Genomic DNA, 144,179 nt, shown 5'->3' with positions numbered 1-144,179 from the left:
CCCTCCCCCAACCGAACTAGTTTTCAAGTATTCGGGTAAAACCCCATATCTACTCGAGGTCCTTGCGGTCCTTCAACTTGTCCGTCTCTGTAAGCCGTCGGAGAAGTGAATCCTAATATCAGCCGAGAGCTATTTGTGACAACCTATTTGTGCTCCTTTTATGATCCCTCCTGCAGGAATCAAAGACGAGGTTTAGTGCAGCTCAGAGCTGGAACATAAAGCTGTTGTTGTTTGAGGTCTGATTTCTCGTCAAAATGTCGCAGCAGTGGCTCGTTTCATATGCCTTTTGTTTCACGGGAAAATTCCCCGGTGACACATCAAACAGCATACCGCCCGAATTTTCCCTAACCTGTCGCAGTAGTAGCACCCAATGTTTCCTTCCCGAATTTAAAAAATCATAAAACCCGAAAACGAATAACCCTGTTTATTTTGCTAAATCCGTCGAGCTTAAGCCCGCAACTTTTGTTGACCACTATTTTTCAAGATCATTATTTTGTTTGATTTTCAACCAGCTCCAGGTCAGTAGCCATAGTTACACCCTCGAATCAGGCTCTGTAACAATTACGCCCACATAACACCCCCATGCAAGCTTTTGTTTTGTCCAGAAGGATGTAACAGTGGTGTCCAAAACTATTTACAGTGAACCCTCGTTAATATGACCCCCGATAATCTGACATACGCGCTTTACGACCATACTCCTGGGGAACAATGCAGTGAAACCTCTGCAAATCCCCCCCGTTTATATGACAATTCCGCATTACGACCAAAATTTTCGGGAACGACCACGGTCATAATAACGGGGGTTCACTGTACACCCAAATTACACCCTTGTGCACCGAGAAGGGTGTTCAGAATCTTAAAGTGTACTCCATTGCGTATATCACAAACCGCAGGTCATAGTCATTTTTAAAACATGTTCTAGTCGTACATCCTTTGCTGATTCTTTTGTGCTTTCGTCCCATGCAGTGAACCTGGTCAGGATGCAGCACCCGCTTCTACATCATTGGATGAAGGCGGCTCCGCGAAACCAGGACAGGGGATGCCTGTCGATCCTCAAACCGGCCCTGACGACAGAAGTGGCCCCATGAGCTCAGAGCAATCTGAGATGCAGGGGAGAGGTGCAGGCGGCCGGGTCCTTTCACCCTCCCTATCTGGCACTACTAACGTACGGCAACACAGTCAGCAGCAGGACGAGGCATCGACGTCCGGAAAAGTCGACACCCCGGAAGGTGTTCGCGCATCCACATCAACACATAAGGCGAACACCAGCCACATTGAGATTGAAAGAACGAAGGGAACCAAGAGAGCAGCCTTGGTTGTTGACCTGCCACTGAGGCTGAAAGAATACGGAGATGTAGCCTTGACCCACCAGCAAAACTGTCTATTTTGTGGTGAGATACAGTTGTACAAAGAAGTCAGAGTTGGACTTATCGCCACTCTGGAGTATCGTTGTTCGAAGTCACCTCTGTGCAGTTTCACTCACTTCGTGCGGACGGAAAAAATGACCGTCACAAACGACAGCATAAATCTTGATTTTGTTAGAGGGTACCTTTCCATCGGGATCGGGTACACGCAGGCGCAAGAGCTAACAGCGTCAGTCGGCCTCCCATTCCTTTCGCATAAGCTCTACCAGAAATGTGAGAACAAAGTTGGGGAAAACCTTCAATCAGCGACATTAGACTCTATGAAGAGAGCCGCGGCCGAAGAGGTTGAGCTTGCCAAACAACGGAAAGAGTGTCGCGATCCCGACGGCTTTTGGAACATCCCAGTCATTGTAGATGGAGGATGGAGCAAGCGATCCTTCGGCCATGGGTACAATGCGAGTAGCGGGGTGGCTGTCATTGTCGGTCGTTACACGCGCAAGATTCTCTACATCGGAGTACGCAACAAGTTCTGCACAACTTGTCGACGTGCTGAGTCGGAGCATAAGGAGCCTCTACCCCACTCGTGTTCTTGCAACTGGAAATCGTCTTCAACGTCCATGGAGCGAGACATTATTGTCCAGGGATTCAAAGAAAGTGAAGAAATGCATGGCCTTAGGTACACTACATTGATTGGAGACGGAGATAGCAGTGTTTTCGTTGCAGTCCAGGAACAGGTTCCTTACGGCCGTTCAGGGAGAAAGGTAGAATGCGTCAATCACATGGTAAAAAACTATACCAAACGGTTGTATAACCTAGGAAAGGATACTAAAACATTCGCCACAGCTGAAGGCAAAGACGCCAGGAAGCTATTGTCTACTGCTAACATCAAAGCCCTAAAAGGTCTTGCCAGATCCACAATAAGACGTCATGCACAAGAGAACACTGCAGTATCGCCTGCTGCGGTCAGTAGCCTGCGCCATCAACTGAAGAACGGCCCATACCACGTATTTGGTATCCACAGCGGCTGTCCAAGCGAGCACTGCTCCGTCAAGAGAGGCGATGCTGTGGAACTTGAAAGCAGAACGGAAAAGGGGCAATCTTCTTCTGAGATCCAACATAATGACTGAAATCCAGAAAGCAGTAGACGTATTCGCAGACAGATCCGATATGCTGCTCCTCGACGCAATGCCGTAATGCCGCTGAGACCTACATGAGCATGTTGGCGCGTACAGTCGGTGGCAAACGCGTTGACTATGCAAAGGGTAAAAGTTACGGTAACAGATGTCGCGTCGCAGCTCTTGCATACAACATGAGAGGTGCGAGATGGCACGACTTCTATCTGCGCAAGTTCGTCGCGAAAAGTCCATCATCCGCTCTGAAGAAACTAATAACATCAAGACAAAAGCGCAACGAACGAAAATGCAAAAGAGCGTTGCGGTTCGACAGGGCTCCAATATCGAGAACACCCAAATTCGCAAGCACCGTTGGGGACAAGGACTATGGAGGACAATCTCAAAAGCCAGATCTGGACAGGACAATTTTTATTGAGAAAGCCAAAGGCTTTGTGCGTGGCATACAGATGACCAGCCAGGAAGCTGACAGTCTGCAGAAGTCTACACTAGAACAGAACAAGTCTGATCTATGGCACTCACAAAGAAAGATGAGGATACCATCAACATCAATACATAGTATATGTCGCCCACATAGAAAAACATTCAAGCACTCTTCTTTAGTGAAGGCCATAATGTATCCCAAGTCGTTCCGCAGCAAAGATTGTCAGTACGGCATCGACCACGAGGAAGACGCAGCATCAGCATTCCAAGCCAGATACCCGAACGTTGAAGTGAAAAAATGTGGCCTTTTCGTCGACCCTGATATACCTTACGTATGCACCACTCCTGACCGCCTTATCGACAACGACGGAATCCTCGAAATAAAATGCCCTGCAACAGCACAGAATTACATGACCATCGCAGAAACTGCTCGCAACCATTCCATCGGCGTAAAAATATCGAAAGACGGCAGCTTATATCTTCCAGAATCACACAAGTACTTCTATCAAATACAAGCTCAGCTAAACATTGCGAAGAGGAGCTACTGCAAACTCGCAGTGTGGTCGCCGACGGACCTGCAAGTTGTAACCATCGAGAGGAACCTTGCGTTCTGGCAAAAAATATTGCCTAACATTAAGAACTTTTATGTAGGATATATGATTCCTGAGCTAGTTGATCCACGAGTCACGAGACACATGGAACTACGGGATAAAGCAGTGGACATAAGCGAACTGGACGAACTTTTTTAATTCTGTGGCAACTTCATCATCCTGGCAAGCTGCATAATAATGTTATTCGCGTGCAGCGAGTGTAGATATCGTGTGTGTATACAGTCAGTCTAGACCGATACGTATTTGGTGTACTGTACTTAAAATACTGTCTTTTAAATACAATTAGCGGTATTTTGGCACTCTACTTGATACGTTTTGTTTTGTGTATTTGTATGCTATTTAAAATGGATTTCATGGTATTTTGTACTCAATAACCTAATTACATATTTTGGATCTCCCTCTCAAACTTTCTGTGTCTCGTCTTTCATTATCTTGCTTGTTCAGTGGAAATTTCCTGAGTCCCTAGGGCTTGACCCGGACATTGGCCCTTCCTGGAAGCCTCCATTTAGAGATCTTGCCCTGTGTGTACTAATCCTTGGCGGGTGAGGGTTCAATTATGTGTGCCCTGACGCCGAATTCTGACCTCGCCGGGCAGGGACCTGCTAGAAGTTTGCTTTGTTTTGGTCACATATACTTAGTGGAGTTATGTGGTACCTCTTTGTCATCTTTTTGGGACTTGTCTTTAAACGAGTTCTATCACATAGCGGCGGCTAGCGTATTGCGCGGGGTTTAGGTGATTCATGTCACATAGCAGCGACTTGCCGCATTGACCAGTGACTTTTTGCGTTCAAGGATAAATAGTATCTTAATTGTATTTCAAATACCATTTGAAGTATTTTACTCTATCTTAATTACTTCGATTTTCGTGTACTTATACTCTATCTTAATTACAATCTAACGTTAGTATTTATTGTATTTACTTAAATACATTTTCGAGTACCTTGTACACGTCTGACTGAGTCTGCATGCAATGCAATCTAATGCATGCACAACTTCATACGCTCCTGTTGGTGAGCGCATTGCGGGAGCAATCGGACTGTGCGTGGCTGGCGCTTCCCTTTCATTCTTTTTGCAATAAATATATCCGCCCTCACCAATCCCCCAATCGAAATGTTGTGCAAATCACACCATGGAGATAGGGTGACGGCAGGAATATCCCCATGACTTGCCTGCGTCTGTTATTTCACGTATCATAATCGCACAATTCAACATAAGTTCACGGCCGAAAATATGATGGGCTGCACCATCGGTGCAAGCACGCGAATAACTGTGGATGAAGCCGTGTGGTTGGTCTCACACAAATCCTGTAGCTAGACCCGGAAAAACTCAACGGACATCCATAACGAGCAAGGCGCAAGCAAGATCAACCGTCGTCTTATATGCCCAGTGTCAACAACTTTAGCTGGATTTTTTTGTACCTCTTGTACTTACGGTCACCCGCATGCATGTTATTTGCGCTCACCTGTGTGTACGTGGTGCAACTAAGCAGAAATGAATAACACTTGTCTATGCAGATGAACAGTCCATTTGATTGGCTTTAATTTTGTCCTCTGACAACTAGTACAGATCGCACCGACACTTAGGAATGACCCAGAGTACATAGAAATGGACTTAGGAACGAAGAGAAGTACATGCACGATAAAATTCCACAAACAGGTGGTCTGATTTATGACGAACAGAACCTGCTGTTGTATATAACACAGCCGCACACGGCGTTCGAAAAGTCCTCATGAGTGGAATGCTACACAATAATAATGGTACACAATTCACGCGTCTTTCGGACACACTTGTTCAAAATCAAGGCACGTCTTCTCGTTCTCAAGCCACATTTCACGGCGATCCTTCCCGTAGCGGCCGCTTAGTTACATCCTCGACACCTCATCACCCACACATCGACTTGTGTTGGTTGCATGACATGTCAGCACATCTTGACCATGCCAGATTCAGGTATGAATACTGAAAAATATATCGCTCCATATTTGGGCTGAAGCATACACTGGGTCGTGAACCACTGTAATAAAACAAGCGCACTCCCGAAAACATCACGCAACTGACACACAGAAAGTACAAGTCGTACCTTCTCTTCAACACCTATTTGTATCGTGCATTACGCCACGATTACGCCAATTTATGTCCTACTGATTGCAGCCGAGGTCGCAGTAACAGGCCATGCGTGAGGAATATCGATGCACGACGCTGACGCCGGATAGAGCAGGCAAAGTCATTCACCATGATAAGACACGCGCCGTTCTGGCCCGTCGCCAAGGCAGGTTGAAACAACAACCTCACGCAGTGCACGTAGCCGTTTGCTTTCCCTCTCGCTCTCGCACCTCCCATCTCGATGTATCCCCTCTCCCGGAGCGGAAGCCCACTGGGGGCAGCACAATGCAACCTATGCTAGCAGACGACAAATGTCCACACATTTGTCCCGTTCATCTTGAATAATACGAATGTTAACGTTGCAACTTAGCTTGTACTGTCATCAGGGGACACAGATGCACGTCCTGACATATTTTTCAGGCGTTTATTTCGTCGCTGAAAGGTCTGAGGAAGTAATTTCTGCTGCTCCCATAGGACTCCATGTATTCGCATTCACAGAAACAAAAAATCGTCTAAATTCGCCTATTTGCTGTATTCAGATAAAAAATATGTCAGGACGTGCAGAATTTGCCCATGTATTACCAGCTCGGCGTACTGCTCCATTACTGCAGTAGTTTTCGAGATGAACTTCCCAAAGCAATGCCCATAGAGAATACATTGGGTTGATTCCGCCTTAAACGTGTAAATCCATCGCCCGTGCTTTATATTTGATTGGCATGCGTCAAAGGTAGGGGAACACGCCTTCAGGCAGAATTGCGAGCTCGTAGAAGAGAGATCGCCAACTTGAGGCGCGGGAAAATCCAGTTCCAGCATGCCCTGACACGACATAGCATGTATGACCTGGGATTCTGCAAGGGACATGTTGTGCAAAAAGGGGGTACTTCTAGAAATGAACCGAGGTAGGCAACAAGACCTCTGGACATGTGGGAAGGTGTTCTGGAACGGTGCAAAAGGGTGACCAATGATGGGCACAGAAGCCGAACCACCTGATCTGCAGTACTGCTGTGGGAATGTGATGACCAATTAGAGAGTGCCTTTTTTTTAGGAATGGCTTGACCAACTAGTGGCAAAGCCAAATGACGACCATAAAAGCTGAGGCCCCATTCTGCGGTAGCATATTGGCGCCTTGTGCAAGAAACGAAGAAAAAGAAACATCACAACTAACTGGAAAAGACCAATAAGTACCCAGGTGGACGGTCTATGACAAATCAGGAAGCAGCTTATGACCATTACTACAAGTCTGGAACTGGTGGAGATTATCCTGCAATTGTTATCGCCCTGGATGAACGAGAAAACACTCTGGAATTGTGAACCAACAAGCATACAGGACCCCCTGTGACAGCACGAAAGGGGTGAAAGACTCAACAGGACAAAGATAACTTTACTCAAGGACAGAACAATGCTTAAATCTACAGGAAACTGCATCCCACTCCTGCTGCTTGAACGTCCCGCAGATCGTGCCGGCAGGGGGAGTGGGGCGTTCAGCAAGATTCGACAAGGGCTGCCCAACCATCATGGATGTAAAACAGGCATCATCGCATATACAACAAAACTACAAACAGAAGCCACGAAAACGTTATACATTCGTTTTACTACAACTAAAGCTAAGACAATATACATGGTGTCTCAGATAAATCCCTGGGCTGAATAATTCGGGAACGGCGCCATCTATCGGGAAACTTTCTTTTTTGTTACCATCTCTGAGATATCGTCCGCCAGCCATGCGGTGTGAAATTGATGTGCGCACTTTCATTAATTAGGTAAAAATAAAAATCAATTACCCGGAAATGACAGCTTTCAAAGTACGCGTCCGACGGTACCGCGACATCTACAACACCATTGGGGATCTTGAGTACATACCCATCAGAGGAAAAAAAAAATCATCGGGCCTAGTCATTTTCGCGAGTAATTAATTAGTTTCGGTTTACATATTTTCCTCGCGTAGGACCGCAAACACAGGTTCTTTCACATTGCTATCCGCCTCGGAATTACGTGTTCTTCCGCATGTTTGGCTGCAGAGAGTGCTGATAGAAAAGGTAACAGCCGCAGAACCGGCTTCGCCAACCTTCCTTCCTGTTTATCTGATTGATGTACAGTCCGCTCTATGGGGCCGTCGTGTAGTCGAGATAACGTGCTTTTATCGCCAAAACAAAGAATGTACGCACGAAACAAACAAGCAAAACAAAGCAGTGAAGCGGGGGTTCTGTTGTTGTACTGAGCTTTCGTACCATGAAATAACAAGCCTTCTGACCAATTGACCTTCTATTCACTTTCAATCTCGAAGCAGGATAAATTATGCGTATCATGCCATTTCCCCACTTGGTTTCGTTTCTGTAATGCCATATTCTCTGAATTTCTATAGGCAACCGTTGGACGATGTATCGACGGTGGTGTGACAGTGCAGAGAGCGATGTGCTCCTTATGCACCACCACGATGTGTTCTTGTGCTTGCAACCGCAATGAAGATTCGTTCTTTACTTATAATGAACGCAACCTCCTAAGTTCAAACTACAAAATCAGGAAAACACAAATTTGATTTATTGCGGCACAGAAATCACAGGACGTGTTCAAAATGCCTTCCTTCCGCGGCAAGGCACATACGGAGCCGCTTTTCAATTGATTCCACGGTTCCTCGTAGCTGCTCAACGGTTATCTGTGCGCAGCATTCCTCGATCCTTCGCCTCAAGTTTTCCGGCGACGCCGGATCGGTGTCGTACACTCTGTCCTTTATGTATCCCCACAAAAAAAAAAAGTCCAAAGGAGTCAGGTCAGGGGATCGCGCTGGCCAGGGAACAGGACCTCTTGCGCCTATCCACTTGTCTCCGAAAACGGAGTCTAACCATAGGCAGGACGTCCGCGATGCATGAGCTGGGGCGCCGTCGTGCTGATACCAGACGCCGCGTCGGTCGGACAAAGGCATTTCGTCGAGGTAGTCTTGGACAACGTTCCCAAGCACTTCACCAACGTACCTATGTGAAGTTAGGTGCCCGTCAAAAAAGTATGGGCCAATGACGCGGTCACCATGAATGCCACACAAGACATTAAATGACCACTGCCACTGGTGCTTACCATGCCGCAGCCAGTACGGGTTAGTAGAAGCCCAGTAGCAGGTACCCAATAAATTCCGTACGTTGTGGCGCCCCTGGTGAAGTCAAGTTTGTCTTGACAATGATGTGCTGATATCACTAAGGTGTGCACACAGTGAGACTGGCCTTGATCAACGCGATCTGCCAGCACCTGACTTCGTACATGGCATTGATAGGGTAGGATAAATCGCACTTTATCGCACATGTGACACTGATATGTCTTCTTGCTTTCATTGGGCGCAACTTCGGTTTGGAGGCAATAAAAACCCCGGAATATGGCGCCATGTCAAATGTCAAGATATGGGTTCGTACTACAACGAAGAACGAGTGGACATGATCGTGGCCTTCGGGGAATCTCAGAGGAACGCATCTTTGGCTGCAACAATTTACGCCCAGAGGTTTCCCCAGAGGCGCCACCCGGATCATAACACAATATTATCCGTCTACAGAAATCTTTCAACCTACGGCACCTTCGTCAAGCCCCATACAAGAGAGGCATCTGCGCGGAACGAGCAGGTCCCGTCCGGTGTTCTCGAACATATCCGCGATCATCCACATGCAAGTGTCCGTTCCACAGCTGCTGGCCTTGAAGTGAGCCGAGCGACAACATGGCGCATGTTGAAAAAGGCCGGTAGACATCCTTACCATCCCCACATACATCAAGGACTCATTCATGCTTACTACGGCAGAAGAGCGGAATTCGCGAACTGGGCACTTGTCATGCTAGAGGACGACGAGGACTTTCTATCAAAAGTCATATGGACCGATGAAGCGCGATTTGGGCGCGACGCAAATGTCAACACCCAGAATCGGCACTACTGGGCTTCTACTAACCCCTACTGGCTGGTGCATGGTAAGCACCAGTGGCAGTGGTCATTTAATGTCTGGTGTGGCATTCATGGTGACCGCGTCATTGGCCCATACTTTTTTGACGGGCACCTAACGTCGGTGAAGTGCTCGGGAACGTTGTCCAAGACTACCTCGACGAAATGCCTTTGTCCGACGGACGCGGCGTCTGGTATCAGCACGACGGCGCCCCAGCTCATGCATCGCGGACGTCCTGCCTATGGTTTGACTCCGTTTTCGGAGACAAGTGGATAGGCGCAAGAGGTCCTGCTCCCTGGCCAGCCCGATCCCCTGACCTGACTCCTTTGGACTTTTTTTGTGGGGATACATAAAGGACAGAGTGTACGACACCGATCCAGCGGCGCCGGAAAACTTGAGGCGAAGGATCGAGGAATGCTGCGCACAGATAACCGTTGAGCAGCTGCGAGGAACCGTGGAATCAATTGAAAAGCGGCTCCGTATGCGCCTTGCCGCGGAAGGAAGGCATTTTGAACACGTCCTGTGATTTCTGTGCCGCAATAAATCAAATTTGTGTTTTCCTAATTTTGTAGTTTGAACTTAGGAGGTTGCGTTCATTATAAGTAAAGAACGAATCTTCATTGCGGTTGCAAGCACAAGAACACATCGTGGTGGTGCATAAGGAGCACATCGCTCTCTGCACTGTCACACCACCGTCGATACATCGTCCAACGGTCGCCTATGGAAATTCAGAGAATATGGCATTACAGAAGCGAAACCAAGTGGGGAAATGGCATGATACGCATAATTTATCCTGCTTCGAGATTGAAAGTGAATAGAAGGTCAATTGGTCAGAAGGCTTGTTATTTCATGGTACGAAAGCTCAGTACAACAACAGAACCCCCGCTTCACTGCTTTGTTTTGCTTGTTTGTTTCGTGCGTACATTCTTTGTTTTGGCGATAAAAGCACGTTATCTCGACTACACGACGGCCCCATAGAGCGGAGTGTACACCAATCAGATAAACAGGAAGGAAGGTTGGCGAAGCCGGTTCTGCGGCTGTTACCTTTTCTATCAGCACTCCCTGCTGCCAAACATGCTGAAGAATACGTAATTCCGAGGCGGATAGCAATGTGAAAGAACCTGTGTTTGCGGTCCTACGCGAGGAAAATATGTAAACCGAAACTAATTAATTACTCGCGAAAATGACTAGGCCCGATGATTTTTTTTTTCCTCTGAGGGGTATGTACTCAAGATCCCCAATGGTGTAGTAGATGTCGCAGTATCGTCGGACGCGCACGTTGAAAGCTGTCATTTCCAGGTAATTGATTTTTATTTTTAGCTAATTAATGAAAGTGCGCACATCAATTTCACACTGCATGGCTGGTGGACGATATCTCAGAGATGGTAACAAAAAAGAAAGTTTCCCGATAGATGGCGCCGTTCCCGAATTATTCAGCCCGGGGATTTATCTGAGACACCCTGTATATATACAGGGTGTTTCAAAAACCGTGGCATTCGGACTTTATAAGAAAACGGGGCGACAGAAAAATACGGGGTAAACGGCATTTGTGTGGCAACTGAATTTGCCATCTTTCAAAAATATTTTCATTTGATTTTAATTAAAAGAAAATGAATTCCTTTAATTGAACTCCAAAATTTCCCAAGTCAACCTAACGTTTTTTTTTTTACAGAATTAGAGAGCCCGTAGCGAACTTAGTCAGATCCACCAAGAAATTCGCTTGATATTGCAAATAGAACTGCCCAAAAAAAGTCCCGAAATTGAGGCTTCAGAGTTTCGGGTATTCAACGGCGCACAAAATCAGTCGCAAAGACGCGCGGAGAGCCTGACATGCTCCTGCCCCCACGAAGCTAGTACAATTTATCGGCGGTTATTAACAAGGCGGTTGACGTTGCACCATACGTTGACAAGCGGCAAACAAAAATGATTCCGCCTCTTTTTTCCCGCCCTCTTTTTTTTTCGACCTTCTATCTTTCATGGGGCCAGGACGTAATTCACTGGTGTAATTCATTGGTGTAAGGATGTAATTCATTGGTGGATAAGGGAGTGAAAGAGCGTCCTTTTGCGCTTCACCCCAACCAGCCGCGACAAAAATATGTAAACCGAAACCAACTAACTAATTACTGCAACAAACGACCGCTTCGATGGCAGATTTTTCTCTAAACGGTGTGCAGTGAAGGTCCCAAAAGGGGTAGTACCCATTAATGCCCATTTTAATGCCGACAGTGCCTGCTTTAGAAGTTTTTTTTTACGAAACTCATTTGAATTTTATTTAAATAATGAGCACCTCCCACTCATTCACACGGTGCGCAGCTTGTAGGCGGTATCGGATAGATACTTGTAAAAAAGAAAGTTCTTCGATTGGTGCACCCGTTCGCGAATTTAGCCCGGGGATTTAACTGAAACACCCGGTATATATACAGGGTGTTTCAAAAAACGTGTCATTCGGACTTTATAAAAACACGGGGCGACGGAAAAATACGGGGTAAACGGCACTTGTGTTGCAACTGAATTTGCCATCTTGCAAAAATATTTTCATTTGATTTTAATTAAAATAAATTGAATTTCTTTAACTGAACTCCAAAATTTCCCAAGTCAACCTAACGTTTTTTTTTTTTTTTACAGAATTAGAGAGCCTGTAGCGAACTTAGTCAGATCCACCAAGAAATCCGCTCGATATTGCAAATGGAACTGCCCAAAAAAAGACCCGAAATTGAGCCTTCAAAGTTCCGGGTATTCAACGGCGCACGAAATCAGACGATTCGTGGAGAGGATACTTACCCTGTATATACAGGGTGTCCCAGAAAACGTGTCATTGAATTATCATTAAAAAACTACATCACCTAGAGTCATGCGGTCAACGGCATTTGTTCTTACTGGGTTTTTGCCACCTCCTGATGTGAATGTCGTGTAACGCAAGTTTAATTATGTAAATTTTTGCGAGCTTAAGTCGGAAATTTGCCTAGTAAAGGTCACCTTTTACCCCACTAATGTGAAGAGCGTGTCTAATTCAGTCAAATTAATGATAATTGACAGGGATATTCAGGAGCTATCCCATCGGAAAAAATAGCCGAACATCATGCTCTACGGAGGTCGCACAGAATAGCGCACGATGAATTCTTCAGCGCAATCTTTGTCAGTCCGACGAAAGGAGGTTGGAAATCGAGCCTTCCCCGACATCGCAGAAAGCGATAAAACAGCCACGGCTTCTCACGTCCGACCTTCGCTGGGATAATGCTTTCCCTTTCCCAATTTTGGGAACTGTTACTTTTTCTACTATCACTCTGTGGGCTGGCTTCGGGACCTCCTTTCGTCGCACTGAGAGTGATTGCGCTCAAAAAGTCATCGAGCGTTATGGTCCAGTGCCCCCGAAAAGCATGATATTCGGCTATTTTTCCGATGGGATGGCTCGTGAATATCACTGTCAATTATCATGAATCTGAGTGCATTCGGCTCTTCATATTGGTGGGGTAAAAAAGTGACCTTTACTTGGCAAATTTCCGAGTTCAGTTCTCAAATATTTACATAATTAAACTTGGAGTACATGACATTCACGTTAGGAGGGGGCAAAAACCTAATAAGAACAAATGCTGTTGACCGCATGATTCTAGGTGGCGTAGTTTTTTTATTATAATTCAATTACACGTTTTCTGGGACACCCTGTATATATACTCATGGAACGGTGCGACAGCACCAGAGGACACGTGTTTCGCCCTGTTTGCGGATCCTCAGCTCTGGGTAGCTGCGCATCGTTCGGAATTGGCAAACCAGGGGTCGCTCACCGAGCGATATACACCTGGGAGGGTCACTGAGCACTCCTCAATGCCACAGTGCAAGCCAGTGAATTATAATGAGGGAAAAAGCCATTAAAAGGAACAAGTAAATGACACTAGACGTGTTTGAAATTCAAAATTACACATTAAGATGGCTTCTACAGCTGCACGCAGAGAAACAGGTACTCATGGAACGATGCGACAGCACCAGAGGACACGTGTTTCGCCGTGTTTGCGCCTCGTCAGCTCTGGGTAGCTGCGCATCGCTTGGAATTGGCAAACCAGGGGTCGCTAAGCGAGCGAAATACACCTGGGAGGGTGACTGAGCACTCCTCAATGCCACAGTGCAAGCCAGTAAATTATAATGAGGAAAAAAAACCATTAAAGAAACCAGTAAATGACACTAGACGTGCTTGAAATTCCAAATTACACATTAAGACGGCTTCTATGGCTGCACGCAGAGAAACAGATACTCATGGAACGATGCGACAGCACCAGAGGACACATGTTTCGCCGTGTTTGCGGCTCGTCAGCTCTGGGCTGCTGCGCATCGTTCGGAATTGGCAAACCAGGGGTCGCTAAGCGAGCGAAATACACCTGGGAGGGTGACTGAACACTCCTCAATGCCACAGTGCGCGCCAGTGAATTATAACGAGGAAAAAAAAACATTAAAGAAACAAGTAAATAACACTAGACGTGCTTGAAATTCCAAATTACACATTAAGACGGCTTCTATGGCTACACGCAGAGAAACAGATACTCATGGAACGATGCGACAGCACCAGAGGACACATGTTTCGCCGTGTTTGCGGCTCGTCAGCTCTGGGCTGCTGCGCATCGTTCGGAATTGGCAAACCAGGCGTCGCTAAGCGAGCGAAATACACCTGGGAGGGTGACTGAGCACTCCTCAATGCCACAGTGCAAGCCAGTGAATTATAATGAGAAAAAAAGCCATTAAAGAAACAAGTAAATGACACTAGGCGTGCTTCAAATTCCAAATTACACATTAAGATGGCTTCTATGGCTGCACGCAGAGAAACAGATACTCATGGAACGATGCGACAGCACCAGAGGACACGTGTTTCGCCGTGTTTACGGCTCGTCAGCTCTGGGTAGCTGCGCGTCCTTCGGAATTGGCAAATCAGGGGTCGCTCAGCGAGCGATATACACCTGGGAGGGTGACTGAGCACTCCTCAATGCCACAGTGCAAGCCAGTGAATTATAATGAAGAAAAAATTAAAAATTATAATTCATTATAATTGCTCATTATAATTACTCATTATGATCGAGGGGGAATGCCGACGTTCCCCCTCGATGATAGACTTTCCCGTCAGTGGAATAACATCGTTCAAAATGCCTCTGCTGCACTCATAGATGTGCTGATCTCTCATTGCGATGACTCTATTAACCAACTTTCTCGGGAAGCGAAAATCATCCACGATACGACCACATTATCCGTCGCCCATCAAGAAGAACTGTCGAAACTCTGGAGGTCCCGGGAACAGCTCGTATCGGGAACTAAACACAAAAAGCTTGCCAGGGACGGAGTATGCTCACCTATTTTAGCTGATAATGAAACGTCCCCAGAAAGTGTCTCGGTAAATAAACAACCGGTCACCTCTACTCCATTAGTACTGCCCCAACTTCTACGTGACCGTGATGGTGAATTGGGTGGCGCGGCCTCTTCCGTCCAACAACGTGTAACTGTATCACAAAACGTTGTGAACTTGTCATCCCGCACCCTCACCGACTCAGAATTCTCACTTCTGAACCGGGGTCTGTCATTCTGCCCCAATAACGCTAAACTAAATGAATATCAACTCCATCTTGACTTGGACAATTTCGCAACGCGTATGCGCCTAAAAGAATATTTTTTCGACAAACCTAACTCCAATCCGAATCCCGTTAAAACAACTTCCGATTTCACACCCGATGCCAACCGCGACAAAGCCCGCGACAAAACCTGCGAGCAGGTTTGAGTCTCCACGGATTTCCTCTGTGGTGCCACTCCCCTACGCACCACTTCGGAGAAACTGCCTTTCTTTTGAAATTCGTACTGGGTTCTAGCAGCTCTGTAGGAAATATTCTGCTCTGTTTTGATTCTGATTACTTCTTTTTCGTCTTTCCAGCGCGGGCATGATCGTGAGTATACTGGATGGTTACCTTGGCTGTTAGCACAACGGTATTCATTGCTGCAAGATTCTCCTGAGTGGTCTTTGCCAGCGCACTTTGGGCATGTCAGATGTCCGCGACATGCAAGTGAGCTGTGCCCAAAACGCTGGCATTTGAAACAACGTCTCGGATTTGGCACATAGGGCCTAACATTACAGCTCAGGTAACCTGCCTTTATATTGGTGGGTATGGTGTGTAGTTCGAAGGACAGAATAATGTGTTTGGTGGCAATTTCCTTGCCGTCCCTCCTTATCATGATTCTTTTTGCGCATACTACACCCTGGTCACTCAAACCCTCTTCAATCTCAGGCTCCGTGCATCCGAGAAGCTCGTCCTCTGAAATCACGCCCTTCACGATGTTCAATGTACGATGTGTCGTCACACTCACAGGAGTATTCCCAATGATTTTCAGTGTTTGTAATGCAGTGCTTTGTTGGTTACTTTGTACTTCAACCTGGATGTCTCCGTTGTTCAGTTTTTTTGCGTTGTATGCTTTACCAATGACTTTTTCCAGGTCCTTCGCCACAGCGAAAGGAGAGGTTTTTGCCAGTGATTTTCCATCTTCAGTTGACTGGATTACTAGAAACTTAGGAAACCAAGGATCTGGAGTTAGATCAAAAAGATTTAGCTCAGTTCTTTCGGTGCGGCTCCTTTTCAGGCGCCGATCGGTTTTTTTGGAGTGTTGATTATCCATAAACAGAAGTATTATTATTCAGTACAGCAGGTGTGTCGCCCACCATCGAGCCCAACTGAGGGAGTGTGCCATACACACTAACACCTTCCTCTGTACTATACCCTAGCGCAGGTTTCAAGAGAGTGAAAAGACTGCACAAGGTTGGCCCTCGCCGCCAAAGAAGGTGAAAGGAGAAGGATTAGAAGGAAGGATACAAAGGAGAAGGTAATGAGCGTGGGAGATGGCGACTAAGCTGAATAATCCTGGCCGGGCCTTCCAGGACCACCCGTCTACGGGAAGCAGGGGCCAAAGCAGTGTGTTGCTTTCCCGGAGGGGCCCCGAAGGGTCCAAACCAACCTCTGAGTCCACTCAACCGCCAGGATCCCCCTTTCCCCAGACACGGGAAAGCCACGCACAGCTATACGTGGGGGTCTCCCTCCTGCGGCGACCCAACTGTTGGTGCAGGAGGGGGCTACTGCGGCTGCTGCCGGGCGATGGGGGCGCCAAGTTCCCGACACCGGGTCTCGTGCAACTAATCTTGTGTTTTGGGAGATGGTAGGTTGGGACGCAGACCCCATCGAGGTCTGATTTCCAACTGACGCCGAGGGCAGTGCCATCCCCCTGAGCACTGCCTCCGAGTAAGTACCTGTTCTCCCGAAGTCGAACTGAGCCTTTGCGGCTTTGTATGATATGTTCTGGACTGTTTTCAGCTTAATGATCTGCTTCTCTTCTTGCCACCGAGGGCACGATCGCGAGTATACAGGGTGGTCCCCTGAACAGTTCATGCACTTTACTGCGTTATTGCAAGTTTCATAAGAGTGGTCCTTTCCCGCGCATTTCGGGCATGTAGCCTCACCTCGGCAAGTTTGCGAGCCATGTCCGAACCGTTGACAGTTAAAACACCGACGAGGGTTTGGAATATATGGCCTAACGCGACATTCTATGTATCCTGCTTTTATGGTCGTTGGTAGAGTATGAAGACAAAAAGACAATATGATATGTTTGGTCAAGATTTCATTGCCATCCCTGCGAATTTTTATTCGCTGCGCAGCAACCACTCCTTATATTGACAGACCTTCCACGATTTCGCTTTCAGAACTGGTCAGGAGGTCATCTTCTGAGATTACGCCCTTTACCTGACGGTGGGGCGTAACACATACTGGCGTTCCGGCAATGTCTTTCATAGCTAGTAGCACATCACTCTGTCTTTTTGTTTCGATTTTTACTTGCAAATCACCCGAGGTCAGCTTTTTTGCTGAGTACGATTTTCCTGATGCAGCGTCAATGGACTGTGCAATCAGGAATGGCGATATTTTGCTCAAGGGTTTTTCGTCGTTTGTTGAATGAACAATTAGATACCTCGGGAAGGACAGCTCTGTCAGGGTGCGTTCTATGTGTTTTAAGTCAATTTTCAATATCTCCTCGGTGCGGCTCCTTTTCGGGGGCCGATCATGTTTTTTGTTTTGATTTTGAGTACCCATAAGAGTGTAAAGAAATATTCAGAACCCGCGTTGTACCACACACCATCGAGTCCAACCAAGGGGACGTGTTCGACACGTCAGTACTTAGGCGGGAACTATACCCAAGTGCAGTGAAGTCTCAAGGATGGAAGACAATGCCCGAGGTTGATCCTTGCCGCCACCGGGAGAATAAAGAAAAAGAGTAGAGGAAGTAGATGAGAGAAAAAAAGGGGGAGAATAGGCTGGAAAAAACGGGGTGGCAACTGAACTGGATGACCCTGGACGGACCCTCCAGGGCCGCCCGTCTAGGAGAGGCTGGGGCCAAAGGGGTGTGTTGTCTTCCCTGAGGGACCCCAAGCGGTCCACACAACCTCAGCGTTGACTCAACCATTAGGTCTCCCCTTTCCTCAGACACGGGAATGCCGCGCACAGTTCTACGCGGGGGTCTTAACTCTCACGGTGACCCAGCCAAGGGTGAGAGCGGGCTATTGCGACAGGTTTCACCCGTCGGGCGATGGGGGCGCCACTTTCCCGACGCCGGGCTTATACGGTGTTTTATGAAGGCCTGCGGTTGAATTATTCGTAAACAAGTGGCGATATCTACATATCTAAAAGATTCGTTTTTACTGAGCATAGCAATAAGCCTCCGCTCATTAATTAAATAAAAAGCCCGTTTTCACTGGACGCTTCCGGAACCTCTATTTTATTCAAAACCTCTATTAAGGGCAACCTCCATGGAGCGAATGTACAGCGAAGACGCAGCGAACTTCGATCAGCGTCGGACGCCTTGCGCGAGGCGTCAAAAATGTGAGCGTCCGCCGCCGATTTGCCCATATAGATATTTTCGCCCAGCGTCCGCGATTCCGGAAGCGTCAATTGCAGATGAACCAATCAAAGTGCTCTTCCGTTACGAATCTACGCCAGACCATCTGCACGTGGTCTTCTGCTCTCGTGAATCATCGTCATCGTCCTCTTCTTGTAACGAAGGAGTCATATTGGCGAATGCTCAGCCGCTCTACTTCTACAGGGACAGGCATGAACTAATCCATACTTTCAGGCCTGGACGACACTGTGTGCAACACTCAGTATACTGGGCTATCTTAATTGTCGAAACTATTAAATTACGTCGCGCCTACGGTAGTGATCTGCAGGCAGGTAAAGCCAATTTGATGAGCAAGTGTACCTGAATTCTAAGATGGTGTGTATTTTTCAAACGAAGGCGTGTCCTCTCAGCTCAGCAAAAACATGCATTGTTGTGCTTTCGGGTTCTTCATATTTAGTACTCTCACACTTTTTGATTCTAGCCGTGTCCACAATGTATTTAAATTGAACCGTAACATAATTGAAGAAGTTGAACCCGCATTAGGCTCAACAGAATATTTCTTTTATTCACCTATACAGTGCCCCATCCGATAATGGAGTGCCTTGTCATCGAACGTTGCTCATATACTCTTTCTTACTGTGATTTTGTTAAGCTGTGCGACCTTGTACAAATCCCCTGATGTAGCGCTTATAATATACTTCAGGTATAATAAATGAAATTAAAAATACAGTCGACCCCCGTTTATCCGGACTTCATTTATCCGGATCCCGCGGTATCCGGACAAAAAGGACGGGAACGGATTTTCCTGCATGTATTTTGTTCTCGTTTATCCGGACTTCAGCTTCCGGACTCGGACAAGAATTCCAGGGAACGAAAGTCGAAAATTCTTGTAATCCAGATTCAGTTATCCGGACTACCGTGAGTAAGAGGAGACGCTGACCCCGCTTCGTCACCCTTTTCGCTGTTTTGGGGTTATTCCCGTCTCACATCAGGGACCTACATTCCTCCGTAAGGGAGACAACCATGCACGATGACCCCCTTTTCTATTTGTGTGCGTTGGGTAACGTTGACCAGTCGAGTCATTTGGAAATATCTCGAGCAACTGTCCGGTTCTAGAAGGGAAAACTCCGACCCAAGGGCCTGCTGCTTACGGCCCGTTGGCCGATGAAGACATTCCCCTAGATCAGCTGCGATCCCTGGTGCAGAGGCTCACTGCGACTGCCGTAGATGATGCTGCGGTTTCTGACTACATTGACGTTGGATGATGACACGTGTGCAGCTATGACTGATGACGGTGTGATTGCTGCTGTTGCCTCCGATGATGTGCAGCAAGACGGTGCCGATCACGCAGTGAGAAACAAGGCTCGGACATTGACACTTTGCGTCCGCACTGACATTCTTCGAGCAGCGCAACAGCGTGGCTCAACTCTATGGAATTAGCAAAAGTTTGCAGGAATCGAGTGCCTACGCTACTATGTAACAGCTGTCATTGACGAGATTTCTATGTTTCAATTAAACCTTGCTCTGTAGGACGTTCCTATACGGTCGTTTCATTTATCCGGATGCCCCGGTATCCGGACGATTTCGCCGGGAACGGCACCGTCCGGATAAACGGGGGTCGACTGTATATGAAATGTGCATAAAAACAAAAGTACCACACCGAGGATTAAACCCAAGAACACAAATCCGCAACGCGCTCACTATACCACGAGACCAGCAACGCGACAACCCAGCGCGAAGAATTTGGTTAGAAATATTCTGAAGGCCATCGTAGGCCTATCGTGTACTTTTTTCGTCGTGGGAAAAAATTTGGACCACCTGCAACTGCGCATAAAGTTGCAGAGCGCGCAAGACAGGCCAATCTTTCATGTCCTATGTGGACACCTTTTGGGGAAGCCCTGGTTTTGACGTAATTAAAGGATTAAGACACGCCAATGTATTCTGCCATGAAGCCAACACAGCGAAAATAAGTCTCCCAGGAAAAAAAAAAAACCGTGACGGTCTCGAACTACCAATTTACTTGTGGACAATCGAGGAACCTTCCGCTTGTTCGTTGCTAAGACGCACAGCAACTGCCGTCACGCCTAGGGGCTCCTCACAACACTATATTCTTGTCTGTCAATCCCGCCTTAAATTAACAAAGACGTAGAGGCAGCTATAGGCGAAGAGAACTCAAAATGAAAATAGGTATGCTAAATTACAGTAAACCGCTAGCAGATTTTAATTAAATAGTGAAAAAGACCAACGGCCAAATCCCGATGACAAAGCGATGACTCATCTACAGGTCACCGGAAAGCCCGCGAAATGGTCACAGCACTGACTGACACCGTCAACCAAGTGGCTTTGATATTATGTAACGCAAACAAGAAACAAATTCGATATCCGGAATGGAGCTGCAATTGACAAACAGGCAGATATTCTTGAACACAACTACTATGAGGGCGCGTTGAATTCGAGATCTTGGTAGGCGCAGGCGACAAAGTACAAAGACGAACACACTCAGACTACATTACTAAAACACCCACTCGGAGGTTCTCGTTTCTGTTCTGTGTTGTCCATGTGTGCCACTCACCAAAATTTGAAGCGTCAACAGATACTGACAGACAGATATAATCTCATTTAGTCCCAGCCATAAGCAGAGAAAGTAACTGACGTGTTTTGGTTGCAGTATTCATTTTCGGTATTGCAACATTTTCGTTTCGGTTACTCGTTTCTATTATCACCCTCTCAATTTTGTTTCCGGTAGAATCGCACTGTAATGGTCTGTAACAGCCGTTACATTAGCGAAGCTGGCTCCAGAAATTCATCTCAACAGAGCATTCGTAATATAAAACTCAAAAACCCAGTTTAATTCAGTTTCAGAACTTTACAAACGAATAATGCAAGCATCGAGCATTTCCATCTAAGAACGTGCAATAAAAGCATTAATAAAGTGAGAGATGAAAAACATACAGTTGTTTACCTGCAGTGATGCACAGCCGACGCCACCCGCACTGCACGTAATCCAACGACAAAGAAAGGTTTTCGCGCCAACGTCATCACAATTTATAGCCACGTGCCTTCCCCCTCTAGCGGTCAAGAGTTGCAAACGACATATAAATATTCAAATAAGTAACTGTTGATAACAGCAGTTTTGTCGATACCTAGATCATCAAGGGTACAATAAAAATTACCTTTAGCTTAAGGATTAGTCTTATTTTTCAAAGCTCTTCGTTTGTGAGGACCACTAAAGGAGAGGAGGGAAAGAAATCTACAAAAAATATAATTGTTCTGATGTAAATCGATGATGCAAAAGGGGTCTCAATATTGCTGAACACCTTTTTTATGGATATCCGAAAATATCGCGATCACCCGTGTGTAGACGTAGCAATAGCGCTTTTGTCCTGCATGTTTGTGTCGCGTGTGCCCGTCACAAGTGAGCTGCACGACGTTGTGAACCCACAGCATATGTTACATACTACTTATCAAAGTCAAAAGGATTCTCAGAACTGCTGTCGAACGGTCCTGTCACGTGCCATTTCGCATCGCTACGCCTTTGGAACTCACTTTATAGCAGCAAGATTTCGGTTTGATTTTAAGGCTTACAGGGTTATGGGCATCTGACTACGACTCACATCTAGATTGCGACACAGAAAACAGCTTAACAATTCGACTACCACCGGGCATAGTCACGCCACCCACGCCTCCAAGACGTGTCACTTGGGCTCCGACTACTCCCGCTCCAACTTTCCTCCGGAACGCTGGAAGGGGGGCATATGTAGTGCGACGACAACGACACTACAATCCGCCCACGCCACGCGCTCTTGCCTCACGCAGGAATTAAACATTCTTGTTTCGCTCACCGACAACGGCTGTTGTAGTCTGTCCTCATTCTTCTGCGAGAACCCCACACACTAACCACTAGATCTGTCCGGGGAAGAAATATTGCTTCATGTAATTATTCATCGTACGTAGATAACCTTTTTCGGACATGTCGGTATATGACCAAATTAATTATAGTCTATAATTAATGTGGTCATATACCGATTACAGCAAACTGGTCTATAATTTATAGACCAGTTTGCTGTAATCTTATTACCTAACACAAAATGCAATGTGGATTGCCCCCAATGTAATGTTTGCACCGACCTCCTTCTCTCAGGAACATATCCAGTCCGCAAAAACACGTTAAGAACGACGGACTGCTAGCCACACTACGCATGCTTGCAGTGGCTTGCAGGTGAATGACTTCGTGCGCAGCCTGCTCATACAGATATGTCCACACATTCCGCAGAAGCCACACATCTTATCAATCACCAATATTGCTGCTGATAGCAAACATCAACTGCAGTTTATGTCGAGACAACATGCAACATGTCATTAACAGCAGAAGGACAGCTATCTCATCGTTCTTGGATAAAGGTCGTACGGCGTCAACAGTACGAGACCTCATGTTAGTGTATCGCAAGTGCACAGACATCGGTCATGACGTCATTCTTCAGTGGATACCTGGCCATCTTGGCATAAGTGGTAACAAGAAGGCGGACGAAATGGCGAACATCGCACACCTGTCATCGACAGAACATCTAGTCACGTTTTCTAAGCAGGACATCAAATCTCTCCTAAAATCTATGACTGATCACATCCGCAGGACAAAATGGCACCAAGCCGACAGTGGCCCGTCACTGCTGCACACGCTAGACCCGGAGCTGAATTTTACCATACCTTCAAGAACGCCCAGACACATAGAAACTCTCCTGCATCGTCTAGGCCTGAATGCGCCCTATGGTCGCCAGATTCTTCATAAAGTGGACAAGGTGGACTCGCCCAACTGTTTACTGTGCGGGGCAGTGGAAAACACTGAACATATCATCGTGCATTGTCCAAAACATGCTGCACAAAGAGACATCTTGAAGCAGACCCTTGGCCATCTCGACGGCAGGGACTTCAGCATACAGAAAGTCGTAGGCGTATGGGCGCTAAGCAGATGGACGCAGCCTTCAATGCTCTTGTCAATTTCATTGTGAAATCTGGACTAGAAACCCTATACTAGACGGTGCGTGGACATTAATATGGTCCTTTGATGTGAACGGCGCGCTCGGTCCTGCGTGGTCGCGGTCGCGACGCTCGCCCCGGTGAACTTTTGCGGTGCGCTTTTGCGGTGCGCCTTCTTTTTTTCTCTGTGTTTCTGTTTCTTTTTTTGTTTTTTGGGGGGTAGCAGAATTCGCTTGCGCGAATTCAACCTCCCCTTGTTATTTAACCAACCACAACAGCAACAACAGCACTTCTTCTAAACTACTTAAGGAGTGCTGTCTGGGTTTTTTCCTGGGTTTTCCTCAGACGCTTTCAGACATATGTCGGCAGTTCCCTTACAAGTGGGCCCAAGACGCACATTCACCCAGTGCGTCAGTCGTGACGTTGCCCACCTCTGTGAGGCTGACAACTGCGAGCCCTTTCAGCATCACCACCACCACTTAAGGAGGAAAGTCCGTCAGCTGTCAAAATATTACTGCGCGGCAGATAGGATGGCTGGACACAAAGGCGCCATCGTCCCTTGGTGCGCCAGATAATGTATTCCACGCAGTGTTGTACGCGTTACCGAAATATGGTGTCGTAATACCGATGAAAAAATGGCTAGAAAGCAAGTGAGCTGGTGAAGATGATGAGACACATCTTGACACATCTGAGACACATCTGATGAGACAGACTCAAACACTTCGTGTTTGTGTCTGTCCCTTCGTGTTCCCTAGTCCCGGGGTTTTACATCATGCATCGTAATACCGATACTCGTTATTTGAGTAAAAAGGTATCGAAATACCGGCATCGACACTTCCTTCTTAAAGTAATAGAGTACCGCTACCGTCACTAAAAAAAGTAACACGATACTTTGCCCGATGCTTTTGTTGGAAATACAAGGTTGATGTAACGTAGAAATCTCGCTTACGTGAACACCCCATTTGTATAATGGCAAATTGAGAGAAGACGGTTTTGCAGAAGAAAGACTTTATATAACTCGGGCACTTTGCTTGACTTTTATCAATAGCTGGTTCACAAAGTCTTCTTCTGCCATACTAGCAGGTCATGGTCTCTCCGGTAGCTGACAGAGGTCAATATGACAATTACGTTAGTGTCAGGCCCGCACATGCAGTGGTGTGATCGAGGAAACCTACCGAAATAACAATACCACAGTATACAGGGTGTTGCATTTAAGAGTGAACCACAATTATAAAAAAAATACTTGAGATAAAAATTTGAAACCTTCTGCGCCATACTCGTGAAGGTTTTTGCCGCCCAAACAGGTGGTTTCCATCAGTGTACCTCATTAATTTGTCCAATTACCTTCATTGAACTTTAAAAAATCCAAAGGAAAGGTAACTTTTTTTCCCGTTAATTAGAAAGCCCATGGCCACAACACCCCATTTCAGACACAATTACAGGATCTTTCACGATCTTTCCACAAAAATTCGACACCTTGCCATCTCTACAAGCGCGCTTTCCGGCATTCACTTCCATCACCATTATCACCATCACCATCGCCATCGCCATCACCGTGCACGTGTGGCTTCGATGCACTGATCTCTATGTATAAAGGCATTTTACAATCGAGATCGGTGCTTCGATGTGCCGCCCTTTGAAGAAGAAAAGGAATAGAAAATGGTCTCGTGTTTCTTTTTTCCTCCTCTGTTTACACGTGCTGTCGTCGTTTTGCTAAAGGCATGTCGCATACTGTCCCTACACGAATTGCAGTTCATGCATGCTATCTGCTGCAGCAGTTGTGGTTGGTAAGACGTGAGGCTTGTCTGATGATATTAGCTGTATGAGCAAGCTGCGCACGAAGCGATTCGACCACAAGACACAAGATGAGTAGTGTGGTTCGTATCGCGTGGCAAGTAGCTCGTCGTTCTTAAGGTGTGTCTGTGGATTGGATATGTGCCTTAGACGACAGGGAGGTGCCAACATGACCTAGTATAGAGTAGGTCGTGGGTGCCAATATTGCAAATCCAGCATTCTTTGTTGGATGATAGGGTTACAACACAATGATTGCGTATCAAACCGAAATATTCCTGGTATAAGCGAGCTCCAAAGGTATAGCGATGCTAAATTGCACAGTACTGCAGCCCTACTAGGAATCCTCCCGACTTTGATGGGTACTGCTATATGCGGTGGGTTGATGTAGAACAAAAGCGTTGTTTACCCATCTGTGATCTCAATATTTTTGGATATCCACAAAATAAAGCGTGTGGACATATTTGGCCTTTTCTGGCATCATCGTTTGACATCATGACAATTCTTCTTCTTCTTTAGCCTCCACCACAACATGTCCACCACTAATAGTTGTCACTTACCCTCCTCTTCTCCTCTGGTGGGCTCCGGGAGTCATATCCTCACATTGTACGGAGAGCTTTGAAAAATAAGACAATAATTCTTAAGCTGAAAGTAATTTTTGTTATACTTTAAAATGATTTAGTTGTCGACCAAAGTGTTGTTGACACCAGTTATTTATTTGAATATATCTTTGTGGATTGCAGCAGTTGACCGCTACAGGGCGTGGGCGTGGCTATAAATTTTTGTGATGTTGGTGTGAAAACCTTTGCTCTTTTTTGCCATTGGATTACGTGCAGTGCCGATTGTCATCGTCAGTGCATCACCGCTACCAGCACCACCGTCTGTGCATCATTGCAGGTAAACAACTGTTGTCATATTTTTTTTTTTAGTTTATTAGCGCCTTTATTGCACGTTTTTCGTTGGAAATGCTTGGCGTGGCTTGCATTATCCTTCTATAATATTCTGAAATCGAATTAAGCTTTGTTTTTGTGTTTTATATTACGAATGCTTTGTTGAGAGCGATTGAATTTCTGGAGACAGCTCCGGTAATGTAACGGCTGTTACAGACCAGCCATTCCCGTACCAGAAACGTTAACGGAAACGAAATTCACAGGCTATTACAAACGAGTAACGGAATGGAAAATGTTGCAATAACGAAAATTGATACTGCAACGAAAGCACGTCCGTTACTTTCCCTGCTTATGGCTGGGACTGAATGAGATTATATCTGCCTGTCAATATCTGTTGACGTTTCAAATTTTGGTGAGTGGCGCAGATGGACAACACAGAACAGAAACGAGAACCTCCAAGGAGTGAATTTTAATAGTGTAGTCTCAGTGTGTTCGTCTCTGTACTTTGTCGTCTGCGCCTCCCAAGATATCGAATTCAAAGCGCGGCTCATGCTTGTTGTGTTCAAGAAAATCTGCCTTTTTGTAAACTGCAGCTCCATTGCGGATATCGAACTTGTTTCGTTGCTTACATAATTTCAAAGCTACTTGGTCCACGGCGTCAGTCAGTGCTGTGTGCATTTCGCGCTCTTTCTAGTGACCGATAGACGAGTCATCGTTTTGTCATCGGGATTTGGCGGTTGTGGTTTCCTTTGTCTTTTTCACTGTTTAATTGCAATGTGCTAGCGGTTTACTGTAATTTAGCATTCCCATTTTTGATTTCCCTCCAACTATAGCTGTTTCTATTTCGTTGTCAATTTCAAGCGAGACCCATAGCCAACATGATACTGTTCTGAGGTGTCGCTGGCAGCTACTGATGAACGACAAATTTCATTCCTTGACATTGTCAGCGCCCTTTCCCTTCAACCGGCATGCGCAAGTTTTATGTCCTCCTTTCTGTGTAACTCAGCACATACATGGAAGTCTGTGTTTCAGGGTTGTGTTAATTGTTAACAGAAGAACCTCAGTGCTACATAGTGCATGTTCGCTTTCTTCATTTTAGGCTAATTTTCACGTTCATTCGGGTTTACAAAGATGTAACATGTTTCCTTTGCGTCTCTTTCAGGGCTCTTGCTAGATGAGCCTCGACAATACAACTTGCAGAAGACGTCAAGGCTTTTATATAGCTTTAATATGCGTATGCTGCAAGTGCACTTAAATGGGAAGAAGTCTGGTGTTGTCTGTCCGTGATGCTGCGGGCCTCTAGGACATCGAGCTACGCATGAAAGTTGGGTAAGTGGTTTAGAAATTATTTCTGTGACGAACTTGGTTCGCAGTAATGGGTCAGCCTCAGACAATAGCGGGATGCGCTTTGTGCTTACCACTAGCATATGCACAAAAGTGGCCCTTGCCGGCTGCTGGGGCGGCCTTTCTCCTTTTGTGCTTACTGTGCTGCGAGGAGCTGTCGCTACCTTGCTAGCGCAAGAGTATCTGGTCGCTTTACGCGGACGATATTACTGTGCATTGCGCTTCCCTATGCGATCCAGACATCTAGTTTACACCTGGTCTCTTTTCGTCTCGTTTGCTTATTTGAAGTTTTGTTTTATATGCGATCCTGATGCCTGCTTTACACCAACACATATACAACAAGCATACAAGACTCACTCTGACAGCACGAAAGGGTTTAAGCACTGTAGGTTTAAGCGTTGCTTTGCCCTTTGAGTAAAGTTATTTTTGTCCTGTTCAGGCATTCATGCCCTTGCGTGCTGTCAGAGTGAGTCTTGTATGCTTGTTGGACCACCAATCCACGGTGTTTTCCCGTTCAGGGCGATACCAATTATTGCACTGGCGCATTATGACCATATGCGCATATCTGATGTTATTGGTCAAGCCATTCTAGAACACAAGGCACTCCCTAATTATCACATTTCCACAGCAGTACTGCAAGGTCAGGTGGTTCGGCTTCTATGCCCAGCATTGGTCATCATTTTTTCACCATACCACACACACACATACACTTTCACACACACACATACTTTCTCACATTTCCGGTGCTCTGATTGCCTACCTCAGTCCATTTCTACAAGTACCCCCTTTGTGCACACCATGTCCCTTGCACAATTCCAGGTCATACATGCGATATCGTGTCAGGACATTCCGGAACTTTGTTTTTCCGCCTGCACAAGTGTGCGCTGTTTCTATGAGCCCGGCAATTATGTCAGAAGGCGAGCTTCCCCTCCTTTGACGACTTCCAATGAAATATAAAGCACGGGAGATGGGTTTACACGTTTCAGCACATGTTTCGGGAACCCTATAGATGTTTCGCAGAGGCCACTTCTATTCATACTATGCCGCGAAGCTAAGCTTTAAGCGTGGTTTTTCCCACTCACGCACATATTTGTGTGTGTATATACATAGCGCACTCCGCGATCATCGCGATAAGGTGCCTCTTCAGGGTAATTCCATTTTAAATCGATCAAGGTCCGCCGATGACTTTTTGATTTCAGTAAAAAAAATATATGTCGGAAACGACCTTAAGTCAAGACGAAAGCAGGTTCCCAGAGCTTCCTGCGATCAACCAGTCCACAGATGGGGAGCAGTAAGGTGGCGCCGTCTTCGCGACGTGATTTTTTCTCGCGACTCCGCAGCTTTACGGATGCCATTCCATTCGCGTCACAGCCCTTATAGCTAGCACACGTAAAGTATGGGCACTCCACGATACCTGTACGGAGTGAAGTGAAGTGAGAAAAAATGCCAAAGTCAGCAGATATCGCAAAATTGTGCATTTTAGCAAACTGTAACTGCACGTAGCTCGTCGACGGCAGGTCAGATATCCGTAAATGAAGTACGCTTTTAATGCGCAATCTTTCCTCTATCGTTCAATACATAGAAAGCCATTATAACCTGTTTCGTTGCCGAAAGAGATGTCTGTAAAATTAGGTGAGAGCAGGAAATTGCCCATGTTTGGATGGCATACCTCAGCCGCTGCAATACTCATTCCAATAATTTTGCGGTTACTAAAAGGCCAACGTATCCCCTAAATCCAGCTGCAGAAATATGTTTCACTATTTTAGTAGGGTGAACGCAGCGAATTTTTCTCTGTGCCCAGGTTTCGCCTTTGCGGCCTTGCACTCTGACTCCACTTTTGAGTGGGACGGCGTCGCGCGTTTCAAATTGCACTTGCCTTCGGTCTTCCAGATGTTGCATTGATTCCCGCTGCTGGCACGTGTTTGTGGACAGGTCCACGTCGGCATTCGTAATTACGAGCAACCCTTTTATATGCCGTTGCGAGATCATGATCAAAGGCGTCTGTCTATTATGCTGCAGCGACTGAGAGTGGAGTACTGACTGGAGTAGCTGAGTATAGCAGCAACTTTTGTCAATACAGCACAAGGTGTTAATTTTCTAAATTAAATTCTGTACTGGGAAGCGCTACCAGTGGCTGATTGCGGGAGGTGTCGTCTTTATTACAGCCGCAAAAAGAAGTAACAAAAACTGTCAGCCTACATTGCATAGATACCATGCCTTTCTGCGATGGAAATTATCGTGACATCTATTTGTGACATATATTAATAACAATAATCAGGGGCGCATTTAACCAACAAGGGTTCGTTTGGTCTGGTGTGGTGCAACCTTTCTCTTATTGACCAAATCCTGTGTAATTGACCAAATAATGTCGGGGCTCAGTGGATGCATATGCTACCTATGTAATGTAAGTTAATTCTTAATAAGTTAATGTAATGTAAGTTAAGCTAATGACAGTTTTTTGTTACTTCTTGCGGCTGTAATAAAGACGGCACCTCCAGCAACGAGCCACTTGGTAGCACTTCCCAGTACAGGTTTTTTTTAGCGCACACTCTGTGCAGTATCGGCAATACTGTTTCAAAAGTTGTTGCTATACTCAGCTACATATTGTCAGTCAGTAGTCCACTCACAGTCGCTACGGCATAATAGACAGACATCTGTTCGTCTCTCAACGGCATATAAAAGGTTTGCACGTAAATAAGAATGCCTAAGTGGACATGTCCACAAATAAGTGCCAGCGGCGGGAATCAGTCCAACATCAGGGAGACCGAAGGCCCTGTGAAATGGTAAACGCGCGATGGCGTTCCACTCGAAAGTGGAGTCGGAGTGCACGGCCGCAACGGCGAGACATGGGCACAGAAAAAATACGCTGCGTTCACCCTAGTAAAATAGTGCAACATATTTTTGCAGCTGGATTTAGGGGATACGTTGGCCTTTCAGTAACCGCAAAATTATAAGAATAAGTATTGCAGCAGCTGGGGCATGCCATACCAAACATCGGCAATTTTCTGCTCTCACCTTACTTTGCTGACATCTCTTTCGGCAACGATACGGGTTAGAATGGTTTTCTGTATATTGAACTATAGAGGCAAGATTGCACATTAAAAGCGTACTTCATTTGCGGATACCTGACCTGCCGTGGAGGAGCTATGAGCGCTAAAATATGTGCAATTTTTGTCATATCTGCTGACTTTGGCATTTTTTCTCCAGCGTCCCTTTAAAGTTAACCCGTTTTCGCTCCTTACAGGTATACTAGTGTGCCCATGCTTTACGTGTGCTAGCGATGAGGGATGTGACGCGAATGATACGCGAAATATACGCTTTTGTTGCAATACCTACCTAATTAGCGAAGGGTTCCGGTTATAAGCACACAATCGGCGGTAGAGACTAGACGTCTAGAAATGGCCAAGAATTTGTGGAGTTGTTTAACGTGTGTTCCCTTTGTGTCTCTTTCAGAGCGGTGGCAAGAGGAGCCTCGGCACTACAACTTCCAGAAGACATCTTTGCTCCTCTTTAATATGTACGTCGTGCATGTGCACCTAGCATAAGGTAATACATCTGGTGTTGTGTGTGTGGTGCTGTGTTGTGTTGCGTGTGTCTACGCCGTCGAGCTCCGCAAGAAGTTCGGGTAAGTGGTCTATAAATTCTTCCCTCGACGTTTGGTCCGCGGCACTGGGACAGCCTTAAGCAACAGTGGGTTGCGTCTGTGGTCAACACTGGTATACGCAGAAGAGTGGCCCTAACTGACATGGTGGTAAGCAGGAAGACAATACAGGGGGAGAGGAAGGTCCTTGAAGGGCAGGAACAAAGACACGCAAAACGATTGCTAAGTCCCCCGCATTCCCCAACTTCCCATGTTAGTGGCACTTACTGGCCGTTAACCTTTGGCTGATGATGGTTACTGCGAAGCGAGGAGCTGTAGCTTCCTTACAAATGCAGAGTATCTGGATGCTTTTCGCTAACGATAGTGCTGTGCATTGAGTTTCCAAACAACGACGGCTGCTGTTGTATTTAGTGAAAATGCCTTGTAATCCTGAGGGTGCCTCACCATATTCCCGGACTAAATAATTCGGAAACAGTTGACAATGTCGGGAAGCTTTCTTTTCGGTTAGCAACGTTGAGGCGCCAGCCACAAACTGGCTGCTCATTTGGTCGTTTGCATACGCTAATCAACCGAGATCCGAACTTTTAAATTTTACTTAAACCTTCTCAACGTTTATTTTACCGATCGGGGCGTTCTTCGAAATATATCCAACAAAGAAAAACACGTCGACACGTCGTGTTGGTTTTGGTTTACATGTTTCTTGCGCGGAGCAGTGAAGTAATCTGCTCTAGCGCTCAATTGCGTGTTCATACGTCTGGATTGGAGGCGGGGGTACCGCAAGATTAGGAAGAGCCACGAGCAGATATTGTCTCTTGTTTTCTGTCTGATTAGCACACTGGATCGCGGTCGTGACATTTGGTGGGCTTGGTACAGACTTATCGAGATAATGACAAGCCCTTATGGACCTATCGCGATAAAAGAGCACTGTCTGGCCCATCCAGTGTCACGACCGCAATCATGTTTGTATGTTGAATAGGAAACGTGCCGCACTATCGTACCCTCACTCGGCAGCTGTTTCTTATCTTGCGGCACCCCCGCCACCAACCCAGGAACCCAGGCAGATAAACAAGAAATGGGGGCAAAAGAGCGCATTGCTACACTGCTCCGCGCAAGAAATATGTAAACCGAAACCAAGTAATAGCTTGGGAATATCACTAAGTGCCGATGAATTTCTTTTTCTGGAATATGTTTCGCTGAAGATCGGTTTCGATCGGTAAAACGAAGCTTCCTAAAGCGTCCCACGTACAATTTTAAAGTGAGAAGTTCTATATATTGAACGAGCGTATGCACATGAGCAACTCAGTGGTCAGTTTGTGGTCATCGCCTCAAGGCTGCGAACTGAAAGGGACGTTTCCCGATAAACCGATCAGTTTCTGAATTTTTCAGCGGGGGATTTTCGTGAACTGACAAAGGTACTGCACTACGCGTCTACAGAATGATATAGGCTAGGGTGTGATTATTCTTTCCCACTCGTTGGTGACGCCTTTCTACCATCTTCACGAGTCACGTTTTGCCAAGCCGCATCGAGATCAGGTCATGGGTTATGATGGACCTAGAAGCGAGTGTGGGGCTAGTTGATAGTGATTCATGAGTGAGAAAAACGCCAAATCACGACAAAAACAGCCAGAGAAACAAGAGGCGGTGGCCTTAAACCAGACTTGCACGTAACGTGTTATAAGTAATTGCGTAATCACTTACTTTTTGAGTAATTTTACGAATAATCCATTACATACGTCAACCAGCAATTTTTCGAGTAATACTATATACTAATACCAATGTTCTGCTTCTTTTTTACCTATCTGCTTTTACCAAGCTTCTTTTTTAGCTATCTGGCTGCTAATTACGTGTTCTTCCGTCTGGTTCACTCATAGGCGGTGGCGAAAGATAGAAAGCAGACGCAAGAGAGGCTTCGGTATGCCTTATCCTTCACTACCACACGAGTATACAGTGTTCAAGGTGCATTTGTCATCATCACGATAAAGGCACACTATCTCACCCACTGGACGACAGCACTGCGGGCGTTGTGTACCAATGGTGCAGAGGGGGACAGGGAATACCGAAGTGTCTCTTTCGCTGTTGAATGAGCGCATTGGTACGCTGCTCCGCGCGAGAAATATGTTAACCGTAACCAATAATTATATTAATCATCGAAAAACACAAGTTCTTCTTTAATATTTTTCGCTGAAGGAGTCCGATGCGTAAAACAGAAAGCGTTCGAAGTAAAATCCAATATTGAATGAAAGCAGTTGAAGAAAAGACACCAGCAATGGGATCTAGTACATCCACCACAACGCAAAATCTAAAAGTGAGGAGTTTCATTTAGTTAACGAGCGTATGGTGAATGGGTCGCTCAGTGCTCAGTTCTTGACCGATGTCTCAGGGATGTTCACTGAAAGGCTTTTCAACAGCGCCACATGTGTACAAATTATTCAGAAGGCGCCTTCGTGAAATACTCGGTATATCATGTATTAGAGAGGCTGCATCCACTGATATTACCGGCTCGGCTCAGCCTTAAGAGTGATTTTCCCACCCACCGAACCGATGCCCTCGAGAATAACTCGAGAAGTGCCCACTTCTGGCATAACGGGCTTTAGCGTCTCAGATATTCGGAGCATCCACGACTCTCTTGCGAAGCAGTAGCGTGCAGTGCCTCGGGGTTTAGGAACATGCATGAGGCAATGTGTTGTCTTGAAGAATATCCGGATAAACCATTGATACATCTATAAGGCAGTGTAGGAGATACGTGCCGTAGCGAGAGAGGGCATGTGAAATGTTAGTAACATTGTATGAGGTTAAAGCAACGATAAGGAGGAAAACAATAAATTCTGTCATATTTGAAGACCATTCGTCCGCATCTGCAGCGTCTGTTTAGTATTGAGGCCACTGTGTCAAAAAGACAATAAAGAAAAACAAACAAACCGAAACAGTCTATCGCATGAAAATCAGGTACGAGGTGAATGACTATCTTACCTTTCCAATTGTATTTTCATCTGGTAGATGAGAACTTGTTTCCTGCAAAACAGTGTTCCTCAGAAAAGTTGATGTTATGCACACGCCGCATACAAGTACATGACACATAAATGCACCAGCTACAAGCAACCTTCTGGTGATGCACCTTCAGTGACGTACGGGCGCGAGCTCACATGACTGAAGATTACAAATGATGCACCCGAAGACGAATTTTCCGGGCCGCGTTAAGTAGCGGCTCCAAAGCGCAGGGAGCGCGCTTCTTTTTACTAAACGGTGTCACTCCTTTTCCGGAGCGCGGAGCGTTTCATGAACTATTACGCTCCAGCTTGCAGTTGGGAGCGCGTATAAGTGCTCCTCTGACTCGGTGACGAATGGAGGAAGGGGAGGGCAGACCGTCAATGAGCCACCTTGGAACCTTCGCCGGGGCACGTACCACGCTCATAACTCAGAAAGAATCACCACACGCGTTTGGAAGGAGCACCACCTACAGAATTACCATTACTGCAGGAATATGCAACAATGCAATTAAAAATGTTAATACACCTCCAAAAACGCAACTGTCATTGTACGACATCCCATACATATCCTATGGATGTCCATGCCTTGTAGGGGTGTCCGTAGGATATTAATGGTTTGCTGGGCTAATTTCAACGAAATCATCAAGCGGAACACACCTCATCTGGAGCAATGAGCCTTGGAGGGTCATCAGTTTTATCTTACATGCCCAAAACAAGGTGGAGGTCACCTACTTTATGTAAAGTTACTTTGTTACATCATGGAAAGCTACTTGTTCTACATGCCAAAACAAGTTGGTGGTAGCCTACTTTATGCAAATGGTGTGCTTTAGGTTTTTATAAACATGCTGGTTTTGGGCGTTGTAAATCCCGTTCAACGTTTACAGACCGATTTTCATCCATGATATAAATTTTTGTGCGAAGCCTCACAGTTCTCCTGAGGTGAAGTGTGTCGCAGCGTAAGCCATGGTCTCATTGGCTGCTGCTTGGAGATCACGTGTTGAAGTGGGGTACAAAACTGCTGCCGTGCTCCGTGGTCTAGTGGCTACGATGATGGCATTAAACCCCGAGGCTGGGAGGTGGCCCGGGTGCAAATCCGCGTTGGCCGGTTGGGAGATCGCCCGCCAAAATATTAGGTTAACAGTTCAACCACCGTGTTAATTATGTTAACCATTAGTTCTCTCTCTCCCGTCCCCCGTTACGCGCTTCGACAAATGAGTCGCCCCTAAAGTGTGGGTCTGGGAACGCTCCTGTTTGTGATGCCTCTCCCGTGCGAAGAGAGAAGACTACCGAAATGCCGGTGCCGCCATCTACTGGACAAATGACGAAACTACCTTGGTAATCCAGATAGTCCCTATCGAAGGGCACAAGAAAGAACATGCCCTAGCCAGTGCTGACGAGGCTTGTGACGTTGCGTCGTCGCGAGGGGGATAAAATATTTGGGAAAGGTGCGATCAGACTGATCGCAGGTGGCGCCTCTGTGCATGCAGAGGAGGGGGAAGAGGCAATGGTGATAGATGGTGGCACAGGAGAAGGGGTGTGCAGTCCTTCCTGCTCTGGGAATCTGGTAGTCGTGGAGAACTACCCACCACAGAAAATACACGAGCATCCATTAGTTGCCTTCATTGATACGCTCTTTATACCATGGTATCTGCCAGGTTCATTGGCGAAGTTATTCCACCGATACGTCGTGGAAGCAAAGATGCCCACTGCAAAGATGCCCACACCCTCGTCGTGCTGATATACATGATATCGGGATCCTTTAAAGACACTATCACGAGGTTCCTTCTATCCAAACTCTTCAATTACTCTGTAAGCATGCCTCCGTAGGAGACAACATGCCTATAACTGTCATGAGACTTCACTACATACCTAAACATGCCCCAGAACAACTGGTTCGCGGACATCATGAATGAAGTCTACGACTTGCATCAATCCAGTGACATTATCTCCACAACTCGTACAGGAATAGATGGTGTCCTCTAGGGGCATGGACAAGCTAGTGGTTGGAAAGTATATCAGCTACTTCAGTCTCCACAGGCCTCTAATGGCCGTCGTCGGAGAATGCTCACGACGAGCATTTCATTGACCACCTGCACAGCGACTTCTGCCGATTTTTACACAAGATGTCACTTGTAGCGAAAGGGCGAGTTTGCGATTGGAGTCGACGCGTAGTTATTTGTGATATTCCCTAACAGTCATACGTCTACGACGTCCCCACCACCGGAAGTTGTAGGGATGGCACTTTTGCAACAGCCATCCGTTGGAACGGGGTAATTACGCGACTTGTAAATACTCCATGGATTCTTGCATACAGTGACTCAACATGCGGCGTCGCGCTGCAGAAACTTGTTGCGTTCTAAGCACGTTGTGAGAAGGTTTCCCGCGCCACATGCAAAGCGCTCCGTCTGTAGAGAGCTTGTTTTCAGAGCTCACGTTTTCCCGCCTTCCAGGAAATCAAAAAGCAGGGTTCCGCAGTGCATGCAATCCGCCATCACATAAGACTCTACAGTGCCCCCTCGTGAAGGCACTCAATTAAGTGCGACAAGTGGAGCCCCTGGCGTAAACGGGGAAATTACCAAGACGAATCTACCTACGCCACTCGCAAAGAAAACTAATCGTGCTTAAATGCCGTGGCATCTCAAGTAATAAGAACGCACACATTAATAGCAACGTTACAAATATCATTTACGTAGCCAGCTCTTTTGGGAATAGCAAGTCGGCCTTGGCGTGTCTGACCTTTCCCGCTTTTTTTATCTTTAATAAACATACCCCCCCCCCACCACCACCACCACCACCACCACAGACACGACAAACCATTTTCCCAGGACACAAGACTTTTGGTCGAGAATGTGTCTTGAAAATCGGCAATAGGGTGGCATCTTGGGAAGCCGAGCGACACGAAAACCGTCACTGTAGATAGCTTTTAACTACCACACACACTCTCTCTCACATCATCATCTCTCCCATAATCATATCTCACATACCCACCGTAGTTTTGGCGCTCTATGGCCTATGTTGCCTTTGTGCCATTAAACCCATAATCTCTCTCTCTCACTTTCGTCACTCATACTGTCAACCAAACCAAGGAGCGAGTCACCCTCCCCCCCCCCCCCCCCCTCGTGGCAATGACGACGACGAGAAAGGCCCAAAGCGGACGAAGAGGAAAACGAAGCTGCAACACCGGCGGAAGCTGAGAACAAAAATCGCCTCCGAGTACGCCTTGACTCCGTAATCTGTGGTACCCGGAAGGTGGAAAGGGATAACGAAATCGTCCTGGACCTCGTAGTTGATGTCAACAGGGTGATTCACTTTGTCGTCGCGCTAAGCGCAGCTATCGCGTTTGCGTTGCCAAAAGTGCACATCGCCACATGCTAAAATTTGAGGCGACCCGTAGTAAAGTGCAGGACTAGTATGCGAATGGCTGGCTTAAGTTTGGGGCTAATAAAAGGCATCGTGCCTTGAGGGAATTGTTCCAGCTACGATCAATGTGGAGCGCTGATGACTGTATTGTGTGAGGAGGAGAGCCGAACGAGAAGCCCAGCAAAGAACAGACTCCGTCCACATGGTAGTCGACGCGTCCACAAAGGAGTTAACGCATGGCTGCCATGCAACTAGAGGCTCCGGCAAGCATCGCTGTACGTTCCGCACGTAACTACCGTTGGCAAGCTCTGGACATGTATTTCCAGAGGACTATCACACAGAACGAGTTCGAGCATGCTTGTAGCGCATGTGATCGCATATGGTTCCAATTCGGCTCGAAGAGACTGAGCAGCAGGTAGTGCGACGTATTGCGAGTGGCGTTTCCCGACAGCTGTGACGACATGACTGGCATCAGAGTGAGGTGCTACCTGCAGGAAACTACTGGACGCTGGCAAGATACCCGCCATGTCCGTGACAAATGCGTTCAAGTACCCTCCTAATCCGGGTCACCTGCCGCTGTTGGATTCGATTGCGGAACGACTCTCATCTCCGCGGCTACCATTCATGCAAATACAGAGGCTGACACACTAGGGCAACTATGTGATCTGGGGGCAAGTCATCAATGTGCACGTCGATGTGTGCAACATGGTCATGCAGTTGCTCCGCATGCTTGAAGCCGATTACGCCTTCACTGCTAATATCAAGAATAATCTTAAACACAACGATCCACTTATTTGACTGGCTTTGTGAGCAAGGCCGTTATCAAGCAGCAGATGCTTCTTGGATCAACCTCTCAATCGCCAGTACGGTATAGATGTGGACTTCGCGGCATTTGCGATGTTAATGAGACGACTGGTTTGAGTGCAGCGCTTCTGATGAGAAGGTATGCTGCGGATAGCTTGACTCAGGAATAGATGAATGCGAGCGAGTCGCACTTCTGCACTATCCAGTAGTGCCAGGAGAACCTACCGAACCCGGTGCGTCTCCTTCACAGAAACAGCATGGATGCAGGCTATCAGCACCCGGGTGGAAAGTGTGGCCGCGGATGTGGTCACTGGCTACAGGCACGGTGCTCAGTCATTGCCGTGTCGGCGCAAACTGGACAGGATGAGTGTGCTAGAGAGCGGCGGGTTGCCTTATCTTCTGAAGCCAGCCACCGGATATCCACGCGTACATGATCACGGTCTACATCGATGTCGAGGATCGAGTGGTCAACGAAGCGAGTGGCACTCGCAAGCACATCGAAACCGCACCGTTCGGCGGCGATACAAACGAAGATAACTGCTTTTGTGGCTCGCCTTCGCAGATGCCACTATGTGCGTCAAGGCGCGACCGCTTCTGCTCCACTGCTTTAGGTCGAACTTGGGCTCCCATAGCCAGACGGACTTGTCAACATACCGCTATGTTGAAGGTGCAGACGGATACAGTTTCCCCAAGTGCCTACTTGTGCCGCGACGATATACAAGCCACAGTGTGGCACTTTCGCAAGCCACAAGTCCCAGCAGAATGAACTCGTGTACGTTGTCCTGAGCAGAGTACCATCCATATCCTTGAGCAAGGCGACAAAAGAAATGGACACAGACAACGACATCGTTGTCTGTGTCCATTTCTTTTGTCGCCTTGCTCAAGGATATGTACCAACCGGCCCCGTACACTCTGTGTCTACCATCCATATGCGGGTTTTATCTCACCAACGAGAAGGACAACTTTAGATTCCTTCACACGCTCGGTAGTACGACCCCGAACATGAAAGATGTCCGCGCTCAGTACTGCTACTTACTGAATCACAAGCTGCCTACTCTCATCAGTACATTCGAGTCGTTGTGCGACGTCGCTCTGGTCGATGAAACCATGATTCCTATCATAGTCACCAGCATGAATGTGCAGAGCACACAGCAGAGACACCTGCATGAACGCGATACTGCTGAAGTCAGTCTACCTAACGTGCAACGATACTTGGATGTCCCACGACTACCCCATTGAGCTTGCCGGACTCTTGTTGCAGATGTGCGCGGACAGCTGGCGGTGTTGCGACCAACAAAAGTTTTGAGAGGGCTACCGAAAGGGCGCCCATCGCTCACACATTCAACCGCATGGAGCTAAGCGACGTAGGCGACATAAGCTTCGCTGAGGTTTTCATTAGATCGTTTAATTTTCTCATAGTCTGTGTCTACAACCATCCCGGTGTCTCCATGGTTATCCGGAAACCTTTATCTTCCAGTCATTCTGCAGGCACTGCCAGTCCGGACCTACAATACCGAACGCAACTGCCGACACCACGATGCCGATCATGCTCAGTGGACGTATCCAAGAGTACACCGCTGCTGGAGTATATCAAGAGAAAATTGTGTGAGATACGACCACGCCGACTACGCTTGGAAATACTCGAATAGATTTGACTTTTGTGATCTATTTGAATATGGGTAACATTACTTTTCGCAAGTTACTTCAGTTACCATCGTCCAGTTTTGCACAAGCTAGTGTTTAACATCCAAGTGAGTGTAGTGCCCCTTGTTCATAGAAACGATTGTAACTGTGACGTGTTAGCCGTTACGTGTTCTGTTGTCTTGATCGCAATAATGGCCTCTCAGAAATCATAACACATCAGTCAAATAGACACACACATGCAATCTGATACCCGTAGTTTCACCGTTGCATGCGAGACGTATTCACAGAATCATCCGGCCGGTGGTATCCCGACTGTCATATATCGCGAATCTTTATACACGAGAAATTATGTTTTGAAGGGGAACCTGCGATCGGATAGCAGGAATAGTTTTAGCGAGGTTTCGCGTAGCAGTCACAGTAATTCACCCCAAACGAAAAGGAAACACACATATCGCCTTGAACCGAGCCTCTCCAGAAAACTCAGCTGCATTCCATACGCTGTACAGTAAATTTCCAGCGATCGGGACACTCCCTGCCCGCGACGCTTCCCCCTCCCCACTTCCCTCCGAACGCGACGCGCTCCGCCGTGACGCGATGCTCGCAACGTGACCGGATCAGTGACGCGACGCCCGCGACCCGCTCGCGTTCCGGGAGCTGGGAATTTCCCGTACACCGTGAAGAACGCGGAAGCATTCTCGACCGGCTGCGGTTGGGCGCTATGTATTTGTCTCTTTTATGAAGTTGGGGTGAATGGCCTGAACTGTAACCACTATGCGAGTGCTCGCGCATGCTCCTTTAGGAAAAAGTACCATATATGGGGTGCAGTTGGCAACCCGGCGTGCAAAATATTTTACAGGAAGCTTCGGGGTACGGAGTAGCCGTGCGACTACCGCTAGGTTTCTTGGTGAATACGTCTCACATTGACAGTATAACTAGTACATCAGTTTGCAAGTGTGGATTGATATCACATATATGTTATGAATGGTCTCTTAGAAGCTAGTGCTAGACTCAAGGTGGAATAGTTAGGAAGGAAGCGAGCTGGTTATATAGATTCATACTGAAGAACCCTTAGAAGAGAGACTCGAAAAAAACGGGTTTTGTGTGTTTGTCCCTTTTTTTCCGTAGCCCTCGTCCCGGGGTGCTTCAATATGGATTTAGAATTAAGACTCATCGACAACGGCGAACAGATGAGAGTTACAATCACATCTGTGAGCGAGGTCACTAGACTCACTTAACTTAGCTATCATCTGTATAAGATTGGACGATGATAACTGAAGTACCTTAGGTAAGGCATGCTCCTTAGATTCACACAGCTCACAAAAGTAGTCGGCCGGGTCTCCACGTATGTCAAACAGAACTCCCGGTTCATATACCCTAACAGCGATGTACTGTTGGTGTCAGCGACGTTGAAGTCACCGCTGAGCATGATGGACATCGTTGTGTTGGGAGTTGCCTTCGGTATCAGCTTATGTGCGGACTGGCTGTACCCACAGAATGATTGGAAAATAAATGTTTCGATAATAACCATGGAGACACTGAGATGGGTGTGTAGGCAGAGACTATAATAAACCTCACAGATACCTCGGCGAAGCTTATGTCGCCAATGTCGCTTAGCTCCATCCGGTTGTGCGTGTGAGCGCATTCGGTGACCCTCTTGTCGATCTTGTTGATCGCAACATCGCCAGCTCTCCGCGAACATCCGGTGGAAGTACACTGCTTGTTAGTGGATGTACTGTTTCTCGACACGTGCAACTCGAGTATATCAAGCTGAATGGGGTAGTCTTTGGACATCCAAGTCTCGTTACACGTTAGGTAGACTCACTTTTACAGGTGCCCGTGCAGGTGTCCGCTGTGTGCTGCTAGACTCAGCACATTCATGCTGGTGACTATGATAGCCATAATGGTTTCATCGACTGGAGCGACGACGTCGCAGAACGACTCGAGTGTAATTCATTGAATGACAGTGCTCAGCGGACCTCTCTCACCTTGGGAGTCGTACCGCCAAGCACGTGGTGGAATCTGAAGTCGGTCTTCTGGTTGTTGAGATACAACCCGCATATAGATGTCATTCTGCTAAGTCTTGTGGTATTCAAACACGATCTCTGCGAAAGTGGCACCGGGCAGCTTGTGTATCGTCGTGACACAAGTGGGTACCAGAGGAAATTGCATCTGTCTGCATTTGAAGTTACTGCATAGCGGTGTGTTGGCAAGTCAGTCTGACTATGGGAGTCGAAGTTGGATCCAACCCCCCAGCACTGAAGAGCTACCGAGCCTTCACTCTGCCCTTCGCATACTTAGTGGCGTATGGGAAGGCGAGCTACAAATCCACGAAGCCATTATTTTCGCCTGTATTGCCGCCTAATGGGGCCGTTTTGATGTGCTTCAGAGTACCGATAGCTCTGTTGACCACTCCATCCTCGACGTCTATGTTGACGGTGATCATCATGATCATGTATGGAAATCGGGTGGCTAGCTTCACAAGGTAAGGCAGCCTGCCGCTCTTTAGCACATTCATCCTGTGTAGTTTACGGCACGCGTAGCCCCATGAGCACCGCGCCTTTAGCCGGTGGCCAGATCCACAGCCACACTTTCCCCTTGGGCGCTGATAGCCTGCAAGTTGCAGGTGTCCACGCTGTGGTTTCTGTGTAGGAGGCACAAGACGTTGTATACGTTCTGCTGGCACCACTGAGTAGAGCGGACGCGCGACACGATCACATTCGTCTCTTCCGGACGCAAGCGATGCTCGTTGCCTATCTTGTCATCATGTGCGCTGTGCTCCAACTAGCTGTCTCACTAATATTGCCCAATTCCACAAACTCCACATTTACACCATACTGGTGATACAGAGGTTCATCCATCAAATATCTGAGTGACTGCTTGATAACGGCATCCTCACGAAGCCACTCAGATACGTGGACCGTTGTGTATAAGATTCTTCTTCATCATAACGTTGAAGGTGTAACCATCTTCAAGCCTGCAGGGACGTGTGTGACAGTGTTGTTCACATCGACGGGCACACTGATAACTTGCTCCGCAATCATATAGTTGCCCTACTGCCTTAGTCTCCACATTTGCGTGACAGGAATCGTTACACAATCGGATGAAACGGTGGCAGGTGATCCTGCTTAGGTTTGTACTTTAATCCATTTGTCACTGATAGGTATCTTGCCAGCGTTCAGTGGTTCCATAGATTGCACAAACTCTGAAGTCAGTTATGTCGTCGTCGCTGCCGGGAAGCGCCGCACGCAGCAAGTGGCCTTCTGCACCGTGGCTTTCAAGTCTAATAAGAACCATATACGATCACATACGCTTGAAGCGTGCCCGAACACGTCCTAGGTCCTCCCGAAGTACATATCAACAGTTTGCCAACAGTCGTTAGGTGCGGTACGTAGAGCGATGCTTTCCAGAGCCTCTAATTGTATGGCAACTGTGCGTTTATTACTTTATGGAACACATCGGCTACGATGTGGAAGGAGTCACTAGCGGTGTTCTTTCTTTGCTGGGCTTCTTGTTCATTGGCATCATTCTTCTTCCGCATTTAACATAGGTTGAACCATTGTATCTCTTGAGGCACGATGTCTTTTATTGGCCAGAAATTTGGGAATTGCGAGCTAATGCACTGAATACAGCTACATATGAGCCTTGTCTTTACTACAGATCACCTCAAATTGTATCCTGTAGTGCTGCGCGTTTTTAACAATGCAAACGCTTAGCAGCTTTTAACAGCTGCGTTTAGCACGACGATAAACTGAATCACACTTTGACACTTCCAGGTTGAGGCCCATATCGCAAGCTTCCAGATACCACAGATTACGGGGTCAAGGCAATCTCAAGGGTATTTTTTCTTGTGAGCTCCTTCACAAGCAGCACAATGTACTGAGAGTCGAGTGCAATAGGGGTGCACAGCATGTGTCTTATCAATGTTCTTTAGTTTCAAGAGTCTGTTCAAGGTCTTCCACCTACCCGTCCACCCCTACTGCACTCGACCTTCAGTACATTGTGCTGCTCGGGTTCCCCCACGGTCTTGCCACATCGTTTTCCTCTTCATCCGCTTTGGGCGTTTCCCGTTGTTGTCATTGCCACGAGGGGAGGGGCCCCGTCGGGTGACCCGCTCCTTGGTTTGATAGACTGTTTGAGTGACGAAAGTAACAGTTTTTGTGTAGCTAGGCTTTCCAAGGTGCCACTGTATATTACTGAATTTAAAGACGTATTCACGTCAAAAGGTCTTGTGTGCTGGGGATATGGTTTTTCGTGTCTGTTGTTGGTCTTGCTTCGAAAATGATGTCGGTGATGTTGCTGTTTGAGCATGCTTTTTGATTAGTTTGGATGGCACTAGAGTTTAATGAATTATCGGGGGGTTGCGCTAGCACAAGTCCTCGAAATGTGTTTTTCTTGTGAGTAGCATAGATTTGCCTTGGTAATTTCCTTGTTTACACCAGGGGCTAGCACTTACCGTACTTAATGGGGTACCTTCCGAAGGGTACGCTGTAAATTTATTGGGTGGGGGTGGGGCGGATCCACTCCGTAATCCTGCTTTCAGATTTCCTGGGACCTGGAAAAATGTGTCCACTAAAATTTTGCTCTCTACAGACTGTGCGCAAAGCATGTAGTGTTAGAAATATTTGCACAATGTAATTACAAGGCTATAAATTTGTGCACGTTGAGTCAGCATATACAAGAATCGACGGGATTATTTACAAGTCACTGCAGACGTGCTTGCGTTGACAGTAGTCCTCATTCCAACGAGCGGCTGTTGCGAATGAGTCATCCCTTACCTGAAAAGGCGGTGGGAACGTTGACGACGTCTCATTGTTAGGTTATCTCGCACATCCTATTTCATTAATCCTCCAGTTCGATAGCAGATTCCCCTTTCGAAACAAGTAAATTCTTGTGTAAAAATTACAGCAGAAATCGCTGTGCAGATTGTCATCGAAACGTGATAGCATTTATGAGCTCATGGTGGGCATTCTTTGATGATGGACAGTAGGAGACTGTGGAGACTGAAGTAGCTGACGTACTTGGCAAGCACTAGATCAGCTATGCCCCTGAAGAAAACGCCATCTATAACGCTCCCCATAGAGGTTGTGGGAATTTTATTGTCACTGGTTAGATGCATGTTGTTAGGCATGTTGTGTCCTTACAAGTTTTCTACGAAGGTGGCGCTTACAGAGTAATTGAAGAGTTTACCTAGAAGGAACCTATTGACCGTGCCTTTAGAGTATCCCAGTGTCATGTATACCAGCACGATGAGGGTGTGGGCATCTTTGCAATCGACTTCAGTGACACATAAGTGGAGTAACTTTGCCAATCAACCTCGTGGTTACTGCGGTACAGAGAGCACCTTAATGTAGGTTACTAGAGTGTTTTCTGTGGTGGGTAATTATCCACGACTACCCAATTCCCCGAGCAAGAGCTACTGCACGCCACATCCTCTCCTATATCTTTTGACACTCTCTAAAATCCTTGCCTCTTCCCCTTCCCCTGGGTGCACTAAGTCGCTACCCCTGATCAGTCTTGCAGCACCTTCTCCAACCATCTTTCCTCGTCTCTACGACGCATGCGTGAGCAGCTTGTCTGCAGTGGATAGTGCACGTTCTTGTTTGTCCCCTTGGCGAGTCGCTATCTTGATAGCTAGGATACCTTTGTGATTTCTGGATTAGATGATGCGGACCCGGCACTTCGACTGTATTCTCTCTTCCAGTCGGAGATGCATCACAAGCAGGGTATATTCAGACCCTGACTTTGGGAGGGGCCATTTCCTTTCTAGAAGCACAAACTGGGTATGGCAGAGGGGAGAAACGAATGGTTAACCTAATGTCGAGCACCTAACCCGGTTTCGAACCTGGGTCACCTCCCAATCTTGGCGTGGAATGCCATTATCGTTGCCACGGAGAACGAGAACAGTTTCGTAGCCGTGCTGGAACACGTGATCTCCAACCAGCAGGCAATAAGAGCAGGGCCTATGCTGTGATATAGCTGACCTCAGGAAAACTCTGAGTATTTTATTTTCTCATAAATGCTATCAGATTTAAAAAAGATTTACATAATTGGGGAGAGCTGGGATCGTAAACATCAACCGAGATTAAAATGCTGCAGGCCAGACGCTTTATAAAAACTAAAGCACATGTTTCACATAAAGTGGGCTGCCTCCAACTTCTTCGGCCATGTAGAACAAGAAGGTTTTCATGAACTAAAGAAGCAACATTTACATTAAAGTGGGTGACCTCCAGTTTATTTGGGCATGCAGATTTTGCGATAAAACTGATGACCCTCCAAGGCACACTGCTCCTGATGAGGTGTGCTCTATGGTGATGACTTCGTTCAAGTTAGTTGGATTCACATTCTTGTGTTTTCCATTATTCCGCAGTAATGATAGAACTTGCAAGCCCTGTCTTCTGTCATATGAATTGTGTGTGAGTGTGTGAGCCTGAGCGAACCAGAGTGGGGATGTGTGTCACGAAGCCGCTGAAGATCTGTCTGGTGCATACTGCGGGAAAATTACAGTCGAGTTTGTGAGCTCGCTTGTGCACCGGAAATTCGAGTTCGGGGGTGTCGTGTTTGCTTTGTAGGCACGTTTGTGATGAATGAGGCAAACAAGTCAGGAATTGGTGAAAGGGTAGGTGTGAGGGCTGTTTCTTGCTCAGGCGCCAGGCCCGAAAACTGGCATCAGAATGATCAAATAATATCACGTTCGCGCTGTGCGATGCCGGAGGCTCGACCACTTCGTCATCTGCTGAGATGTGGTACATGTTTGTGCATGTTGGCCCCAGAAAGTTGATTGATATAAGTGCCACGGTTCAGTGGACTGCAATATGTGTGTGCGGAGAGCGTAAGCACCAGGAATACACATGCATAGTTCTCGTGTACACCGAAAATTGTGTGTAATTCTGAGGCACGTCCTAAGCTTCGGAATGTGCTGAAACTGGAAGATACCATAAAATTGTTTATGAACTCATCTGGTGCAGTCGACCACAATGCACATGTGGGGGATGTGTGAGCACTGGGATATGCATGTGTTGCTCAGAAAAGTGCAGGAAATTCGTGTTCAGGCGCATCATTTTTAATCTGTGGGCATAACAGCATGCACTCATGCGTCACTGAAAGTGGAGCACAAAAAAGTTGCTTGTTGATGGTGTGTGTGTCATGTATTTGTATCTAGCATGCGGAACTTCAACTTTTCTCAGGAAGAGTGCTTTGAATGAAACAAGCTGTGCTCTTCCAGACTATTAAAAAACTGGAAAGGTAAGATAGTAATGCACCTCGAAGGGAGACATAAAAAATGCAGGCATAAAGGTGTCATGAGGAGGATAAAATATAGGTGAGCGCATGGTCGGTAGAAGTGTACTGAGAGTGCCACAGAGCAGTGGGTGTGCGTTGTGAAATCGTGAATGATCTCGCGCTGTGTGCAATACCTAAAGGCTCACTAACCAGCTTGATGAACATTCTCAAATTAATTTGCTCCGTGAAAGAACGTGTCTCACAATATCCAAGTGCAGTCAAATCTGGATTTGTGAACAGCAAATGTTTCTAAAAAGAATGTTCAGACAACGAGGAATTCATAAATCGATGGCTTGAATGAGTAGAAGGATACAGTTGGCTTCTCCGCAAACTGTTCATAAAGTGAGGGAATTTGCAAATCGAACGTTCAGAAAACGAGGGTTGACTGCATATAATTCATTTACTTATAGAGGGCATCTTTACCACAAAATAATGATATTCAAACAGCATAATCTGCATTACTCTCATTCGTCTTTGGAATGGGGTCACTTCACAATGTTCAAACACATATCAAGACCGCGTTCGAGGTGCTGGAGGTGGTGGTAGATTTCACTCTCCCAGCCAATGACGAGCCCTGCTGAGACAAGCTGCAGCTCGCAGAGAAACCAATTGTGGGAACATCGTGGTGAACCCTCGGAGCAATACTGCACTGAAAACATAGCGGGCACATTAATGCAACATTGCAGGCTTTTGGTACCATTTGGTCTGGCTACCCTGGGACTGAAAGTAGAAAAATATTTATGCTTGACCTCACTTCCCAATGTTACAACAAGATCAATATATAAGCGTACCACATTTGAATGGCTGATGGTGCAAAACATCAACATGACTTGTGGCTATTGTTGGCAGGGCATCGCATGGGTGGGGGGAGGAGCATGAACGTGAAAGAGTGTGGTGATATTCTATCGGTCTGTATCCATTATTTACCTTTTTGCAACAATTTTTGGAAAACTGTCACCCTCGGCAACGTATCACAATGCATTAAGAGTACACCTTTTATTCATTTTTATTGGCTCTTTAAGCAAGGCGTGCGTTTGCGTAAGAAATATGGCATTCACAGCTTACATTAGTACAGGTACTTTGAACTTACGGGTCAATGTCTATGTCCTGGACTGTGGAATGGGTCCAGTTAGAAATGACCAGTGACAGCCAAAAAGCCGGACCCCCAATGCGGTAGTCTATCGGTACCTTGGAAAATTATGAAAAAGACGCGACCAATGAGTGGAAAAGACCAATAAGAACCTGGGGGGGGTCGCCTCTCATGTATCAGGAAGCAGCCTATATTGTTATCGGAATTTAGAAATGGTGGAAAGTAACCAGTCATCGGTACCGTACTGGACCAATAAGAAAGCACCCTGGAATGGTATACCAGTAAGCAGCCAGGGCTGGCTCCAGATCTAGCCTTAAAGGGGGCTAGAAAATGTGGAGAGGGCTGCTAAGCCTAAAAAGTTGTTGTTACTGGACTCAGCTCTATACTACTTACATCACCTCAGTGTTCACACATGCTCAGGCAGGACATCCTCCTCCCATACATAGTTACCTAAAGAATTCATCAATTTTAGGAAGATCATTGATATACACTAAAATGAAAAGTGGACCTAATATTGAGCCCTGGAGAATCCCGACATTAGAAATTACAGGAGGTGAAAAACATTTCTTTCACGATGTGTATTCGGTTACATAAATAACTTTCGATAAATCTTGAGTGCAGCACCGGTTATCCCGTAGTTCTCTGACTTATCTAACACGATCCTATGATTTACGCAGTCAAAGGCCTTGGAGAATTCAAGAAATAAGTAAATAGTTATACCGCCTGTATCTAGTGATCGTTTTATTCATTCAGTGAAGGTTAATAAAGCTGTCTCTGTCGACGATCCGCTGCGAAAACCAAATTGGGTTCTACATAGTATGTGGAATTTGTTTATACAATCGGTTAGTCTATTATATAACAATGGCGTTCATGGCTTTTTCACGGAACATGCTAGAGGGGATCACATGGAACATGAAAGATCTGTCCTTTCTAACAACGTGGTTTGATTGGATGCGATATGTTTCCTGGCCAAAGTATGCAGAAATGATTTAGGAATTCCGAAGGCCACGTCCAGCGGGCCACGGATTTTGATGATGCACTTGTCAGTATTGGTACTCGGTAGGTTTTTTGTTGAAGGGATGCATGATGAAACTTTGGTGAGAAGAGGGCCAAAAAGTTCCGGGACCACGAACTTTTTGCCCAAGGCAAGGCGTATGACGTTTATGTTGGCGTCGATGCTGACTAAATTAGTCACCCAGTCTACATACGTTGGAACCTCGTGGATGGGTGATTAACTTGGAGACAATAGATTTGGGACGGGGCTTGCATTGGTGTATAATGTTGAGCAAAGAGCGAGGAAAGCGAGCTGGTGTAACATTGGTTGTGGTGAACTTGTAGCTAACATTTTGTTGAGTATGAGGAGACACAAAGACAGGAGAGATGAAAGGACGAACTCAAACTAGCAAAATGAAATGTTTATTCCACAGGAAGCACCCTATAGAGTGGTTGCTGTGCAATAAAAGGTTACGTATGGGAAAGGAAACTCAACTAAGAATGCGCTAGGTTGACGGCTGGCTGGCTAGTGCAAAGTTGGTTACGGATTATTTTGCTAGCGCCCAAAATGACGCTGGATGCGTCAACCTTTAGACGGTGCCTTAGACTGTGATGTTAGCCTAAATGGAGACACAGTCCAAGCATGTACGCAGGTATCTGTTCAGTTCAGAAAACCGTATTGTTTTCCTGATATTCCATCATTCATACATCGTCCAGTTTGTCCAATGTAACATAGGCCGCACTTAAGAGCAATGCTATACACTACTGTCCATGTCCAAATGACGACATCGTCGTGTACTTATCTGGGTTCGCGTACAGTGATGTAAGAAACCTGTTTCATGATTTTCTCTAAATTTCGGGCAGCAACTTATATGATAATCTACACATCCCAAGCGGCACAATGTACTGTTGAATCTCATATACGAGTAACAACATAAGTTGTTACCCGCATGACATTCAACAGGGTTCAGGCAATTCTGATGCATATCTAATTATGTGCATCAGCAACAACTGCGTAAGAATCAAGTTGAGGTCAGACTTTGTTCGCGAACATTCTTCATGCATCACATTACAAGTCGTCGAAACGCTAGCGTTGCTGGTCATATTCATATCGTAAATTTTAACGGATGATTCTAAAAGTTCGTGTTGTGTTTCTAGTGCGTTTCGTGTTTCTAGTAACACATGAACCTTAAAGTGGGACTCAATGTTTCATGACGCAATGTTTCACCAGCTCCAGCTGCACATTCAAAAATGTTGTCACACCTGTGTTTGTTTTCAATTAACAGTGGTACAGGCGACATTCACATTCGTGCGACACAGTTGACGCGTTCCCTTAGTTGGTACCGGCTCTTGGATCAACTATGACCGCTAAACAAAAATTCAAGGGAGCCGTTCAGCATCTCGTGTATGAACAATTGTTCAAACTCAATGCTCAAACTCAGCTGCGGTATGCTATTGCACGATTTCGAAGCAATTCTAGTCTGTGTGTCTTACACTGTCCACAGTAAGAGTGGAAAATTTTGTTAAAGACTAAAGAAATTCGTTTCGGTGCAGTGAGATCTAATGCGACACTAGAGGTCGTGGTTACCTATAGGGCATCTACAGTGGTTGATAAACATGACGGCAAAGGGTGGCCCAAATAAAAGTGAGCGCAGGGCGTAGCGAGTAGCAGTGCGTGTATTAAAGTAGAGAGGTTCCGAGGCTGAACGGACGTTACGTTGTGTCTCGCAGTTCGGCCAGTTTTGGTGCTCAGGCTTGGATTTACTGTGGTTGGCAGTGAAGGTACTTTATGGTAATCAGCATTTGTTTAGGGGTTTGCCTCTCCCATGCTATTGGCAAATGGCTTGACCCACACAGAGGGAAGGCTTTCCCATGCATGGTGTCCAACATGGGACGTTCCGTCTTTGCCAATGCTGGGAGATGTGTGGCACTTTAACTAATCTGCTATTTTAAGTGTATGCCTGAGTACCACGGCCCGCTGAGTTCCACTTTTCTGGAATGGAAACTGCACCCTAACATGGCTATGCCACGCGCTGTAGAACGGCAGCGCCTGCTGTTCCTGAGAACCCGGCCGAGACATTGAAACGGCGAAGCAACCCAAGCGGTGCCTGCTCATTCTACCGACGAAACAAACCTGCAGCTTGGAACTTCCACGTCGCTGGAGCTGCTTACAATCACAGCTCATGATGACGCAGTAGTCCGGAGTCAGACCAGCCTTATTTCAGTCGAAGAATCCCGTTCAATTGAACGCTCCGATTCCGAGATGCACTTGTGCAGAACTTGTCTGAAGACTTGCACGATTATCAGGTCAGTATGAAATTACCCGATGCGGGTGTAATCGCTCGGTCGTGCCTATCTCTGTGGTTAGGGACGCAGCCAACTGGTATCATCTCCGGCCCGGTTTCTCGTCAAAGGATGGCTCAACACCCATAGGAGAACACCTAGGGGTCGTGTTCCAGTCGAAGGACGCGTACGACAGTTCCCAGGATCCTTGGACTCATCACAGACTGTAGCATATTGGCGCCATTCTCTCGCGCGATCCGGCACTCTTCTCCTGACAGGGAACATCCATGGCTGTACGGATCCTTGGTAAGAACTTTACAGCACCCCTTGACTCTTAACCTGGTGGGAGACGGCGTACACGAATTATGGCGATCCTGACACGTGAGTACGGAAGTTTGCGAATTCACTTTACGCATCGTGTCCAATCCTACTGTCGCAGTCCACATGTCTGTCAATCTCTGGCTACTCTACGACAGAGAACAACGTAAACAACGTTTCGTCCACCTACCCAGAGTAGTTGTGCCTGGCCTCCTGGGTAGAAACCTCATATTACAAAACAAGCTCGACCTTGACTCGTGCGTATGCCACTACAAGTACCGTCTAGTAATATTCTTCTTTTTCATGGTGTCTGAGGGCCCCATGGCCTACTCCTTAAACTACTCCCAAGGCCGCTACCCCAGGGCCAGTGCGAGCAGGGCTCTCCGCTGTCATGGAGAAGTCCACTGGCTCGGCAATAGACCACTCTCAGCTATGGGAGAACGTCTCGTCAAGAGCATGTTTACGGAAAAGCCCGGTAAGACTGAGTTCATGCAATAGTGGTGGTACGCTGGTACATCACCAATGGGTAAAATCAGTGCGAAAGCTGGATAAACAGAAGAACACAGAAAGCGAAAGCAGAACACAGCTCTCCGTCTGTGCCCGATAAGATGTCCGTGCTCCGGCACAAAACTGACACCGGTAACTCTGCACCCTGGCGCATTAGTTCACGACCGCTAAGCTCTGACAAGCGGCTCTCGACGAGATGATTGCCATCGTAGCAGTACAAAAGTTACGAGCTCCTTGGCTGTCTTTGTTGTCCTGACCCCGAAACCAGACGGTACCGCGAGATTGTGCGTCGACGTTGGTCGGCTAAATGCTACAAAAACGATGTCCCCGTACCCCTTTTCATCTGTCGAGTTCTGCTCTCCTTTTGGGCATGCTACTGTATTTTCCACGCTCGACTGCAGCAGAGGTTTCCTGCAGATATACAGACGGCTTTCATGTGCCACCGGGGTTTGTAGAGGGTTAACCGAATGAGACGCTTTGGCTTGATTAATTCTCCAGCCATCGTTCAGAGATTAACAGGTATCGTACTGATGGACACCGAAATATAATTTCAACATGGCTTTTATGGATGAAGTAGACTTTCTCAATGTTTGCAGGAGAACTCGGAACACCTACACAATGTTGTCTCCAGTATGAGAGAAGCTGGTCTCACGATTCCACGAACAAGATGCAGCTTGCATCGTCCACGATTCGCCTCCTTGGCTATCAGATAACCAACAGCACCATCCCGGTCCCCAAGAGCACCACGCGGCAACACCGCTTCTTGGGTATTGTTGACGTTTGCCGACAGTTTATTCCTTATTGCGTGGACTTGTTACAAGGTCTTAACTAGCTGCTACGCAACAGTACACCAATGTAGCAGTGTAGCTTGGAACCCCAGAGAGAGGTTTTCCCGCAAGGTACGGCGAAGATACCTCTCCCTTAATAATCAGTGGTAGCATCTGTATTGGCTCTGTGGCGGGGCTGTGTGTGTGTCAGCATTAGCAAGAGACGTTCAATTCCGAGGGTAGCACAAGACCAAACAAGTGTTTATTCAGGATATGTACAAGGAACATCCAGGAGTCTAGGGGCAGTTCCCAAGAAGGAAAGAGGAGTAGGAAAGAGAGAAGGGGAGACCGAGGGATGCGAGTCAGGGTTCCGTTATGTAAGGGGTGCATGTGGACTGCACTGTAGCCCTTCCAACAGCACCAAGCATTCAAGAACAAGAATTTGCATCATGCAACATTTGTAACAGTAGTAGTCGGTAGAAAATAAGCAATAGTAGTGGTCGATAAAAAAACAATCGCAGACAACGAAAACAAGCAATGGAAATTTTGTGCACACCATGTCCCTTCCACAATTCCAGGTCATACATGCGATATCGTGTCAGGACATTCCGGAACTTTGTTTTTCCGCCTGCACAAGTGTGCGCTGTTTCTATGAGCCCGACAATTATGTCAGAAGGCGAGCTTCCCCTCCTTTGACGCCTTCCAATGTAATATAAAGCACGGGAGATGGGTTTACACGTTTCAGCACATGTTTCAGGAACCCTATAGATGTTTCACAGAGGCCGCTTCTATTCATACTATGCCGCGAAGCTAAGCTTTAAGCGTGGTTTTTCCCACTCACGCACATATTTGTGTGTGTATATACATAGCGCACTCCGCGATCATCGCGATAAGGTGCCTCTTCAGGGTAATTCCATTTTAAATCGATCAAGGTCCGCCGATGACTTTTTAATTTCAGTAAAAAAAATATATGTCGGAAACGACCTTAAGTCAAGACGAAAGCAGGTTCCCAGAGCTTCCTACGATCAACCAGTCCACAGATGGGGAGCAGTAAGGTGGCGCCGTCTTCGCGACGTGATTTTTTCTCGCGACTCCGCAGCCTTACGGATGGCATTCCATTCGCGTCACAGCCCTTATAGCTAGCACACGTAAAGTATGAGCACTCCACGATACCTGTACGGAGTGAAGTGAAGTGAGAAAAAATGCCAAAGTCAGCAGATATCGCAAAATTGTGCATTTTAGCAAACTGTAACTGCACGTAGCTCGTCGACGGCAGGTCAGATATCCGTAAATGAAGTACGCTTTTAATGCGCAATCTTTCCTCTATCGTTCAATACATAGAAAGCCATTATAACCTGTTTCGTTGCCGAAAGAGACGTCTGTAAAATTAGGTGAGAGCAGGAAATTGCCCATGTTTGGATGGCATACCTCAGCCGCTGCAATACTCATTCCAATAATTTTGCGGTTACTAAAAGGCCAACGTATCCCCTAAATCCAGCTGCAGAAATATGTTTCACTATTTTAGTAGGGTGAACGCAGCGAATTTTTCTCTGTGCCCAGGTTTCGCCTTTGCGGCCTTGCACTCTGACTCCACTTTTGAGTGGGACGCCGTCGCGCGTTTCAAATTGCACTTGCCTTCGGTCTTCCAGATGTTGCATTGATTCCCGCTGCTGGCACTTGTTTGTGGACAGGTCCACGTCGGCATTCGTAATTACGAGCAACCCTTTTATACGCCGTTGCGAGATCATGATCAAAGGCGTCTGTCTATTAAGCCGCAGCGACTGAGAGTGGAGTACTGACTGGAGTAGCTGAGTATAGCAGCAACTTTTGTCAATACAGCACAAGGTGTTAATTTTCTAAATTAAATTCTGTACTGGGAAGCGCTACCAGTGGCTGATTGCGGGAGGTGTCGTCTTTATTACAGCCGCAAAAAGAAGTAACAAAAACTGTCAGCCTACATTGCATAGATACCATGCCTTTCTGCGATGGAAATTATCGTGACATCTATTTGTGACATATATTAATAACAATAATCAGGGGCGCATTTAACCAACAAGGGTTCGTTTGGTCTGGCGTGGTGCAACCTTCCTCTTATTGACCAAATCCTGTGTAATTGACCAAATAATGTCGGGGCTCAGTGGATGCATATGCTACCTATGTAATGTAAGTTAATTCTTAATAAGTTAATGTAATGTAAGTTAAGCTAATGACAGTTTTTTGTTACTTCTTGCGGCTGTAATAAAGACGGCACCTCCAGCAACGAGCCACTTGGTAGCACTTCCCAGTACAGGTTTTTTTTAGCGCACACTCTGTGCAGTATCGGCGATACTGTTTCAAAAGTTGTTGCTATACTCAGCTACATATTGTCAGTCAGTAGTCCACTCACAGTCGCTACGGCATAATAGACAGACATCTGTTCGTCTCGCAACGGCATATAAAAGGTTTGCACGTAAATAAGAATGCCGAAGTGGACATGTCCACAAATAAGTGCCAGCGGCGGGAATCAGTGCAACATCAGGGAGACCGAAGGCCCTGTGAAATGGTAAACGCGCGATGGCGTTCCACTCGAAAGTGGAGTCGGAGTGCACGGCCGCAACGGCGAGACATGGGCACAGAAAAAATACGCTGCGTTCACCCTAGTAAAATAGTGCAACATATTTTTGCAGCTGGATTTAGGGGATACGTTGGCCTTTCAGTAACCGCAAAATTATAAGAATAAGTATTGCAGCAGCTGGGGCATGCCATACCAAACATCGGCAATTTTCTGCTCTCACCTTACTTTGCTGACATCTCTTTCGGCAACGACACGGGTTAGAATGGTTTTCTATATATTGAACAATAGAGGAAAGATTGCACATTAAAAGCGTACTTCATTTGCGGATACCTGACCTGCCGTGGAGGAGCTATGAGCACTAAAATATGTGCAATTTTTGTCATATCTGCTGACTTTGGCATTTTTTCTTCAGCGTCCCTTTAAAGTTAACCCGTTTTCGCTCCTTACAGGTATACTAGTGTGCCCATGCTTTACGTGTGCTAGCGATGAGGGATGTGACGCGAATGATACGCGAAATATACGCTTTTGTTGCAATACCTACCTAATTAGTGAAGGGTTCCGGTTATAAGCACACAATCGGCGGTAGAGACTAGACGTCTAGAAATGGCCAAGAATTTGTGGAGTTGTTTAACGTGTGCTCCCTTTGTGTCTCTTTCAGAGCGGTGGCAAGAGGAGCCTCGGCACTACAACTTCCAGAAGACATCTTTGCTCCTCTTTAATATGTACGTCGTGCAAGTGCACCTAGCATAAGGTAATACATCTGGTGTTGTGTGTGTGGTGCTGTGTTGTGTTGCGTGTGTCTACGCCGTCGAGCTCCGCAAGAAGTTCGGGTAAGTGGTCTATAAATTCTTCCCTCGACGTTTGGTCCGCGGCACTGGGACAGCCTTAAGCAACAGTGGGTCGCGTGTGTGGTCAACACTGGTATACGCAGAAGAGTGGCCCTAAGTGACATGGTGGTAAGCAGGAAGACAATACAGGGGGAGAGGAAGGTCCTTGAAGGGCAGGAACAAAGACACACAAAACGATTGCTAAGTCCCCCGCATTCCCCAACTTCCCATGTTAGTGGCACTTACTGGCCGTTAACCTTTGGCTGATGATGGTTACTGCGAAGCGAGGAGCTGTAGCTTCCTTACAAATGCAGAGTATCTGGATGCTTTTCGCTAACGATAGTGCTGTGCATTGAGTTTCCAAACAACGACGGCTGCTGTTGTATTTAGTGAAAATGCCTTGTAATCCTGAGGGTGCCTCACCATATTCCCGGACTAAATAATTCGGAAACAGTTGACAATGTCGGGAAGCTTTCTTTTCGGTTAGCAACGTTGAGGCGCCAGCCACAAACTGGCCGCTCATTTGTTGATTTGCATACGCTAATCAACCGAGATCCGAACTTTTAAATTTTACTTAAACCTTCTCAACGTTTATTTTACCGATCGGGGCGTTCTTCGAAATATATCCAACAAAGAAAAACACGTCGACACTTCGTGTGGTTTTGGTTTACATGTTTCTTGCGCGGAGCAGTGAAGTAATCTGCTCTAGCGCTCAATTGCGTGTTCATCCGTCTGGATTGGAGGCGGGGGTACCGCAAGATTAGGAAGAGCCACGAGCAGATATTGTCTCTTGTTTTCTGTCTGATTAGCACACTGGATCGCGGTCGTGACATTTGGTGGGCTTGGTACAGACTTATCGAGATAATGACAAGCCCTTATGGACCTATCGCGATAAAAGAGCACTGTCTGGCCCATCCAGTGTCACGACCGCAATCATGTTTGTATGTTGAATAGGAAACGTGACGCACTATCGTACCCTCACTCGGCAGCTGTTTCTTATCTTGCGGCACCCCCGCCACCAACCCAGGAACCCAGGCAGATAAACAAGAAATGGGGGCAAAAGAGCGCATTGCTACACTGATCCGCGCAAGAAATATGTAAACCGAAACCAAGTAATAGCTTGGGAATATCACTAAGTGCCGATGAATTTCTTTTTCTGGAATATGTTTCGCTGAAGATCGGTTTCGATCGGTAAAACGAAGCTTCCTAAAGCGTCCCATGTACAATTTTAAAGTGAGAAGTTCTATATATTGAACGAGCGTATGCACATGAGCAACTTAGTGGTCAGTTTGTGGTCATCGCCTCAAGGCTGCGAACTGAAAGGAACGTTTCCCGATAAACCGATCAGTTTCTGAATTTTTCAGCGGGGATTTTCGTGAACTGACAAAGGTACTGCACTACGCGTCTACAGAATGATATAGGCTAGGGTGTGATTATTCTTTCCCACTCGTTGGTGACGCCTTTCTACCATCTTCACGAGTCACGTTTTGCCAAGCCGCATCGAGATCAGGTCATGGGTTATGATGGACCTAGAAGCGAATGTGGGGCTAGTTGATAGTGATTCATGAGTGAGAAAAACGCCAAATCACGACAAAGACAGCCAGAGAAACAAGAGGCGGTGGCCTTAAACCAGACTTGCACGTAACGTGTTACAAGTAATTGCGTAATCACTTACTTTTTGAGTAATTTTACGAGTAATCCATTACATATGTCAACCAACAATTTTTCGAGTAATACTATATACTAATACCAATGTTCTGCTTCTTTTTTACCTATCTGCTTTTACCAAGCTTCTTTTTTAGCTATCTGGCTGCTAATTACGTGTTCTTCCGTCTGGTTCACTCATAGGCGGTGGCGAAAGATAAAAAGCAGACGCAAGAGAGGCTTCGGTATGCCTTATCCTTCACTACCCCACGAGTATACAGTGTTCAAGGTGCATTTGTCATCATCACGATAAAGGCACACTATCTCACCCACTGGACGACAGCACTGCGGGCGTTGTGTACCAATCGTGCAGAGGGGGACAGGGAATACCGAAGTGTCTCTTTCGCTGTTGAATGAGCGCATTGGTACGCTGCTCCGCGCGAGAAATATGTTAACCGTAACCAATAATTCTATTAATAATCGAAAAACACAAGTTCTTCTTTAATATTTTTCGCTGAAGGAGTCCGATGCGTAAAACAGAAAGCGTTCGAAGTAAAATCAAATATTGAATGAAAGCAGTTGAAGAAAAGACACCAGCAATGGGATCTAGTACATCCACCACAACGCAAAATCTAAAAGTGAGGAGTTTCATTTAGTTAACGAGCGTATGGTGAATGGGTCGCTCAGTGCTCAGTTCTTGACCGATGTCTCAGGGATGTTCACTGAAAGGCTTTTCAACAGCGCCACCTGTGTACAAATTATTCAGAAGGCGCCTTCGTGAAATACTCGGTATCATGTATTAGAGAGGCTGCATCCACTGATATTACCGGCTCGGCTCAGCCTTAAGAGTGATTTTACCACCCACCGAACCGATGCCCTCGAGAATAACTCGAGAAGTGCCCACTTCTGGCATAACGGGCTTTAGCGTCTCAGATATTCGGAGCATCCACGACTCTCTTGCGAAGCAGTAGCGTGCAGTGCCTCGGGGTTTAGGAACATGCATGAGGCAATGTGTTGTCTTGAAGAATATCCGGATAAAGCATTGATACCTCTATAAGGCAGTGTAGGAGATACGTGCCGTAGCGAGAGAGGGCATGTGAAATATTAGTAACATAGTATGAGGTTAAAGCAACGATAAGGAGGAAAACAATAAATTCTGTCATATTTGAAGACCATTCGTTCGCACCTGCAGCGTCTGTTCAGTATTGAGGCCACTGTGTCAAAAAGACAATAAAGAAAAACAAACAAACCGAAACAGTCTATCGCATGAAAATCAGGTACGAGGTGAATGACTATCTTACCTTTCCAATTGTATTTTCATCTGGTAGATGAGAACTTGTTTCCTGCAAAACAGTGTTCCTCAGAAAAGTTGATGTTATGCACACGCCGCATACAAGTACATGACACATAAATGCACCAGCTACAAGCAACCTTTTGGTGATGCACCTTCAGTGACGTACGGGCGCGAGCTCACATGACTGAAGATTACAAATGATGCACCCGAAGACGAATTTTCCGGGCCGCGTTAAGTAGCGGCTCCAGAGCGCAGGGAGCGCGCTTCTTTTTACTAAACGGTGTCACTCCTTTTCCGGAGCGCGGAGCGTTTCATGAACTATTACGCTCCAGCTTGCAGTTGGGAGCGCGTATAAGTGCTCCTCTGACTCGGTGACGAATGGAGGAAGGGGAGGGCAGACCGTCAATGAGCCACCTTGGAACCTTCGCCGGGGCACGTACTGCTTGCGACATACTTGTTTGATATCTCCAGCCCCCGTAAAAGCGGGTTACCGAACCACGTTGCTGTGCTACCGTCACCTTCGCCTCACTTCCGTTCCCCTGGTGGCGGCGGGGCTGCGCAGTGCCACCAGACGGGAGAGATGGCGATCCGATAATCGCGCGTCGTCTGCTAGCTCCAAATGCGTCGCCGGGGCAGCGCTTTCCTCGGAATGCGGACTGCGAATGCATGGACGGATGAATGGTCAGTACACCACAGGAATAACATATGGGGAACAATCGAGAAAGTGTTGATAAGCTTATCAACACTTATCAACAACTTCTCGATTGTTCCTAGGGTGTTGTTCCGTCCTCTACGCTTCCCTGCCCAGGCGAATGAGCGCAGTGATTGAGAGTGGCGGGGCACCAACGCGTTACTGAGGCCCAGTGCTCCACAGCGTTTCTTTTCCTCATTTCGTATAAATTTATTATCTCTTTTTTTTATCCTAGCCAGCAAGCGAGGCTTGCTTGCTTGCGTCACATAACACCAGTAAATAAAATGAGGTAATCCCTCGCTTGTGCCAGTTTCACGGAGCAGCCGTGGTCCCTTGCATTACTGTGACACCTTTCACTAAAAGTCCTGACAAACTGCTCAAATGTGGCCTAATCTTGGTGTACTTATGTTTCAAAAACAATAAACAGGAACAAAAAGAAACAGGTTACAATTTCCATTCCACTCCGCATTCCGAGGAAAGCACTGCCCCGTCGACGCATTTGGAGCTAGCAGACGACGCGCGGTTATCGGATCGCCATCTCTCCCGTCTGGTGGCGCTGCGCAGCCCCGTCGCCACCAGGGGAACGGAAGTGAGGTGAAGGCGACGGTAGCACAGCAACTTGGTTCGGTAACCCGCTTTTACGGGGGCTGGAGATATCAAACAAGTATGTCGCAAGCAGTACCACGCTCATAACTCAGAAAGAATCACCACACGCGTTTGGAAGGAGCACCACCTACAGAATTACCATTACTGCAGGAATATGCAACAATGCAATTAAAAATGTTAATACACCTCCAAAAACGCAACTGTCATTGTACGACATCCCATACATATCCTATGGATGTCCATGCCTTGTAGGGGTGTCCGTAGGATATTAATGGTTTGCTGGGCTAATTTCAACGAAATCATCAAGCGGAACACACCTCATCTGGAGCAATGAGCCTTGGAGGGTCATCAGTTTTATCTTACATGCCCAAAACAAGGTGGAGGTCACCTACTTTATGTAAAGTTACTTTGTTACATCATGGAAAGCTACTTGTTCTACATGCCAAAACAAGTTGGTGGTAGCCTACTTTATGCAAATGGTGTGCTTTAGGTTTTTATAAACATGCTGGTTTTGGGCGTTGTAAATCCCGTTCAACGTTTACAGACCGATTTTCATCCATGATATAAATTTTTGTGCGAAGCCTCACAGTTCTCCTGAGGTGAAGTGTGTCGCAGCGTAAGCCATGGTCTCATTGGCTGCTGCTTGGAGATCACGTGTTGAAGTGGGGTACAAAACTGCTGCCGTGCTCCGTGGTCTAGTGGCTACGATGATGGCATTAAACCCCGAGGCTGGGAGGTGGCCCGGGTGCAAATCCGCGTTGGCCGGTTGGGAGATCGCCCGCCAAAATATTAGGTTAACAGTTCAACCACCGTGTTAATTATGTTAACCATTAGTTCTCTCTCTCCCGTCCCCCGTTACGCGCTTCGACAGATGAGTCGCCCCTAAAGTGTGGGTCTGGGAACGCTCCTGTTTGTGATGCCTCTCCCGTGCGAAGAGAGAAGACTACCGAAATGCCGGTGCCGTCGTGGAAGCAAAGATGCCCACTGCAAAGATGCCCACACCCTCATCGTGCTGATATACATGATATCGGGATCCTTTAAAGACACTATCAAGAGGTTCCTTCTATCCAAACTCTTCAATTACTCTGTAAGCATGCCTCCGTAGGAGACAACATGCCTATAACTGTCATGAGACTTCACTACATACCTAAACATGCCCCAGAACAACTGGTTCGCGGACATCATGAATGAAGTCTACGACTTGCATCAATCCAGTGACATTATCTCCACAACTCTTACAGGAATAGATGGTGTCCTCTAGGGGCATGGACAAGCTAGTGGTTGGAAAGTATGTCAGCTACTTCAGTCTCCACAGGCCTCTATTGGCCCTCGTCGGAGAATGCTCACGACGAGCATTTCATTGACCACCTGCACAGCGACTTCTGCCGATTTTTACACAAGATGTCACTTGTAGCGAAAGGGCGAGTTTGCGATTGGAGTCGACGCGTAGTTATTTGTGATATTCCCTAACAGTCACACGTCTACGACGTCCCCACCACCGGAAGTTGTAGGGATGGCACTTTTGCAACAGCCATCCGTTGGAACGGGGTAATTACGCGACTTGTAAATACTCCATGGATTCTTGCATACAGTGACTCAACATGCGGCGTCGCGCTGCAGAAACTTGTTGCGTTCTAATCACGTTGTGAGAAGGTTTCCCGCGCCACATGCAAAGCGCTCCGTCTGTAGAGAGCTTGTTTTCAGAGCTCACGTTTTCCCGCCTTCCAGGAAATCAAAAAGCAGGGTTCCGCAGTGCATGCAATCCGCCATCACATAAAAACTCTACAGTGCCCCCTCGTGAAGGCACTCAATTAAGTGCGACAAGTGGAGCCCCTGGCGTAAACGGGGAAATTACCAAGACGAATCTACCTACGCCACTCGCAAAGAAAACTAATCGTGCTTAAATGCCGTGGCATCTCAAGTAATAAGAACGCACACATTAATAGCAACGTTACAAATATCTTATCTTAACGTTTAATCTTATCTTATCTTATCTTATCTTAACGTTACATTATCTTAATATTTTGGGAATAGCAAGTCGGCCTTGGCGTGTCTGACCTTTCCCGCTTTTTTATCTTTAATAAACATACCCCCCCCCCCCCCCACCACCACCACCACCACCACAGACACGACAAACCATTTTCCCAGGACACAAGACTTTTGGTCGAGAATGTGTCTTGAAAATCGGCAATAGGGTGGCATCTTGGGAAGCCGAGCGACACGAAAACCGTCACTGTAGATAGCTTTTAACTACCACACACACTCTCTCTCACATCATCATCTCTCCCATAATCATATCTCACATACCCACCGTAGTTTTGGCGCTCTATGGCCTATGTTGCCATTGTGCCATTAAACCCATAATCTCTCTCTCTCACTTTCGTCACTCATACTGTCAACCAAACCAAGGAGCGAGTCACCCTCCCCCCCCCCCCCCCCCTCGTGGCAATGACGAGGTATGCTGCGGATAGCTTGACTCAGGAATAGATGAATGCGAGCGAGTCGCGCTTCTGCACTATCCAGTAGTGCCAGGAGAACCTACCGAACCCGGTGCGTCTCCTTCACAGAAACAGCATGGATGCAGGCTATCAGCACCCGGGTGGAAAGTGTGGCCGCGGATGTGGTCACTGGCTACAGGCACAGTGCTCAGTCATTGCCGTGTCGGCGCAAACTGGACAGGATGAGTGTGCTAGAGAGCGGCGGGTTGCCTTATCTTCTGAAGCCAGCCACCGGATATCCACGCGTACATGATCACGGTCTACATCGATGTCGAGGATCGAGTGGTCAACGAAGCGAGTGGCACTCGCAAGCACATCGAAACCGCACCGTTAGGCGGCGATACAAACGAAGATAACTGCTTTTGTGGCTCGCCTTCGCAGATGCCACTATATGCGTCAAGGCGCGACCGCTTCTGCTCCACTGCTTTAGGTCGAACTTGGGCTCCCATAGCCAGACGGACTTGTCAACATACCGCTATGTTGAAAGTGCAGACGGATACAGTTTCCCCAAGTGCCCACTTGTGCCGCGACGATATACAAGCCACAGTGTGGCACTTTCGCAAGCCACAAGTCCCAGCAGAATGAACTCGTGTACGTTGTCCTGAGCAGAGTACCATCCATATCCTTGAGCAAGGCGACAAAAGAAATGGACACAGACAACGACATCGTTGTCTGTGTCCATTTCTTTTGTCGCCTTGCTCAAGGATATGTACCAACCGGCCCCGTACACTCTTTGTCTACCATCCATATGCGGGTTTTATCTCACCAACGAGAAGGACAACTTTAGATTCCTTCACACGCTCGGTAGTACGACCCCGAACATGAAAGATGTCCGCGCTCAGTACTGCTACTTACTGAATCACAAGCTGCCTACTCTCATCAGTACATTCGAGTCGTTGTGCGACGTCGCTCTGGTCGATGAAACCATGATTCCTATCATAGTCACCAGCATGAATGTGCAGAGCACACAGCAGAGACACCTGCACGAACGCGATACTGCTGAAATCAGTCTACCTAACGTGCAACGATACTTGGATGTCCCACGACTACCCCATTGAGCTTGCCGGACTCTTGTTGCAGATGTGCGCGGACAGCTGGCGGTCTTGCGACCAACAAAAGTTTTGAGAGGGCTACCGAAAGGGCGCCCATCGGTCACACATTCAACCGCATGGAGCTAAGCGACGTAGGCGACATAAGCTTCGCTGAGGTTTCCATTAGATCGTTTAAGTTTCTCATAGTCTGTGTCTACAACCATCCCGGTGTCTCCATGGTTATTCGGAAACCTTTATCTTCCAGTCATTCTGCAGGCACTGCCAGTCCGGACCTACAATACCGAACGCAACTGCCGACACCACGATGCCGATCATGCTCAGTGGACGTATCCAAGAGTACACCGCTGCTGGAGTATATCAAGAGAAAATGGTGTGAGATACGACCACGCCGACTACGCTTGGAAATACTCGAATAGATTTGACTTTTGTGATCTATTTGAATATGGGTAACATTACTTTTCGCAAGTTTACTTCAGTTACCATCGTCCAGTTTTGCACAAGCTAGTGTTTAACATCCAAGTGAGTGTAGTGCCCCTTGTTCATAGAAACGATTGTAACTGTGACGTGTTAGCCGTTACGTGTTCTGTTGTCTTGATCGCAATAATGGCCTCTCAGAAATCATAACACATCAGTCAAATAGACACACACATGCAATCTGATACCCGTAGTTTCACCGTTGCATGCGAGACGTATTCACAGAATCATCCGGCCGGTGGTATCCCGACTGTCATATATCGCGAATCTTTATACACGAGAAATTATGTTTTGAAGGGGAACCTGCGATCGGATAGCAGGAATAGTTTTAGCGAGGTTTCGCGTAGCAGTCACAGTAATTCACCCCAAACGAAAAGGAAACACACATATCGCCCTGAACCGAGCCTCTCCAGAAAACTCAGCTGCATTCCATACGCTGTACAGTAAATTTCCAGCGATCGGGACACTCCCTGCCCGCGACGCTTCCCCCTCCCCACTTCCCTCCGAACGCGACGCGCTCCGCCGTGACGCGATGCTCGCAACGTGACCGGATCAGTGACGCGACGCGACGCCCCCTACGCGACGCCCGCGACCCGCTCGCGTTCCGGGAGCTGGGAATTTCCCGTACACCGTGAAGAACGCGGAAGCATTCTCGACCGGCTGCGGTTGGGCGCTATGTATTTGTCTCTTTTATGAAGTTGGGGTGAATGGCCTGAACTGTAACCACTATGCGAGTGCTCGCGCATGTTCCTTTAGGAAAAAGTACCATATATGGGGTGCAGTTGGCAACCCGGCGTGCAAAATATTTTACAGGAAGCTTCGGGGTACGGAGTAGCCGTGCGACTACCGCTAGGTTTCTTGGTGAATACGTCTCACATTGACAGTATAACTAGTACATCAGTTTGCAAGTGTGGATTGATATCACATATATGTTATGAATGGTCTCTTAGAAGCCAGTGCTAGACTCAAGGTGGAATAGTTAGGAAGGAAGCGAGCTGGTTATATAGATTCATACTGAAGAACCCTTAGAAGAGAGACTCGAAAAAAACGGGTTTTGTGTGTTTGTCCCTTTTTTTCCGTAGCCCTCGTCTCGGGGTGCTTCAATATGGATTTAGAATTAAGACTCATCGACAACGGCGAACAGATGAGAGTTACAATCACATCTGTGAGCGAGGTCACCAGACTCACTTAACTTAGCTATCACCTGTATAAGATTGGACGATGATAACTGAAGTACCTTAGGTAAGGCATGCTCCTCAGATTCACACAGCTCACAAAAGTAGTCGGCCGGGTCTCCACGTATGTCAAACAGAACTCCCGGTTCATATACCCTAACAGCGATGTACTGTTGGTGTCAGCGACGTTGAAGTCACCACTGAGCATGATGGACATCGTTGTGTTGGGAGTTGCCTTCGGTATCAGCTTATGTGCGGACTGGCTGTACCCACAGAATGATTGGAAAATAAATGTTTCGATAATAACCGAAGTATGTCGCCAATGTCGCTTAGCTCCATCCGGTTGTGCGTGTGAGCGCATTCGGTGACCCTCTTGTCGATCTTGTTGATCGCAACATCGCCAGCTCTCCGCGAACATCCGGTGGAAGTACACTGCTTGTTAGTGGATGTACTGTTTCTCGACACGTGCAACTCGAGTATATCAAGCTGAATGGGGTAGTCTTTGGACATCCAAGTCTCGTCACACGTTAGGTCGACTCACTTTTACAGGTGCCCGTGCAGGTGTCCGCTGTGTGCTGCTAGACTCAGCACATTCATGCTGGTGACTATGATAGCCATAATCGACTGGAGCAACGACGTCGCAGAACGACTCGAGTGTAATTCATTGAATGACAGTGCTCAGCGGACCTCTCTCACCTTGGGAGTCGTACCGCCAAGCACGTGGTGGAATCTGAAGTCGGTCTTCTGGTTGTTGAGATACAACCCGCATATAGATGTCATTCTGCTAAGTCTTGTGGTATTGAAACACGATCTCTGCGAAAGTGGCACCGTGCAGCTTGTGTATCGTCGTGACACAAGTGGGTACCAGAGGGAATTGCATCTGTCTGCATTTGACGTTACTGCATAGCGGTGTGTTGGCAAGTCAGTCTGACTATGGGAGTCGAAGTTGGATCCAACCCACCAGCACTGAAGAGCTACCGAGCCTTCACTCTGCCCTTCGCATACTTAGTGGCGTATGGGAAGGCGAGCTACAAATCCACGAAGCCATTATTTTCGTCTGTATTGCCGCCTAATGGGGCCGTTTTGATGTGCTTGAGAGTACCGATAGCTCTGTTGACCACTCCATCCTCGACGTCTATGTTGACGGTGATCATCATGATCATGTATGGAAATCGGGTGGCTAGCTTCACAAGGTAAGGCAGCCTGCCGCTCTTTAGCACATTCATCCTGTGTAGTTTACGGCACGCGTAGCCCCATGAGCACCGCGCCTTTAGCCGGTGGCCAGATCCACAGCCACACTTTCCCGTTGGGCGCTGATAGCCTGCAAGTTGCAGGTGTCCACGCTGTGGTTTCTGTGTAGGAGGCACAAGACGTTGTATACGTTCTGCTGGCACCACTGAGTAGAGCGGACGCGCGACACGATCACATTCGTCTCTTCCGGACGCAAGCGATGCTCGTTGCCTATCTTGTCATCATGTGCGCTGTGCTCCAACTAGCTGTCTCACTAATATTGCCCAATTCCACAAACTCCACATTTACACCATACTGGTGATACAGAGGTTCATCCATCAAATATCTGAGTGACTGCTTGATAACGGCATCCTCACGAAGCCACTCAGATACGTGGACCGTTGTGTATAAGATTCTTCTTCATCATAACGTTGAAGGTGTAACCATCTTCAAGCCTGCAGGGACGTGTGTGACAGTGTTGTTCACATCGACGGGCACACTGATAACTTGCTCCGCCATCATATAGTTGCCCTACTGCCTTAGTCTCCACATTTGCGTGACAGGAATCGTTACACAATCGGATGAAACGGTGGCAGGTGATCCTGCTTAGGTTTGTACTTTAATCCATTTGTCACTGATAGGTATCTTGCCAGCGTTCAGTGGTTCCATAGATTGCACAAACTCTGAAGTCAGTTATGTCGTCGTCGCTGCCGGGAAGCGCCGCACGCAGCAAGTGGCCTTCTGCACCGTGGCTTTCAAGTCTAATAAGAACCATATACGATCACATACGCTTGAAGCGTGCAGAACACGTCCTAGGTCCCCCCAAAGTACATATCAACAGTTTGCCAACAGTCGTTAGGTGCGGTACGTAGAGCGATGCTTTCCAGAGCCTCTAATTGTATGGCAACTGTGCCTTTATTACTTTATGGAACACATCGGCTACGATGTGGAAGGAGTCACTAGCGGTGTTCTTTCTTTGCTGGGCTTCTTGTTCATTGGCATCATTCTTCTTCCGCATTTAACATAGGTTGAACCATTGTATCTCTTGAGGCACGATGTCTTTTATTGGCCAGAAATTTGGGAATTGCGAGCTAATGCACTGAATACAGCTACATATGAGCCTTGTCTTTACTACAGATCACCTCAAATTGTATCCTGTAGTGCTGCGCGTTTTTAACAATGCAAACGCTTAGCAGCTTTTAACAGCTGCGCTTAGCACGACGATAAACTGAATCACACTTTGACACTTCGAGGTTGAGGCCCATATCGCAAGCTTCCAGATACCACAGATTACGGGGTCAAGGCAATCTCAAGGGTATTTTTTCTTGTGAGCTCCTTCACAAGCAGCACAATGTACTGAGAGTCGAGTGCAATAGGGGTGCACGGCATGTGTCTTATCAATGTTCCTTAGTTTCAAGAGTCTGTTCAAGGTCTTCCACCTACCCGTCCACCCCTACTGCACTCGACTTTCAGTACATTGTGCTGCTCGGGTTCACCCACGGTCTTGCCACATCGTTTTCCTCTTCATCCGCTTTGGGCCTTTCCCGTTGTTGTCATTGCCACGAGGGGAGGGGCCCCGTCGGGTGACCCGCTCCTTGGTTTGATAGACTGTTTGAGTGACGAAAGTAACAGTTTTTGTGTAGCTAGGCTTTCCAAGGTGCCACTGTATATTACTGAATTTAAAGACGTATTCACGTCAAAAGGTCTTGTGTGCTGGGGATATGGTTTTTCGTGTCTGTTGTTGGTCTTGCTTCGAAAATGATGTCGGTGATGTTGCTGTTTGAGCATGCTTTTTGATTAGTTTGGATGGCACTAGATTTTAATGAATTATCGGGGGGTTGCGCTAGCACAAGTCCTCGAAATGTGTTTTTCTTGTGAGTAGCATAGATTTGCCTTGGTAATTTCCTTGTTTACACCAGGGGCTAGCACTCACCGTACTTAATGGGGTACCTTCCGAAGGGTACGCTGTAAATTTATTGGGTGGGGGTGGGGCGGATCCACTCCGTAATCCTGCTTTCAGATTTCCTGGGACCTGGAAAAATGTGTCCACTAAAATTTTGCTCTCTACAGACAGTGCGCAAAGCATGTAGTGTTAGAAATATTTGCACAATGTGATTACAAAGCTATAAATTTGTGCACGTTGAGTCAGCATATACAAGAATCGACGGGATTATTTACAAGTCACTGCAGACGTGGTTGCGTTGACGGTAGTCCTCATTCCAACGAGCGGCTGTTGCGAATGAGTCATCCCTTACCTGAAAAGGCGGTGGGAACGTTGACGACGTCTCATTGTTAGGTTATCTCGCACATCCTATTTCATTAATCCTCCAGTTCGATCGCAGATTCCCCTTTCGAAACAAGTAAATTCTTGTGTAAAAATTACAGCAGAAATCGCTGTGCAGATTGTCATCGAAACGTGATAGCATTTATGAGCTCATGGTGGGCATTCTTTGATGATGGACAGTAGGAGACTGTGGAGACTGAAGTAGCTGACGTACTTGGCAAGCACTAGATCAGCTATGCCCCTGAAAAAAACGCCATCTATAACGCTCCCCATAGAGGTTGTGGGAATTTTATTGTCACTGGTTAGATGCATGTTGTTAGGCATGTTGTGTCCTTACAAGTTTTCTACGAAGGTGGCGCTTACAGAGTAATTGAAGAGTTTACCTAGAAGGAACCTATTGACCGTGCCTTTAGAGTATCCCAGTGTCATGTATACCAGCACGATGAGGGTGTGAGCATCTTTGCAATCAACTTCAGTGACACATAAGTGGAGTAACTTTGCCAATCAACCTCGTGGTTACTGCGGTACAGAGAGCACCTTAATGTAGGTTACTAGAGTGTTTTCTGTGGTGGGTAATTATCCACGACTACCCAATTCCCCGAGCAAGAGCTACTGCACGCCACATCCTCGCCTATATCTTTTGACACTCTCTAAAATCCTTGCCTCTTCCCCTTCCCCTGGGTGCACTAAGTCGCTACCCCTGATCAGTCTTGCAGCACCTTCTCCAACCATCTTTCCTCGTCTCTACGACGCATGCGTGAGCAGCTTTGTCTGCAGTGGATAGTGCACGTTCTTGTTTGTCCCCTTGGAGAGTCGCTATCTTGATAGCTAAGATACCTTTGTGATTTCTGGATTAGATGATGCGGACCCGGCACTTCGACTGTATTCTCTCTTCCAGTCGGAGATGCATCACAAGCAGGGTATATTCAGACCCTGACTTTGGGAGGGGCCATTTCCTTTGTAGAAGCACTAACTGGGTATGGCAGAGGGGAGAAACGAATGGTTAACCTAATGTCGAGCACCTAACCCGGTTTCGAACCTGGGTCACCTCCCAATCTTGGCGTGGAATGCTATTATCGTTGCCACGGAGAACGAGAACAGTTTCGTAGCCTTGCTGGAACACGTGATCTCCAACCAGCAGGCAATAAGAGCAGGGCCTATGCTGTGATATAGCTGACCTCAGGAAAACTCTGAGTATTTTATTTTCTCATAAATGCTATCAGATTTAAAAAGATTTACATAATTGGGGAGAGCGGGGATCGTAAACATCAACCGAGATTAAAATGCTGCAGGCCAGACGCTTTATAAAAACTAAAGCACATGTTTCACATAAAGTGGGCTGCCTCCAACTTCTTCGGCCATGTAGAACAAGAAGGTTTTCATGAACTAAAGAAGCAACATTTACATTAAAGTGGGTGACCTCCAGTTTATTTGGGCATGCAGATTTTGCGATAAAACTGATGACCCCCTAAGGCACAGTGCTCCTGATGAGGTGTGCTCTATGGTGATGACTTCGTTAAAGTTAGTTGGATTCACATTCTTGTGTTTTCCATTATTCCGCAGTAATGATAGAACTTGCAAGCCCTGTCTTCTGTCATATGAATTGTGTGTGAGTGTGTGAGCCTGAGCGAACCAGAGTGGGGATGTGTGTCACGAAGCCGCTGAAGATCTGTCTGGTGCATACTGCGGGAAAATTACAGTCGAGTTTGTGAGCTCGCTTGTGCACCGGAAATTCGAGTTCGGGGGTGTCGTGTTTGCTTTGTAGGCACGTTTGTGATGAATGAGGCAAACAAGTCAGGAATTGGTGAAAGGGTAGGTGTGAGTGCTGTTTCTTGCTCAGGCGCCAGTCCCGAAAACTGGCATCAGAATGATCAAATAATATCACGTTCGCGCTGTGCGATGCCGGAGGCTCGACCACTTCGTCATCTGCTGAGATGTGGTACATGTTTGTGCATGTTGGCCCCAGAAAGTTGATTGATATAAGTGCCACGGTTCAGTGGACTGCAATATGTGTGTGCGGAGAGCGTAAGCACCAGAAATACACATGCATAGTTCTCGTGTACACCGAAAATTGTGTGTAATTCTTAGGCACGTCCTAAGCTTCGGAATGTGCTGAAACTGGAAGATACCATAAAATTGTTTATGAACTCATCTGGTGCAGTCGACCACAATGCACATGTAGGGGATGTGTGAGCACTGGGATATGCATGTGTTGCTCAGAAAAGTGCAGGAAATTCGTGTTCAGGTGCATCATTTTTAATCTGTGGGCATAACAGCATGCACTCATGCGTCACTGAAAGTGGAGCACAAAAAAGTTGCTTGTTGATGGTGTGTGTGTCATGTATTTGTATCTAGCATGCGGAACTTCAACTTTTCTCAGGAAAGTGCTTTGAAGGAAACAAGCTGTGCTCTTCCAGACTATTAAAAAACTGGAAAGGTAAGATAGTAATGCACCTCGAAGGGAGACATAAAAAATGCAGGCATAAAGGTGTCATGAGGAGGATAAAATATAGGTGAGCGCATGGTCGGTAGAAGTGTACTGAGAGTGCCACAGAGCAGTGGGTGTGCGTTGTGAAATCGTGAATGATCTCGCGCTGTGTGCAATACTTAAAGGCTCACTAACCAGCTTGATGAACATTCTCAAATTAATTTGCTCCGTGAAAGAACGTGTCTCACAATATCCAAGTGCAGTCAAATCTGGATTTGTGAACAGCAAATGTTTCTAAAAAGAATGTTCAGATAACGAAGAATTCATAAATCGATGGCTTGAATGAGTAGAAGGATACAGTTGGCTTCTCCGCAAACTGTTCATAAAGTGAGGGAATTTACAAATCGAACGTTCAGAAAACGAGGGTTGACTGCATGTAATTCATTTACTTATAGAGGGCATCTTTACCAGAAAATAATGACATTCAAACAGCATAATCTGCATTACTCTCATTCGTCTTTGGAATGGGGTCACTTCACAATGTCCAAACACATATCAATACCGCGTTCGAGGTGCTGGAGGTGGTGGTAGATTTCACTCTCCCAGCCAATGACGAGCCCTACTGAGACAAGCTGCAGCTCGCAGAGAAACCAATTGTGGGAACATCGTGGTGAACCTTCGAAGCAATACTGCACTGAAAACATAGCGGGCACATTAGTGCAACATTGCAGGCTTTTGGTACCATTTGGTCTGGCTACCCTGGGACTGAAAGTAGAAAAATATTTATGCTTGACCTCACTTCCCAATGTTACAACAAGATCAATATATAAGCGTACCACATTTGAATGGCTGATGGTGCAAAACATCAACATGACTTGTGGCTATTGTTGGCAGGGCATCGCATGGGTGGGGGGAGGAGCATGCACGTGAAAGAGTGTGGTGATATTCTATCGGTCTGTATCCATTATTTACCTTTTTGCAACAATTTTTGGAAAACTGTCACCCTCGGCAACGTATCACAATGCATTAAGAGTACACCTTTTATTCATTTTTATTGGCTCTTTAAGCAAGGGGTGCGTTTGCGTAAGAAATATGGCATTCACAGCTTACATTAGCACAGGTACTTTGAACTTACGGGTCAATGTCTATGTCCTGGACTGTGGAAGGGTCCAGTTAGAAAAGACCAGTGACAGCCAAAAAGCCGGACCCCCAATGCGGTAGTCTATCGGTACCTTGGAAAATTATGAAAAAGACGCGACCAATGAGTGGAAAAGACCAATAAGAACCTGGGGGGGGGTCACCTCTGATGTATCAGGAAGCAGCCTATATTGTTATCGGAATTTAGAAATGGTGGAAAGTAACCAATCATCGGTACCGTACTGGACCAATAAGAAAGCACCCTGGAATGGTATACCAGTAAGCAGCCAGGGCTGGCTCTAGATCTAGCCTTAAAGGGGGCTAGAAAATGTGGAGAGGGCTGCTAAGCCTAAAAAGTTGTTGTTACTGGACTCAGCTCTATACTACTTACATCACCTCAGTGTTCACACATGCTCAGGCAGGACATCCTCCTCCCATACATAGTTACCTAAAGAATTCATCAATTTTAGGAAGATCATTGATATACACTAAAATGAAAAGTGGACCTAATATTGAGCCCTGGGGAATCCCGACATTAGAAATTACAGGAGGTGAAAAACATAATTCTTTCACGATGTGTATTCGGTTACATAAATAATTTTCGATAAATCTTGAGTGCAGGACCGGTTATCCCGTAGTTCTCTAACTTATCTAACACGATCCTATGATTTACGCAGTCAAAGGCCTTGGAGAATTCAAGAAATAAGTAAATAGTTATACCGCCTGTATCTAGTGATCGTTTTATTCATTCAGTGAAGGTTAATAAAGCTGTCTCTGGTCGACGATCCGCTGCGAAAACCAAATTGGGTTCTACATAGTATGTGGAATTTGTTTATACAATCGGTTAGTCTATTATATAACAATGGCGTTCATGGCTTTTTCACGGAACATGCTAGAGGGGATCACATGGAACATGAAAGATCTGTTCTTTCTAACAACGTGGTTTGATTGGATGCGATATGTTTCCTGGCCAAAGTATGCAAAAATGATTTAGGAATTTCGAAGGCCACGTCCAGCGGGCCACGGATTTTGATGATGCACTTGTCAGTATTGGTACTCGGTAGGTTTTTTGTTGAAGGGATGCATGATGAAACTTTGGTGAGAAGAGGGCCAAAAAGTTCCGGGACCACGAACTTTTTGCCCAAGGCAAGGCGTATGACGTTTATGTTGGCGTCGATGCTGACTAAATTAGTCACCCAGTCTACATACGTTGGAACCTCGTGGATGGGTGATTAACTTGGAGACAATGGATTTGGGACGGGGCTTGCATTGGTGTATAACGTTGAGCAAAGAGCGAGGAAAGCGAGCTGGTGTAACATTGGTTGTGGTGAACTTGTAGCTAACATTTTGTTGAGTATGAGGAGACACAAAGACAGGAGAGACGAAAGGACGAACTCAAACTAGCAAAATGAAATGTTTATTCCACAGGAAGCACCCTATAGAGTGGTTGCTGTGCAATAAAAGGTTACGTATGGGAAAGGAAACTCAACTAAGAATGCGCTAGGTTGACGGCTGGCTGGCTAGTGCAAAGTTGGTTACGGATTATTTTGCTAGCGCCCAAAATGACGCTGGATGCGTCAACCTTTAGACGGTGCCTTAGACTGTGATGTTAGCCTAAATGGAGACACAGTCCAAGCATGTACGCAGGTATCTGTTCAGTTCAGAAAACCGTATTGTTTTCCTGATATTCCATCATTCATACATCGTCCAGTTTGTCCAATGTAACATAGGCCGCACTTAAGAGCAATGCTATACACTATTGTCCATGTGCAAATGACGACATCGTCGTGTACTTATCTGGGTTCGCGTACAGTGATGTAAGAAACCTGTTTCATGATTTTCTCTAAATTTCGGGCAGCAACTTATATAATAATCTACACATCCCAAGCGGCACAATGTACTGTTGAATCTCATATACGAGTAACAACATAAGTTGTTACTCGTATGACATTCAACAGGGTTTCAGCAATTCTGATGCATATCTAATTATGTGCGTCAGCAACAACTGCGTAAGAATCAAGTTGAGGTCAGACTTTGTTCGCGAACATTCTTCATGCATCACATTACAAGTCGTCGAAACGCTAGCGTTGCTGGTCATATTCATATCGTAAATTTTAACGGATGATTCTAAAAGTTCGTGTTGTGTTTCTAGTGCGTTTTGTGTTTCTAGTAACACATGAACCTTAAAGTGGGACTCAATGTTTCATGACGCAATGTTTCACCAGCTCCAGCTGCACATTCAAAAATGTTGTCACACCTGTGTTTGTTTTCAATTAACAGTGGTACAAGCGACATTCACATTCGTGCGACACAGTTGACGCGTTCCCTTAGTTGGTACCGGCTCTTGGATCAACTATGACCGCTAAACAAAAATTCAAGGGAGCCGTTCAGCATCTCGTGTATGAACAATTGTTCAAACTCAATGCTCAAACTCAGCTGCGGTATGCTATTGCACGATTTCGAAGCAATTCTAGTCTGTGTGTCTTACACTGTCCACAGTAAGAGTGGAAAATTTTGTTAAAGACTAAAGAAATTCGTTTCGGTGCAGTGAGATCTAATGCGACACTAGAGGTCGTGGTTACCTATAGGGCATCTACAGTGGTTGATAAACATGACGGCAAAGGGTGGCCCAAATAAAAGTGAGCGCAGGGCGTAGCGAGTAGCAGTGCGTGTATTAAAGTAGAGAGGTTCCGAGGCTGAACGGACGTTACGTTGTGTCTCGCAGTTCGGCCAGTTTTGGTGCTCAGGCTTGGATTTACTGTGGTTGGCAGTGGAGGTACTTTATGGTAATCAGCATTTGTTTAGGGGTTTGCCTCTCCCATGCTATTGGCAAATGGCGTGACCCACACAGAGGGAAGGCTTCCCCATGCATGGTGTCCTACATGGGACGTTCCGTCTTTGCCAATGCTGGGAGATGTGTGGCACTTTAACTAATCTGCTATTTTAAGTGTATGCCTGAGTACCACGGCCCGCTGAGTTCCACTTTTCTGGAATGGAAACTGCACCCTAACATGGCTATGCCACGCGCAGTAGAACGGCAGCGCCTGCTGTTCCTGAGAACCCGGCCGAGACATTGAAACGGCGAAGCAACCCAAGCGGTGCCTGCTCATTCTACCGACGAACCAAACGTGCAGCTTGGAACTTCCACGTCGCTGGAGCTGCTTACAATCACAGCTCATGATGACGCAGTAGTCCGGAGTCAGACCAGCCTTATTTCAGTCGAAGAATCCCGTTCAATTGAACGCTCCGATTCCGAGATGCACTTGTGCAGAACTTGTCTGAAGACTTGCACGATTATCAGGTCAGTATGAAATTACCCGATGCGGGTGTAATCGCTCGGTCGTGCCTATCTCTGTGGTTATGGACGCAGCCAACTGGTATCATCTCCGGCCTGGTTTCTCGTCAAAGGATGGCTCAACACCCATAGGAGAACACCTAGGGGTCGTGTTCCAGTCGAAGGACGCGTACGACAGTTCCTGACACGTGAGTATGGAAGTTTGCGAATTCACTTTACGCATCGTGTCCAATCCTACTGTCGCAGTCCACATGTCTGTCAATCTCTGGCTACTCTACGACAGAGAAGAACGTAAACAACGTTTCGTCCACCTACCCAGAGTAGTTGTGCCTGGCATCCTGGGTAGAAACCTCATATTAGAAAACAAGCTCGACCTTGACTCGTGCGTATGCCACTACAAGTACCGTCTAGTAATATTCTTCTTTTTCATGGTGTCTGAGGGCCCCATGGCCTACTCCTTAAACTACTCCCAAGGCCGCTACCCCAGGGCCAGTGCGAGCAGGGCTCTCCGCTGTCATGGAGAAGTCCACTGGCTCGGCAATAGACCACACTCAGCTATGGGAGAACGTCTCGTCAAGAGCATGTTTACGGAAAAGCCCGGTAAGACTGAGTTCATGCAATAGTGGTGGTACGCTGGTACATCACCAATGGGTAAAATCAGTGCGAAAGCTGGATAAACAGAACAACACAGAAAGCGAAAGCAGAACACAGCTCTCCGTCTGTGCCCGATAAGATGTCCGTGCTTCGGCACAAAACTGACACCGGTAACTCTGCACCCTGGCGCATTAGTTCACGACCGCTAAGCTCTGACAAGCGGCTCTCGACGAGATGATTGCCATCGTAGCAGTACAAAAGTTACGAGCTCCTTGCCTGTCTTTGTTGTCCTGACCCCGAAACCAGACGGTACCGCGAGATTGTGCGTCGACGTTGGGCGGCTAAATGCTACAAAAACGATGTCCCCGTACCCCTTTTCATCTGTCGAGTTCTGCTCTCCTTTTGGGCATGCTACTGTATTTTCCACGCTCGACTGCAGCAGAGGTTTCCTGCAGATATACAGACGGCTTTCATGTGCCACCGGGGTTTGTAGAGGGTTAAACGAATGAGACGCTTTGGCTTGATTAATTCTCCAGCCATCGTTCAGAGATTAACAGGTATCGTACTGATGGACGCCGAAATATAATTTCAACATGGCTTTTATGGATGAAGTAGACTTTCTCAATGTTTGCACGAGAACTCGGAACACCTACACAATGTTGTCTCCAGTATGAGAGAAGCTGGTCTCACGATTCCACGAACAAGATGCAGCTTGCATCGTCCACGATTCGCCTCCTTGGCTATCAGATAACCAACAGCACCATCCCGGTCCCCAAGAGCACCACGCGGCAACACCGCTTCTTGGGTATTGTTGACGTTTGCCGACAGTTTATTCCTTATTGCGTGGACTTGTTACAAGGTCTTAACTAGCTGCTACGCAACAGTACACCAATGTAGCAGTGTAGCTTGGAACCCCAGAGAGAGGTTTTCCCGCAAGGTACGGCGAAGATACCTCTCCCTTAATAATCAGTGGTAGCATCTGTATTGGCTCTGTGGCGGGGCTGTGTGTGTGTCAGCATTAGCAAGAGACGTTCAATTCCGAGGGTAGCACAAGACCACACAAGCGTTTATTCAGGATATGTACAAGGAACATCCAGGAGTCTAGGGGCAGTTCCCAAGAAGGAAAGAGGAGTAGGAAAGAGAGAAGGGGAGACCGAGGGATGCGAGTCAGGGTTCCGTTATGTAAGGGGTGCATGTGGACTGCACTGTAGCCCTTCCAACAGCACCAAGCATTCAAGAACAAGAATTTGCATCATGCAACATTTGTAACAGTAGTAGTCGGTTGAAAATAAGCAATAGTAGTGGTCGATAAAAAAACAATCGCAGACAACGAAAACAAGCAATGGAAATTTTGCGCACACCATGTCCCTTCCACAATTCCAGGTCATACATGCGATATCGTGTCAGGACATTCCGGAACTTTGTTTTTCCGCCTGCACAAGTGTGCGCTATTTCTATGAGCCCGGCAATTATGTCAGAAGGCGAGCTTCCCCTCCTTTGACGCCTTCCAATGTAATATAAAGCGCGGGAGATGGGTTTACACGTTTCAGCACATGTTTCAGGAACCCTATAGATGTTTCGCAGAGGCCGCTTCTATTCATACTATGCCGCGAAGCTAAGCTTTAAGCGTGTTTTTTCCCACTCACGCACATATTTGTGTGTGTATATACATAGCGCACTCCGCGATCATCGCGATAAGGTGCCTCTTCAGGGTAATTCCATTTTAAATCGATCAAGGTCCGCCGATGACTTTTTGATTTCAGTAAAAAAAATATATGTCGGAAACGACCTTAAGTCAAGACGAAAGCTGGTTCCCAGAGCTTCCTACGATCAACCAGTCCACAGATGGGGAGCAGTAAGGTGGCGCCGTCTTCGCGACGTGATTTTTTCTCGCGATTCCGCAGCCTTACGGATGCCATTCCATTCGCGTCACAGCCCTTATAGCTAGCACACGTAAAGTATGGGCACTCCACGATACCTGTACGGAGTGAAGTGAAGTGAGAAAAAATGCCAAAGTCAGCAGATATCGCAAAATTGTGCATTTTAGCAAACTGTAACTGCACGTAGCTCGTCGACGGCAGGTCAGATATCCGTAAATGAAGTACGCTTTTAATGCGCAATCTTTCCTCTATCGTTCAATACATAGAAAGCCATTATAACCTGTTTCGTTGCCGAAAGAGACGTCTGTAAAATTAGGTGAGAGCAGGAAATTGCCCATGTTTGGATGGCATACCTCAGCCGCTGCAATACTCATTCCAATAATTTTGCGGTTACTAAAAGGCCAACGTATCCCCTAAATCCAGCTGCAGAAATATGTTTCACTATTTTAGTAGGGTGAACGCAGCGAATTTTTCTCTGTGCCCAGGTTTCGCCTTTGCGGCCTTGCACTCTGACTCCACTTTTGAGTGGGACGCCGTCGCGCGTTTCAAATTGCACTTGCCTTCGGTCTTCCAGATGTTGCATTCATTCCCGCTGCTGGCAGTTGTTTGTGGACAGGTCCACGTCGGCATTCGTAATTACGAGCAACCCTTTTATATGCCGTTGCGAGATCATGATCAAAGGCGTCTGTCTATTATGCCGCAGCGACTGAGAGTGGAGTACTGACTGGAGTAGCTGAGTATAGCAGCAACTTTTGTCAATACAGCACAAGGTGTTAATTTTCTAAATTAAATTATGTACTGGGAAGCGCTACCAGTGGCTGATTGCGGGAGCTGTCGTCTTTATTACAGCCGCAAAAAGAAGTAACAAAAACTGTCAGCCTACATTGCATAGATACCATGCCTTTCTGCGATGGAAATTATCGTGACATCTATTTGTGACATATATTAATAACAATAATCAGGGGCGCATTTAACCAACAATGGTTCGTTTGGTCTGGCGTGGTGCAACCTTCCTCTTATTGACCAAATCCTGTGTAATTGACCAAATAATGTCGGGGCTCAGTGGATGCATATGCTACCTATGTAATGTAAGTTAATTCTTAATAAGTTAATGTAATGTAAGTTAAGCTAATGACAGTTTTTTGTTACTTCTTGCGGCTGTAATAAAGACGGCACCTCCAGCAACGAGCCACTTGGTAGCACTTCCCAGTACAGGTTTTTTTTAGCGCACACTCTGTGCAGTATCGGCAATACTGTTTCAAAAGTTGTTGCTATACTCTGCTACATATTGTCAGTCAGTAGTCCACTCACAGTCGCTACGGCATAATAGACAGACATCTGTTCGTGTCGCAACGGCATATGAAAGGTTTGCACGTAAATAAGAATGCCGAAGTGGACATGTCCACAAATAAGTGCCAGCGGCGGGAATCAGTGCAACATCAGGGAGACCGAAGGCCCTGTGAAATGGTAAACGCGCGATGGCGTTCCACTCGAAAGTGGAGTCGGAGTGCACGGCCGCAACGGCGAGACATGGGCACAGAAAAAATACGCTGCGTTCACCCTAGTAAAATAGTGCAACATATTTTTGCAGCTGGATTGAGGGGATACGTTGGCCTTTCAGTAACTGCAAAATTATAAGAATAAGTATTGCAGCAGCTGGGTCATGCCATACCAAACATCGGCAATTTTCTGCTCTCACCTTACTTTGCTGACATCTCTTTCGGCAACGATACGGGTTAGAATGGTTTTCTATATATTGAACAATAGAGGCAAGATTGCACATTAAAAGCGTACTTCATTTTCGGATACCTGACCTGCCGTGGAGGAGCTATGAGCGCTAAAATATGTGCAATTTTTGTCATATCTGCTGACTTTGGCATTTTTTCTTCAACGTCCCTTTAAAGTGAACCCGTTTTCGCTCCTTACAGGTATACTAGTGTGCCCATGCTTTCCGTGTGCTAGCGATGAGGGATGTGACGCGAATGATACGCGAAATATACGCTTTTGTTGCAGTACCTACCTAATTAGCGAAGGGCTCCGGTTATAAGCACACAATCGGCGGTAGAGACTAGACGTCTAGAAATGGCCAAGAATTTGTGGAGTTGTTTAACGTGTGTTCCCTTTGTGTCTCTTTCAGAGCGGTGGCAAGAGGAGCCTCGGCACTACAACTTCCAGAAGACATCTTTGCTCCTCTTTAATATGTACGTCGTGCAAGTGCACCTAGCATAAGGTAATATATCTGGTGTTGTGTGTGTGGTGCTGTGTTGTGTTGCGTGTGTCTACGCCGTCGAGCTCCGCAAGAAGTTCGGGTAAGTGGTCTATAAATTCTTCCCTCGACGTTTGGTCCGCGGCACTGGGACAGCCTTAAGCAACAGTGGGTCGCGTCTGTGGTCAACACTGGTATACGCAGAAGAGTGGCCCTAACTGACATGGTAGTAAGCAGGAAGACAATACAGGGGGAGAGGAAGGTCCTTGAAGGGCAGGAACAAAGACACACAAAACGATTGCTAAGTCCCCCGCATTCCCCAACTTCCCATGTTAGTGGCACTTACTGGCCGTTAACCTTTGGCTGATGATGATTACTGCGAAGCGAGGAGCTGTATCTTCCTTACAAATGCAGAGTATCTGGATGCTTTTCGCTAACGATAGCGCTGTGCATTGAGTTTCCAAACAACGACGGCTGCTGTTGTATTTAGTGAAAATGCCTTGTAATCCTGAGGGTGCCTTACCATATTCCCGGACTAAATAATTCGGAAACAGTTGACAATGTCGGGAAGCTTTCTTTTCGGTTAGCAACGTTGAGGCGCCAGCCACAAACTGGCCGCTCATTTGTTCGTTTGCATACGCTAATCAACCGAGATCCGAACTTTTAAATTTTACTTAAACCTTCTCAACGTTTATTTTACCGATCGCGGCGTTCTTCGAAATATATCCAACAAAGAAAAACACCTCGACACTTCGTGTTGGTTTTGGTTTACATGTTTCTTGCGCGGAGCAGTGAAGTAATCTGCTCTAGCGCTCAATTGCGTGTTCATCCGTCTGGATTGGAGGCGGGGGAACCGCAAGATTAGGAAGAGCCACGAGCAGATATTGTCTCTTGTTTTCTGTCTGATTAGCACACTGGATCGCGGTCGTGACATTTGGTGGGCTTGGTACAGACTTATCGAGATAATGACAAGCCCTTATGGACCTATCGCGATAAAAGAGCACTGTCTGGCCCATCCAGTGTCACGACCGCAATCATGTTTGTATGTTGAATAGGAAACGTGACGCACTATCGTACCCTCACTCGGCAGCTGTTTCTTATCTTGCGGCACCCCCGCCACCAACCCAGGAACCCAGGCAGATAAACAAGAAATGGGGGCAAAAGAGCGCATTGCTACACTGCTCCGCGCAAGAAATATGTAAACCGAAACCAAGTAATAGCTTGGGAATATCGCTAAGTGCCGATGAATTTCTTTTTCTGGAATATGTTTCGCTGAAGATGGGTTTCGATCGGTACAACGAAGCTTCCTAAAGCGTCCCATGTACAATTTTAAAGTGAGAAGTTCTATATATTGAACGAGCGTATGCACATGAGCAACTCAGTGGTCAGTTTGTGGTCATCGCCTCAAGGCTGCGAACTGAAAGGGACGTTTCCCGATAAACCGATCAGTTTCTGAATTTTTCAGCGGGGGATTTTCGTGAACTGACAAAGGTACTGCACTACGCGTCTACAGAATGATATAGGCTAGGGTGTGATTATTCTTTCCCACTCGTTGGTGACGCCTTTCTACCATCTTCACGAGTCACGTTTTGCCAAGCCGCATCGAGATCAGGTCATGGGTTATGATGGACCTAGAAGCGAGTGTGGGGCTAGTTGATAGTGATTCATGAGTGAGAAAAACGCCAAATCACGACAAAGACAGCCAGAGAAACAAGAGGCGGTGGCCTTAAACCAGACTTGCACGTAACGTGTTACAAGTAATTGCGTAATCACTTACTTTTTGAGTAATTTTACGAGTAATCCATTACATATGTCAACCAGCAATTTTGCGAGTAATACTATATACTAATACCAATGTTCTGCTTCTTTTTTTACCTATCTGCTTTTACCAAGCTTCTTTTTTAGCTATCTGGCTGCTAATTACGTGTTCTTCCGTCTGGTTCACTCATAGGCGGTGGCGAAAGATAGAAAGCAGACGCAAGAGAGGCTTCGGTATGCCTTATCCTTCACTACCACACGAGTATACAGTGTTCAAGGTGCAGTTGTCATCATCACGATAAAGGCACACTATCTCACCCACTGGACGACAGCACTGCGTGCGTTGTGTACCAATCGTGCAGAGGGGGACAGGGAATACCGAAGTGTCTCTTTCGCTGTTGAATGAGCGCATTGGTACGCTGCTCCGCGCGAGAAATATGTTAACCGTAACCAATAATTCTATTAATCATCGAAAAACACAAGTTCTTCTTTAATATTTTTCGCTGAAGGAGTCCGATGCGTAAAACAGAAAGCGTTCGAAGTAAAATCCAATATTGAATGAAAGCAGTTGAAGAAAAGACACCAGCAATGGGATCTAGTACATCCACCACAACGCAAAATCTAAAAGTGAGGAGTTTCATTTAGTTAACGAGCGTATGGTGAATGGGTCGCTCAGTGCTTAGTTCTTGACCGATGTCTCAGGGATGTTCACTGAAAGGCTTTTCAACAGCGCCACCTGTGTAATTATTCAGAAGGCGCCTTCGTGAAATACTCGGTATATCATGTATTAGAGAGGCTGCATCCACTGATATTACCGGCTCGGCTCAGCCTTAAGAGTGATTTTCCCACCCACCGAACCGATGCCCTCGAGAATAACTCGAGAAGTGCCCACTTCTGGCATAACGGGCTTTAGCGTCTCAGATATTCGGAGCATCCACGACTCTCTTGCGAAGCAGTAGCTACTATATAGCAGTAGTATGTCAGCTACTTCAGTCTCCACAGGCCTCTATTGGCCGTCGTCGGAGAATGCTCACGACGAGCATTTCATTGACCACCTGCACAGCGACTTCTGCCGATTTTTACACAAGATGTCACTTGTAGCGAAAGGGCGAGTTTGCGATTGGAGTCGACGCGTAGTTATTTGTGATATTCCCTAACAGTCACACGTCTACGACGTCCCCACCACCGGAAGTTGTAGGGATGGCACTTTTGCAACAGCCATCCGTTGGAACGGGGTAATTACGCGACTTGAAAATACGCCATGGATTCTTGCATACAGTGACTCAACATGCGGCGTCGCGCTGCAGAAACTTGTTGCGTTCTAATCACGTTGTGAGAAGGTTTCCCGCGCCACATGCAAAGCGCTCCGTCTGTAGAGAGCTTGTTTTCAGAGCTCACGTTTTCCCGCCATCCAGGAAATCAAAAAGCAGGGTTCCGCAGTGCATGCAATCCGCCATCACATAAAAACTCTACAGTGCCCCCTCGTGAAGGCACTCAATTAAGTGCGACAAGTGGAGCCCCTGGCGTAAACGGGGAAATTACCAAGACGAATCTACCTACGCCACTCGCAAAGAAAACTAATCGTGCTTAAATGCCGTGGCACCTCAAGTAATAAGAACGCACACATTAATAGCAACGTTACAAATATCATTTACGTAGCCAGCTCTTTTGGGAATAGCAAGTCGGCCTTTGCGTGTCTGACCTTTCCCGCTTTTTTTATCTTTAATAAACATATCCCCCCCACCACCACCACCACCACCACCACAGACACGACAAACCATTTTCCCAGGACACAAGACTTTTGGTTGAGAATGTGTCTTGAAAATCGGCAATAGGGTGGCATCTTGGGAAGCCGAGCGACACGAAAACCGTCACTGTACTACCACACACACTCTCTCTCACATCATCATCTCTCCCATAATCATATCTCACATACCCACCGTAGTTTTGGCGCTCTATGGCCTATGTTGCCTTTGTGCCATTAAACCCATAATCTCTCTCTCTCACTTTCGTCACTCATACTGTCAACCAAACCAAGGAGCGAGTCACCCTCCCCCACCCCCTCGTGGCAATGACGACGACGAGAAAGGCCCAAAGCGGACGAAGAGGAAAACGAAGCTGCAACACCGGCGAAAGCTGAGAACAAAAAGCGCCTCCGAGTACGCCTTGACTCCGTAATCTGTGGTACCCGGAAGGTGGAAAGGGATAACGAAATCGTCCTGGACCTCGTAGTTGATGTCAACAGGGTGATTCACTTTGTCGTCGCGCTAAGCGCAGCTATCGCGTTTGCGTTGCCAAAAGTGCACATCGCCACATGCTAAAATTTGAGGCGACCTGTAGTAAAGTGCAGGACTCGTATGCGAATGGCTGGCTTAAGTTTGGGGCTAATAAAAGGCATCGTGCCTTGAGGGAATTGTTCCAGCTACGATCAATGTGGAGCGCTGATGACTGTATTGTGTGAGGAGGAGAGCCGAACGAGAAGCCCAGCAAAGAACAGACTCCGTCCACATGGTAGTCGACGCGTCCACAAAGGAGTGAACGCATGGCTGCCATGCAACTAGAGGCTCCGGCAAGCATCGCTGTACGTTCCGCACGTAACTACCGTTGGCAAGCTCTGGACATGTATTTCGAGAGGACTATCACACAGAACGAGTTCGGGCATGCTTGTAGCGCATGTGATCGCATATGGTTCCAATTCGGCTCGAAGACACTGAGCGGCAGGTAGTGCGACGTATTGCGAGTGGCGTTTCCCGACAGCTGTGACGACATGACTGGCATCAGAGTGAGGTGCTACCTGCAGGAAGCCACTGGACGCTGGCAAGATACCCGCCATGTCCGTGACAAATGCGTTCAAGTACCCACCTAATCCGGGTCACCTGCCGCTGTTGGATTCGATTGCGGAACGACTCTCATCTCTGCGGCTACCATTCATGCAAATGCAGAGGCTGACACACTAGGGCAACTATGTGATCTGGGGGCAAATCATCAATGTGCACGTCGATGTGTGCAACATGGTCATGCAGTTGCTCCGCAGGCTTGAAGCCGATTACGCCTTCACTGCTAATATCAAGAATAATCTTAAACACAACGATCCACTTATTTCACTGGATTTGTGAGCAAGGCCGTTATCAAGCAGCAGATGCTTCTTGGATCAACCTCTCAATCGCCAGTACGGTATAGATGTGGACTTCGCGGCATTTGCGATGTTAATGAGACGACTGGTTTGAGTGCAGCGCTTCTGATGAGAAGGTATGCTGCGGATAGCTTGACTCAGGAATAGATGAATGCGAGCGAGTCGCGCTTCTGCACTATCCAGTAGTGCCAGGAGAACCTACCGAACCCGGTGCGTCTCCTTCACAGAAACAGCATGGATGCAGGCTATCAGCACCCGGGTGGAAAGTGTGGCCGCGGATGTGGTCACTGGCTACAGGCACGGTGCTCAGTCATTGCCGTGTCGGCGCAAACTGGACAGGATGAGTGTGCTAGAGAGCGGCGGGTTGCCTTATCTTCTGAAGCCAGCCACCGGATATCCACGCGTACATGATCACGGTCTACATCGATGTCGAGGATCGAGTGGTCAACGAAGCGAGTGGCACTCGCAAGCACATCGAAACCGCACCGTTAGGCGGCGATACAAACGAAGATAACTGCTTTTGTGGCTCGCCTTCGCAGATGCCACTATATGCGTCAAGGCGCGACCGCTTCTGCTCCACTGCTTTAGGTCGAACTTGGGCTCCCATAGCCAGACGGACTTGTCAACATACCGCTATGTTGAAAGTGCAGACGGATACAGTTTCCCCAAGTGCCCACTTGTGCCGCGACGATATACAAGCCACAGTGTGGCACTTTCGCAAGCCACAAGTCCCAGCAGAATGAACTCGTGTACGTTGTCCTGAGCAGAGTACCATCCATATCCTTGAGCAAGGCGACAAAAGAAATGGACACAGACAACGACATCGTTGTCTGTGTCCATTTCTTTTGTCGCCTTGCTCAAGGATATGTACCAACCGGCCCCGTACACTCTGTATCTACCATCCATATGCGGGTTTTATCTCACCAACGAGAAGGACAACTTTAGATTCCTTCACACGCTCGGTAGTACGACTCCGAACATCAAAGATGTCCGCGCTCAGTACTGCTACTTACTGAATCACAAGCTGCCTACTCTCATCAGTACATTCGAGTCGTTGTGCGACGTCGCTCTGGTCGATGAAACCATGATTCCTATCATAGTCACCAGCATGAATGTGCAGAGCACACAGCAGAGACACCTGCACGAACGCGATACTGCTGAAGTCAGTCTACCTAACGTGCAACGATACTTGGATGTCCCACGACTACCCCATTGAGCTTGCCGGACTCTTGTTGCAGATGTGCGCGGACAGCTGGCGGTGTTGCGACCAACAAAAGTTTTGAGAGGACTACCGAAAGGGCGCCCATCGCTCACACATTCAACCGCATGGAGCTAAGCGACGTAGGCGACATAAGCTTCGCTGAGGTTTCCATTAGATCGTTTAAGTTTCTCATAGTCTGTGTCTACAACCATCCCGGTGTCACCATGGTTATTCGGAAACCTTTATCTTCCAGTCATTCTGCAGGCACTGCCAGTCCGGACCTACAATACCGAACGCAACTGCCGACACCACGATGCCGATCATGCTCAGTGGACGTATCCAAGAGTACACCGCTGCTGGAGTATATCAAGAGAAAATGGTGTGAGATACGACCACGCCGTCTACGCTTGGAAATACTCGAATAGATTTGACTTTTGTGATCTATTTGAATATGGGTAACATTGCTTTTCGCAAGTTACTTCAGTTACCATCGTCCAGTTTTGCACAAGCTAGTGTTTAACATCCAAGTGAGTGTAGTGCCCCTTGTTCATAGAAACGATTGTAACTGTGACGTGTTAGCCGTTACGTGTTCTGTTGTCTTGATCGCAATAATGGCCTCTCAGAAATCGTAACACATCAGTCAAATAGACACACACATGCAATCTGATATCCGTAGTTTCACCGTTGCATGCGAGACGTATTCACAGAATCATCCGGCCGGTGGTATCCCGACTGTCATATATCGCGAATCTTTATACACGAGAAATTATGTTTTGAAGGGGAACCTGCGATCGGATAGCAGGAATAGTTTCAGCGAGGTTTCGCGTAGCAGTTACAGTAATTCACCCCAAACGAAAAGGAAACACACATATCGCCCTGAACCGAGCCTCTCCAGAAAACTCAGCTGCATTCCATACGCTGTACAGTAAATTTCCAGCGATCGGGACACTCCCTGCCCGCGACGCTTCCCCCTCCCCACTTCCCTCCGAACGCGACGCGCTCCGCCGTGACGCGATGCTCGCAACGTGACCGGATCAGTGACGCGACGCGACGCCCGCGACCCGCTCGCGTTCCGGGAGCTGGGAATTTCCCGTACACCGTGAAGAACGCGGAAGCATTCTCGACCGGCTGCGGTTGGGCACTATGTATTTGTCTCTTTTATGAAGTTGGGGTGAATGGCCTGAGCTGTAACCACTATGCGAGTGCTCGCGCATGTTCCTTCAGGAAAAAGTACCATATATGGGGTGCAGTTGGCAACCCGGCGTGCAAAATATTTTACAGGAAGCTTCGGGGTACGGAGTAGCCGTGCGACTACCGCTAGGTTTCTTGGTGAATACGTCTCACATTGACAATATAACTAGTACATCAGTTTGCAAGTGTGGATTGATATCACATATATGTTATGAATGGTCTCTTAGAAGCTAGTGCTAGACTCAAGGTGGAGTAGTTAGGAAGGAAGCGAGCTGGTTATATAGATTCATACTGAAGAACCCTTAGAAGAGAGACTCGAAAAAAACGGGTTTTGTGTGTTTGTCCCTTTTTTTCCGTAGCCCTCGTCTCGGGTTGCGTCAATATGGATTTAGAATTAAGACTCATCGAGAACGGCGAACAGATGAGAGTTACAATCACATCTGTGAGCGAGGTCACTAGACTCACTTAACTTAGCTATCACCTGTATAAGATTGGACGATGATAACTGAAGTACCTTAGGTAAGGCATGCTCCTCAGATTCACACAGCTCACAAAAGTAGTCGGCCGGGTCTCCACGTATGTCAAACAGAACTCCCGGTTCATATACCCTAACAGCGATGTACTGTTGGTGTCAGCGACGTTGAAGTCACCGCTGAGCATGATGGACATCGTTGTGTTGGGAGTTGCCTTCGGTATCAGCTTATGTGCGGACTGGCTGTACCCACAGAATGATTGGAAAATAAATGTTTCGATAATAACCGAAGTATGTCGCCAATGTCGCTTAGCTCCATCCGGTTGTGCGTGTGAGCGCATTCGGTGACCCTCTTGTCGATCTTGTTGATCGCAACATCGCCAGCTCTCCGCGAACATCCGGTGGAAGTACACTGCTTGTTAGTGGATGTACTGTTTCTCGACACGTGCAACTCGAGTATATCAAGCTGAATGGGGTAGTCTTTGGACATCCAAGTCTCGTCACACGTTAGGTAGACTCACTTTTACAGGTGCCCGTGCAGGTGTCCGCTGTGTGCTGCTAGACTCAGCACATTCATGCTGGTGACTATGATAGCCATAATCGACTGGAGCGACGACGTCGCAGAACGACTCGAGTGTAATTCATTGAATGACAGTGCTCAGCGGACCTCTCTCACCTTGGGAGTCGTACCGCCAAGCACGTGGTGGAATCTGAAGTCGGTCTTCTGGTTGTTGAGATACAACCCGCATATAGATGTGATTCTGCTAAGTCTTGTGGTATTGAAACACGATCTCTGCGAAAGTGGCACCGTGCAGCTTGTGTATCGTCGTGACACAAGTGGGTACCAGAGGGAATTGCATCTGTCTGCATTTGACGTTACTGCATAGCGGTGTGTTGGCAAGTCAGTCTGACTATGGGAGTCGAAGTTGGATCCAACCCACCAGCACTGAAGAGCTACCGAGCCTTCACTCTGCCCTTCGCATACTTAGTGGCGTATGGGAAGGCGAGCTACAAATCCACGAAGCCATTATTTTCGTCTGTATTGCCGCCTAATGGGGCCGTTTTGATGTGCTTGAGAGTACCGATAGCTCTGTTGACCACTCCATCCTCGACGTCTATGTTGACGGTGATCATCATGATCATGTATGGAAATCGGGTGGCTAGCTTCACAAGGTAAGGCAGCCTGCCGCTCTTTAGCACATTCATCCTGTGTAGTTTACGGCACGCGTAGCCCCATGAGCACCGCGCCTTTAGCCGGTGGCCAGATCCACAGCCACACTTTCCCGTTGGGCGCTGATAGCCTGCAAGTTGCAGGTGTCCACGCTGTGGTTTCTGTGTAGGAGGCACAAGACGTTGTATACGTTCTGCTGGCACCACTGAGTAGAGCGGACGCGCGACACGATCACATTCGTCTCTTCCGGACGCAAGCGATGCTCGTTGCCTATCTTGTCATCATGTGCGCTGTGCTCCAACTAGCTGTCTCACTAATATTGCCCAATTCCACAAACTCCACATTTACACCATACTGGTGATACAGAGGTTCATCCATCAAATATCTGAGTGACTGCTTGATAACGGCATCCTCACGAAGCCACTCAGATACGTGGACCGTTGTGTATAAGATTCTTCTTCATCATAACGTTGAAGGTGTAACCATCTTCAAGCCTGCAGGGACGTGTGTGACAGTGTTGTTCACATCGACGGGCACACTGATAACTTGCTCCGCCATCATATAGTTGCCCTACTGCCTTAGTCTCCACATTTGCGTGACAGGAATCGTTACACAATCGGATGAAACGGTGGCAGGTGATCCTGCTTAGGTTTGTACTTTAATCCATTTGTCACTGATAGGTATCTTGCCAGCGTTCAGTGGTTCCATAGATTGCACAAACTCTGAAGTCAGTTATGTCGTCGTCGCTGCCGGGAAGCGCCGCACGCAGCAAGTGGCCTTCTGCACCGTGGCTTTCAAGTCTAATAAGAACCATATACGATCACATACGCTTGAAGCGTGCAGAACACGTCCTAGGTCCCCCCAAAGTACATATCAACAGTTTGCCAACAGTCGTTAGGTGCGGTACGTAGAGCGATGCTTTCCAGAGCCTCTAATTGTATGGCAACTGTGCCTTTATTACTTTATGGAACACATCGGCTACGATGTGGAAGGAGTCACTAGCGGTGTTCTTTCTTTGCTGGGCTTCTTGTTCATTGGCATCATTCTTCTTCCGCATTTAACATAGGTTGAACCATTGTATCTCTTGAGGCACGATGTCTTTTATTGGCCAGAAATTTGGGAATTGCGAGCTAATGCACTGAATACAGCTACATATGAGCCTTGTCTTTACTACAGATCACCTCGAATTGTATCCTGTAGTGCTGCGCGTTTTTAACAATGCAAACGCTTAGCAGCTTTTAACAGCTGCGCTTAGCACGACGATAAACTGAATCACACTTTGACACTTCGAGGTTGAGGCCCATATCGCAAGCTTCCAGATACCACAGATTACGGGGTCAAGGCAATCTCAAGGGTATTTTTTCTTGTGAGCTCCTTCACAAGCAGCACAATGTACTGAGAGTCGAGTGCAATAGGGGTGCACGGCATGTGTCTTATCAATGTTCCTTAGTTTCAAGAGTCTGTTCAAGGTCTTCCACCTACCCGTCCACCCCTACTGCACTCGACTTTCAGTACATTGTGCTGCTCGGGTTCACCCACGGTCTTGCCACATCGTTTTCCTCTTCATCCGCTTTGGGCCTTTCCCGTTGTTGTCATTGCCACGAGGGGAGGGGCCCCGTCGGGTGACCCGCTCCTTGGTTTGATAGACTGTTTGAGTGACGAAAGTAACAGTTTTTGTGTAGCTAGGCTTTCCAAGGTGCCACTGTATATTACTGAATTTAAAGACGTATTCACGTCAAAAGGTCTTGTGTGCTGGGGATATGGTTTTTCGTGTCTGTTGTTGGTCTTGCTTCGAAAATGATGTCGGTGATGTTGCTGTTTGAGCATGCTTTTTGATTAGTTTGGATGGCACTAGATTTTAATGAATTATCGGGGGGTTGCGCTAGCACAAGTCCTCGAAATGTGTTTTTCTTGTGAGTAGCATAGATTTGCCTTGGTAATTTCCTTGTTTACACCAGGGGCTAGCACTTACCGTACTTAATGGGGTACCTTCCGAAGGGTACGCTGTAAATTTATTGGGTGGGGGTGGGGCGGATCCACTCCGTAATCCTGCTTTCAGATTTCCTGGGACCTGGAAAAATGTGTCCACTAAAATTTTGCTCTCTACAGACTGTGCGCAAAGCATGTAGTGTTAGAAATATTTGCACAATGTAATTACAAGGCTATAAATTTGTGCACGTTGAGTCAGCATATACAAGAATCGACGGGATTATTTACAAGTCACTGCAGACGTGCTTGCGTTGACAGTAGTCCTCATTCCAACGAGCGGCTGTTGCGAATGAGTCATCCCTTACCTGAAAAGGCGGTGGGAACGTTGACGACGTCTCATTGTTAGGTTATCTCGCACATCCTATTTCATTAATCCTCCAGTTCGATCGCAGATTCCCCTTTCGAAACAAGTAAATTCTTGTGTAAAAATTACAGCAGAAATCGCTGTGCAGATTGTCATCGAAACGTGATAGCATTTATGAGCTCATGGTGGGCATTCTTTGATGATGGACAGTAGGAGACTGTGGAGACTGAAGTAGCTGACGTACTTGGCAAGCACTAGATCAGCTATGCCCCTGAAGAAAACGCCATCTATAACGCTCCCCATAGAGGTTGTGGGAATTTTATTGTCACTGGTTAGATGCATGTTGTTAGGCATGTTGTGTCCTTACAAGTTTTCTACGAAGGTGGCGCTTACAGAGTAATTGAAGAGTTTACCTAGAAGGAACCTATTGACCGTGCCTTTAGAGTATCCCAGTGTCATGTATACCAGCACGATGAGGGTGTGGGCATCTTTGCAATCGACTTCAGTGACACATAAGTGGAGTAACTTTGCCAATCAACCTCGTGGTTACTGCGGTACAGAGAGCACCTTAATGTAGGTTACTAGAGTGTTTTCTGTGGTGGGTAATTATCCACGACTACCCAATTCCCCGAGCAAGAGCTACTGCACGCCACATCCTCTCCTATATCTTTTGACACTCTCTAAAATCCTTGCCTCTTCCCCTTCCCCTGGGTGCACTAAGTCGCTACCCCTGATCAGTCTTGCAGCACCTTCTCCAACCATCTTTCCTCGTCTCTACGACGCATGCGTGAGCAGCTTGTCTGCAGTGGATAGTGCACGTTCTTGTTTGTCCCCTTGGCGAGTCGCTATCTTGATAGCTAGGATACCTTTGTGATTTCTGGATTAGATGATGCGGACCCGGCACTTCGACTGTATTCTCTCTTCCAGTCGGAGATGCATCACAAGCAGGGTATATTCAGACCCTGACTTTGGGAGGGGCCATTTCCTTTGTAGAAGCACAAACTGGGTATGGCAGAGGGGAGAAACGAATGGTTAACCTAATGTCGAGCACCTAACCCGGTTTCGAACCTGGGTCACCTCCCAATCTTGGCGTGGAATGCCATTATCGTTGCCACGGAGAACGAGAACAGTTTCGTAGCCGTGCTGGAACACGTGATCTCCAACCAGCAGGCAATAAGAGCAGGGCCTATGCTGTGATATAGCTGACCTCAGGAAAACTCTGAGTATTTTATTTTCTCATAAATGCTATCAGATTTAAAAAAGATTTACATAATTGGGGAGAGCTGGGATCGTAAACATCAACCGAGATTAAAATGCTGCAGGCCAGACGCTTTATAAAAACTAAAGCACATGTTTCACATAAAGTGGGCTGCCTCCAACTTCTTCGGCCATGTAGAACAAGAAGGTTTTCATGAACTAAAGAAGCAACATTTACATTAAAGTGGGTGACCTCCAGTTTATTTGGGCATGCAGATTTTGCGATAAAACTGATGACCCTCCAAGGCACACTGCTCCTGATGAGGTGTGCTCTATGGTGATGACTTCGTTCAAGTTAGTTGGATTCACATTCTTGTGTTTTCCATTATTCCGCAGTAATGATAGAACTTGCAAGCCCTGTCTTCTGTCATATGAATTGTGTGTGAGTGTGTGAGCCTGAGCGAACCAGAGTGGGGATGTGTGTCACGAAGCCGCTGAAGATCTGTCTGGTGCATACTGCGGGAAAATTACAGTCGAGTTTGTGAGCTCGCTTGTGCACCGGAAATTCGAGTTGGGGGGTGTCGTGTTTGCTTTGTAGGCACGTTTGTGATGAATGAGGCAAACAAGTCAGGAATTGGTGAAAGGGTAGGTGTGAGGGCTGTTTCTTGCTCAGGCGCCAGGCCCGAAAACTGGCATCAGAATGATCAAATAATATCACGTTCGCGCTGTGCGATGCCGGAGGCTCGACCACTTCGTCATCTGCTGAGATGTGGTACATGTTTGTGCATGTTGGCCCCAGAAAGTTGATTGATATAAGTGCCACGGTTCAGTGGACTGCAATATGTGTGTGCGGAGAGCGTAAGCACCAGGAATACACATGCATAGTTCTCGTGTACACCGAAAATTGTGTGTAATTCTGAGGCACGTCCTAAGCTTCGGAATGTGCTGAAACTGGAAGATACCATAAAATTGTTTATGAACTCATCTGGTGCAGTCGACCACAATGCACATGTGGGGGATGTGTGAGCACTGGGATATGCATGTGTTGCTCAGAAAAGTGCAGGAAATTCGTGTTCAGGCGCATCATTTTTAATCTGTGGGCATAACAGCATGCACTCATGCGTCACTGAAAGTGGAGCACAAAAAAGTTGCTTGTTGATGGTGTGTGTGTCATGTATTTGTATCTAGCATGCGGAACTTCAACTTTTCTCAGGAAGAGTGCTTTGAAGGAAACAAGCTGTGCTCTTCCAGACTATTAAAAAACTGGAAAGGTAAGATAGTAATGCACCTCGAAGGGAGACATAAAAAATGCAGGCATAAAGGTGTCATGAGGAGGATAAAATATAGGTGAGCGCATGGTCGGTAGAAGTGTACTGAGAGTGCCACAGAGCAGTGGGTGTGCGTTGTGAAATCGTGAATGATCTCGCGCTGTGTGCAATACTTGAAGGCTCACTAACCAGCTTGATGAACATTCTCAAATTAATTTGCTCCGTGAAAGAACGTGTCTCACAATATCCAAGTGCAGTCAAATCTGGATTTGTGAACAGCAAATGTTTCTAAAAAGAATGTTCAGACAACGAGGAATTCATAAATCGATGGCTTGAATGAGTAGAAGGATACAGTTGGCTTCTCCGCAAACTGTTCATAAAGTGAGGGAATTTACAAATCGAACGTTCAGAAAACGAGGGTTGACTGCATATAATTCATTTACTTATAGAGGGCATCTTTACCACAAAATAATGATATTCAAACAGCATAATCTGCATTACTCTCATTCGTCTTTGGAATGGGGTCACTTCACAATGTTCAAACACATATCAAGACCGCGTTCGAGGTGCTGGAGGTGGTGGTAGATTTCACTCTCCCAGCCAATGACGAGCCCTGCTGAGACAAGCTGCAGCTCGCAGAGAAACCAATTGTGGGAACATCGTGGTGAACCCTCGGAGCAATACTGCACTGAAAACATAGCGGGCACATTAATGCAACATTGCAGGCTTTTGGTACCATTTGGTCTGGCTACCCTGGGACTGAAAGTAGAAAAATATTTATGCTTGACCTCACTTCCCAATGTTACAACAAGATCAATATATATAGCGTACCACATTTGAATGGCTGATGGTGCAAAACATCAACATGACTTGTGGCTATTGTTGGCAGGGCATCGCATGGGTGGGGGGAGGAGCATGAACGTGAAAGAGTGTGGTGATATTCTATCGGTCTGTATCCATTATTTACCTTTTTGCAACAATTTTTGGAAAACTGTCACCCTCGGCAACGTATCACAATGCATTAAGAGTACACCTTTTATTCATTTTTATTGGCTCTTTATGCAAGGCGTGCGTTTGCGTAAGAAATATGGCATTCACAGCTCACATTAGTACAGGTACTTTGAACTTACGGGTCAATGTCTATGTCCTGGACTGTGGAATGGGTCCAGTTAGAAATGACCAGTGACAGCCAAAAAGCCGGACCCCCAATGCGGTAGTCTATCGGTACCTTGGAAAATTATGAAAAAGACGCGACCAATGAGTGGAAAAGACCAATAAGAACCTGGGGGGGGTCGCCTCTCATGTATCAGGAAGCAGCCTATATTGTTATCGGAATTTAGAAATGGTGGAAAGTAACCAGTCATCGGTACCGTACTGGACCAATAAGAAAGCACCCTGGAATGGTATACCAGTAAGCAGCCAGGGCTGGCTCCAGATCTAGCCTTAAAGGGGGCTAGAAAATGTGGAGAGGGCTGCTAAGCCTAAAAAGTTGTTGTTACTGAACTCAGCTCTATACTACTTACATCACCTCAGTGTTCACACATGCTCAGGCAGGACATCCTCCTCCCATACATAGTTACCTAAAGAATTCATCAATTTTAGGAAGATCATTGATATACACTAAAATGAAAAGTGGACCTAATATTGAGCCCTGGAGAATCCCGACATTAGAAATTACAGGAGGTGAAAAACATTTCTTTCACGATGTGTATTCGGTTACATAAATAACTTTCGATAAATCTTGAGTGCAGCACCGGTTATCCCGTAGTTCTCTGACTTATCTAACACGATCCTATGATTTACGCAGTCAAAGGCCTTGGAGAATTCAAGAAATAAGTAAATAGTTATACCGCCTGTATCTAGTGATCGTTTTATTCATTCAGTGAAGGTTAATAAAGCTGTCTCTGTCGACGATCCGCTGCGAAAACCAAATTGGGTTCTACATAGTATGTGGAATTTGTTTATACAATCGGTTAGTCTATTATATAACAATGGCGTTCATGGCTTTTTCACGGAACATGCTAGAGGGGATCACATGGAACATGAAAGATCTGTCCTTTCTAACAACGTGGTTTGATTGGATGCGATATGTTTCCTGGCCAAAGTATGCAGAAATGATTTAGGAATTCCGAAGGCCACGTCCAGCGGGCCACGGATTTTGATGATGCACTTGTCAGTATTGGTACTCGGTAGGTTTTTTGTTGAAGGGATGCATGATGAAACTTTGGTGAGAAGAGGGCCAAAAAGTTCCGGGACCACGAACTTTTTGCCCAAGGCAAGGCGTATGACGTTTATGTTGGCGTCGATGCTGACTAAATTAGTCACCCAGTCTACATACGTTGGAACCTCGTGGATGGGTGATTAACTTGGAGGCAATAGATTTGGGACGGGGCTTGCATTGGTGTATAATGTTGAGCAAAGAGCGAGGAAAGCGAGCTGGTGTAACATTGGTTGTGGTGAACTTGTAGCTAACATTTTGTTGAGTATGAGGAGACACAGACAGGAGAGATGAAAGGACGAACTCAAACTAGCAAAATGAAATGTTTATTCCACAGGAAGCACCCTATAGAGTGGTTGCTGTGCAATAAAAGGTTACGTATGGGAAAGGAAACTCAACTAAGAATGCGCTAGGTTGACGGCTGGCTGGCTAGTGCAAAGTTGGTTACGGATTATTTTGCTAGCGCCCAAAATGACGCTGGATGCGTCAACTTTTAGACGGTGCCTTAGACTGTGATGTTAGCCTAAATGGAGACACAGTCCAAGCATGTACGCAGGTATCTGTTCAGTTCAGAAAACCGTATTGTTTTCCTGATATTCCATCATTCATACATCGTCCAGTTTGTCCAATGTAACATAGGCCGCACTTAAGAGCAATGCTATACACTATTGTCCATGTGCAAATGACGACATCGTCGTGTACTTATCTGGGTTCGCGTACAGTGATGTAAGAAACCTGTTTCATGATTTTCTCTAAATTTCGGGCAGCAACTTATATGATAATCTACACATCCCAAGCGGCACAATGTACTGTTGAATCTCATATACGAGTAACAACATAAGTTGTTACCCGCATGACATTCAACAGGGTTCAGGCAATTCTGATGCATATCTAATTATGTGCATCAGCAACAACTGCGTAAGAATCAAGTTGAGGTCAGACTTTGTTCGCGAACATTCTTCATGCATCACATTACAAGTCGTCGAAACGCTAGCGTTGCTGGTCATATTCATATCGTAAATTTTAACGGATGATTCTAAAAGTTCGTGTTGTGTTTCTAGTGCGTTTCGTGTTTCTAGTAACACATGAACCTTAAAGTGGGACTCAATGTTTCATGACGCAATGTTTCACCAGCTCCAGCTGCACATTCAAAAATGTTGTCACACCTGTGTTTGTTTTCAATTAACAGTGGTACAGGCGACATTCACATTCGTGCGACACAGTTGACGCGTTCCCTTAGTTGGTACCGGCTCTTGGATCAACTATGACCGCTAAACAAAAATTCAAGGGAGCCGTTCAGCATCTCGTGTATGAACAATTGTTCAAACTCAATGCTCAAACTCAGCTGCGGTATGCTATTGCACGATTTCGAAGCAATTCTAGTCTGTGTGTCTTACACTGTCCACAGTAAGAGTGGAAAATTTTGTTAAAGACTAAAGAAATTCGTTTCGGTGCAGTGAGATCTAATGCGACACTAGAGGTCGTGGTTACCTATAGGGCATCTACAGTGGTTGATAAACATGACGGCAAAGGGTGGCCCAAATAAAAGTGAGCGCAGGGCGTAGCGAGTAGCAGTGCGTGTATTAAAGTAGAGAGGTTCCGAGGCTGAACGGACGTTACGTTGTGTCTCGCAGTTCGGCCAGTTTTGGTGCTCAGGCTTGGATTTACTGTGGTTGGCAGTGAAGGTACTTTATGGTAATCAGCATTTGTTTAGGGGTTTGCCTCTCTCATGCTATTGGCAAATGGCTTGACCCACACAGAGGGAAGGCTTTCCCATGCATGGTGTCCAACATGGGACGTTCCGTCTTTGCCAATGCTGGGAGATGTGTGGCACTTTAACTAATCTGCTATTTTAAGTGTATGCCTGAGTACCACGGCCCGCTGAGTTCCACTTTTCTGGAATGGAAACTGCACCCTAACATGGCTATGCCACGCGCAGTAGAACGGCAGCGCCTGCTGTTCCTGAGAACCCGGCCGAGACATTGAAACGGCGAAGCAACCCAAGCGGTGCCTGCTCATTCTACCGACGAAACAAACCTGCAGCTTGGAACTTCCACGTCGCTGGAGCTGCTTACAATCACAGCTCATGATGACGCAGTAGTCCGGAGTCAGACCAGCCTTATTTCAGTCGAAGAATCCCGTTCAATTGAACGCTCCGATTCCGAGATGCACTTGTGCAGAACTTGTCTGAAGACTTGCACGATTATCAGGTCAGTATGAAATTACCCGATGCGGGTGTAATCGCTCGGTCGTGCCTATCTCTGTGGTTAGGGACGCAGCCAACTGGTATCATCTCCGGCCCGGTTTCTCGTCAAAGGATGGCTCAACACCCATAGGAGAACACCTAGGGGTCGTGTTCCAGTCGAAGGACGCGTACGACAGTTCCCAGGATCCTTGGACTCATCACAGACTGTAGCATATTGGCGCCATTCTCTCGCGCGATCCGGCACTCTTCTCCTGACAGGGAACATCCATGGCTGTACGGATCCTTGGTAAGAACTTTACAGCACCCCTTGACTCTTAACCTGGTGGGAGACGGCGTACACGAATTATGGCGATCCTGACACGTGAGTACGGAAGTTTGCGAATTCACTTTACGCATCGTGTCCAATCCTACTGTCGCAGTCCACATGTCTGTCAATCTCTGGCTACTCTACGACAGAGAACAACGTAAACAACGTTTCGTCCACCTACCCAGAGTAGTTGTGCCTGGCCTCCTGGGTAGAAACCTCATATTACAAAACAAGCTCGACCTTGACTCGTGCGTATGCCACTACAAGTACCGTCTAGTAATATTCTTCTTTTTCATGGTGTCTGAGGGCCCCATGGCCTACTCCTTAAACTACTCCCAAGGCCGCTACCCCAGGGCCAGTGCGAGCAGGGCTCTCCGCTGTCATGGAGAAGTCCACTGGCTCGGCAATAGACCACTCTCAGCTATGGGAGAACGTCTCGTCAAGAGCATGTTTACGGAAAAGCCCGGTAAGACTGAGTTCATGCAATAGTGGTGGTACGCTGGTACATCACCAATGGGTAAAATCAGTGCGAAAGCTGGATAAACAGAAGAACACAGAAAGCGAAAGCAGAACACAGCTCTCCGTCTGTGCCCGATAAGATGTCCGTGCTCCGGCACAAAACTGACACCGGTAACTCTGCACCCTGGCGCATTAGTTCACGACCGCTAAGCTCTGACAAGCGGCTCTCGACGAGATGATTGCCATCGTAGCAATACAAAAGTTACGATCTCCTTGGCTGTCTTTGTTGTCCTGACCCCGAAACCAGACGGTACCGCGAGATTGTGCGTCGACGTTGGTCGGCTAAATGCTACAAAAACGATGTCCCCGTACCCCTTTTCATCTGTCGAGTTCTGCTCTCCTTTTGGGCATGCTACTGTATTTTCCACGCTCGACTGCAGCAGAGGTTTCCTGCAGATATACAGACGGCTTTCATGTGCCACCGGGGTTTGTAGAGGGTTAACCGAATGAGACGCTTTGGCTTGATTAATTCTCCAGCCATCGTTCAGAGATTAACAGGTATCGTACTGATGGACACCGAAATATAATTTCAACATGGCTTTTATGGATGAAGTAGACTTTCTCAATGTTTGCAGGAGAACTCGGAACACCTACACAATGTTGTCTCCAGTATGAGAGAAGCTGGTCTCACGATTCCACGAACAAGATGCAGCTTGCATCGTCCACGATTCGCCTCCTTGGCTATCAGATAACCAACAGCACCATCCCGGTCCCCAAGAGCACCACGCGGCAACACCGCTTCTTGGGTATTGTTGACGTTTGCCGACAGTTTATTCCTTATTGCGTGGACTTGTTACAAGGTCTTAACTAGCTGCTACGCAACAGTACACCAATGTAGCAGTGTAGCTTGGAACCCCAGAGAGAGGTTTTCCCGCAAGGTACGGGGAAGATACCTCTCCCTTAATAATCAGTGGTAGCATCTGTATTGGCTCTGTGGCGGGGCTGTGTGTGTGTCAGCATTAGCAAGAGACGTTCAATTCCGAGCGTAGCACAAGACCAAACAAGCGTTTATTCAGGATATGTACAAGGAACATCCAGGAGTCTAGGGGCAGTTCCCAAGAAGGAAAGAGGAGTAGGAAAGAGAGAAGGGGAGACCGAGGGATGCGAGTCAGGGTTCCGTTATGTAAGGGGTGCATGTGGACTGCACTGTAGCCCTTCCAACAGCACCAAGCATTCAAGAACAAGAATTTGCATCATGCAGCATTTGTAACAGTAGTAGTCGGTAGAAAATAAGCAATAGTAGTGGTCGATAAAAAAACAATCGCAGACAACGAAACAAGCAATGGAAATTGTCCATAGAAAACCTGGTGTCATGTTAGACGTTGTCAGGCGAATTTTTACGGCAGTTTCATCTTGACCAGCGCTAAGGACGATACATGGAAAACAAGGAATAGAAGCGATCGATAGAAGACAAGCAAAATGTATGATCTATTGAAAACGAGAATGGTCGAGAGAAAACAAGGAATGGGAATGAAATTGCCTCACGACGGGAGCCACCAATCTATCGAACAGAGACGGTTCTTCTCGGCCTTCTCTGTTCGAACGATCGGTGGCTCTCGTCCTGATGCATTTCCTTGGTACTTCCTTTCCGGTTCGCTAGATTTGTACCCGTCTGGGAAATAGGAATGGTCGATAGAAAATAAGTGCTCGGAATTCTCGGTAGAAAGCCAGCAATAGGACTTGTCCATCGAACATGAAGAATGGTACAGTGCAATAGAGCTGGGAACAAAAAGAGGCAATAGGAAAGGTCAATGGAAGACAAGCGCTTAGAATGGTTGCTACAAAACGAGTGCGAGTATAAAACAAGCTATATGTATAGTCGATGGAAAACAAGTACTGGGAATGATCCATAGAAATCAAACTATAAGAACGTGAACCTCTCTACTCCACATTGCAATAGGAGTGATCAATAGGAAACAAGCACTAGGAATGGACGATGAAAAACAAACACTACGATTGCCCAGTAAGAGAGAGCTGGGGATGAAAGGAACCAATGAGAAAAGTCGACAGAAGAGAAGGGCTAGGAATGGTCGCTAGAACACAATCACTAGTGTTGGTCGATAGAAAACAAGCAAAAGGAATGATGGATGCAAAACAACCGTAGTATTGGTCGATAGAAATCAAGCGCTGGCAATGAAATCAAGCAGTAGGAACGGTCGCTAGAAACAATGCGAAAACTCTATAGAAGAGAAGGGCTAGGAATGATTGATAGAAAACAATATGGATGGTCGATAGAAAACTAGCCAATGGTGTATAGGCATGTTTTACAGAAGACAAGCTGTAGAAGTGGTACATAGATAACTAGCAATAGAAATGGTAGATGGAATACAAGCGCTTGAAATGGTTATAGAAAATAAGCGCTAGGTTCGGTCTACATAAAAGAGGGTATGACAACGTAGGAATGACAAGAAGCAATGGGCAAATTCGATAGAAGACGATGGCTTGGAATGGTCGATAGAAGGCGAGCAATTGGAAATGTTGATAAAAGGCAAGCCATAGAAGTGGTCCATAGAAAAAAGCACCACGAATAGTCGATAGAAAAGCGTTAGAATTGGTTTCTAGGAAAGGAGCTGAGCTGGAAAACAAGAAATGGTGTTGAAACACATGCACTAGGGTTGGCCTATAGAAAACAATGTATGGTATTGGCCGATAGAAAACGAGTAGTGGAAACGACCAGTAGAAACCAAGCGATAGGAATGGTGTATAGAGACTAGAGCTAGCAGTGGTCCTTAGAAAAAAAAGGAGTGGTAGATGACAGAACGAGGGCTGGGATTGGTAAACAGGAGTGTAAAATCATGCTGGGAATGGAAAGAAACAATGCGAAAACTCTATAGAACAGAACGGCTAGGAATGATTGATAGAAAACAATATGGGTGGTCGATAGAAAACTAGCCAATGGTGTATAGGCATGGTGTATAGAAGACAAGCTCCAGAGGTGGTACATAGATAACTAGCAATAGAAATGCTAGATGGAATACAAGCGCTTGAAATGGTTATAGAAAATATGCGCTAGGTTTGGTCTAAAAGGAGGGTGTGACAACGTAGGAATGACAAGAAGCAATGGGCAAATTCGATAGAAGACGATGGCTTGGAATGGTCGATAGAAGGCGAGCAATTGGAAATGTTGATAGAAGGCAAGCCATAGAAGTGGTCCATAGAAAAAAGCACCACGAATAGTCGATAGAAAAGCGTTAGAATTGGTTTCTAGGAAAGGAGCTGAGCTGGAAAACAAGAAATGGTGTTGAAACACATGCACTAGGGTTGGCCTATAGAAAACAATGTATTGTATTGGCCGATAGAAAACGAGTAGTGGAAACGACCAGTAGAAACCAAGCGATAGGAATGGTGTATAGAGACTAGCGCTAGCAGTGGTCCTTAGAAAAAAAAGGAGTGGTAGATGACAGAACGAGGGCTGGGATTGGTAAACAGGTGTGTAAAATCAGTGCAGGGAATGAAAAGAAACAATGCGAAAACTCAATAGAAGAGAAGGGCTAGGAATGGTTGATAGAAAACAATATGGATGGTCGATAGAAAACTAGCCAATGGTGTATAGGCATGGTGTATAGAAGACAAGCTCCAGAGGTGGTACATAGATAACTACCAATAGAAATGCTAGATGGAATACAAGCGCTTGAAATGGTTATAGAAAATAAGCGCTAGCTTTGGTCTATATAAAAGAGGGTATGATAACGTTGGAATGACAAGAAGCAATGGGCAAATTCGATAGAAGACGATACTTTGGAATGGTAGATAGAAGGCGAGCAATTGGAAATGTTGATAGAAGTCAAGCTATAAAGTAGTCCATAGAAAAAAGCACCACGAATCGTCCATAGAAAAGAAGCGTTAGAATTGGTTTGTAGAAGACAAGCTGGGCTGGAAAACAAGGAATGGTGATGAAACACATGCATTAGGGTTGGCGTATAGAAAACCATGTATGGTATTGGCCGATAGAAAACGAGTAGTGAAAACGAGCAGTAGAAAGCAAGCGATAGGAATGGTGTATAGAGACTAGCGCTAGCAGTGGTCCTTAGAAAAAAAGGAGTGGTAGATGCCAGAACGAGGGTGGGATTGGTAAACAGGAGTGTAAAATCATGCTGGGAATGGAAAGAAACAATGCGAAAACTCTATAGAAGAGAAGGGCTAGGAATGATTGATAGAAAACAATATGGATGGTCGATAGAAAACTAGGCAATGGTGTATAGGCATGGTTTATAGAAGACAAGCTGTAGAAGTGGTACATAGATAACTAGCAATAGAAATGCTAGATGGAATACAAGCGCTTGAAATGGTTATAGAAAATAAGCGCTAGCTTTGGTCTATGGTGATGAAACACATGCACTAGGGTTGGCGTATAGAAAACAATGTATGGTATTGGCCGATAGAAAACGAGTAGTGAAAACGAGCGATAGGAATGGTGTATAGAGACTAGCGCTAGCTGTGGTCCTTAGATAAAAGGAGTGGTAGATGCCAGAACGAGGGCTGGGATTGGTAAACAGGAGTGTAAAATCATGCTGGGAATGGAAAGAAACAATGCGAAAACTCTATAGAAGAGAAGGGCTAGGAATGATTGATAGAAAACAATATGGATGGTCGATAGAAAACTAGCCAATGGTGTATAGGCTTGGTGTATAGAAGACAAGCTGCAGAGGTGGTACATAGATAACTACCAATAGAAATGCTAGATGGAATACAAGCGCTTGAAATGGTTATAGAAAATAAGCGCTAGCTTTGGTCTATATAAAAGAGGGTATGATAACGTAGGAATGACAAGAAGCAATGGTTAAACTCCATATAAGACGATGGCTTGGAATGGTCGATAGAAGGCGAGCAGTTGGAAATGTTGATAGAAGGCAAGCCATAGAAGTGGTCCATAGAAAAAAGCACCACGAATGGTCGAAAGAAAAGCGTTAGAATTGGTTTGTAGCAAACGAGCTGAGCTAGAAAACAAGGAATGGTGATGAAACACATGCACTAGGGTTGGCCTATAGAAAACAATGTATGGTATTGGCCGATAGAAAACGAGTAGTGGAAACGACCAGTAGAAAACAAGCTATAGGAATGGTGTATAGAAGACCAGCGCTAGCAGTGGTCCTTGGAAAAAAAGGAGGGGCAGATGCCAGAACGAGGGCTGGGATTGGTAAACAGGAGTGTAAACTCATGCTGGGAATGGAAAGAAACAATGCGAAAACTCTATAGAACAGAACGGCTAGGAATGATTGATAGAAAACAATATGGGTGGTCGATAGAAAACTAGCCAATGGTGTATAGGCATGGTGTATAGAAGACAAGCTCCAGAGGTGGTACATAGATAACTAGCAATAGAAATGCTAGATGGAATACAAGCGCTTGAAATGGTTATAGAAAATATGCGCTAGGTTTGGTCTAAAAGGAGGGTATGACAACGTAGGAATGACAAGAAGCAATGGGCAAATTCGATAGAAGACGATGGCTTGGAATGGTCGATAGAAGGCGAGCAATTGGAAATGTTGATAGAAGGCAAGCCATAGAAGTGGTCCATAGAAAAAAGCACCATGAATAGTCGATAGAAAAGCGTTAGAATTGGTTTCTAGGAAAGGAGCTGAGCTGGAAAACAAGAAATGGTGTTGAAACACATGCACTAGGGTTGGCCTATAGAAAACAATGTATGGTATTGGCCGATAGAAAACGAGTAGTGGAAACGACCAGTAGAAACCAAGCGATAGGAATGGTGTATAGAGACTAGAGCTAGCAGTGGTCCTTAGAAAAAAAAGGAGTGGTAGATGACAGAACGAGGGCTGGGATTGGTAAACAGGTGTGTAAAATCAGTGCAGGGAATGAAAAGAAACAATGCGAAAACTCAATAGAAGAGAAGGGCTAGGAATGGTTGATAGAAAACAATATGGATGGTCGATAGAAAACTAGCCAATGGTGTATAGGCATGGTGTATAGAAGACAAGCTCCAGAGGTGGTACATAGATAACTACCAATAGAAATGCTAGATGGAATACAAGCGCTTGAAATGGTTATAGAAAATAAGCGCTAGCTTTGGTCTATATAAAAGAGGGTATGATAACGTTGGAATGACAAGAAGCAATGGGCAAATTCGATAGAAGACGATACTTTGGAATGGTAGATAGAAGGCGAGCAATTGGAAATGTTGATAGAAGTCAAGCTATAAAGTAGTCCATAGAAAAAAGCACCACGAATCGTCCATAGAAAAGAAGCGTTAGAATTGGTTTGTAGAAGACAAGCTGGGCTGGAAAACAAGGAATGGTGATGAAACACATGCATTAGGGTTGGCGTATAGAAAACAATGTATGGTATTGGCCGATAGAAAACGAGTAGTGAAAACGAGCAGTAGAAAACAAGCGATAGGAATGGTGTATAGAGACTAGCGCTAGCAGTGGTCCTTAGAAAAAAAGGAGTGGTAGATGCCAGAACGAGGGCTGGGATTGGTAAACAGGAGTGTAAAATCATGCTGGGAATGGAAAGAAACAATGCGAAAACTCTATAGAAGAGAAGGGCTAGGAATGATTGATAGAAAACAATATGGATGGTCGATAGAAAACTAGCCAATGGTGTATAGGCATGGTTTATAGAAGACAAGCTGTAGAAGTGGTACATAGATAACTAGCAATAGAAATGCTGGATGGAATACAAGCGCTTGAAATGGTTATAGAAAATAAGCGCTAGCTTTGGTCTATATAAAAGAGGGTATGACAACGTAGGAATGACAAGAAGCAATGGGCAAATTCGATAGAAGACGATGGCTTGGAATGGTCGATAGAAGGCGAGCAATTGGAAATGTTGATAGAAGGCAAGCCATAGAAGTGGTCCATAGAAAAAAGCACCACGAATAGTCGATAGAAAAGCGTTAGAATTGGTTTGTAGAAAACGAGCTGAGCTGGAAAACAAGGAATGGTGATGAAACACATGCACTAGGGTTGGCGTATAGAAAACAATGTATGGTATTGGCCGATAGAAAACGAGTAGTGAAAACGAGCGATAGGAATGGTGTATAGAGACTAGCGCTAGCTGTGGTCCTTAGATAAAAGGAGTGGTAGATGCCAGAACGAGGGCTGGGATTGGTAAACAGGAGTGTAAAATCATGCTGGGAATGGAAAGAAACAATGCGAAAACTCTATGGAACAGAACGGCTAGGAATGATTGATAGAAAACAATATGGGTGGTCGATAGAAAACTAGCCAATGGTGTATAGGCATGGTGTATAGAAGACAAGCTCCAGAGGTGGTACATAGATAACTAGCAATAGAAATGCTAGATGGAATACAAACGCTTGAAATGGTTATAGAAAATATGCGCTAGGTTTGGTCTAAAAGAAGGGTGTGACAACGTAGGAATGACAAGAAGCAATGGTTAAACTCCATATAAGACGATGGCTTGGAATGGTCGATAGAAGGCAAGCAATTGGAAATGTTGATAGAAGGCAAGCCATAGAAGTGGTCCATAGAAAAAAGCACCACGAATAGTCGATAGAAAAGCGTTAGAATTGGTTTCTAGGAAAGGAGCTGAGCTGGAAAACAAGAAATGGTGTTGAAACACATGCACTAGGGTTGGCCTATAGAAAACAATGTATTGTATTGGCCGATAGAAAACGAGTAGTGGAAACGACCAGTAGAAACCAAGCGATAGGAATGGTGTATAGAGACTAGCGCTAGCAGTGGTCCTTAGAAAAAAAAGGAGTGGTAGATGACAGAACGAGGGCTGGGATTGGTAAACAGGTGTGTAAAATCAGTGCAGGGAATGAAAAGAAACAATGCGAAAACTCAATAGAAGAGAAGGGCTAGGAATGGTTGATAGAAAACAATATGGATGGTCGATAGAAAACTAGCCAATGGTGTATAGGCATGGTGTATAGAACACAAGCTCCAGAGGTGGTACATAGATAACTACCAATAGAAATGCTAGATGGAATACAAGCGCTTGATATGGTTATAGAAAATAAGCGCTAGCTTTGGTCTATATAAAAGAGGGTATGATAACGTTGGAATGACAAGAAGCAATGGGCAAATTCGATAGAAGACGATACTTTGGAATGGTAGATAGAAGGCGAGCAATTGGAAATGTTGATAGAAGTCAAGCTATAAAGTAGTCCATAGAAAAAAGCACCACGAATCGTCCATAGAAAAGAAGCGTTAGAATTGGTTTGTAGAAGACAAGCTGGGCTGGAAAACAAGGAATGGTGATGAAACACATGCATTAGGGTTGGCGTATAGAAAACAATGTATGGTATTGGCCGATAGAAAACGAGTAGTGAAAACGAGCAGTAGAAAACAAGCGATAGGAATGGTGTATAGAGACTAGCGCTAGCAGTGGTCCTTAGAAAAAAAGGAGTGGTAGATGCCAGAACGAGGGCTGGGATTGGTAAACAGGAGTGTAAAATCATGCTGGGAATGGAAAGAAACAATGCAAAAACTCTATAGAAGAGAAGGGCTAGGAATGATTGATAGAAAACAATATGGATGGTCGATAGAAAACTAGCCAATGGTGTATAGGCATGGTGTATAGAAGACAAGCTCCAGAGGTGGTACATAGATAACTAGCAATAGAAATGCTAGATGGAATACAACCGCTTGAAATGGTTATAGAAAATATGCGCTAGGTTTGGTCTAAAAGGAGGGTGTGACAACGTAGGAATGACAAGAAGCAATGGGCAAATTCGATAGAAGACGATGGCTTGGAATGGTCGATAGAAGGCGAGCAATTGGAAATGTTGATAGAAGGCAAGCCATAGAAGTGGTCCATAGAAAAAAGCACCACGAATAGTCGATAGAAAAGCGTTAGAATTGGTTTCTAGGAAAGGAGCTGAGCTGGAAAACAAGAAATGGTGTTGAAACACATGCACTAGGGTTGGCCTATAGAAAACAATGTCTGGTATTGGCCGATAGAAAACGAGTAGTGGAAACGACCAGTAGAAACCAAGCGATAGGAATGGTGTATAGAGACTAGCGCTAGCAGTGGTCCTTAGAAAAAAAAGGAGTGGTAGATGACAGAACGAGGGCTGGGATTGGTAAACAGGTGTGTAAAATCAGTGCAGGGAATGAAAAGAAACAATGCGAAAACTCAATAGAAGAGAAGGGCTAGGAATGGTTGATAGAAAACAATATGCATGGTCGATAGAAAACTAGCCAATGGTGTATAGGCATGGTGTATAGAAGACAAGCTGTAGAAGTGGTACATAGATAACTAGCAATAGAAATGCTAGATGGAATACAAGCGCTTGAAATGGTTATAGAAAATAAGCGCTAGCTTTGGTCTATATAAAAGAGGGTATGACAACGTAGGAATGACAAGAAGCAATGGGCAAATTCGATAGAAGACGATGGCTTGGAATGGTCGATAGAAGGCGAGCAATTGGAAATGTTGATAGAAGGCAAGCCATAGAAGTGGTCCATAGAAAAAAGCACCACGAATAGTCGATAGAAAAGCGTTAGAATTGGTTTGTAGAAAACGACCTGAGCTGGAAAACAAGGAATGGTGATGAAACACATGCACTAGGGTTGGCGTATAGAAAACAATGTATGGTATTGGCCGATAGAAAACGAGCGATAGGAATGGTGTATAGAGACTAGCGCTAGCTGTGGTCCTTAGAAAAAAGGAGTGGTAGATGCCAGAACGAGGGCTGGGATTGGTAAACAGGAGTGTAAAATCATGCTGGGAATGGAAAGAAACAATGCAAAATCTCTATAGAAGAGAAGGGCTAGGAATGATTGATAGAAAACAATATGGATGGTCGATAGAAAACTAGTCAATGGTGTATAGGCTTGGTGTATAGAAGACAAGCTGCAGAGGTGGTACATAGGAAACTAGCTATAGAAATGCTAGACGGAATACAAGTGCTTGAAATGGTTATAGAAAATAAGCGTTAGGATTGGTCTATATATAAGAAAGTATGACAACGTAGGAATGACAAGAAGCAATGGTTAAACTCCATATAAGACGATGGCTTGGAATGGTCGATAGAAGGCGAGCAGTTGGAAATGTTGATAGAAGGCAAGCCATAGAAGTGGTCCATAGAAAAAAGCACCACGAATGGTCGAAAGAAAAGCGTTAGAATTGGTTTGTAGCAAACGAGCTGAGCTAGAAAACAAGGAATGGTGATGAAACACATGCACTAGGGTTGGCCTATAGAAAACAATGTATGGTATTGGCCGATAGGAAACGAGTAGTGGAAACGACCAGTAGAAAACAAGCTATAGGAATGGTGTATAGAAGACCAGCGCTAGCAGTGGTCCTTGAAAAAAAAGGAGGGGCAGATGCCAGAACGAGGGCTGGGATTGGTAAACAGGAGTGTAAAATCATGCTGGGAATGGAAAGAAACAATGCGAAAACTCTATAGAACAGAACGGCTAGGAATGATTGATAGAAAACAATATGGATGGTCGATAGAAAACTAGCCAATGGTGTATAGGCATGGTTTATAGAAGACAAGCTGTAGAAGTGGTACATAGATAACAAGCAATAGAAATGCTAGATGGAATACAAGCGCTTGAAATGGTTATAGAAAATAAGCGCTAGCTTTGCTCTATATAAAAGAGGGTATGACAACGTAGGAATGACAAGAAGCAATGGGCAAATTCGATAGAAGACGGTGGCTTGGAATGGTCGATAGAAGGCGAGCAATTGGAAATGTTGATAGAAGGCAAGCCATAGAAGTGGTCCATAGAAAAAAGCACCACGAATAGTCGATAGAAAAGCGTTAGAATTGGTTTGTAGAAAACGAGCTGAGCTGGAAAACAAGGAATGGTGATGAAACACATGCACTAGGGTTGGCGTATAGAAAACAATGTATGGTATTGGCCGATAGAAAACGAGTAGTGAAAACGAGCGATAGGAATGGTGTATAGAGACTAGCGCTAGCTGTGGTCCTTAGATAAAAGGACTGGTAGATGCCAGAACGAGGGCTGGGATTGGTAAACAGGAGTGTAAAATCATGCTGGGAATGGAAAGAAACAATGCGAAAACTCTATAGAAGAGAAGGGCTAGGAATGATTGATAGAAAACAATATGGATGGTCGATAGAAAACTAGTCAATGGTGTATAGGCTTGGTGTATAGAAGACAAGCTGCAGAGGTGGTACATAGGAAACTAGCTATAGAAATGCTAGACGGAATACAAGCACTTGAAATGGTTATAGAAAATAAGCGTTAGGATTGGTCTATATATAAGAAAGTATGACAACGTAGGAATGACAAGAAGCAATGGTTAAACTCCATATAAGACGATGGCTTGGAATGGTCGATAGAAGGCGAGCAGTTGGAAATGTTGATAGAAGGCAAGCCATATAAGTGGTCCATAGAAAAAAGCACCACGAATGGTCGAAAGAAAAGCGTTAGAATTAGTTTGTAGCAAACGAGCTGAGCTAGAAAACAAGGAATGGTGATGAAACACATGCACTAGGGTTGGCCTATAGAAAACAATGTATGGTATTGGCCGATAGAAAACGAGTAGTGGAAACGACCACTAGAAAACAAGCTATAGGAATGGTGTATAGAAGACCAGCGCTAGCAGTGGTCCTTGGAAAAAAAGGAGGGGCAGATGCCAGAACGAGGGCTGGGATTGGTAAACAGGAGTGTAAAATCATGCTGGGAATGGAAAGAAACAATGCGAAAACTCTATAGAACAGAACGGCTAGGAATGATTGATAGAAAACAATATGGGTGGTCGATAGAAAACTAGCCAATGGTGTATAGGCATGGTGTATAGAAGACAAGCTGCAGAGGTGGTACATATGAAACTAGCAATAGAACTGGTAGATGGAATACAAGCGCTTCAAATGGTTATAGAAAATAAGCGCTAGCTTTGGTCTATATAAAAGAGGGTATGATAACGTTGGAATGACAAGGAGCAATGGGCAAATTCGATAGAAGACGATGCTTTGGAATGGTAGATAGAAGGCGAGCAATTGGAAATGTTGATAGAAGTCTAGCTATAAGAGTAGTCCATAGAAAAAAGCACCACGAATGGTCGATAGAAAAGCGTTAGAATTGGTTTGTAGAAAACGAGCTGAGCTAGAAAACAAGGAATGGTGATGAAACACATGCACTAGAGTTGGCCTATAGAAAACAATGTATGGTATTGGTCGATAGAAAACGAGTAGTGAAAACGAGCAGTAGAAAACAAGCGATCGGAATGGTGTATAGAAGACTAGCGCTAGCAGTGGTCCTTAGAAAAAAAGGAGTGGTAGATGCCAGAACGAGGGCTGGGATTGGTAAACAGGAGTGTAAAATCATGCTGGGAATGGAAAGAAACAATGCGAAAACTCTATAGAAGAGAAGGGCTAGGAATGATTGATAGAAAACAATAGGGATGGTTGATAGAAAACGATAGGGATGGTTGATAGAAAACTAGCCAATGGTGTATAGGCATGGTGCATAGAAGACTAGCTCCAGAGGTGGTACATAGATAACTAGAAATAGAAATGCCAGATGGAATACAAGCGCTTGAAATGGTTATAGAAAATAAGCACTTGCTTTCGTCTATATAAAAGAGGGCATGACAGTGTTGGAATGACAAGAAGCAATGGGCAAATTCGATAGAAGACGATGCTTTGGAATGGTAGATAGAAGGCGAGCAATTGGAAATGTTGATAGAAGTCAAGCTATAAGAGTAGTCCATAGAAAAAAGCACCACGAATAGTCCATAGAAAAGAAGCGTTAGAATTGGTTTGTAGAAGACGAGCCGGGCTGGAAAACAAGGAATGGTGATGAAACACATGCACTAGGGTTGGCCTATGAAAACAATGTATGGCATTGGTCGATAGTGGATGGCAAAACGAGTAGTGGAAACGACCAGTAGAAAACAAGCGATAGGAATGGTGTATAGATGACTAGGGCTAGCCGTTCTTCTTCCAGAGCCCTCAAAGATTACATTCAACCAGCGTCATATGTGCAACAGTGCATTCGTTTTCTCAGTCCTGAGTAAGGTAAATCTAAATTTGTCAGCTGTTGTGCATCGGTCACAAATGAGCTGTTCTTCTACCAGAGCCTCCAAGGGGTTACATTCATCCAGCATCATATGTGCAACAGCGCATTCGTTTTCTCAGTCCTGAGTAAGGTAAATCTAAATTTGTCAGCTGTTGTGCATCGGTCACAAATGAGCCGTTCTTCTTCCAGAGCCCTCAAAGGTTACATTCAACCAGCATCATATGTGCAACAGCGCATTCGTTTTCTCAGTCCTGAGTAAGGTAAATCTAAATTTGTCAGCTGTTGTGCATAGGTCACAAACGAGCCGTTCTTCTACCAGAGACTCCAAGGGTTACATTCAACCAGGATCATATGTGCAACAGCGCATTCGTTTTCTCGGTCCTGAGTGAGGTAAATTTAAATTTGTCAGCTGTTGTGCATCGGTCACAAATGAGCTGTTCTTCTTCCAGAGCCCTCAAAGGTTACATTCAACCAGCGTCATATGTGCAACAGCACATTCCTTTTCTCAGTCCCGAGTAAGGTAAATCTGAATTTGTCAGCTGTTGTGCATCGGTCACAAATGAGCCGTTCTCCTTCCAGAGCCCACAAAGGTTACATTCAACCAGCATCATATGTGCAACAGCGCATTCGTTTTCTCAGTCCTGAGTAAGGTAAACCTAAATTTGTCAGCTGTTGTGCATCGGTCACAAATGAGCCGTTCTTCTTCCAGAGCCCTCAAAGGTTACATTCAACCAGCGTGATATGTGCAACAGCGCATTCCTTTTCTCAGTCTTGGGTAAGGTCATTGTGAATCGGTAAGATGTTGTGTATCGGTCGCAAATGAACTGTTCTTCCACAGTCTTCAAGGGTTACATTCAACCAGCGTCATATTTGCAACATCGCATTCCTTTTGTGAGTCTTGAGTAAGGTAAATGTAGATCTCTCAGCTGTTGTGTATCAGTCACAAATGAACTGTTCTTCCAGAGCCTTCAAGCGTTACATTGAAGCAGCGTCATATCTGCAACAGCGCATTCCTTTTCTCCTTTTCTCAGTCTTGACTAAGGTAAATCTAAATCTGTCAGCTCATGTGTTTCATTCACAAATGAGCAGTTCTTCTTCCAGAGCCTTTAAGGGTTATATTCAACCAGCGTCAAATTTGCAACAGCGCATTCCTTTTCTCAGTCCTCAGTAAGGTAAATCTAAATCTGTCAGGTGTTGTGTATCGGTCACAAATGAACTGTTCTTCCAAAGCCTTCAATGGTTATGTTCGAGCAGCGTCAGATGGGCAACAGAGCATTCCTTTTCCCAGGCTCAAGTAAGGCAAACATAAATCTGTCAGATGTTGTGTTTTGGTGACAAATGAACTGTTCTCCTTCCAAAGCTTTCAATGGTTACGTTGAAGCAGCGTCATATGTGCAACAGCGCATTTCTTTTCTCAGTCTGGAGTAAGGTAAATCTAAATCTTACAGATGTTGTGTGTCGGTCACAAATGAACTGTCCTCTTTCCAAAGGCCTCAATGGTTACCTTCAAGCAGCGTTGTATGTGCAACAGCGCATTCCTTTTCCCAGTCTTGAGTAAGGTAAATCTAAATCTGTCAGCTGTTGTGTTTCGGTCACAAATGGGCTGTTCTTTTTCCAGAGCCGTCAGTGGTTGCATTCAAGCCACGTCATATGTGCAACAGCTCATTGCTTTACTCAATCTTGAGTGAGGTAAATCTAAATCTGTCAGGTTTTGTGCTTCGGTCGCAAATGAGCTGTTCTTTTTCAAGGGCTTTGAAGGGTTACGTTCAACTAGCGTCATATCTGCAACAGCGCATTCCTTTACTCAGTCTTGAGTAAGGTAAATATAAATCTGTCAGCTGTTGTGTTTCGGTCACAAACGAGCCGTCCTTCTTTCAGAAACTTCATAGGTAACATTCAAGCACCATCATATGTGCAACAGGCATTCTTTTTTCAGTCTTGAGTAAGGTAAATCTACATCTGTCAGCTGTTGTGTATCGGTCACAAATGAACTGTTCTTCCTTCAGAGCCTTCAAGGGTTACATTCAAGCAGCGTCATATGCGTAATAGCGCATTCTTTTTCTCTGTCTTGAGTAAGGTATATCTGAATGGGTCAGCTGTTGTGTATCAGTCACAAATGAGCTGTTCTTCTTCGATACCTTCAAGGGTTACATTCAAGCGGCGTCATGTGTGTAACAGCGCATTCCTTTTCCCAGTCTTGAGTAATATAAATCTAAATCTGTCAGCTGTTGTATTTCGGTCACAAATGAACTGTTCTTCCAGAGCCTTCAAGGGTTACGTTCAAGCGGCATCATATGTGCTGCAGCGCATTGGTTTTCTCAGTGTTGAGTAGAGTAAACCTAAATTTGTCAGCTGTTGTGCATCGGTCACAAATGAGCCGTTCTTCTTCCAGAGCCCTCAAAGGTTACATTCAACCAGCGTGATATGTGCAACAGCGCATTCCTTTTCTCAGTCTTGGGTAAGGTCATTGTGAATCGGTAAGATGTTGTGTATCGGTCGCAAATGAACTGTTCTTCCACAGTCTTCAAGGGTTACATTCAACCAGCGTCATATTTGCAACATCGCATTCCTTTTGTGAGTCTTGAGTAAGGTAAATGTAGATCTCTCAGCTGTTGTGTATCAGTCACAAATGAACTGTTCTTCCAGAGCCTTCAAGCGTTACATTGAAGCAGCGTCATATCTGCAACAGCGCATTCCTTTTCTCCTTTTCTCAGTCTTGACTAAGGTAAATCTAAATCTGTCAGCTCATGTGTTTCATTCACAAATGAGCAGTTCTTCTTCCAGAGCCTTTAAGGGTTATATTCAACCAGCGTCAAATTTGCAACAGCGCATTCCTTTTCTCAGTCCTCAGTAAGGTAAATCTAAATCTGTCAGGTGTTGTGTATCGGTCACAAATGAACTGTTCTTCCAAAGCCTTCAATGGTTATGTTCGAGCAGCGTCAGATGGGCAACAGAGCATTCCTTTTCCCAGGCTCAAGTAAGGCAAACATAAATCTGTCAGATGTTGTGTTTTGGTGACAAATGAACTGTTCTCCTTCCAAAGCTTTCAATGGTTACGTTGAAGCAGCGTCATATGTGCAACAGCGCATTTCTTTTCTCAGTCTGGAGTAAGGTAAATCTAAATCTTACAGATGTTGTGTGTCGGTCACAAATGAACTGTCCTCTTTCCAAAGGCCTCAATGGTTACCTTCAAGCAGCGTTGTATGTGCAACAGCGCATTCCTTTTCCCAGTCTTGAGTAAGGTAAATCTAAATCTGTCAGCTGTTGTGTTTCGGTCACAAATGGGCTGTTCTTTTTCCAGAGCCGTCAGTGGTTGCATTCAAGCCACGTCATATGTGCAACAGCTCATTGCTTTACTCAATCTTGAGTGAGGTAAATCTAAATCTGTCAGGTTTTGTGCTTCGGTCGCAAATGAGCTGTTCTTTTTCAAGGGCTTTGAAGGGTTACGTTCAACTAGCGTCATATCTGCAACAGCGCATTCCTTTACTCAGTCTTGAGTAAGGTAAATATAAATCTGTCAGCTGTTGTGTTTCGGTCACAAACGAGCCGTCCTTCTTTCAGAAACTTCATAGGTAACATTCAAGCACCATCATATGTGCAACAGGCATTCTTTTTTCAGTCTTGAGTAAGGTAAATCTACATCTGTCAGCTGTTGTGTATCGGTCACAAATGAACTGTTCTTCCTTCAGAGCCTTCAAGGGTTACATTCAAGCAGCGTCATATGCGTAATAGCGCATTCTTTTTCTCTGTCTTGAGTAAGGTATATCTGAATGGGTCAGCTGTTGTGTATCAGTCACAAATGAGCTGTTCTTCTTCGATACCTTCAAGGGTTACATTCAAGCGGCGTCATGTGTGTAACAGCGCATTCCTTTTCCCAGTCTTGAGTAATATAAATCTAAATCTGTCAGCTGTTGTATTTCGGTCACAAATGAACTGTTCTTCCAGAGCCTTCAAGGGTTACGTTCAAGCGGCATCATATGTGCTGCAGCGCATTGGTTTTCTCAGTGTTGAGTAGAGTAAACCTAAATGTTACAGATGTTGTGTATTAGACACAAATGAACTGTTTTTCTTCCAAATCCTTCAAGGGTTACATCCAAGGAGCGTCACATGTGCAACCGCGCGTTCCTTTTCTCAGTCTTGACTAAGGTAAATATAAATCTGTCAGCTCATGTGTTTCATTCACAAATGAGCTGTTCTTCTTCCAGAGCCTTCAAGGGTTACATTCAACCAGCGTCATATTTGCAACAGCGCATTCGTTTTCTCAGTCCTGAGTAAGGTAAATCTAAATTTGTCAGCTGTTGTGCATCGGTCACAAATGAGCTGTTCTTCTACCAGAGCCTCCAAGGGGTTACATTCATCCAGCATCATATGTGCAACAGCGCATTCGTTTTCTCAGTCCTGAGTAAGGTAAATCTAAATTTGTCAGCTGTTGTGCATTGGTCACAAATGAGCCGTTCTTCTTCCAGAGCCCTCGAAGGTTACATTCAACCAGCGTCATATGTGCAACTGCGCATTCCTTTTCTCAGTCCTGAGTAAGGTAAATCTAAATTTGTCAGCTGTTGTGCATCGGTCACAAATGAGCCGTTCTTCTTCCAGAGCCCTCGAAGGTTGCATTCCACCAGCGTCATATGTGCAACAGCGCATTCCTTTTCTCAGTCCTGAGTAAGGTAAATCTAAATTTGTCAGCTGTTGTGCATCCGTCACAAATGAGCCATTCTTCTTCCAGAGCCCTCAAAGGTTACATTCAACCAGTGTCATATGTGCAACAGCGCATTCCTTTTCTCAGTCCCGAGTAAGGTAAATCTAAATTTGTCAGCTGTTGTGCATCGGTCACAAATGAGCCGTTCTTCTTCCAGAGCCCTCAAAGGTTACATTCAACCAGCATCATATGTGCAACAGTACATTCGTTTTCTCAGTCCTGAGTAATGTAAATCTAAATTTGTCAGCTGTTGTGCATCGGTCACAAATGAGCCGTTCTTCTTCCAGAGCCCTCAAAGGTTACATTCAACCAGCATCATATGTGCAACAGCGCATTCGTTTTCTCAGTCCTGAGTAAGGTAAATCTAAATTTGTCAGCTGTTGTGCATAGGTCACAAACGAGCCGTTCTTCTACCAGAGACTCCAAGGGTTACATTCAACCAGGATCATATGTGCAACAGCGCATTCGTTTTCTCGGTCCTGAGTGAGGTAAATTTAAATTTGTCAGCTGTTGTGCATCGGTCACAAATGAGCTGTTCTTCTTCCAGAGCCCTCAAAGGTTACATTCAACCAGCGTCATATGTGCAACAGCACATTCCTTTTCTCAGTCCCGAGTAAGGTAAATCTGAATTTGTCAGCTGTTGTGCATCGGTCACAAATGAGCCGTTCTCCTTCCAGAGCCCACAAAGGTTACATTCAACCAGCATCATATGTGCAACAGCGCATTCGTTTTCTCAGTCCTGAGTAAGGTAAACCTAAATTTGTCAGCTGTTGTGCATCGGTGACAAATGAGCCGTTCTTCTTCCAGAGCCCTCAAAGGTTACATTCAACCAGCGTGATATGTGCAACAGCGCATTCCTTTTCTCAGTCTTGGGTAAGGTCATTGTGAATCGGTAAGATGTTGTGTATCGGTCGCAAATGAACTGTTCTTCCACAGTCTTCAAGGGTTACATTCAACCAGCGTCATATTTGCAACATCGCATTCCTTTTGTGAGTCTTCCGTAAGGTAAATGTAGATCTCTCAGCTGTTGTGTATCAGTCACAAATGAACTGTTCTTCCAGAGCCTTCAAGCGTTACATTGAAGCAGCGTCATATCTGCAACCGCGCATTCCTTTTCTCCTTTTCTCAGTCTTGACTAAGGTAAATCTAAATCTGTCAGCTCATGTGTTTCATTCACAAATGAGCAGTTCTTCTTCCAGAGCCTTTAAGGGTTATATTCAACCAGCGTCAAATTTGCAACAGCGCATTCCTTTTCTCAGTCCTCAGTAAGGTAAATCTAAATCTGTCAGGTGTTGTGTATCGGTCACAAATGAACTGTTCTTCCAAAGCCTTCAATGGTTATGTTCGAGCAGCGTCAGATGGGCAACAGAGCATTCCTTTTCCCAGGCTCAAGTAAGGCAAACATAAATCTGTCAGATGTTGTGTTTTGGTGACAAATGAACTGTTCTCCTTCCAAAGCTTTCAATGGTTACGTTGAAGCAGCGTCATATGTGCAACAGCGCATTTCTTTTCTCAGTCTGGAGTAAGGTAAATCTAAATCTTACAGATGTTGTGTGTCGGTCACAAATGAACTGTCCTCTTTCCAAAGGCCTCAATGGTTACCTTCAAGCAGCGTTGTATGTGCAACAGCGCATTCCTTTTCCCAGTCTTGAGTAAGGTAAATCTAAATCTGTCAGCTGTTGTGTTTCGGTCACAAATGGGCTGTTCTTTTTCCAGAGCCGTCAGTGGTTGCATTCAAGCCACGTCATATGTGCAACAGCTCATTGCTTTACTCAATCTTGAGTGAGGTAAATCTAAATCTGTCAGGTTTTGTGCTTCGGTCGCAAATGAGCTGTTCTTTTTCAAGGGCTTTGAAGGGTTACGTTCAACTAGCGTCATATCTGCAACAGCGCATTCCTTTACTCAGTCTTGAGTAAGGTAAATATAAATCTGTCAGCTGTTGTGTTTCGGTCACAAACGAGCCGTCCTTCTTTCAGAAACTTCATAGGTAACATTCAAGCACCATCATATGTGCAACAGGCATTCTTTTTTCAGTCTTGAGTAAGGTAAATCTACATCTGTCAGCTGTTGTGTATCGGTCACAAATGAACTGTTCTTCCTTCAGAGCCTTCAAGGGTTACATTCAAGCAGCGTCATATGCGTAATAGCGCATTCTTTTTCTCTGTCTTGAGTAAGGTATATCTGAATGGGTCAGCTGTTGTGTATCAGTCACAAATGAGCTGTTCTTCTTCGATACCTTCAAGGGTTACATTCAAGCGGCGTCATGTGTGTAACAGCGCATTCCTTTTCCCAGTCTTGAGTAATATAAATCTAAATCTGTCAGCTGTTGTATTTCGGTCACAAATGAACTGTTCTTCCAGAGCCTTCAAGGGTTACGTTCAAGCGGCATCATATGTGCTGCAGCGCATTGGTTTTCTCAGTGTTGAGTAGAGTAAACCTAAATGTTACAGATGTTGTGTATTAGACACAAATGAACTGTTTTTCTTCCAAATCCTTCAAGGGTTACATCCAAGGAGCGTCACATGTGCAACCGCGCGTTCCTTTTCTCAGTCTTGACTAAGGTAAATATAAATCTGTCAGCTCATGTGTTTCATTCACAAATGAGCTGTTCTTCTTCCAGAGCCTTCAAGGGTTACATTCAACCAGCGTCATATTTGCAACAGCGCATTCGTTTTCTCAGTCCTGAGTAAGGTAAATCTAAATTTGTCAGCTGTTGTGCATCGGTCACAAATGAGCTGTTCTTCTACCAGAGCCTCCAAGGGGTTACATTCATCCAGCATCATATGTGCAACAGCGCATTCGTTTTCTCAGTCCTGAGTAAGGTAAATCTAAATTTGTCAGCTGTTGTGCATTGGTCACAAATGAGCCGTTCTTCTTCCAGAGCCCTCGAAGGTTACATTCAACCAGCGTCATATGTGCAACTGCGCATTCCTTTTCTCAGTCCTGAGTAAGGTAAATCTAAATTTGTCAGCTGTTGTGCATCGGTCACAAATGAGCCGTTCTTCTTCCAGAGCCCTCGAAGGTTGCATTCCACCAGCGTCATATGTGCAACAGCGCATTCCTTTTCTCAGTCCTGAGTAAGGTAAATCTAAATTTGTCAGCTGTTGTGCATCCGTCACAAATGAGCCATTCTTCTTCCAGAGCCCTCAAAGGTTACATTCAACCAGTGTCATATGTGCAACAGCGCATTCCTTTTCTCAGTCCCGAGTAAGGTAAATCTAAATTTGTCAGCTGTTGTGCATCGGTCACAAATGAGCCGTTCTTCTTCCAGAGCCCTCAAAGGTTACATTCAACCAGCATCATATGTGCAACAGTACATTCGTTTTCTCAGTCCTGAGTAATGTAAATCTAAATTTGTCAGCTGTTGTGCATCGGTCACAAATGAGCCGTTCTTCTTCCAGAGCCCTCAAAGGTTACATTCAACCAGCATCATATGTGCAACAGCGCATTCGTTTTCTCAGTCCTGAGTAAGGTAAATCTAAATTTGTCAGCTGTTGTGCATAGGTCACAAACGAGCCGTTCTTCTACCAGAGACTCCAAGGGTTACATTCAACCAGGATCATATGTGCAACAGCGCATTCGTTTTCTCGGTCCTGAGTGAGGTAAATTTAAATTTGTCAGCTGTTGTGCATCGGTCACAAATGAGCTGTTCTTCTTCCAGAGCCCTCAAAGGTTACATTCAACCAGCGTCATATGTGCAACAGCACATTCCTTTTCTCAGTCCCGAGTAAGGTAAATCTGAATTTGTCAGCTGTTGTGCATCGGTCACAAATGAGCCGTTCTCCTTCCAGAGCCCACAAAGGTTACATTCAACCAGCATCATATGTGCAACAGCGCATTCGTTTTCTCAGTCCTGAGTAAGGTAAACCTAAATTTGTCAGCTGTTGTGCATCGGTGACAAATGAGCCGTTCTTCTTCCAGAGCCCTCAAAGGTTACATTCAACCAGCGTGATATGTGCAACAGCGCATTCCTTTTCTCAGTCTTGGGTAAGGTCATTGTGAATCGGTAAGATGTTGTGTATCGGTCGCAAATGAACTGTTCTTCCACAGTCTTCAAGGGTTACATTCAACCAGCGTCATATTTGCAACATCGCATTCCTTTTGTGAGTCTTCCGTAAGGTAAATGTAGATCTCTCAGCTGTTGTGTATCAGTCACAAATGAACTGTTCTTCCAGAGCCTTCAAGCGTTACATTGAAGCAGCGTCATATCTGCAACCGCGCATTCCTTTTCTCCTTTTCTCAGTCTTGACTAAGGTAAATCTAAATCTGTCAGCTCATGTGTTTCATTCACAAATGAGCAGTTCTTCTTCCAGAGCCTTTAAGGGTTATATTCAACCAGCGTCAAATTTGCAACAGCGCATTCCTTTTCTCAGTCCTCAGTAAGGTAAATCTAAATCTGTCAGGTGTTGTGTATCGGTCACAAATGAACTGTTCTTCCAAAGCCTTCAATGGTTATGTTCGAGCAGCGTCAGATGGGCAACAGAGCATTCCTTTTCCCAGGCTCAAGTAAGGCAAACATAAATCTGTCAGATGTTGTGTTTTGGTGACAAATGAACTGTTCTCCTTCCAAAGCTTTCAATGGTTACGTTGAAGCAGCGTCATATGTGCAACAGCGCATTTCTTTTCTCAGTCTGGAGTAAGGTAAATCTAAATCTTATAGATGTTGTGTGTCGGTCACAAATGAACTGTCCTCTTTCCAAAGGCCTCAATGGTTACCTTCAAGCAGCGTTGTATGTGCAACAGCGCATTCCTTTTCCCAGTCTTGAGTAAGGTAAATCTAAATCTGTCAGCTGTTGTGTTTCGGTCACAAATGGGCTGTTCTTTTTCCAGAGCCGTCAGTGGTTGCATTCAAGCCACGTCATATGTGCAACAGCTCATTGCTTTACTCAATCTTGAGTGAGGTAAATCTAAATCTGTCAGGTTTTGTGCTTCGGTCGCAAATGAGCTGTTCTTTTTCAAGGGCTTTGAAGGGTTACGTTCAACTAGCGTCATATCTGCAACAGCGCATTCCTTTACTCACTCTTGAGTAAGGTAAATATAAATCTGTCAGCTGTTGTGTTTCGGTCACAAACGAGCCGTCCTTCTTTCAGAAACTTCATAGGTTACATTCAAGCACCATCATATGTGCAACAGGCATTCTTTTTTCAGTCTTGAGTAAGGTAAATCTACATCTGTCAGCTGTTGTGTATCGGTCACAAATGAACTGTTCTTCCTTCAGAGCCTTCAAGGGTTACATTCAAGCAGCGTCATATGCGTAATAGCGCATTCTTTTTCTCTGTCTTGAGTAAGGTATATCTGAATGGGTCAGCTGTTGTGTATCAGTCACAAATGAGCTGTTCTTCTTCGATACCTTCAAGGGTTACATTCAAGCGGCGTCATGTGTGTAACAGCGCATTCCTTTTCCCAGTCTTGAGTAATATAAATCTAAATCTGTCAGCTGTTGTATTTCGGTCACAAATGAACTGTTCTTCCAGAGCCTTCAAGGGTTACGTTCAAGCGGCATCATATGTGCTGCAGCGCATTGGTTTTCTCAGTGTTGAGTAGAGTAAACCTAAATGTTACAGATGTTGTGTATTAGACACAAATGAACTGTTTTTCTTCCAAATCCTTCAAGGGTTACATCCAAGGAGCGTCACATGTGCAACCGCGCGTTCCTTTTCTCAGTCTTGACTAAGGTAAATATAAATCTGTCAGCTCATGTGTTTCATTCACAAATGAGCTGTTCTTCTTCCAGAGCCTTCAAGGGTTACATTCAACCAGCGTCATATTTGCAACAGCGCATTCGTTTTCTCAGTCCTGAGTAAGGTAAATCTAAATTTGTCAGCTGTTGTGCATCGGTCACAAATGAGCTGTTCTTCTACCAGAGCCTCCAAGGGGTTACATTCATCCAGCATCATATGTGCAACAGCGCATTCGTTTTCTCAGTCCTGAGTAAGGTAAATCTAAATTTGTCAGCTGTTGTGCATTGGTCACAAATGAGCCGTTCTTCTTCCAGAGCCCTCGAAGGTTACATTCAACCAGCGTCATATGTGCAACTGCGCATTCCTTTTCTCAGTCCTGAGTAAGGTAAATCTAAATTTGTCAGCTGTTGTGCATCGGTCACAAATGAGCCGTTCTTCTTCCAGAGCCCTCGAAGGTTGCATTCCACCAGCGTCATATGTGCAACAGCGCATTCCTTTTCTCAGTCCTGAGTAAGGTAAATCTAAATTTGTCAGCTGTTGTGCATCCGTCACAAATGAGCCGTTCTTCTTCCAGAGCCCTCAAAGGTTACATTCAACCAGTGTCATATGTGCAACAGCGCATTCCTTTTCTCAGTCCCGAGTAAGGTAAATCTAAATTTGTCAGCTGTTGTGCATCGGTCACAAATGAGCCGTTCTTCTTCCAGAGCCCTCAAAGGTTACATTCAACCAGCATCATATGTGCAACAGCACATTCGTTTTCTCAGTCCTGAGTAAGGTAAATCTAAATTTGTCAGCTGTTGTGCATCGGTCACAAATGAGCCGTTCTTCTTCCAGAGCCCTCAAAGGTTACATTCAACCAGCATCATATGTGCAACAGCGCATTCGTTTTCTCAGTCCTGAGTAAGGTAAATCTAAATTTGTCAGCTGTTGTGCATAGGTCACAAACGAGCCGTTCTTCTACCAGAGACTCCAAGGGTTACATTCAACCAGGATCATATGTGCAACAGCGCATTCGTTTTCTCGGTCCTGAGTGAGGTAAATTTAAATTTGTCAGCTGTTGTGCATCGGTCACAAATGAGCTGTTCTTCTTCCAGAGCCCTCAAAGGTTACATTCAACCAGCGTCATATGTGCAACAGCACATTCCTTTTCTCAGTCCCGAGTAAGGTAAATCTAAATTTGTCAGCTGTTGTGCATCGGTCACAAATGAGCCGTTCTTCTTCCAGAGCCCTCAAAGGTTACATTCAACCAGCGTGATATGTGCAACAGCGCATTCCTTTTCTCAGTCTTGGGTAAGGTCATTGTGAATCGGTAAGATGTTGTGTATCGGTCGCAAATGAACTGTTCTTCCACAGTCTTCAAGGGTTACATTCAACCAGCGTCATATTTGCAACATCGCATTCCTTTTGTGAGTCTTGAGTAAGGTAAATGTAGATCTCTCAGCTGTTGTGTATCAGTCACAAATGAACTGTTCTTCCAGAGCCTTCAAGCGTTACATTGAAGCAGCGTCATATCTGCAACAGCGCATTCCTTTTCTCCTTTTCTCAGTCTTGACTAAGGTAAATCTAAATCTGTCAGCTCATGTGTTTCATTCACAAATGAGCAGTTCTTCTTCCAGAGCCTTTAAGGGTTATATTCAACCAGCGTCAAATTTGCAACAGCGCATTCCTTTTCTCAGTCCTCAGTAAGGTAAATCTAAATCTGTCAGGTGTTGTGTATCTGTCACAAATGAACTGTTCTTCCAAAGCCTTCAATGGTTATGTTCGAGCAGCGTCAGATGGGCAACAGAGCATTCCTTTTCCCAGGCTCAAGTAAGGCAAACATAAATCTGTCAGATGTTGTGTTTTGGTGACAAATGAACTGTTCTCCTTCCAAAGCTTTCAATGGTTACGTTGAAGCAGCGTCATATGTGCAACAGCGCATTTCTTTTCTCAGTCTGGAGTAAGGTAAATCTAAATCTTACAGATGTTGTGTGTCGGTCACAAATGAACTGTCCTCTTTCCAAAGGCCTCAATGGTTACCTTCAAGCAGCGTTGTATGTGCAACAGCGCATTCCTTTTCCCAGTCTTGAGTAAGGTAAATCTAAATCTGTCAGCTGTTGTGTTTCGGTCACAAATGGGCTGTTCTTTTTCCAGAGCCGTCAGTGATTGCATTCAAGCCACGTCATATGTGCAACAGCTCATTGCTTTACTCAATCTTGAGTGAGGTAAATCTAAATCTGTCAGGTTTTGTGCTTCGGTCGCAAATGAGCTGTTCTTTTTCAAGGGCTTTGAAGGGTTACGTTCAACTAGCGTCATATCTGCAACAGCGCATTCCTTTACTCAGTCTTGAGTAAGGTAAATATAAATCTGTCAGCTGTTGTGTTTCGGTCACAAACGAGCCGTCCTTCTTTCAGAAACTTCATAGGTTACATTCAAGCACCATCATATGTGCAACAGGCATTCTTTTTTCAGTCTTGAGTAAGGTAAATCTACATCTGTCAGCTGTTGTGTATCGGTCACAAATGAACTGTTCTTCCTTCAGAGCCTTCAAGGGTTACATTCAAGCAGCGTCATATGCGTAATAGCGCATTCTTTTTCTCTGTCTTGAATAAGGTATATCTGAATGGGTCAGCTGTTGTGTATCAGTCACAAATGAGCTGTTCTTCTTCGATACCTTCAAGGGTTACATTCAAGCGGCGTCATGTGTGTAACAGCGCATTCCTTTTCCCAGTCTTGAGTAATATAAATCTAAATCTGTCAGCTGTTGTATTTCGGTCACAAATGAACTGTTCTTCCAGAGCCTTCAAGGGTTACGTTCAAGCGGCATCATATGTGCAGCAGCGCATTGGTTTTCTCAGTGTTGAGTAGAGTAAACCTAAATGTTACAGATGTTGTGTATTAGACACAAATGAACTGTTTTTCTTCCAAATCCTTCAAGGGTTACATCCAAGGAGCGTCACATGTGCAACCGCGCGTTCCTTTTCTCAGTCTTGACTAAGGTAAATATAAATCTGTCAGCTCATGTGTTTCATTCACAAATGAGCTGTTCTTCTTCCAGAGCCTTCAAGGGTTACATTCAACCAGCGTCATATTTGCAACAGCGCATTCCTTTTCTCAGTCCTCAGTAAGGTAAATCTAAATCTGTCAGATGTTGTGTATCGGTCACAAATGAACTGTTCTTCCAAAGCCTTCAATGGTTATGTTCAAGCAGCGTCAGATGGGCAACAGAGCATTCCTTTTCCCAGGCTGAATTAAGGCAAACCTAAATCTGTCAGATGTTGTGTTTTGGTGACAAATGAACTGTTCTCCTTCCAAAGCTTTCAATGGTTACGTTGAAGCAGCGTCATATGTGCAACAGCGCATTCCTTTTCTCTGTCTTGAGTATCTAACTGGGTCAGCTGTTGTGTGTTCGTCACAAGTGGGCTGTTCTTCTTCGATACCTTCAAGGGTTACATTCAAGCAGCGTCATGTGTATAACAGCGCATTCCTTTTCTCAGTCTTGAGTAAGCTAAAATCTAAATCAGTCAGATGTTGTGTTTCGGTCAGGAATGAGCTGTTCTTCTTCCAGATCCTTCATGGGTTACATTCAAGCAGCGTCATATGTGCGAGAACGCATTCCTTTTCTCAGTGTTGAGTAAGGTAAATCTATATCTGTCAACTGTTGTGTATCGGTCACAAATGAAATGTTCTTCCTTCAGAGCCTTCAAGGGTTACATTCAAGCAGCGTCATATGCGTAATAGCGCATTCTTTTCCTCTGTCTTGAGTAAGGTATGAATGGGTCAGCTGTCGTGTATCGGTCACAAATGAGCTGTTCTTCTTCGATACCTTCAAGGGTTACATTCAAGCGGCGTCATATGTGTAACAGCGCATTCCTTTTCCCAGTCTTGAGTAATGTAAATCTAAATCTGTCAGCTGTTGTATTTCGGTCACAAACGAGCCGTTCTTCTTCCAGAAACTTCAAAGGTTACATTCAAGCGGCATCATATGTGCAACAGTGCATTCCTCTTCCCAGTCTTGAGTAAGATAAATGTAAATCTCTCAGCTGTTGTGTGTTGGTCACAAATGAACTGTCCTTCCAGAGCCTTCAAGGGTTACGTTCAAGCGGCATCATATGTGCAGCAGCGCATTGGTTTTCTCAGTGTTGAGTAGAGTAAACCTAAATGTTACAGATGTTGTGTATTAGACACAAATGAACTGTTTTTCTTCCAAATCCTTCAAGGGTTACATCCAAGGAGCGTCACATGTGCAACCGCGCGTTCCTTTTCTCAGTCTTGACTAAGGTAAATACAAATCTGTCAGCTCATGTGTTTCATTCACAAATGAGCTGTTCTTCTTCCAGAGCCTTCAAGGGTTACATTCAACCAGCGTCATATTTGCAACAGCGCATTCCTTTTCTCAGTCCTCAGTAAGGTAAATCTAAATCTGTCAGATGTTGTGTATCGGTCACAAATGAACTGTTCTTCCAAAGCCTTCAATGGTTATGTTCAAGCAGCGTCAGATGGGCAACAGAGCATTCCTTTTCCCAGGCTGAATTAAGGCAAACCTAAATCTGTCAGATGTTGTGTTTTGGTGACAAATGAACTGTTCTCCTTCCAAAGCTTTCAATGGTTACGTTGAAGCAGCGTCATATGTGCAACAGCGCATTCCTTTTCTCTGTCTTGAGTATCTAAATGGGTCAGCTGTTGTGTGTTCGTCACAAATGGGCTGTTCTTCTTCGATACCTTCAAGGGTTACATTCAAGCAGCGTCATGTGTGTAACAGCGCGTTCCTTTACTCTGTGTTGAGTAAGGTAAATGGAAATTTGTCAGCTGTTCTGTTTCGGTCACAAGTAGGCTGTTCTTCTTTCAGTTACTTCAAGAGCTACATTCAAGCAGCGTCATGTGTACAACAGCGCATTCCTTTTCTCAGTCTTGAGTAAGCTAAAATCTAAATCAGTCAGATGTTGTGTTTTTTTTTTCAATAGTTCAATAGTTTATTGAAAACATCAAAAACGTACATATAAGCAAATAAAGGACCGAGAGGGCAGGCCCTGTAAATCGGTCCTTATAAATAATCAGTGATGCATAAAATGAACGTGTGGGGAAACATTATTACACGTAAAAATTACATTCATCGTTACATAAGACAGCACTACATGCTACAACATATTAATATACATATTACAATACTGCTATAAGAAGAAAAAAGGAAATAAAATAGAAAAAAGAAAACATATGTCAGTGTCAGCTAAGGATTAACACAAGGAAATGTGAACAGTAGACCGGACTAGTCTCGTTGTCAGGACCCGTGACGGATGTGCTATGTGTCGCGAAAATACATTTTACAATGGCGTTTAAATAATTGGAAGCTACCTAACGAGCGTATGGAAATCGGAAGACTGTTCCAAAGGCGAGCACCGAAAGATGAAAGAGAAAAAAACCCGTAGTTAGTACGATATGTTGGACATTGAAGTGATAAGAGCTGATTTCTGAGAGGGTAAGGCGTGGCGAGATGCCGGAGCTGCATCTGATATCTAACAGAAGATCCGTAGAATGCGGCATGCATCAGTTGAGAGACTTGTTGAGAGAGTTGTTTCGGTCAGGAATGAGCTGTTCTTCTTCCAGAACCTTCATGGGTTACATTCAAGCAGCGTCATATGTGCGAGAGCGCATTCCTTTTCTCAGTGTTGAGTAAGGTAAATCTATATCTGTCAACTGTTGTGTATCTGTCACAAATGAACTGTTCTCCTTCCAAAGCGTTCAATGATTACGTTCAAGCAGCGTCATATGTGCAACAGCGCATTCGTTTTCTCAGTCTTGAGTAAGGTAAACCTAAATCTGTCAGCTGTTGTGTATCGGCCACAAATGAAATGTTCTTCCTTCAGAGCCTTCAAGGGTTACATTCAAGCAGCGTCATATGCGTAATAGCGCATTCTTTTTCTCTGTCTTGAGTAAGGTATATCTGAATGGGTCAGCTGTTGTGTATCGGTCACAAATGAGCTGTTCTTCTTCGATACCTTCAAGGGTTACATTCAAGCGGCGTCATATGTGTAACAGCGCGTTCCTTTTCTCTGTCTTCAATAAGGTAAATCTAAATCGGTCGGCTGTTGTGAATCTCTCACGAATGAGGTGTTCTTCTTACAGAGGCTTCATGGGATACATTCAAGCAGTGTCATGCGTGCAACAGCGCATTCTGTTCCTCAGTCTTGAGGAAGGGAGACCTAAATCTTACAATGATGAAAGATGGAAGTCCTTTCTATGTTGTTCCAGCCTCAGAGCATCAGTTCATGCTAAATCTTGCAGCTCTGGCGTATCGGTCACAAAAGAGCTGTTCTCGTGCCATACCTGCTACGCAAGCGACCGTTGCACAGTAAACGCATCATTGATCACGGGAGCAGGAACACACAAAATACAAATATAACAATTCCTAAACAACTTTCGTTGATAGTAATGGACTTTACCAAAAATTGAAATACGATTTTACTACGAATAAAGTTACTTCCTGATCGTTTTCATAACTTCATCTTGCAATCTTCATATTAACCTGTCCTGGTACCGAAAGCGAAATTTCCCCCAAACATGTTAACTGGTCTAGTTCGAACTGGCACCCCTTCACTTTCAGTTGCTACCAATCTAGGTTGAACTGGTACCAGTTGCCGCCAGCCCAGCTTGAACTGGTACCTGTTCACTTCCCGGTTCCTACTAGTCCAGCTTGAGCTGGTACCACCAAGTGCCCAATTGCCATCAGCCCGTCTTGAACTGGTTGCACACACTGACCACTTGCCACCAGCCCAGCTTGAACTGGTGCCTGTTTACTTCCCAGTTGCTAACAGTCAAGCTTGAGCTGGTCCCACCAAGTGCCAGTTGCCACCAGCCCAGCTTGAACTGGTACCAGTTTACTTTCCAGTTGCCACCAGTGCGGTACCAGTTGGTTCCAGTTGACCAGCAGTTGGTGCGAACTGGGAACGAGCTGGTACTAGTTGACTTCCCAGCTTAATTTTTCGCCTGCGGTTGGAGAGCCTGCTTGATCAGTTCATCCTGTTGGGTGATCTGAATGCCCACAATGTTCTGTGGGGAAGTACAAAGATCGACACCAATGGCTAGATATAAGAAAGAGTGCTATTCTCGATCACTATGCTTGCTAAATACAGGATCACCCACATACGTGAGCAGTGGTACTCAGTCGTTTTCCGCAATTGAGATCTTTTTATACGGTCTCTCTCTGTTCGAACATGTTGAATGGATTGTGGATCAAAATCCTCGGGAGAGTGAGCACTTTCCATCATCTTAAGATTGCGTTCTTCAGTCGACATGTCCACCTCGCTGGAAGCTAACACAAGCAGACTGGAGCACCTTTGAAAGACTTGCTGAACTTTCACCATTGTCCTTTGAGGGTAGGAGTGTCGAAGAAGCAGCTAAAATAACTACGGACATGATCATATACGCTGGCACTTGTGTCATACTCCAGTCTTCGTGTTGTCTACCAAGAACGCCAAAGCCCTGGTGGACAGAGGACTGTGCAACCACTCGTAGGGAACAGAACAAAACTTGGAGTAAGTTCAGACGAAACCCAATACCAGCAAACCTTCTTGAATTTGAGAAAGCGAAAGTAAAAGCCAAATGGACACGCAAACAGGCTAAGCATAGGTTCTGGGAGAACATTTCATCCTTACAGTCTAACACTCCATCAAAAATAATGTCGGACAGACTTAGGAAAATCAGGGGTGAATGTAAAAGATTCTCCATTCCGCTCCTGCAAGTCAACAGTGCCGCATGTGAAGTCCTCCAGCAGCAGGCCAATGGTATTGACGAACATTTCAAAAGTATCTCACCATCACATTACACACAAGCATTTGTGAAATTAAAGGCCACTGCAGAAAAACAGAACATTAATACGACAGAAGGAGACAATTGTACATATAACCAACCGCTTAAAATGGTAGAATTACTCAGAGCACTTTCAGCATCCAAGCATACCGCACCTGGACCAGATCGCATTACATACTCTATTTGCAACACTTGCCAAAATCATCACTAGAGCGCCTTCTAGACTTCTTTAACCTGGATTGGAAAACAGGGCACCTTCCTTCTGAATGGAAAAGCTTGCAACTGTCATCCCTTTGACGAAGCCCGGAAAAGATGCATACAGTCGAACAAGCAATAGACTGATAGTACTCACTAGTTGCCTGGGTAAAACCTTTGAACGAATGATCAACAACCGGCCTGTATAATGTCTAGAGAAAAATGAGTACCTTGATCCGGATTTCGGAGAGGTTGCTCTACTGTAGATCACCTTGTCCGGTTAGAAACGAGAATCCGTGAGGCTTTTGTAAGAAAACACCACTGCATGAGTGTTTTCTTTGATCTGGAGAGGGCGTATGATACCGCTTGGAGGTACGGCATCATAAGGCATCTACACTCTTGTGCAATTCGAGGCCGTCTACTTTGCTGTATCATCCACTTTCTCTGGGGGAGAACGTTCAGGGTTAAAATTGGTAAGACGTTATGAAGTCAGTTTGTTCAGGAGAACGGTGTCCAACAAGGATCCGTCCTCAGTCTAATTCTTTTTATTTTAAAAATGAATTCTATAACGAATGTGATTCCACAGTCAGTCCAATATTCCCTATATGTTGATACGTGCAGATATCATGCAGTTCATCCAACCTTGCCATCTGTGAGAGGCGGCTGCAGCTTGCTATCAACAAGCTACATAAATGGTCCACCGAAAACGGCTTTGAATTCTCACCAGAGAAGACCGTATATGTACCATTCTCAAGAGTAAGAGGTGTGTTTCCTGACCCGTCACCTAGAATGAATGGTCAGGTCATTGCTGTCAGGTCATTGCTGTCAGTTTTTAGGAGTCACATTTGATAAGAAACTAACGTTTCTACCCCATATCAAACCCTTGAAGACCAAGTGTATGAAGTCCCTGAATATTCTGAAAATCCTCTCCCATAGATCCTGGGGGGCTGACCGAGACGTTGACCGAGAAACGCTGTTTCTCTCTCTTATTAGATCGAAGCTTGACTATAGTTGCATAGTATACGGATCAGCTCGACAATCTGCTCTAAAATGCATAGACCCTGTGCATGATCATGCTTTGCGACTTATTCGGAGCATTTCGTACCTCTCCAGTAGAAAGTCTGTATGTTCAGTGTTACGAGTGGCGCCTGGATGGACGATTCTGTTCGTATTGATAATCCGCTCCTTCAGACAGCATCCTGCACTCTCATGCATCAAGGGAACAACGACTGAAGTCTTAACAAACCGTCTGTGACTCCTCCATTTTGCCTTCGGATCCGATAACAAACTGAAGTTTACGAGTTTGCTTCTTATGACTCTCCAGTATTGCTCCAGGATACCATGAGGCTCCCATGGGTTCCTACTCCATCATACAATATCTCGCTTACAAAGTACCAGAAACGCAATACTTCCTCGGTGGTCCTGCAGCAGGAGTTTCAGGTTCTGAATGCAAGTCTTGGTAACCGTGTGGCATTTTCTACAGACTGTTCAAAGACTGAGGAAGGTGTGTCGTGCGCAATGGTGACAGAAAATACCACGAAAGTGCATTGGCTAAACCAATCTTTCTCAATTTTCAATGCAGAGATCCTTGGTGTTATTACGTTTTAAAATTTAGAAACAGATCGGATCGTCTGTAGTTTACACAGACTCTCTCAGCACCTTGTATGCTGTCTGTGGTCTCCACGCAACAAAAAGCTCTTTTGTTCAGCACGCACGTAACCTAGCAAGCACTGTACTCTGCAAGGGTCACACTTTGATTTTCTGCTGGGTACCCAGCCACGTGAGTATAGCAGGGAACGAGAGCGCTGACCGGGCTGCTGCGGCTGCTCTCGCAGGCGAGGTCGCTCCAGTCGACATCACTTATCAGGATCTTAGACCTCTGGTGAAGAAAGCTACCAGGATTTCTGCTACACACAGAATAGTAACAAATTGCACATGATAAAGCCGACCGTGAACAGATCACCACGGAACTCCAACCGATTATATGATGTTTTGTCCTCCAGCTTGAGACTAGGACACAATTTTTTACACAGGGATTCCTGCTCAGGGGAGAAGATTCGTCCGAGTGTTTCAACAACTTTCAATTCTCAATACTTATAATAGTTCTGAACACTCAAACCTCTCTTGGTCGGATCATATTCATACCAATGTTGGCGATGCAAATCGCAAACTTGGTTTCATCTGTCGCTATCTTAGACTTGCTCCGCCTGAGGTGAGACGTCTTGCATACCACACACTAGTCAGGCCGAAGTTGGAATATGCATGTAGCATCAGTCAACACTTGTGGGCCTTCTTGAATCCATACAAAACCGAGCAGCTCGCTTTATTTTATGAGACTATTCTTTTCCGTCCAGTATTACATCATCCTTCCTCCTCTTGCACACCGTAGGAAATATTTTTGTCTGTGTTTATTTCATAAATTTTACTACACCACAACCATCTGACCTCGGTTCATCACTACGGCCCATTACATCTCCTCTAAGATCGATCATGCCCATAAAATCGACCACATTCCATGTCGTACATCCCGTTTCCAATTTTCCTTCTTCCCCAAAACCATCATTGCTTAGAACAACCTTCCCCAGTCTATCGTAGCCAACTCCGACTTTTTAGTTTTTCGCTGCCTGCTAGCTGCCAGTTTTGGTATATAATTTCCTTATCATCATCTCATATTTTTAACTCAAAATGATTTCACAATATTGTTTTTCTTATGTGTTTAATTGCTTCTCCTTTTGTGTATATTTGTTGATGTAACCTCCCCCTCACATAACGCCCCCTGAGGGCACGTGCACATTCTGTGTGCATGCCCCTGTAAAAGACTCTACGACAGAAACATTTTAGGAAATTTTATCGGTATTGCCTATCCCTTCACCCAGCACTTTTGCTGGGTGACGAGCCTGTTGTGCATTTTGAGAGGGTTTTAAACTTTTTAAGCGAAATCAATGTTTTAAACAGGACGATTTTACGATCAGCATACTCCATCTTAGTGCCACAGTCACCAGTTTCACTACCAAGTAATCTAGCTGGATTCTTATCCTTTTTTAGGTGTGTTCTGTCTATTGCATTTATTTTAATTTATTTAAACTTTGTATGGCGCTCTACGGCCTAAGTTGCTTTTGCGCCACAAAAATCCAATCATCATCATCACCATCATCAATGTCATGTTTTGTCTTGGAATTTGTGTCATAATAATGAAACTGAATTTAGGTGCGTAGGTAGGAGTAAGGCTCATTGAAACAGCTGTGTACGAGACTGTGTCAAGTGTCGAGCTGTGTCAAGCGCATTTGTTTGGCGCTGTTTGTGCACTTTTCAAATTGGCTGTAATATGAATTCAAGGTGTTTTCTGGGAAACGTACGCCAACTTGTCAGAAGCTGGCGAACACCGGCCAAAGGACCGTACACTTCACCGAAGACCATGTAGCGGGCCGTGGACAACGACGAAGATGGCCACGCGCCTGGGGCACCTGCCTCAGTTCCACCGGCGCGGCCATGGAGATAGGCCACCGTCATCGCCTCTCCGTGGCATACCATCATCGCCGGTCGGGACTCATGTGGAGGAAGACTATCGTCCTCTACATTTTGGTGACCCGAACGATGAAGATCAAGTTCGGAGCAATTAGGCCCTTGACAATCCCAAATTTCTGACAACACCATTGACTAGCACTACCACGGCACGCTCTCCCTGGAAGCCACCGCCATTCCTCATCATGACGACATCACGACCGCTGCTCGCCGATGAACACGCCGACCGCTCCCGTCCCGCTTCTGCCCACGCTGCCGATCCGACCGACCCGCACCGACCGACCGCCCGACTCTCAACGACCCGACCGACCAGTACCGACCGACCGACAGACCCGCAACGACCCGACCGCTCACTGATCATCGCATCCGCCCACCGACCATCGATTCAAGGCTTCCAGGGACCGCTATCCACGGCCCCCTGCACACTCACCACCCTCTTCTTCATTTCTGCATCTCAACTCTCACTCGCTGCCGGCCGCGACACCTGAGCAACGTGCTCGCCTGCCGGTTTCGGCAGTCGCGGCAGCCGACGCCACGGCACGCATCCGCCGGCGTCTCGGCAATCCTCACGGCTACGCAGCTTCACTTCCTGGGACCCTACGAGCTCTCGCTCCCGTGCCGGTTGCGGCACCCCAGGCTACGACTCCAACGCCAGACCACGCCTTCGACGACGTCAACGTTCATCTCTGGCAAACCTCATCTCGGCCGCTCCCGCCCCACTCATCGACCTCTGCCTGCAACGTGTGCTGTGCCGCCCGTGGACATGTCCAGCAGTGCGCGTCATCCACGGTCACTCTTGCTCTTTCCCTCCGGTACAGACGTGATTCTTCTATCTATCTTATCGCCGCTCCGCGTCTGAGGGGGGAGCACTGTAGCGGGCCGTGGACAACGACGAAGATGGCCACGCGCCTGGGGCACCTGCCTCAGTTTCACCGGCGCGGCCATGGAGATAGGCCACCGTCATCGCCTCTCCGTGGCATACCATCATCGCCGGTCGGGACTCATGTGGAGGAAGACTATCGTCCTCTACAACCAGTTCGCCGGAGCAACAGAAAAGCTACGTGGAAGCGCTCGCCCATCTGTACGAGTGACGGACCGTCGGTCGGCTCCGTTCTTTGGTAGGTATGCGGGTTCCGCAAGGTAGGTATGCTGGTGCCTAATATAGAGCCAGTCGCTGATTTTCAGAACATGTAGCAGTGATTTGTATTGCTTTCGGCAGAATTCTTCGATTCGTTACAGGAGCTCCGTCGCGATAAGTCCTCTCTGTGTCAGTATAATGAAGTGAAACTATGTGGACTTAAAAACATACCATAACTGAAAGCCGAAGACATCCAGAAGCCCAAAAGTCAGGCTGGATGTCTCCTTGGCTATAACATAACGAAAATATAATAACACCGACAAACAAAGCTATGAGAAAGAGAAAATGGGGATTCGTACACCTGTGTCTGCAAACCACATGCTTGACATCTTATATGGAGCCAAAGTTTATATCACTTTTGTTCTAGATTGTCGACTCCCCAGTTGTTTATTCATTGTGCGTAGTGGGTACAGTGCTGTAGGTTATGTCACATTACATTTAATATTGCGACCAAATTGTTTCATAGATATGCTTAGTGACGAACACGTGACATCCATGTCGGCCCCATCTACCTCAGGAACTGTTAAGAAAGTCTTGCCTATAGGTAACATGTTTTGCATAATATTTCATGACATTTGCTATAGCCCCCTGTTTTACTCATTCAGATACTCAATTCGCCATTGTGGGAAACCCACTTTGGATGAAGTCACCAACAGTTCGGTGAGCTTCAGATAGATAGATAGATACATATAGGGTGGAAACGTAGAGCTTAATGGTGCGACCAGCTGTTCTTTTTGTTGGTGACCTTCGATTTACTGTGTTTTGCAGTTCTGTCTTTTGCAGTGTAGTACAAGCGGCTGAATGCTACTCTGCGGCAATCAAAAACACATCTTACAAATATGGTTTCCTGGTGATTTGAGGAGACATTACACCCAGAACAAACATGAAACCTGCCTTCCGATTTCCCAGCAGTGTACTGTGCAGCAAGTGCTATGCACCCGAACCGTGCCACTCACCTGCTATCTGCTTCTGTGGCGGCAATCCAAGGTTGCTTTTTGTTCACCTCTGTCTCACATAATTTGTGACATGCCACAATGTGCATATAGCTGTCTTTACCACACAAATGTTGTGCATGACATTGCTTACGTGAGTCAGCGCAAGTAGCAGTAATTGTTATAGTTGCCGTTTAGGTTCCTCGCGTGCTGTGTACTGCATTGAAGTGCATTTTTTTTCTTCTAGGTCGCGCACAACCTTCTAAGCCTCAAAAGCTGCTGCATCATCCTGTGTCGTCGGTTGTGAGCATTGAACATGAAGAACAGAGTAGGAATATGCTGAGTGATGTGGATTCAGGCACGACAGAGTATTTCAAAGATGAACACAGACTCATACAGGACAATGCTCAATACTACATAGCTGGCCGTCTTGTTCACTTTTTCCTGAAGGAATCATCATGTACAGCTGTTCAGAAGCACCGGTTTCCGAAGCCCACAGCCTTGTTTCGCACAACCAGTTTCTTGCCCTGTTTGTTGCTGATAATGTACCTGGGAACTATTTACAGGCGTCACGTTACCTTCAGCAAACTGTCTCAAGTGTGTTTCGAGACCAGAGGTACCCTTTCTGCAACCTGTGAAGGAAGCGCTACACGAAAAGGGTGTTCTCAAGTTGCTTTCTGCATGTTTGTGTGATCACAGCTTCGGCACTCCAGTTTGCAGCGACACGTGTAAAGACCAGTTTGTGTTAAAGTTGTGTCGTCTTCGTTTACTGTAGCGTCTACAGCTTGAAAACTGAGAACTTGTAAAAGTGTCCACTTGCAAGCGAACAGTTGCTGCAAAAAAGGCTCAGAAACTTTAGATATGCCACATGTCGTAGTGACACCAAATATGCGCTCCTTGAATACTTGTCGTGCTGCTTAGCCCGTTTGTTGTATGAAGTGCTGCTCCCATCTTATTATAGGGAGGATGGTAACCAAATGTAAAGGAATAATGCGAAAGTTCAAACTTATACGAGATCCTCAAACCTCGATATGAGACATCACGATACCACAAAATAAATTGGGAAGTGTTGCGCATCACTTATGGAGCAACCAGTATTTGCACATACGCATTCTTTTTCGCGTAGAAATGTGTAGACTTGTCGCTCTGCGCACTTTATACTTTCCAGTCTTTCCCCAGTGATACAGAAAATCGTTGCTGCTTGCCACTTATATATTTTTGATTAATTTCATTGTTCTATTCCCTAGCACACTCTTCCACGATGATAGTTTTCGATTCGCAATTTACATATGTGAGATTCTTTGCTATGTGTTCGTGTACATGATAAAATAAGCAAATCCTTTCGTGCAAACAGTTGTGATTGTGCATTTGTTGTTGTATCTGACATGTACGTTGGAAATAAAAAAATATTTGTCGATCTACAAATGCCTCTTGCATGCCCGCACCATGGCAGGAACTGGGAGGGGGGAAGAGAAAGGAGGAAACTGATTGGATTGGATATTGTATTGGATACTGGACCTTGGGGCGAGCGGTATCTTGAGCCACCCAGCCTGTGATATCGCATGTTTTTAGCGCCATATGTTGAGAGGAGCGGGCGAACCAACTGGTACCATTTCCTTTCAACTTTTACAGTCCTCCTTGCCACGGAGCGCATTGCCATTGTGCCTATGGGAGCTGTGGAGGCCTGGTTCCACCACAACTCAGTACACGCCCACCGCATCTGGCGGACCACATGACCTCGCTCGTGATAACTGCGATAAGCCGCGCATCGATGCTGACGATAACCGGCATCTATACGTCGACACAAGCCCCCCCCCCCTTGCAGAAACGGTCACCGTGTGCTGGGGTGATGAGGTAGATGTAGGCGGGGCCCAGTGGACGCTCCGTTGCGGTGCGGCAAGCTGAGGACGATCCAGGGCTTGAGCGGCGACCAGGACATTGTGGATATCTGGTCGTGATAACCCACCGGGGTTGGCGTCGACTAGGCTGGCTTAAGCCTGTTGATGGACACCGTGTCAGGCCCGCGAGGAAGATCCAAGCGGAAAAACTTATCCGCGCGGTCAAGGACTTTGTACGGCCTGTCGTACTCTTACAAAAATATGTATTGACGCTTTATAAAATCTCTATAAACATTCCTTTATAGAAGTCTCAACAATATCAATAATATGTTTATAAACATTTTTACGCCATTTCTATAGCCATCTTATGAAAATATCTATCGAAAGTCTATTCAGAATTGGCCACTATGTTTTTCTTGATTGCCTATTACGCATGCTCTATTGACTGAAGGTAATAGAAACTCCATAGAGTTTCAATTGTTTTTATGCCCAATTATAAGTATGCATTTTCATGCAACAATTAAATAATACGTCACATGTGAAAGCAAGAAATAATACTTTATTGCACATACAGGGTATCCCAGGAAACGTGTCATTGACACCACATAGAATCATGCGGTCAACGACATTTCTTCTTACTAGGATTTTGCCACCTCCTGTTGTAAAGGTCGTGTAACGTAAGTTTAATTATGTAAATTTTTGCGAACTGAAGTCGGAAATTTGCCAAGTAAAGGTCACTTTTTTACTCCACCAATGTGAAGAGCGTGTCTAATTTATTCAAATTAATGATAATTGACAGGGATATTCAGGGGCTATCCCATCAGAAAAATAGCGGAACATCATGCTCTACGGAGCTAGCGCGCGACAAATTTTTCAGCGCAATTATTGTGAGTCCGACGAAAGCTCCGCGCGGTCTAGGACTTTGTACGGCCTGTCGTACTCTTACAAAAATATGTATTGACGGTTTATAAAATCTCTATAAACATTCCTTTATAGAAGTCTCAACAATATCAATAAAATGTTTATAAACATTTTTATGCCATTTCTATAGCCACCTTATGAAAATTTCTATTGAAAGTCTATTCGGAATTGGCCACTGTGTTTTTCTTGATTGCCTATTACGCATGCTGTATTGACTGAGGGTAATAGAAACTCCATAGAGTTTCAATTGTTTTTATGCCCAATTATAAGTATGCATTTTCATGCATCAATTAAATAATACGTCACATGTGAAAGCAAGCAATAATACTTTATTGCACATACTGGGTATCCCAGAAAACGTGTCAGTGACACCACATAGAATCATGCGGTCAACTACATTTGTTCTTACTAGGTTTTTGCCACCTCCTGTTGTAAAGGTCGTGTAACGTAAGTTTAATTATGTAAATTTTTGCGAACTGAAGTCGGAAATTTGCCAAGTAAAGGTCACTTTTTTACTCCACCAATGTGAAGAGCGTGTCTAATTTATTCGAATTCATGATAATTGACAGGGATATTCAGGGGCTATCCCATCAGAAAAATAGCGGAACATCATGCTCTACGGAGCTAGCGCGCGATTTTAGCGCAATTATTGTGAGTCCGACGAAAGGAGGTTGGAAACCCAGCTCACAGTGGCATCGCAGAAAGAGGTAACAAAGGTATGGCTTATCGCGTTCGACTTTCGCTGGGATCGCAATTTCCCTCTCCCAATTTCAGGAACTGTCATTTTTTTTTCTACTATCACTCTGGGCTGGGTTTAGAACCTCCTTTCGTCGGACTGCAAGCGATTGCGCTCAAAAAGTCGTCGCGCGTTATGGTTCGGTGCTACGAAACGCATGACGTTCGGCTATTTTTCCCGATGGGATAGCTCGCGAATATCGCTGTGAATTGTCATGGACATCAGTGAATTCGGCACGCTCTTCATATTGGTGGGGTAAACAAGTGACCTTTACTTTACAAATTTCCGAGTTCAGTTCGCAAATATTTACATAATTAAACGTACGATACATGACATTCATACTAGGTATTGGCAAAAACCTAGTAAGAACAAATGCCGTTGACCGTATGATTCTAGGTGGCGTAGTTTTTTTATTATAATTCAATGACACGTTTTCTGGGCCACCCTGTATAACATATACGACGTTGCTGTCGTTGACTAGACACAACAGTGAAAGACACTTGCTTCGCAGTACTGGTGAGAAACAACTATCGATACAGAATGATTGTCTATGTATAACATATACGACGTTGCTGTCGTTGACTAGACACAAGAGTGAAAGACGCTTTCTTCGCACTACTGATGAGACACAGCTGTCGATGCAGTATACTTGTGTTCCACGAAAACCGCCTGACTGAATAATTTGAGAACAGCTAACAGCCTATGAGTAAAATTTCTTCTCGGTAGCATCTTGAGGTCATTCGCCAGTAATCACTGGGGTCATTTGCAGACGCTCAAGAAATAAATATTTTATCTCTTGCAAATTGCTTTGCTCGTCTTTGGCACCTTTGAGGTAGCAATGAAGATGTTTATCAGAAGCCACATCAGCAAGAAACTCCCGTCGGCTTTTTTTTTTTTTGAATAGATTGTTGCCATTTACATAACTATTGCACGGATCAGTGTGAAATGCACTTTCACTTAATTATGTTATGTTAGAATTTTTGTCAAATAATGAGCATATGGAAATGAGCATGCCACTTGTTACCTGTTGGCTGGTGCCTCATGGATGCTTACTGAAAAGAAAGTTTCCCGTGAGGTTCAACTGCTTCGGAATTATTCAGCAGGGGGTCTTTGTTGAACACACTGTGCTAGTGCTGCAACAATTGAGTTTTGTAAACTGATATCTCAAGTACAATCAAGGAACCTATCTATTGACACTTTACAACATCAAATGCCGCACCAGCACAGACCGCTACATCTGCATAATTGTGCCTATCAACAGTGCGTAAGTAGGCAACATCTGAAAGAAAGGCAACATGTCACGTGAAATGTGACCCCGTTGTGCTACTCTTCTGGATGTTACCTACCTGCACACTGTTGATGAGGCACATTTATACAGAAGCAGCCATCTATAATGCCGGTGCTACAACTGAGTTTTGTAAGCTGTCACTCAATAGTTTACTTGTAAGCTTGCGTGAAGTTACTTGAACTCCCTGACGAGCAGACTTGACAAGGTGTTTTTAATCTTCGTATTGTCACTGAGACGGAAGGTGCTTGTCGTGTTCGCTGAAACAATACAGAGCCATGAGTTAACTTCTTGACCTAGTTGGCACAAGTTGGCACCAGGCAAAAATCTGGAGTGGGACCCCTTTAAAGTGGTTTATTGGACCGGTCCCACTTTGAATGTGGGACCACTTAGTTACTGGGACCAGTTGAAAGTGGAACCACTTTCATGACGGTCCCACTTGAAGTGGAACCAGTGCAATCGATCCAGTGGTCCCCTCTGCTAAGTGGTCCGGGATCCGGCAACTTAGCAGCTGGGACCACTGAATTCATAACCGAAAATAATGCGTAGAAATGCACATGTTGCTCAAGTAAATACAGTTTATTCTGCTAAAAGCGTACACTGAGCAGAAAGAAATGATCAAAACATCTCTACACGTGCGTACTACGTAGTATAAGTCTAATCACTCACCGTGTCTTGACAAGGCATATGCCTGACTGTGAGATGCACTCACAGACCACAGGGAGCTTTCGTTCGTTGACCACCTCGCATCTTGTATTTTCTTATAAGATGACACATGACACTCCTGTTTTCCATGCAGATCGCGACATACACCGCCTTCCTTTTTTCACCATACGTTCGGAATCTTCTTATCCTGTTTCTCTTCAAGTTCATCCCAAGTTTCTAAAATGACACATCTAATTAATAGTAATCAAAACATCACGGTCATCACTCATACCTGCGAACATTCGCGACTTCCGATTGACGTTTCACAGTGCGTTCTTGCTCCTACGCCGTTTCCGTCTTCTTAGCGTCAAAATTCTTCCGGGAAATCGACAATGTGTTACACAGGAACCATTGTCATCGCATTGTCTTAGAAATACTGCACAGGAGATACACCATCCTTGCGACGGCAACCGAAGACAAAACCAATCTGCGGCACGACAACGCGTCCAAGTTCCAAGTTCCAACGTTCCAACTGCCACCTGCCCCTCTCGCTCTCTCCTCTCCCTCTCGGCTCTCGCCGTTTGAGGTTTTAATTTGTAGCCGCCGTGGGGTCTTCACATTGCATCAGCCTCTGCAATTACATTTTCTTCGGGTGTGTTTTTTTTTTTTTCGTCTTCTTTCTTCTAGTTATTTATCTGAGTTTTTGTTGTTGTTGAGATGTATTTTTTGACATTTCGCTGGTACTTAATATCTCGTGATGATATTCACCTTCAGATGGGAATATGTGCACGAATTGGAGTTACAGGGATACAGCATATATTGCATTGCAGATCTGCAGCAGTTATTTGCTTCAAAATATGTGGCAAATAAATGAAAATGACGGCTATTCATTAAATGTGTGCTTAAATTACATGCATGTACCCAACAGGCTACCTATCGAGTTATTTTGAACACTGCGCAATTCCAAGTGTGGAAATAGAAAACTCATACATTGTGCATAGGCTGTATATGAACTATACACAATAGGCTGTATATAAACACAATGTCAATACATGGTCATTATACTTTCTATTGGAAAATAGCAATAAATAGTCATTTTAATAAAAAGGCAATACAATACATGGAATGTTCATAAGGGGTAAAAAGAAATTAAACATTCATTTTTGTAAGGGTAGGGTAGCTGCAACAATGACCGTACGGCGTCGTGGCGGATAAAGACGTGGGAGGCTTGGAGGAGGTCGGGGCCGTAAAAACTGTTGCTCTAGAAGCTGTGCGGAGCGGTGTGGGCTTGAGGTCGTTAAACACTATAAGCGGAGACGGTCGATGTAGGATGCGAGGTCCGGCACAGGTGGTGGAGGGTACGCGAAGAAGGCTCCAGCCAGGCAGAGTGAGCAGCCGTACACAAGCTCTGCCGCACTGCAGAGGTCGTCCTCGTCAGCTGCACGGGAGCCAACCAGGACGAGGGGAAGGCGCTCGATCCAAGACGTACTGTCGTCTGTAGCTCATAGAGCTATCGTTAAGCTGTCGCTGCAGACGTTCTACGATGCCGTTAGCGGCCGGGTGGTAGGCGGAGGTCTGAATGGGGCGAGTACCCAGCAGACTGCACATGTGTCGGAACGTCGTGTGAACATGTGTCGTCTGACGTCCTCTGTCAGTAGTTACCGTGGTAGGAACGCCAAAACGGGATACCCATGTGGCGAGAAAGGCGTGCGCCACAGTTTCAGCGGTAATGTCCGGTATCGGTATGACTTCGGGCCAACGGGTGTAGCGGTCAATACAAGAAAGGAGATAACAGTATTGTTCTGCTAAGTGGCAGCGGACCTACAAGGTCAATGTGGACCTGGGCGAAGCGAACATCAGGTGCGAGGAACTTTGCTGGCGCCATGATAATATAGCGATGTATCTTTGACCGCTGGCACTGAAGGCAGGCTTGTGCCCGCGAGTAACATCGGTGTTCATGTGGGACCATATGTAGCGTGCCGCGAATACCCGGGTGGGCCAA

General features: G+C 45.7%; 1 protein-coding gene and 6 long non-coding RNA genes across 10 annotated transcripts; all 7 read left to right on the top strand.

Annotated features, from left to right (window-relative positions):
- Positions 1-98,615: 98,615 nt before the first annotated feature.
- On the top strand, positions 98,616-100,316 carry LOC135400903 (uncharacterized). 2 transcript variants are annotated; one of them, XR_010424675.1, is made up of 4 exons: positions 98,616-99,052; positions 99,114-99,563; positions 99,696-99,821; positions 100,271-100,316. It is a non-coding gene; the product is annotated as an uncharacterized LOC135400903 (long non-coding RNA). The 2 variants fall into 2 exon arrangements; XR_010424674.1 differs by having other exon boundaries at positions 99,114-99,821.
- LOC135400908 (uncharacterized) lies at positions 100,307-112,799 on the top strand. Its single transcript, XR_010424677.1, has 3 exons — positions 100,307-100,372; positions 100,450-100,620; positions 112,729-112,799. It is a non-coding gene; the product is annotated as an uncharacterized LOC135400908 (long non-coding RNA).
- Positions 112,800-113,513: 714 nt separating this feature from the next.
- On the top strand, positions 113,514-115,114 carry LOC135400897 (uncharacterized). The gene is made up of 11 exons (XR_010424673.1): positions 113,514-113,575; positions 113,639-113,707; positions 113,764-113,842; positions 113,890-113,972; positions 114,031-114,094; positions 114,161-114,229; positions 114,291-114,359; positions 114,419-114,489; positions 114,549-114,619; positions 114,679-114,747; positions 114,807-115,114. It is a non-coding gene; the product is annotated as an uncharacterized LOC135400897 (long non-coding RNA).
- An 82-nt stretch (positions 115,115-115,196) lies between these two features.
- LOC135400891 (uncharacterized) lies at positions 115,197-117,201 on the top strand. The gene is made up of 13 exons (XR_010424671.1): positions 115,197-115,258; positions 115,322-115,390; positions 115,447-115,525; positions 115,573-115,655; positions 115,714-115,777; positions 115,844-115,912; positions 115,974-116,042; positions 116,102-116,172; positions 116,232-116,302; positions 116,362-116,430; positions 116,490-116,946; positions 117,006-117,076; positions 117,136-117,201. It is a non-coding gene; the product is annotated as an uncharacterized LOC135400891 (long non-coding RNA).
- A 1,373-nt stretch (positions 117,202-118,574) lies between these two features.
- Positions 118,575-120,315, top strand: LOC135400888 (uncharacterized). Its single transcript, XR_010424669.1, has 11 exons — positions 118,575-118,639; positions 118,687-118,769; positions 118,828-118,891; positions 118,958-119,026; positions 119,088-119,156; positions 119,216-119,286; positions 119,346-119,416; positions 119,476-119,544; positions 119,604-120,060; positions 120,120-120,190; positions 120,250-120,315. It is a non-coding gene; the product is annotated as an uncharacterized LOC135400888 (long non-coding RNA).
- A 1,373-nt stretch (positions 120,316-121,688) lies between these two features.
- LOC135400885 (uncharacterized) lies at positions 121,689-123,429 on the top strand. Its single transcript, XR_010424668.1, has 11 exons — positions 121,689-121,753; positions 121,801-121,883; positions 121,942-122,005; positions 122,072-122,140; positions 122,202-122,270; positions 122,330-122,400; positions 122,460-122,530; positions 122,590-122,658; positions 122,718-123,174; positions 123,234-123,304; positions 123,364-123,429. It is a non-coding gene; the product is annotated as an uncharacterized LOC135400885 (long non-coding RNA).
- A 979-nt stretch (positions 123,430-124,408) lies between these two features.
- On the top strand, positions 124,409-137,831 carry LOC135378394 (uncharacterized). 3 transcript variants are annotated; one of them, XR_010418349.1, is made up of 16 exons: positions 124,409-124,470; positions 124,534-124,602; positions 124,659-124,737; positions 124,785-124,867; positions 124,926-124,989; positions 125,056-125,124; positions 125,186-125,254; positions 125,314-125,384; positions 125,444-125,514; positions 125,574-125,642; positions 125,702-126,158; positions 126,218-126,288; positions 127,380-127,440; positions 127,500-127,570; positions 134,497-136,807; positions 137,000-137,831. XR_010418349.1 is itself a non-coding variant. In XM_064611425.1 (15 exons), exons 10-14 carry the CDS (start codon positions 126,120-126,122, stop codon positions 134,579-134,581), a joined length of 327 nt encoding a protein of 108 aa, XP_064467495.1. In that variant the 5' UTR covers positions 124,409-124,470; positions 124,534-124,602; positions 124,659-124,737; positions 124,785-124,867; positions 124,926-124,989; positions 125,056-125,124; positions 125,186-125,254; positions 125,314-125,384; positions 125,444-125,514; positions 125,574-126,119; the 3' UTR covers positions 134,582-136,807; positions 137,000-137,831. The 3 variants fall into 3 exon arrangements, 1 of the variants encoding a protein (XP_064467495.1); XR_010418350.1 differs by having other exon boundaries at positions 125,574-125,862; positions 125,958-126,158; XM_064611425.1 differs by having other exon boundaries at positions 125,574-126,158.
- The last annotated feature ends 6,348 nt before the right edge of the window (positions 137,832-144,179 follow it).

The sequence above is a fragment of the Ornithodoros turicata genome, chromosome 1, assembly GCF_037126465.1.
Source record: "Ornithodoros turicata isolate Travis chromosome 1, ASM3712646v1, whole genome shotgun sequence".
Classification (NCBI taxonomy): Eukaryota; Metazoa; Arthropoda; class Arachnida; order Ixodida; family Argasidae; genus Ornithodoros; species Ornithodoros turicata.
The sequence above is the reverse complement of the archived record's forward strand: the minus strand, read 5'-3'. Positions and strand labels throughout refer to the sequence as shown.

Bases quoted from the DNA above. Each gene is read 5' to 3' on its own strand.
- LOC135378394 (XM_064611425.1), top strand. From the start codon at position 126,120: ATGTGCAACCGCGCGTTCCTTTTCTCAGTCTTGACTAAG. The intron at 126,159-126,217 runs GTAAATATAAAT...TTCTTCTTCCAG, and splicing joins TTTTCTCAGTCTTGACTAAG to AGCCTTCAAGGGTTACATTC. The intron at 126,289-127,379 runs GTAAATCTAAAT...AAATCCTTCAAG, and splicing joins TTTTCTCAGTCCTCAGTAAG to GGTTACATCCAAGGAGCGTC.